The sequence below is a fragment of the Marmota monax genome, unplaced genomic scaffold, assembly GCF_021218885.2.
Source record: "Marmota monax isolate L192 unplaced genomic scaffold, Marmota_monax_Labrador192_F-V1.1 WCK01_AAM20220418_F8-fsc00201, whole genome shotgun sequence".
Classification (NCBI taxonomy): Eukaryota; Metazoa; Chordata; class Mammalia; order Rodentia; family Sciuridae; genus Marmota; species Marmota monax.
In genome coordinates, this window is record NW_026695150.1 from 343,340 (window position 1) to 487,518 (window position 144,179).

The 144,179-nt window shown below is 43.0% G+C and overlaps 1 protein-coding gene across 2 annotated transcripts; it reads right to left on the bottom strand.

The window, feature by feature from the left end:
• Positions 1–2,474: 2,474 nt before the first annotated feature.
• Rnf152 (ring finger protein 152) lies at positions 2,475–72,971 on the bottom strand. 2 transcript variants are annotated; one of them, XM_046428192.2, is made up of 2 exons: positions 72,839–72,971; positions 2,475–10,748 (listed from the first exon to the last, which is right to left on the bottom strand). In XM_046428192.2, the coding sequence occupies exon 2, from the start codon at positions 10,615–10,617 to the stop codon at positions 10,006–10,008; it is 612 nt and encodes a 203-aa protein (XP_046284148.1). In that variant the 5' UTR covers positions 10,618–10,748; positions 72,839–72,971; the 3' UTR covers positions 2,475–10,005. The 2 variants fall into 2 exon arrangements, with proteins under 2 accessions (XP_046284148.1, XP_058429845.1); XM_058573862.1 differs by lacking the exon at positions 72,839–72,971 and adding an exon at positions 67,228–67,323.
• Between the last annotated feature and the right edge of the window lie 71,208 nt (positions 72,972–144,179).

Sequence of the window (144,179 nt, forward strand, 5' to 3'; positions counted from 1 at the left end):
AAACTAGTATTACAGAACTTTGCTATGTTCTTCTCATTAATCCACCTTTTATTACAGGAGTCACAGCCTTGAACCTTGTGAAGGGGGGTAAGTTAGTACTTTATATCCCCTGCATGGGGAGGGACCATTGCCATCTTGAACAAGATACACTCTGCATTCCTAGTGCCGGTGATGAGTGGGGGACTCAGGGTGAAGAACAAAAGGATCAAAGGGTGTTTCCTTCTAATTTTCTTCATGATGCCATTTCAACAATCCTCTCTTTGGAGCCAAATCAGAGTGCTTTCCTTACTCTGTTCTCTCTCTCTCTCTCTCTGAAGATCTTTACCCTTTTAAACTTAAAAATCTATGCCAAGAGCCTGTGAAATGCACGTGTGTGTACATAAACGGATATGCACACACACGCATGTGCACACACAACAACACATCTCTATATTCATTGCTTCAAATAAAGGTAATCAAAACAAATGATCCCGTGCTCAGCAGAATGGAGTGAGGAAAGACGGGGATACGGGGAGCAAGCAGTTTTCTGGGGGAGTGAGAGAGGTCTAATCCAATTATAGCTGTATCATTTTCTGGGTCAAATAGAATTGTGCTAAAGTTTCGAACCTATAAAAAGAAAAGCAGAGGCTCAGCCTTAATTCCATAACTGGTCCCTTTTCTCCCATCAGCCACTCGCCCAGCCTAAAGTCACACAGCCAAGAACAATCGCTGGAACGAAAGCCTGAAGAATGCGTTGGCAGACAGACAGGCTTTTGTTTCAGGAAACCTGTCCTAGTACTTGGAGCGTGTGACATGTATGAATGGAGGGCGAGGGTGGCTCGCAGTGACTGCAGGACCTGGTGACACTCTCTACTCCCTGTTCCCCTGCCCGACCTTTCACGGCTGCCAGGTACTCCTCCTCTGCAGGGTGGGGCCTGGATGTTAGGGTTCTAGAGCTGGCGCTCCCCTGTCTTCCAACCCGACATCTAGATGCAGAAATCTGTGCCACCCAGTAGTGTCATTTGAAGACGTTGCCAATGTGGGCATCTCCAGGCAGGATGCACCTGCGGGGCTCCCCGTGACCCCTAGGCCTTCATCCTGTCCTCATCAACTACCAGCAAGCTCTAGATGAGACCAGACGCACCATCTGTTCCTAGTTCGGGGAGCTGATCCAGGCATTTACCTGCCCTAAACAGCCTCTGCCTTCTTCAGGTTGATGTCTTTGGCCGAGAGAAAAGTTCAAGTGGGAGCAGTAGATGCAAGAGGGTTACCCTTGCCCACCCTGTCCCATGATGGTTGACCAGGAATATGCAAAATAAATTTCACACTTTCAAAATCTAGAATTCCTAATACAAAGTTTGCTTTTTTAGTACAAGAAGTGGGTGCTGAAACACAGGGACACCTCAGTTTTAAAAGGATGGGGACTATTCAAAAATTTTCCAGAGCCAGAGCATATTTATACCAGTACCCAGGAATATCAGATCATTGATAACCTCTTAATGAGGATGAGGTGACCTGTTCAACTGAATTGAAATTTGTTATTCTGATCCGTTATTTAATTTTTTTTATCTTTTTTGGTGCTGATGGGATGAAACCCAGGGTCTCACACACAGCAGGCTCCACCACTGAGCCATACCCCAGCTCTGACAAGATGCTTTTTACCAGAGCTCCCAGACCAGCACAGTAGTACAGGTGGATAATCCCAACAACTCAGGAGGCTGAGACTGGAGGGCTCAAGTCAGCCTCAGCAACCTAACAAGGCCCTAAGCAAATTAGCCAGGCTCTGCCTCAAAATAAGAAAAGGCTGGGCCAGCAGCTCAGGAGGCAGAGACAGGAGGATTTTGAGTTCAAAGCTCAGCAAAATCAAGGTGCTAAGCAACTCAGTGAGACCCTGTCTCTAAATAACATATAAAATAGGGCTGGGGATGTGGCTCAGTGGTCAAGTGCCCCTGAGTTCAATCCCAGTACCCCCCCACACACACCAAAGGCTAGGATGTGGCTCAATAACAAAGCACCTTGGGTTCTTTCCCCAATACTAAAAAAGAGCTCCCCAAACACCCTCTGTCCTATTGATGAAAACATTTAAGGAAGGATCTTGCTAGACTCAGAGCTAAGAGATGCATGAAGTTGTCTTATACACAGCCCAATGGGAGGTCCACCTAGGGCCGAGGCATGCTGTGTCATTTCTCAACAGTGGAAGATGAAGGGAGGGCCACCAGGAACCAGACTCCGGGCTGCCAAAACAAGCTTTGGTTTATTCATTACAAACTCTTAAGCTTCTGGGAGGAAGTCACCTCCACTTGAAATCCTTAGCTCAGGAGCCCCTTGTTGCTCTATTACCCACATTTATTAAAATTCTTCAAGCAATTGATGATAAAAACCCCAGCCAACTGTGTGTGTGTGTGTGTGTTGGGGAGGGGGAGATGGGGAGAGGAGGAAGAGAGCCGCAGAGACAGAGAGACAAAAAGATAGGGGAAAAACAATGAGTGAGTCTATTTGAAATCATTTTGAATTTTAATCATAGCAAATGTGTTTTAACAGTAGTCATAAAATCAACATTACCACATATACAAAGGACAAGACACCAGTTTGGCATACAAAAATACCATATATTAAAATTGGATTCATTGGAAAAACTCAGGACTGGCTAAGACACCATCTATAACAGAGAGAGCAAGCAAGAATGCTTTTAAGACATTCAGATTTATAAACAGCAGCTTGATATCCCCTTTACGAAGTCAATATTTGGCAACATTTGGACAATATTTTCTACGTGGCCCAGCAGCTCATTTATCTGTAGAGCGATTTGGCCCCTTAAAAGAAAAGCTCCTAAAATAAATAATCCACATAATTGTAAATAAAACATGTCAAGGACTGGTTAACAGCCTCCGGGCAGCATTAATCTAGCCATTTGTTACCCAGGGGCCCAGGGAACCCACCAGCAGAGCTCTCAGAAGGGAAGGTACCCTGGGCAGCAGTGTGACCACCCAGACCGAAACCAGCTTCCACACCTGTGACTGTCAAGTGAGACAAACATGGACAAGTGGCAGAAGGAATAAACATAATAAATGACAACCACCAGAACAGAAACCAAAACAGTCTTCAACCAACTTTCCCAACAGTAGTAAGATTCTCAAGGAGGTTAAGTTTCTCTCGGAAGTAAGATACTCAGGTCAGGATAGAGCCACAGACTCAGCAATGCCTTCCACAGTTCAGAAGACTTGAGTTTGCATTGAATCAGCCACCAAGTCTAGAGCAGATCTGTACTGTCCAGAGTACTGACCACCCAACCTGAGAGTATTGTAGAGGATGGCAGGAAAAATGGGGCCTCCCTGGAGCCTCCCATCAGCTGAGCATGGGTTCATCTTCAACTAAAGAGAGCCGCAGAGACAGAGAGACAAAAAGATAGGGGGAGGGAAAAAAACTGAATTTGGAGTCCACGCTATAATGGCAGCTTGTGCTTGACCAAGTTATCCCAGTTGTCCTAAGCTGGTCTCTGCCACGACTGACCTTCAGTGCCCATTTCTTGTTTTGCAGTTATCTGTATCACAGATTTTCCCTCCTTTGTGAAGTATTTTCTCCCTCACTGAGCATATCTACCTATCCCTTGATACAGACCCAAGGCCTTCTCTACCTCGCCCAAGGAGGGTCCACTTAATAGTTGGGTTCTCTCCCAGCCAATCCAGCACAGTGTAAGATAACAGCAACTGTCCCCTCACTACTTAGAGATATATCAACTTCTCCTGTAGGGGGCATTTGTCACATCTCTCCCTTTTTACATCCCATGCTCTCTCTCTACCATACCCAATCACCTCCTTCTGGATTCTCAAAAAGTAAAAGTCAAATTGAAAACTAAACATCCCTCTTGTTAGATTAACCCAATAACACACACCTCAGGGAGATTATAGACTTTCCCATGGACTCCTCGCCCCACATCTCATGGTGATGAATTCAGAACAGGGGTTTGGAAGAACAGGGACAGATAAAAAGAAAAAAATTCCTGCAAAAACAAAGAACAGGCATACCGTGGGAGATCTCAGGAAGCCCCTTGGTACTTGGCTATAATTATTGATTGTCCCTAAAAGTATCATAATATGAATGGTATCAAAACCCTTAGATTAGAATAAAATTCAGTGAACATGTGTTTTCAAGCACCACTACATCATAAGTAAGATTTACACAGTGGGATATCCCAGGCAGTTGACTCCAGAAAAAATCAAAAGATAATTGGCTAGACAGAGCAAGGAAACTTGTGCAGAAATGGGAGCCACACTGTAGAAGTTCAGGAGCAATGGTGCACCGTCCTGACCCCTCAAGCAGAGCCAAAACGTAAGCTCTCTAAGAGACAGAAATTAAAATGCCCCACTTGCTTATGTCCCTCAGTGACCAATGGCTTTCCAACAAAATAAATGTAGTAGAACCCAACTTTTCAAATATTCTGAGAAGTCTGAAGAGCTTACTCCCAAAGGTAATTGGTTTGACATGAGTGCAGCTGATAGCAATTGTTAAGAAATTAACATCTAAATTCAATACTGTATAATTCACGAATTGGGAAATAGGACTAACAGTGGTTTTAACTTTATCTCCAATCACAGCTAAACTGTGTATTTGTGTGTATGTGTAGCAAAATCCAGCAACTGATCATCATTGCTCTTAAAACAGAGTGCTTTCAAAAGAGTCAGGAATTAATTTGGTGACCTCATTCTTTGGAATTTCTGGTTTGGTAAGGATTACCTTCTGGGTGTTGTTTTACTGAGAATGGTGGAAAGGTCAAGGAATGGCTTCTCCACTGAGGTCAAGGATGACAGATAGATTGGCTGACACTTCTGTGTGGGAACAAAATGCTGCCTAGTTAGCAGCATCATTTCTCTAAAGGAAAGATGGAAATCACAGTCTTTTGTGTGTCATTCCTCACCCAACAATGACCTTTGGGCTCCCAACTTAAAAGTATAGAGAATAACTTACATTTTGACAAAAATTTAAAAACAAAATTCTAGAGCTGAAAAAAAAAAAAAGTCTTGCCCACTGGCAAGTTCTAGAATTAAAAAAAAATTTTTTTTTCCTACATTAAAGCAAATGCATTTGACTTGCATTACATTTTGGACACAATGAAAATCCAACTAACCAATTTTAACAGATTTTCTTTTTCTTTTTAAATTTTTGGTGATACTGGAAATCGAACCCAGGAGTACTCTGGCACTGAGCCACGCCCCAGCTCTTTTCATCTTTGAGATGGAGCCTCCCTAAGTTGTTCAGGGTGGCCCTGAATTTGCAATCATCTGCCTTAGCCTCCCAGGTAGCTGGAATTATAGGCAAGCACCACAGTGTCTGGCTATGGCACAGATTTTCAAATAAAGGAATGGAAACTCTTCAAATCAAAATCTGGACCAGAATAATAGCAGGCTACCAGTAAAAGTCTGATCTTTATATGAAAATATATCTCAAACTGAATTTTCTGTTTCCTTTGACTCACTTTAAAAGCAATTCTAGGGTTAGGGATGTAGCTCAGTGGTGCAGGGCCTGATCCTGGGTTCAATCCCCAGCACCACAAAGAAAAAAGAAAAAAAAATCAATTCTAGTAGCTTTAATAATCTTCCAGTCTTTAAATTCTATTGGGCAATGTTTTGTTTTTTTACCCTAAAATAGATTTTTAAAAAGTGACTTTGTGCAAAGCTTCAAATCTTAAATTCTTTTAGTGATAGCTAAAACAAGAGACACTAAAACACTGCCAAATCCCACTCTAAAAATAGTACCTGCGTTTTCGTCTGGCATTTGACAAATGATGCCTACATATGCCATACCAAATACAATGACAAGCTGGCAGACTTCAAGGGCAACAAAACCATTCTGAACACCAAAAACACGCTTGCTCTTAGATCTCACACCTGACGAACGCAGCAATGAAGTGTGGGTAAGATACTGAAAGTGAAGAAGGATTTCATTAGGCTTATTTTTTCCTGTAACATTTACTCTTTGGCCACAAGACCCTAAACACAATTTCACAGGACAGATCATGCACAGCTTGCAAGTCAAACGTTTTACAGCTACTGTCTAACTACTATTTTTGGACAATAGATTCACATGCAGCTAATGGTCCCAGAAAAGGGGCTTAATAAAACACTCTTTAAGCTTCACTGATGATTCCTTGGTCCAAAATATCTAATAACCCCAAAGGGCAACCAATGAGTTCTCACTGTTATACTTGGGATCACACACTTCTTAAGCCCAGAAAGGATTTTGTTTTTATTATTATTATTTTTTTTTTTGCCAAATGCTTGTTACTAGCCCACAAATTCTCTCTGGTCTGTTAGGAACACCTTGATGCCATGAGCCAATATGGTAGCCACTAGTCACATGGGGCTCTATTTTAAATTGTTTAAAATTAAATAAAATTTAAAGATATGTTCTTTAGTCATATTATCCGCATTTGAATTGTCAGTCATTGTGGACAGTGGCTATTTTACTGGACAACACCCATTATGGAACATTTCCATCATTCCAGAATGTTCCACAGAATGGCACTGATCTAGAAAACTGTAAGGGCTACACCAGTGCACAGCTGAAACTCCAAGGGGCCACTCTGTAAGCCACACACAATATTAAACTTACATTTTAAAAGAAAATACCTTAGAGCCTTCTGATCAAAAAATGTGATTGGAACTCAGAACCAATTTGCCTTTTCATCAAAATTTGTGCCCCAAGTCATTATACAAAATTTTTTCAAAGACAATGTTTTTTGGTGGCATACTTAGCTCTACTAAACATATTAAAGCATTCTCTTGCTTATGTCAAGATCATTAATAAAGATGAAAACACATGCTGCTTATAGTTTACTATTTACACAACACTCATTGTTCTTTACACATTGTTCTTTGCAATTTTAAAAACTCAGATAATATGGTCAGACAGTTTCTTTTAAATGTCTATCCTCTTCCCTAACCCTAACCTTTTTTTGTTTTCCAGAGAGGTAGCTAACTAAAATGAAGAAACTATAAAACAACACTTTTAAAGCAGTAGTTGAGATAATAAAGGGTCTCCATCAACCCCGACTAGAAGCTCAGCCAGATAGACACGGTGATGGATCTAGAAAGAAGCAAGAGGGACAGCAATGCACAGTTCTCATCCCCCTTTGCTGCAGAATTACAAGTCTCCACACTCCTCTCTGAGCCGCCCTGGGCTCATCTACAACACGAAACCATCGGAGGCTGTTTTCAGCTCTTCCTGGGCTTTCCAGTTGTGACATTTCACTGGTATGCAACTATGAATTCCGGCCTCTGTGTCGCTGGGCTTTTGTCACAAGGGATGCATAAGTTGTTAGTGTTGTGGGTAAATTTCAGAAGAGACCAGAGTAATGGCTTGCCAGGTAACATCAAAACATCATTAAGCCTGGAAAAATTCTATCTGGCAGGCTAAGAAATCTCTTTGCCTCTTCTCCTCCCTGCCCCCCACTCATGAGCGCAAGAGCGCGCGCGCGCGCGCACACACACACACACACACACACACTCAAAAGCACATCCTAATAAGGAGGTGTTCAACCTGCAAGCAGAATCCATTTAAACAATTTAAATAATGTTCTACCTACATCAGTAAGATTTACACACAAAAAATTCCGATTTGGGTGATTATTGTTAAGTTTTAAGGTCAAGAATCTACCAGAGAGCTAATTAATTTTGCACTGCTTAATTGCAGTTCTAGCACAGGATTGTTTGTAAGTAAAAGTTCTGTGGACATTTTTACTTTACAGCTTTGCACTAAGAAACACAGGACACTATCACCACACACATTAGTGTCTATATATAACCTACTAAACAAGTAGAACTCTATCACATACTACACTACAGGTCAGTCATTTCATACTGTACATAAATGTATGCAGATATCGCTCAAAAATTAATTTGAATATGACATGGCTTAAAATTACAAAGGTAAAGTCCATTTTAAATGCAGCATTTTAAATGCAACATTTCTGTCATTTTTTTCTTTTTCCTCCAAGAGAAATAGAAATTAGGTCAGACATGCATTACAGCAGCCTGGGAGTTTGAGAAATTGACACTAACCCAACAGCATTTTATGTTATGTAATAGAGGATAGTATTCAGCTAATATGATACCTAAATTATTAATATAAAATAAATCCTAGATTATTTGTTGTATAATGCCCAATAGCTTGTACAATAAAATGGCATTTTAACCTAATTTATAGTTTGAGCTTTCAAACACATTTTCTAAAGGTCTTACGACAAATTTGAAAGATCTGAAAAGACCAGAGTTCCTATTTTTATATTGAATTCTCATGCCAATTAGGTGTTAGCTTTGTATTCTAGTTATTAATTCTTGTTTTATTTCACATGAACTCCATCACTTTAGAATGCATATTTTGTGCTGCTTGAAGATAATAGTTAGCATATAAATAAATAAAGTTGTCTTGATCTTACAGGGCTTCTTTCTAGCCTTCCTTTTTGGAACCAGTCATTGCTTTTCTGTCCCTATTTCTCCCCACCCCTACCCTTCCCACCATTTTCCAGGAGTCATTTATACCTAAAAACATATATTTGAGTGGAGTTCTTGACACATACCACCACTTACTTCCTGAATTCCATAAAAGGAATTACAAGAAAACTATAACATTTACAGTTATTTCTACATGCAGACAAACCCAGAGATGAGAATTTATTATTTAATCCAGCAGTTCTTTCTTTATGAACATCTATAAACCATTACACATTTAAGAACACTTACATTAGGAATGTGAATTGTAAGTCTACCTTGCCATTTCTCTCAATAAAAAACATATTTTGAAATACAGAAGATTTTCTTGCTTACACCAACAAGAGGAAACTGGAATTCAAAAAGGTCTAATGCTCAAGGAACAGCATCTTTCAAAAAAATAATTGTGGACTGCCTTTTGAAATGCCCATCAGTTTTGCCATTGCTAACAACAAGTGTGGCTTTTATAATACTCCAGAACTAGGAGAAAAGTCAAACTTTTGTTACTCTCCATTTGTGCCTTAAAAAATACAGGACTTAAACACAGAGCAGAGGGGTGAGTATTGGGGTGTCGCATAGGGGATGTCTCATTGGGAGGATCGAGGTGCCCACCGTTTCAGATACTTGACTTCTTCATGCCCACGAGGTCTTAATCCTGGGGTTCTTCTGAAAAGACTCAAAAACCTGAGGTAAATCAAATCACACACACACATACACACACAAATACACAATATTTACATTTTAAATTCTTATTTTGTGAGATGGCTTGAGAAAAACTGGCATACAGGTTTCCTGCGGGATTAGGCATTTCTCATTATTTCTTGGTTTATTGCTTCCCTGGTGGGCTTTCAGCTTAATAAACATGTAGCAAGCTCTAATCACAAGTGAAGAAAAATGAAGGTACATGACAAAACACAACACACTGGAGACACTTGTTCAAATATTTTCTCCAAAAACAAAAACGACTATCCATTTCACTTATTTTGATTTGGGGTTCCATTCAAAATGTATATATATATATATATATAAAAAAATCTTAGCAACTAGATGAAGACTGGGTTCCATTAAAAAAAAAAAAAAGAGCAAAGAAGCCTGCAGTGTATGTCTTCACTGAATTTTTTACATGGATTCAAGATTTAATTCTACTTGTATACACAGCATCTTTATTTTCATCTACCGCATTTAGAGATCACATGGTATGCACATGTACGGTTTAAGGTCTAAGTAGAGTATGTCTATCTCATAACATGATCTTGAAAACTCATAAATCACAGCCCATTTAGTTCATGATTATGAGGATGCATGCAATCATCTTCAAAGCCGTTGCCATCCACACTCAGATCAATTCACCTGGCATCTTGTAGAGACCTCACCTTCCTCCCTTGGCATCTGTCTTCAGGTGAATCAAGTGGCAACCCAGAGGCCAGCGCTCAGCACCAAATGGTCAGTGTCGCCCCCCATCTTCTCGCTGGGATCCCGTCACCAACACCTACTCAACCCCCTAAGTTGACACCCACAAGAGCCTTCCCTGCACCCCGCCTCAGCCACAGGATATCACAGTGAAGCGCTTAGAAATGCAAGACATGTTGTGGAGCACGATGCCCAGGAGGAAGACCAAGACACAGGCCACCAGGATGACAGTGCACACGCCCGACCAGGTGGAGCTTTTCACCACGCCCCGCCTGTCCGGCTCCTCGGCCACTGCCTCCTGCGGAGCCCCGCCTTGCAGCGGCTGCTGTTCCGCAGGGATGGTCACCACCGTGACGGACTTCTGCTGGCTCCCGGGGAGCAGGCGGCAGCCCATGTCTCCGGGCAGCAGTGTGCGCTCCTTGGAGATGGGCAAGGGCAGCATGTAGCACCCATTGCTAGGAAGTTTGATGAAGACCGGGGTGTGCTCGGAGGTGTGCGGAATGGCGATGACGGCCAGGACCTCGGGGTCATCGGGCAGCTGCGACACGGAGAAGCCAGGGGGCAGCTTGGTGATGCCGCGGCACCAGGGGCACCTCACGTCCTTCTGGCTCGTCCTCATCTGCTGGAGGCACACCGAACAGCAGGTGTGTTTGCAATCCAGCAGCTTGGGCCTCCGCCGGGGGCTGTAGTAGTTGAAGCAGATCTGACATTCCAGCAGAGAATCCTGGGACAGCGTCTCCATGGTGGACCGTGAGCAGCAGGGGCAGCGCCAAGACCAAGGGCAAGGAGCCGGTACTCGGAGGCCTCCACTCTGCCTTTCCAGTGCCGCCGAGGGAGCTCACAGGCATCTAGCATTCGTGGGCGTGTTCATTTCTGAGGGAGATAAACAACGCAAACGAATTAATTCATTCAATAACTTGTCCATAAAGTTAGAAGATTTACACCACAGCCCTGAGGTCTTGATCCTGGGTCAAAAGCATAAAATGTCCCCACAGGTGAGACCATAGGATTCCTATAGTGCTCAGTGGAAGGTGATGGAATGTTCTCAGGCAGCACGTCACAACAAACACACCCATTCCCAAAGAAATGCACCTTGGACAGGTGTAGACTATGCACTCTTATTTCACAAAGGAGGAATCTGTTTTTCCATTTTGCGCATCTCAGCAGAGCGTGGGTCATTCTAAATGACACCGGAGAAACTCTAGCTTCTGGTGTGTTGGTAGCATTTTCTAGAAGTAAACTTCTTTGTTTAGATCCTCCAACCTTCTTTTTCTGCCTCTACTTACCCTGCTGTAAGTATTAACTGCCAGTTTCAGGTAACTTCACAAATCTAGGTGCTCTGCCAACCTAGCTAGCTTACCTAGGGAGGACTGTTTCTTTCGCGCAGGTAATTAAAACGACGCCAAGGGCTGAAGCACAAAAATGCACCTTTTCATCTTTTCCAGAGATAAGATCAATTGGTTTTAAGACACAAAAAGAGAACAAAACACAAAACAACAGAACTAGGGCAGCAGTGACCCTGAAGGCAGTGGGGGTCACAAAGGCACTCTAATTCCAAAATAGCACTAATATTTTCCAATCAAATCTTCTAATGTAGGTGTTTAGGCCTGCACCAAGAAACATGATTAAAAGCCAATGCTTTTTTTTTTTTTTTCCTTTTTCTTTTTAAAGCAGTGCTGAGGGTCAAATTTAGGGCCTTATGCATGCTAAGCCAGTGATCTACTATTTGGCTACACCCCTAGCCCCTAAAAGCAATACTATCCAGCTATTTGGGAAGTTGAGGCTGGAGAATTGCAAGTTCGAGGCCAGCCTGGGCAACTTTTCAAGACCTTGTCTCACAATATAAAATAAAAAGGGTTGGAATGTATGGAATGTAGCTCAGTGATAGAACACCCTTGGATTCAATCCCCAGTACTGCCCAAAACAAAACAACATGGTGCTACAAAAGAGCTGGAGGAATTGGAGGAATCAGGGATGTCTCAGTGAAAAACCTGGTTATAGATAAGAGTCAGACATGTAAAATCAAAGACAGGCTATTTTCAGGTTAAGAAATCAGCATGAGCAAAGGAAAGAATGTCAGCAATTATAAAATTATTTCTCTTTTCTAGGTGTGACATTGGCTAGGGGATATTTTCTAATCTGAGAATCACTTACAGATGTTCTCTAAGAGTTTTATAGCTTTAGCTCTTCCATCTTTGACAGATGCCTTTGAAAGAAAGTTCTCAGAGAGCCTATGTATACTCTTCCCTAGACCCAGCCAAATAGCAGACCCCACAGGGAAAGGTGAATGAGCTAATCAGGTATGTCTATACCTCTCCCCATAGACTGGAGACCATAGCCAGACTCAAAGGCCAGGCCAAAGATTTGGGAGTTTATAGTGGGCAATGGGAAAACACCAGAAAGATAAAGAATAGGAGAACAATCCATTCAAGGCAGATTGGGAAGACCTGGTAGCAGGCTACTCTGTGTTAGAGGTTAATAGGATGAGGAGGTAGAAAGTGAGAAGAGGCCTAGGAGGGGTCAGGCAGTGCACTGCTATTAAGGTCACAGGGGAAAGAAGTCGAGGTACAGTCTTGACAGGATCATGGTGTCACTGAAAGAATCAGATCATGCAAGGAGGGAGCAGAATCAAGGAACACTTTTTTAAATCTTTTAAAATAGAGGAACTGAGGCAAAGAGGGGCAGAGGAGGCAAGAGAAGGTGCTTGAAGCCGAATGGCCTGGTCTGGTCTGGGCAGTCCAGCAGGGTGACCTCTAGCCATAGGTGCAAGAGGAAATCTGCACAGAGAGCTTAGGAAGCAGGATGTGTAGGATGGCTGCAGTAGGAAATGTGAATGGAAGTAGAGATCCCAATGTGTGGGTAGGATACCTCTAACTTTATACCCACTAAAATGTTGTTAATCTTGCTCTTATCTCTCCTTAGTGTTAAAGTCTACCGATGGGGATCCGGCCATAACATCACAGGTGAGATGGGAAATGCGTATGTGGAGAAGAATTGACCACTTTGAACTATGGAGGAAGAAACAACAAAACTGGAGTGGCTTTGGTCTCTGGCACATCCTAACTCTGGCACCAACGCAAGTCACCCCACTTATCCGAACCTGCTTCCTCACTGGCCAACCAGGGATGATGGAGTCACGGCTGAAGGTCAAGTGACTTCACCTACCATTTGCACAGTGGGCTGTGTGCTTTGCCCAGAGGCGATTCCTGGCCATGTAAGAGCTGCCGTTTTGAACAGCTCAGAGGAGATAGGCAAGTGCTCCTCTTGGCTCTGCTCCAAGACCTGCTGTACCATCATTCTTCAACAAAACCAATGTGTGATTTTATTCATGAATTTACCCTCAAAGTAATGTTCACTTAATTTGTGTTAAGCTCATTTAAAATTAGATTCTACTACCCAATTTCCAACTCTATCCCAGTATGTTCTAGGCCTTATGGTGCAGGCTGAACACAAAAGCAGAATGGGAAACACAGTTCCTATTTTCGATGTTCGGCCACATAAAGCCACTTTGACAGCAGCCTCTGATTTATACACTGATGTGTTCTATATTAAGCAGCCTGAACTGCATTCCAGTTTATTTTCTGGAGCATAATTAGTAGTGATGATGATTAGTTAGGTAAAGAGAAGAAAATTCATGAGGCTATGGCCCGAAGGAAATGATGAATCACTCTTTCTCCTCTTTCATCACAGCCTCGAAAGATGCAAGTCAACAACTGAAGGAGGGGAGTGGAAACAAGGCCACTGAGGCCGGGGAAGAAATCCAGAGTTCTTTGTCAAGTGTATTAGACATAAGCCCATCCTGGAGACTGCCTTAGGAACCCGTGTTTGGTGTCGCTTTTCCCCAAGAGCAAAATGGGATACTCAAATAAAATACTCATTAAATTTTAAAAGAAAAGAGTACTTTGATAGAATGTAGATGTATAGGCCAAAATATTGGAACAACTGGAACAAGTTTTAAATGTCACTTCGATTTATTTTTCAAAAGAACCTAAAGGAAAGATCAAAGGGAAAAATAGTCCCAAAAAATGAGGAACAGTGGCTAAGGAAGGGCATTAAAAAAAAAAAAAAAGTTACAGCTTACAAGGTAGAACTTATTTCCAAACATATCTTCATAAAACACTATTTAGTTACACAAATATTATCCATTACACAGCCCGTGGGTGAGCTGAAGGGTGTGTGTGCTGCCATTGTTTTGGGATCGTGGATATTTGGTGCTTTGGCCACTTTACAACATCAACATGTTTTTATAAAATGAAATTTCTTTTTCTGATCTATAAAACTATATGCATCTTTATAAAGTGTGGGTGTGGTAAAGTGCTTCTGTGAATTTAGTGGGTGGTAAAATAGCAAAGGTCTCCAACAATGAATTTTTATGGTACCAGTTGCTTTCAGAAGTGCAGACATAGGAGCCTGCAGATAAAAAGGTGATGAAATAAACAATCCAAATAGGCTTATTCTGCTTGTATTCTTAAGAATCTTCCTACATTCCTTAACCATGGGATTAATTAGGAGCCTACTCGTGGAGCCGTAGCATGATCTGATATCGATTCCATCTGGTGACGTTGGGTGGTTCCATCAGATGGTCTATGCAAGAACCTTAAACTTAATGATTGTGTTCAAAGTTAAGAGATTAAACTCAGCACTTGCTTTTCTTTTTCTATTGAAATAGGGTGACTTGTTGATACAGGCCACTGCTTAATTCTTAAAGAAAATATAACTATTTGAAGTGACATTAAACAAAACAACTATAATTCCTTTTCATCTGGTATGTCAGCTGGTAAGACAACTGAGTTACACTGGATCTCACCAAAACTCCAATAAGTGGCAAGAATGAAGATGGCTTGGTGACAGGTGTGTCACCGACTTCTGGTTCTCTGGTAGCAAGAGCAGTCCTTCTGGACACAAATGTCACGTCTGTGCATTGCAAACTTGGTGCAACTACTGTCCTTGCTTTAATGGAGCCAGGCAGTGGGTGCCTGGATGCCGACAAATCACAACTGAGAATCCCACTGACCCAAGCTCCAGTCTTTGTACTGTTTCCTCCTGTGAGCATTCTGGATTGCTGTATTTGATGAAGCCAAAAATATGGAAAGTGAAAAGAGTCATTTAAATGTCTTGGATGTTAATAACTGAGGAAGTTGCCTGGCCTTGGTAGTAGAGCAGGCAGGTGGGACAGAGAGTAAACTGCTGAACAGGAAGAAAGTAAGTGGTTGAACAGGAAGAAAGCAAGAGACCAGCTACAATGACAAGGTCACTTTAGGGACTCAGCACACAACCAAAGACCTGGCCCAGCCTGGTGACCATCCCTGCCTGTAGGTGTCACAGAGCCAAGGGCATTGTGCCAAAGGGCACACCATGGTGCTTGCCAAATCTGTCACTGAGAAACCTACCTACCAAGCAGCCACAGTCACCAGAGAGAAGTTCCTTATTCAGCTTTAGGCATATTTCACTAAAGTTAGCAAAAGATGCATACATTTGACACATCCATAGTTTGATGTTGCATATTGAAAATCAAAGTATATTGGAATTGAGACAGTTTTAGGAATTTTAGCTATATTTCAGTATTGCAATAAGTGATGATAACCACCGGGTTTGTTTGTTGAACAACCAATATTATTAGAAACAGGAGATAAGAATAACTCTCAAATAGACAGGTTACCATAAGCAAACTGAGTCTGGACTAGATGGTCTCCCATAAAGTACCTTCTAGTAAAAATACCACATGACACACTGCCAGGTTTCCAACTGCATGACAGCACTGCTCGGTTGCTTGTTCTATGCTTCTTACACCTGATGGATAATTTACAATATTTTCTATTAATGATCTTGCAAGCATGTGTGTCTACAAATGAGCTGGAGATTGCACATCTAAACTATTTAAATGGGAGCCAGTTTGCATTAGAAACTTCCTCCTTTATGTCTTTGGTTTAATGAATACATCTAGCTAGAGCTAACTCACAGAAACAGTCACAGCTTCAATTTTCAGAAACAGTAAAAGTGATGTCATGTCTAATCAATGCCCTTCCTGGATCAAGCAAGATGGCCCTATCACCCAAACTTGTTACCAGATGTGGGTGGTCCCACTTTCCCTTCCAAAGATACTCAGTGGCACTGGGCTCATGCAGGAGGCCAAGGTCACTCTGGCAGCCACCAGTCACACTGCTTTACCTTCACTTGCTCTGTCATCCAGCAATGGCCAAGAAAAAGTTGCTGATGGTCATGAAGTAAGGAAGAGCTGTAAAAGACTGTCAGAGGATCCGAGGCTCCAGGGAGAGAGGGAGTGATAAAAGATGCCGCAGACAGAGCAAATGAAAAATAGCCAACACCCTGACTGCTAGAATCCTGAGTGGAATTGGAGTGACAGACAAGTCAGGCACACCGGTACCCATAAAGCCAAAAAGATGGAAAACAAACAAAAACCACAAGTCTTACTGATGGTTGATGGTCAATGGTCGATGGTCAATGGTCGGACACCTACTAAGGTAAAACGCATAGAGGTAGGGACACAAATATTTACTGGGAACCCACCATGTGCCAAGCATTAGTCAAGACACTGGGGATGCTGTGGCAAACCAGAGTTCCTGCCCTCAATCAGCCTGGACATATATCCTGAAGGGAAGAATTCTATCAAAAGATCCACAGGAAAGAAGGAAGGGTAGGCAAAGCCCTGACCAGAGACTCTCCTTCAACTGATCATGTGTATATAATGGTCACATAAAGGGACTGGCCAGAACCACTAAGCAAAGAACTGTCACTGCCTGTCAGAGCCAGAAAGGACCCTGGACCCCAAGGGCCACAAGCTGGCCCACTGTTTCTTTCTACTCCAGAGCCACTGGAGAGCCAAGTTGGAGGGAAGGACACTGGCATTTCCTCTATTTGGTCAGCATCACTGCTGATCTGATCAGCATTACTCCAGGCTGCAAGGCTGCTCCGTGCCCACGGACCCAAGGATGCAGGAGTTTGGGGTACATGTCAAGGCAAGGTGTGAGGACAGCCCAAGTCCCAGGATGCACATTAAGCCATCGACGGAGGTTAAGTCCATGACAAGGGCTGCAAGACCTCCTGGGGCAAGCCTCTCTCTGCTGCCCACCTTGGTGGCCCCTACTCTTCATGAGAGGATAAGGGACCTCCAAAGGCCACAAACTTCCTGTATGTAAATTTATACTTGTATAAAGGAAACCACCCATGTGCATTCCCAACTCCTGGTTTTTTATCCAACTATAAATTCCAGAAAAAATGGAAACCTTATGTCATTTTTTTTTAAATGATTTCCTCATTGTATTGAGGGAACAATTGATATGCTAGCATGCTGTGCTCTAAGTTCCAATGTTCAGAAAGTTGGGTGTGTGAAAGGTGTTTTCATCTTATGGTGGGTTTATTGGGACATAACCCACTGTAAGCCAAGGAGCCTGCATACTCAACTGTGCCAAAATGAGAAAGCAAGTCACAGGTGATGTCCAGGGACCAGAAGGGCTGGCTGTGTTCTGCAGAGTCGCTCAGAACTCAGAGCTGGGGTGAAGATTAAGCTGAAGGCACTTGAGAGTCAATAGATGTGGAAAGAAGCCTTGTTGGAGTTTCCCTTGTCTGACTAACAGCTGAAACTTCTGAGAAATCAGGCTGCCATAAATTCCCACTGCAGGGCAAGTCTATTCCCAGGAGACAGACAGATCAAGGGTAAACACGCTATAAATCCCTCTGGGGGAGTTTCATGCCCAGGAAGAAGACAGCACATCACACATTATCACACACACGCTTATCTCTCATTTGTACACCTAGAAACCCATCTGTCTTTCCTAAATATATCTAATTGTCCTCCCATAGAAGCCTTTTCTCTCTCTTTCCTTTTCCCTACTAAACTAGGTATTTAATTCCCCTGTTCCAGACAACCCTTTGAGTTTCTCATGACTGAGCACATGTTGCATGCCTAAATAAACATTTTCTTGAATAATTTTTTTTTAATCACTTTAATTCACAAGCCCCGGAAACTAAACCTAAGACTGTATAAGAACTTTTTTTCTTTCCTCCTGCAATTCCAATAGAACTATATTTACAAAAACAGGTCCTAGATCTACATCATTTCCCACTCATCCTTCCCCTGTTGCTTAGATTCAGTATATTACTCTGGACATATCTACCCCCAAATCAATTCATTCTAACAATAGTTACCTGAGTTTCATGTCAAACTACAAAACCCAGAGTATTCTCATAATTATTTTGCATTCTATTTTGGAGATAACAAAGCTTATAGATGCAACATTATGAGCAAAAAACATTAACAATGACCATCATTCTCCTGTCCCACTGTATTGAGTCTTCCAGAGATAGTACCAATAGGATATGTGGACAGATATATGAGAGGGAAGTTATTAGGGAATTGGTTCATGTCATTCTGGTGGCTGAGAAGTCCCACAATAGGCCACCTGCAGGCTAGAGACCCTGGGATGCTGGTAGCATGGCTCAATGTAAGTCCTAGGGCCTGAGAACCCAGGTTGTTGGTGATGTAAGTCCTACGGTCCAAAGGCCAGGGAGCCTGGACTTCTGATGAGTTAGGCTGGAGAAGAGTGTGTTCCAGAGCCGGAGAGTGGGAGGGGGTGGGAACAATTCACCTGCCTGTGTTCTATCTGGGCTACTGGCCGAAAGGATGATGCCCGCTTCACTGAGGGCAGGCTGCCCTACTACTCTACAGACTCCTGCTATCCTCCTCTGGAAATGCCCTCAGAGACACACCTAAAATAATGCTTACCAAATTTCTACATATTCCTTAACCCAGTCAAGTTGACACCTAAAATTAACCACCACACCCACCAACAGCAAAAACTAATACCATTAGTGAGAAAACAGACACAATTGCAAACTTCATATTTAGAAATGCAAATTTATTACTTGAACAAAATGGGGAATAATACATAGCTTCAGATTAAAAGGCAACTCCCCATGTGATAGAATTTCACAAAGACATGACAAATTCCTCCACATGTGGACACAATTCCTGGTCCCTTTGCAGTTTTGGTACTCTGCAACCATAATGTAGCTGAACAAATCTAGATTCGTCCAGGTTCATCTCAGCTCTACACAGCAGTATTTTATGTGGGTCCACCTTTACCATCTTAGTAACTATAATCTCAAGAGCCAACTCCCTAATAACTTACCTCTCATGTATCTGTATCTGCATCTCTGGAGAACTCCATGACATGGACTGACCCTGAAAGCTCATGTGTTAAAGGCTTCATTTGCCAATATAGCCATGTTCAGAGGTGGGGACTTGGGGAAGCAATTGGATTATGAGGACTGACCTCAGGGGGGTTAATCCACTGAGGAATTCACAGCTAAATGGATTATTGGGAAGTGATGGAAACTATAGGAGGTGGAACAAGTTGGAGGAAGTAGGACCTTGGGGACATGCTCTTGGGGACTATATCTTGTCCCCAGTCCTTTCCTGCTCTTTCTTGTAATTTCCCTGCCCTCATGAAGGAAGTAGCTTTGCTGTGTCCCACCCCCTCCACCATGGTGTTCTGCCTCACCACAGGCACACAGCAAAGGGGTCAAGTGACTATAGACTGAAACCATGAGCAAAGTCAATCTCTCCTCCTCTAAGTTGAATTTCTCAGATATTTTGTCATAACAACAAAAAGCTGACTACCACAGAATAACCCAGTGGGACAATGTGTAAACTCCCCAACACATTGAGTACTCCTTCAAAGTGCTAAAGAACATGTCTGATTTATGACAAGTAGAGCTCCACTCATTTGAGGTACCCTAAGGTAGAAGGAGATGCAGGGAGGGAAAGTCTCAGTTCAACTAAAAAACAGCCAGGTGCAGTGCCCATGCCTGTGATCCCAGTGACTCAGGAGGCTGAGGCAGGATGGTTGCAAGTTGGAGCCCACTGTGGGCAATTTAGTGAGACCCTGTCTCAAGATAAAATAAAAAAAAAATAATAATAATAGGCTATGGATGTAGCTCAATGGCAGAGCACTTACCTAGTATATGCAAGGCCCTGGATTCAATCCCCATTACTTCAAAAATAAAACAAAACAAAACACTCCTCCCCCACACAAAAAGTAAAACCCACCCCCTTAATTGTTGAGACTCATTTACTTTCACCCATTAATTGTGTGTGTGTGTGTGTGTGTGTGTGTTCCTTCCTGTTAACCAAAGAACATTCTATATTAAACAGTCGAAAAGAATGACAAATTAAACACCTGGTAGGTTTTACAGATATCTCTTTAAATAAGCCTATTCAAAAGCCATTCTTAAGATTATTTTCTTTGAGTGGAGAGTGTTTATTGCTGCAATCTCCTTACCTACCCTCAATATCGGTGATTCATCGCACGAGTTAAGACTCACACTGAAGTTGCAAAGAATTCCTAAAGGCATCGGTACTAAAATTAAGCACCTCGGGGAGTCAGCTGTCAGTTCGCTCATTACTTCTGCTTTTTCTTACTTCCAGCTGCAGTAATTCAATGAGGGTTGATTTTCCATTTAGGCAAAGTAAGAAGGAAAGAAAAAAGTACAAACCTCAAAACTAGATATTGAACAGTGGTGCAAACAAATGCCATCCACCATTAATTCATCTTTCCTGACAATAAATCCAAAAGATTTTCTCTTTTTGCTTTCATAAATGAAATTTAAGTCAACCCTGACAAAGTTGATCAACAATAAAACACATATTTTAAGTATAGAGTTTTGACAAATGTACTCACCTGGATAACCCTACAGTCAAGATTTTCCACCATCCCAAAACTTTCCCTGGGCCCTGGCTAGTCCATCCATCCTTCCTGCCCTGCCCCCCCCGCCCTTTGTGGACACTGCTCTGTTCCATCTTTGCATTTTTTATATTTAAAACCAACCCATAGGATTGGCTTAGGGGGAAATGGTAATATTCTTGTGTACTTCTTAGGTGTCCTAGCACCATGTTTTGGGAAACAATCAAGTTCACATTCATGTTTCCCAGAGAAAACCTTCAGTAACAAATAACTTATAGCTTATACTACAATATGATTAATAAATTCATTCAAATATGTATATCCTTCTAGGTCTAGGGGATATAAAGAGGAAAAGATGGGGCCCTGCCTTGCTAAGTCCAGTTGAGAATATGGGCAACCAGGCCAGACACAGGGACAACCACAGCACAGAGTGACTGGGCTTCAGGCAGGAGCGGCAGGTGAACGAGGTGTGATTGGGGAAACCAAGAAAGGCTTTCCATGGAACAAGCTGCTGGTTAGCTCCAAAGAGACTCCGCAGAGGAAAAGGCAGAGCCCAAGGTGAGGCAGTGCAGAGCCTGTGACCTCCCGTAAGTGACTCGCATGGCTCTTTAAAAGGGTGATAGGAATGACAGCGCCCACCTCAAGGGTGGCTAAGACTGCCCTGAGTCAACACGGGGGAAGCCCAGGGACAGCACCAGGCACCTGTTTAGCTCTGCTTGGAAATATCACTATCAGATGAGGGGGCATGAGGAAGTTGGTCTGCACAGCAGGGCGGAGCAGCCCTAAACAGTCAGCTCAGCACAGCCCCTGCAGAAGCAGACACAGGAAGAGACAGGGTCAAGGTCTGACTCTGGCCACACTGCTTAAAAGCAGGACTGGACAACAGGGCCAGCCCCAGGGCCAAAAGGGCACTTGTCCTTCCCATTCTGGTCCCAAGGATACAGCAGCCTTCCCTGCAGGCTGGGATGGGTGAGGTCACTAGATGCCATCAGGAGCAGAGAGCAAAACAAGGCCCAAAGGAGGGCAGAGAGATTGAGAGACAGGAGAACAGGCAGAGGACAAGAGAGAGCAGGAGGGATGCCACCCAAAGCATGGCCCTTACCCTCCTCGTTCCCACCCCATGAAGGGAGGCTGAGAAAGGGAGAGGCTGCAGGAGAGGGGGCCAGAGGCCTAAGTTCTCATTTGGGGGGAGAAGTGGGAATCTCAGGAATGGGGGAGAACAGATAACCCCCTACCCCAACCTCCTACTTCAGAGTTTGGATTTCATTCCATGAGCAATAGGGCTTATGAAGACTTCAGAGGAGAGATCGTCATCATCATCAGTTTGAAGTGTACAATTCAGTGGCATTAAGCAAACTCAATGTGTAATCCTCATCACTATTTCCAGAATTTTTTTCAACCCAAACAGACAAATGACAACCTTGTAGTCATTCAACATTAACCCCCCCTTTTCACTGCCCTCCACCCTTGCTAATCTTTGTCTTTGTTCCTATGAACTGAGAATTCTAGATACCTCATAAAAGTAAAATTATATGCTATTTGTCCTTTAATTTCTTTCAAATACTTGTGTGACTTATTTCATGAAGCATGTCCTTAGGGTCTGCTCATGTTGGAACATATATTGAAATTTCCCTCCTTTTTGACAACTCAGTAATATTTAATTGTACATTATTTTTCTAAAACTCCTCTGGCAGAAGGGAGAAGGAAGGGGAGAGCTGGGTAAGGCTGGAATAAAGGAACGGAGATGGAGGAAGGGAGAAGAACAATCAAGAGGGTTGGAAACTGGGTAGAAATAGAGAAGAGTGAAGGTGGAATGGGGAAGGATTCTTTGCTTGGCCAAACCTTAGGCAGGTTTTTGAATTTTCTCCTCAGTCCATCTGTGTAGTTCCTTGTAACAGCCACTCTTAATAAAGAACTCGGCTAAGTCAGTGTAGCAAGAATCCCCCACCCGCTGTTAGTGCCATCTTAGCAATATTCTATATTCCAATTTATGAGCACAGAGAACTTTTTCCATTTACTTGGGTCTTTTAAAATTTCATTCACTATTTTGTGGTTTTCAGTGTATAAATCTTGTACAAGTAAGTTATTCTTTTATGCTACAGTGAATGAAATGCTTTACTGATTTCATTTTCGGAATATTTAGTCTAAGTATATAAAAATATAACTGATATTGGTACATTAATCTTGAACTTTACAACTCTGCTAATCTAATGTTTTTCAACTATTCAGGAGTGTAAAGATAATTTTGGATTTATACAAGTAGAAAATTCCATGTTATTATTCCAAATATGGAGATATTTCCTAAATACACAAGTATGTACGTACTATTTAACTAAAATATAAAATAGGTTTTTATACTACAGAATATTTATTTGTGCTAAGCTAGTAGTTTTAGTTAAAGCAACTGATAAGTCTTCTTTGTGTTTGATTTACTGTTGTTTTTCAGTACTGGGGATTGAGCCCAGGGTCAAGAACATGCTAGGCAATCTATATCACTGAGCTACATCCCCAGTCCTTTTTTAAATTTTTCCAAGTTTGAACAGGGTCTCACAAAGTTGCCCAAGCTACCCTTGGACCTGCAATTCTCCTGCCTCAGCCTCTTAAATAGCTGGGATTACAGGTGTGTGTCACCATACCCGTTAACTGATCTTATTTGGTAAAGACTGCTCTCCAATTCAGTAACACAGAGTTATTTCCCAAATTGCCAGGCACATTCTTTCAAATTAATCCTATTTAATATACCAAAAACTTACTGTAGCACTTCAACTTTCATTTTATTAAAAAAAAAAAAAATCCATGATTTACCTTTCTCAGAATAGTTGCAAAAATGTATCTTACATTTTAATATATATTTTTTAACATATATTTTGTAAATTACCCAGATTCTGCCTTTGGGTTTATAAGACAGCCTGACTTAATCATCATGTATCTTCTAAATAGAAAATAATTAAAATAGAGTTTTTGTAGGCTAGCAAATAAAACTGATGGAATTTTAGAAGCCACTCTATTTAGAACCCACCTCCAGTAGACCTTGCCAGACAAAAAGCATGTGTTTTCAATCACCAAGTTATTATTGGTGATGATACATTTTGCCTCTCAGCACATCATGACCTCTCGTCCCCAAGGAGGCACTGCTGTAAGCCTTGCCAGTATATGGTCATCTTATGAGAGCCCAGGAAAGCATGGTAAACCCACATCTGCCTAATTCAGACACTTGACAGAGCAGGAGACACGGGAAGCACCCATGAAGCCACTGTGCTTTAGGCTTCCTGTGGTTTCTAATTCTTTGGCTTCTACTAAAACTCACTGACTTTTACCAACAAAGAATTATCTCCTTACATTACACATCTTCTGACAGCTTTCATAGAACTGTTTGCAATAATAGGAGTAAGACAACAAATACAGATTTAAGTAGGAACCGATTTCTCCTAAACCATTAGCTTATGTAGGTCACAAGAATCAGCTTAAATTGGTTTATTGAGACAGCGAGTGTATTTCAAAAATAATCTCCAATGCTCTCAAGTTATGGAGTAACTTGAAACAAGGTCAAATTTAACCTACATGAGGAGGTGGGAGGAGACAGCACAGCCACAAAGAAATTCAAATCCAAGGGGATTCAGTGTCCCACTGCCAGGCTACAAACCTAATTCCAGCATCATCAAGAACTTCGTCCTTCCAATGGTCATTCTAATTGTCACATCTCCTGTTTCTTGGTCTGAAGAAATATCAATGAGACCACAGGAACACGAACACACACACACACACACACACACCACAGTTTCCTGAGGAAGTGGTTCTAGAGCTAACATAACTGACCCTGAGGGCTGTCCGCCTTGTCTGTTTCTCTTTTGCTGATGGGAAACATTTCCAGAGCTCAGGGCCAAAGAGACTACGCATTTCCAAAATGTCATCTATTCCTGAAGCTGGATTATAATAAGCAGATAAAGAGACAAAAACACTGTGACCACAATATGGGGTACATGGGCATGCAGACGAAGGGAAGGAATTAGCTCTCAGTACATCTGTCATGCAATTATGGCTTTAGAGCCACATAAATGTTTTACATATCAGAAAATAATAAGTCGAAAAGGATGAAGAAAATAAAACTCTAAAATGAAACACAAGTAGAAACAAGTCACTGACCTCAATTTGACTAAGAACCACATTCAAGTAATTCTTAACCTAAGAACTCTGCACACCCTTCAGGAGATACATTTTTCTTAAATAACAATAAAAACTGCAAAGCAACTTGAATTTTGCTTGCTTTGTTGTTGGTATTGGTACCAATGCTACTACAGTACTTCTAAATTAATTTTATATATGTTATATGCTAAAACAAGCAGTTTTATATTGATGTTGTCAGGGAATAAGGTTTTCTCACTGTGGCAGGAAGGAATAAAAAAAATATATTAAAATGAGGGAAAGTGACACAGAACACAGTTGTATTGAATTTAAATTGGAACCACTATATCACACTCATCCAGGGTGAATTTCTTGATGTGATAGTAGTGTTGTGTTCATGCAGAGGAATGTCCCTGTTCTCAGGACACAGGCTAAAGGTATTCTAAGGTGAAGGGTCATGACATTTGCAAACAGACAAATATGTGAAAATTGTGTCTGTCTTTCTACTTTATTCTAGAGATTTGAAGTTTTTCAAAGTTGAACAAATGTACTACAGACTCATCTGCATCTCCACATAATACGTCTTCATACAGATCTCCATTCCACCTGCTCAGTTATTCCCTATTTCCAAGATTCTAGGTGGGAGAAAGCCTCCATTCAGGATTAGCAAGTTTCTCCAGCTTCCAGAAAATCCTACAGCCCTTTCGGCAACGTGTGAGGACCCACAAACACGAAGGTCCCTGACTCAGTGCTTCGTGATTCATTTTCTATTTTGCACAAGCATGGTGCCTAGCAGGGGTCCTGGTCTATGACATCCAAATGCACTCTGTCCTCCAGACTTTGAGGGATAGACACACAAGGTCCTTGGGGACCTGGCTCTGAGAGTTACCAACTCCCACGCCTGTCCCTGACTCCAGTGTCCCCTCTGGGGCTGGCTGCTTACCTTTGTTCCCTTTCCTTGAAGAAACACATACTCTGTTTGTCCCAAAGGCTTCCCTCACACTCTGCACAGTTAGAGACCCCGCACCTGCTCACACACACCATTTCCTCAGCCCTTTGTTGGCCCCCCTATTAAAATGATTCCAAGCTGTGTCCTAAAGACTGGTTCATTCATGTGTCTCCCATGCCCAGATTGTTTCCTCTGGAGCAGGAAACACATGTTCTCTACCTTTGTGAGCCGCAGTATCTAAGCACATGCTAGGCATGCATGTCCTTAGTGAATTAAGTTGATTGGAAACACAAATGGTCCTATAATTCAACTTCAGGCTCCTCTTGGGGATTTTCATTTGCATTGGCATGTTCCAGGGACCCCAACAGCAACAGCTAAAGACTTTAAGGATCAGTCTCATAACTGAAGACCAAACCAAACCATAACCAAAGAGAAGTAATTCATTTTCACATTTTGGACCTATACTTGGGGTCAGCCAGAGTTTTCATGGGCATTAGCTGAAACCAATCTCAGAAAATTGAGATGAAATGAAATAGACCTCAGTAGAGTTTAAAGCAGCCTCCCTCTAGAATGCTCATATGGTGTGGAAATCCTTCCAAAGCCCCTGCCCTCCCCTGCCCAACATATCCACAGATAGCCATAGAGTGTCCCCAGATGAAACTAAAATTCATGACTAGGAAGAGACAAAAGAGCTGCCATTTACCACAATGGCACTGGAGAGTCCCCAAAGTGCAGCTCACACAGAGGGACACACATTTGCAGTACAAAGCCCACTCAAGACCCAGTATTTGCCTCCACATTCTGACCTATCAAGTCTTAGCCCAGCAACTTGAACTTCTTGACTCCCACTCACTCCCTCCTTTGGTGGACTGAGGCTCCTTCACCCTGAAGTGACCACTTCCTCTCTGTTCTCTCATCCTGGTCTACTAGAAACTGCATCTCTGCTAAGGATATCAGGGACTGACAATTACTCACATCTTCCTCACACTCCTGCAATCCCAGATGAACTCTGCCATCATCTTCTACTTCAAGAAGCATAATGACTACCCATCGATATCACTTTGTTGCAAAATAAACAACTCAGCCCCACCTTTGCCAGAACCATTTGTTAGTAAGCTGCAGACCCAAGGTCTCATTCTCCCTTGTAAGCTCTAAGTATTTCTACATAACTGTAATCCAACCATTAAGATCAGGAAATCAACCTTGGCATACTACCACAGTCCCCATCCAAATTTCAACAGTGGTCCTTCCAATCATGCATGGGTTAATAATAGTCCGTGGTGCATTTACCTGTCACATTTTATATAGCTTCTTCAAATCCTTGACTCTCATAACCTTGACAGTTCAAAATGACCAGTTATTTCATAGATTATCTCTCAATTTGAGTTCGTCCATGAACAGATTTGAGTTACATTTTGTTTGGTGGGGATTACAGAAGTGATGCTGTAGTCACCCCCCACTGCCCACTCCAGCAAATGGCTACATTACATTAAATATGACACAATTATCTCCCTGATTTCTCCCCATCTTTGTATTCAATGAGTATTTTGTGGAGTAACACCCTAAGTTGTGTAAACATAAATATCCTATTGCTCAAATTTTCATCCACTCCTTTTAATACTGTCAAACTTCTTCCCTGAATTATTATAACTATGGGTGATAGAAAAATGATTTTTTATATAAGTGTAGTAAGCCAATCAAAAAAAAATGCCTAACATTTCCTCTGATTTAAGGATGCTGATTCATAATGTGGTGATGGGGGGGAAAGATTAGATGAACTCTAGATAGGGCAAAGGGGAGAAGGGGAAGGGAGGGGGCGTGGGGGTAGGAAAGACGGTGGAATAAGATGGACATCATTACCCTAGTATGTGTATGAAGACACAAATGGTGTGACTCTACTTTGTATACAACCATAGATAGAAAAAACTATGCTCTATATGTGTAATATGAATTGTAATGCATTCTGCTGTCATTACAAAATTTTTTAAAATGTTTTTTTTTAAAGTATCTTTTCTTCTACATTTAATAGCTGGCATTTGTTTATAAGAAGAGCCTTCTTATTTCTTTCTTATTTATTCCTAGTGGCATGGACTCACAATGTCACATTCTTCAGTGAGTTCCAACCTATTACGGCCGTATTTGCTTTGATGCTACGAGAGCCACGTTTGCCCAGAAGAAACACCTGTGCAAGCTGGCCCCTGTGCCCCTCTGACACGTCTGTCCTTGTCCTTCTTTGAGCACTTTCTTACCTTATGGCACAAAGAACAAAGATTTCAGGCTCATCTTGTGCTTCCACTTTCCCAGGCCCAGAACCAGCTATTTCTCCAAGGAGTCCTGGCTCTTTTTAATGAAAAATGTCATTTGAATAGCAAGATCTGGGTAATAAAAGTACTCAAAGCCATTGAGTCTCGGCTCCTAGGCCTGCAGGGAATATGGCTAGGAAATACATGTAACCCCTGAGCTCCTCTGGAACGTCTACTGTGGTCAGAGTGCTTGTATCCACCCCAAATTCACATGTTGAAATCTCATCCCAAAGTGACGGCATTAGGAGAGGAGGCCTTTGGGAGGTGATTATATCATTAGGGATCAGCCCTCAGGAATGGGGACTAGCCCTCATGAATGGGATCAGTACTTTAATAATAATATTTGTTTAAAAAAATCCCAAGGGATTAATATTTTAAATAATAATTTTTTAAAACAATCACATCCCCCATGTGATGACACAATGAGCAGGTGCTATCTACAAACCAGGTAACAGGCCTCCACCAGACACTGAATCTGTCAGTGCTTTGTTAATAGAGTTCCCAGCCTCCAGAACCGTGAGAAATAAATTTTTGTTTATAAGCCATCTAGTCTCTGCCATTTTGTTATAGCAGCCCAAGCAGATTAAGACAATGTCCAAAGATTTGCTCTCATGAAGCAGGCAAGCCTAAACATCAGTAAAATCCCCTAAACACTGCTCTGCTTGTCTTCAAAACCCAGGACCTCAAGGACCTGTGACCATAGAACAGGGGATAGGGAAAGTGGTATCCTATCTCTCAGAGGCCCTCTTCCTCTTCCAGACTCAAGCTCTGATCTGAAAGCTCCAAATTCCATCTAACTGTGTGTTAGCTTCTAATTTGTGACTTCATAGGTGGACTTTCAGAGTCAATTTTAGGTACCAGGCATCCTGAGGGTTAGTCCTTCCTCTTGTAAATCTTCATCCCCAACTCCCAGAATCAGCATAGTGCAGGGCTAGCACCCCTGGGACCTGTTTGTTCCAGAGGAGACTCCTCCCATTGAAGGCAGCACCAAAAAGGATTCACATTTTTAACAGCAACAACTTTCTACTATCTCTAACCCATAGTGCAGCAAAGTGACATGCACCTTTGTAGGTAGAGGCACAGATGGGGTGGGTGTGTGTGTGGGTGTGTGTGTGTGTGTGTGTGTCACTTTGATTCCAAGGTCCATTCTCCTCAGTTAGTCCTGCATTATGAGCTTCTTTCCCTTTTCTATCTCTGAAAGCAGTTTTCTCAAAGCACCACTGTTCTTCCTCCCTTGACTGCTCTGCCCAACTTGCCATCTCCAGAAGTTGCTGTCTGCACACAGGAATCTTTTGGTTTTATCTACTATAAGATTGGTATGGGGACAGAAAAACTACGGGGTACATGAAACAGCCACTCCTGGGAAGGGTGATCCAAAGTCAGGCTCAGCCCATTGCAGATTCTATCTTCTGCTTTGTAGAAATTTCTACAGGGTTCCATGCATGATGGATGTTTAATAACACTGTCAGGCTAACTAGCAGTGATTTCTAATGGATACCCAAAAAAAGTCACTACACAGGCCTAAAATCTTGGACATTAGAACTTTCATTTTTCCAAAGTGGGAGAGGCATGTAATAAATATCTTCAGACCTGCAATGTGATATGACACTAGCTATTAAGGCCCAAGAAACCAATATCCATGAAACGGTCCCTTATCCATTAATAATGGTTACAAAATGACATATTCCACTGCTGTACTGTGCTGCAAATCTGTATGTTTTATTTAGGGATAATAAATAAATGAACATGCGCCAGGTCTATTTCTGGTGTCAAGCAGTGAGATCTTTGTGACCATCCTTTCGAATAGGAATCTGTTCTGACCAAAGACCCCCTGTTCTAGCCTAGTGATTTAAAACTGTCTGGAGTTACAAACCATGCTGAGAAAGTGATAAAGAATACAGCCCCTCTTCCTCCAAGGGGATGGAAACATATCAAAAAAGTAAACATTTATGTATAGACAGAAGTGTGTCAACGATTTCCTGGAGACCAGTCACTGAAGCCTATTCATGCAGCCCTACATGAAGAAGTGGCCCAGCCAGTGTTCCCCACACCTTGATGGGCCAGTGACTCTCGATACAAGTTTCCATATAGGCACAGGTGGTAATATTTTAGGGTTTGTGGACCAGTCCGTTCCTACGATTCAACTCTGCCACTATAGTGGAAAGCAGCTATAGATAATGTATCAGCAAATGGACACGTTTGTATCCCAATAAAACTTCATAAAAACAGGATGGGAGGTTTGGAAGATCTCAGGCTACAGTAATAATATACTAACAGTTACCACTTTAAAGCTAGCACAAGGAGCAGTCGGGTAGCTCAGCGGTGGAACATTTGCCTAGCATGTGTGAGGCCTTGGGTTTGATTCCCAGCAGAGCAAAATAAAAATAAATCTAGCAAAAGGAATACAATAGCAAGTCATAAAACTAAACTCAATTGTGTTTTTAAAGGTTCACATTTATTTTTACCACAAGTTTATCATACTCGCTTTGCTATTTTCTTAGCCAGAAAATCCACTTATTACATTTTTTCCTACTGAACAATTTGTTATGAACAAGCCATTGTTCCATTTTCTGGCCAACACAATGAGGGTTAGAATAATTCCACATTATAAACATTTCCTGAAAGACCCTTTGTGGCCTCGTTTTCTAACTCATAGCACAGTTCTATTAATTGACAGCTGACCGCAAACCAGACGAAAAAGCAGAACATTCTTTCATGTTCCCAGGGGCCCATTTCTCTTCTGGAGGCTGCTGTCACTGCTTGAGCAAGCCTGGGCAGCCGTCACACTCAAGCCAGTCGTTACAAGGGCCTTGTTTCCCTGGAGACTTGTTTTTACCAGAATCAGGGCCCACACGAGGCGCTCTCTCTCTGGCCTCTTTCTTCCTTCACGGTGAAAGGTCAGAAGCTTGGCCACCAGGCACCTTCACGGGTGCGCTTCGCCCAATCTCTTCATGCTTTGTGATGGGGTGGCTACCCCCTTGACCTTGGCCGATGCAGGGTGAAGGGCTCACACGGTTTTCCTCCGGATGGTCCTGCATTTTCAAGCTCAGACCTGGCCGGGTGCCAGGCAAGCCTCCTCCACGGGAAGGATGTTAGACGGCTCCATGTGGGTTTGCTGGGCGACTGGAAAACTATGTTCTTTTCAAGTCGTGCACACTCTACAGGAAAGCCAGCTCTCACTGGAAATGACTCAAGTCGACGGTGTGTGTCTAGCTGTCTTTACAGGTTTCCCAACTCAAGCCTCACCTAATTCCATATCCACATCCTTCCATCGAGATTGTTGGGGCTGTTTGAAAACCTATAGAAGCAGCCGCTGTGGGAAGCAGCACAGCAGTTTGACAGGTTAGAAATACAATTCCCCGGCGATCCAGCCGTTCCTCTTCTGATACCAGAAGAATCAAAAGCAGGATCTTGAAGAGACACTGAAACACCTATGTCTGTGGCAGTATTATTTGTAATAGCCAAAATGTGGGAAAAAACATCACAGACAGATGAATGGATAAGCAAAATGTGGTCTGTCTCTACAATGAAGTACCCAGCCTTAAAAAGGAAGCAAACCCTGATATGTGTCACAACATGCATGAATCTCGAGGTCATTACTCTAATAAGCCAGTCACAAAAGGACAAAATTTTTATTTGTACAATACACTGACATGAGGTAGTTATCTAGCCAAACTCACAGGCTGGGGATGTAGCTCAGAGGTAGAATATTTGCCTAGCATGCTCATGAGACCTTGATCCTCAGTAACACACACACACACACACACACACACACACACAGAGAAGGCAGAATGGTGGTTGCCAGGGGCGGAGGGGAGATGGGGATAACAGAGTGTTAGCAGGCACAGAGTTCAAGTTCTGCAAGACAAGAGTGCTGGGGCTAGGTGGCAATGATGGTTTTGCATGATGAGTACATTTAACACCAAAGAACTATACACTTAAAAGTGGCTAACTTGATAACTTATGTGCATTTTACCACAATAAATAAAAGCAGGTAATAATAAATAATAAAGAGGGGAGCCCAATAGTAAGGACCTAGGTATCCAAAAGGCACAAAGTTCAAAACTCTGCAAAGTACAAATGAGGCTCATAATTTGGGTGAAAGTCAAAGTCAAATCATCAGCTAACTTCTACAAAATCTTGTGCAACTAACCTAAAAGGAGTTATGAGCAAGTGAATGCTGGGAAATGGACAAAGTGACAACTCATCACCATCTTTCACATGGCAAGAGGAAACCAGCCATTTATTTGATCTGATAGAAAAAGCTTCACGGGCTCTGGTGGTTTTTTGGGGGGGGAGGGGGGTGGGTACTGTTTGTGCATAATAAAGTATCTGGAAATGTAGGATATTCACAGTAGGATTTTTAATCTAAAAGGTAAGTTTTCACAAACAGGCCAAGGGATTATTCATCTTGTGCCCACTCAGTAACACTGGGGATTCTGGGGGAATAATAGTAACAATAACGCAAAGCTATAGGTCTTATGTACTTAAAAGTGTCATCTCCAAAAAGGGGGATGAAACTTGATTTCTCCAGGGAATGCACAAAATGCATTTTAGCCCAGTTTTTAAAGGCTCCAATGACCTTTAGATATTCACAATAGCCTTGCAAAAAAAGAGGCACCCACTCACCTACTCAGCCTAATGATTAACAATTTATGTAGGGCAAATAACAAGGAGACCAGTTCATTCATTTTATTCCCTCTGTTGCTCCTAAGGGCCAGAAGTAGACACAAGCAAGGACCAATAGCATTGGTGATTCACATACTAGTCAGGAAGCTGGGTGAAGATGATTTTCTAATTCACTTGTAGAGACAACACTATGGAATATGCTGTATAAGAAAGAAATGCAAAGGATCTCAGATAAAATCTCACTGAACAATGAAGTCAGCTCTGCTCACCAGGACTCTCATAGACCGCACACCAGCCCATGTCATGTGGGCATCCAGGGCCACCACTCTTACTGACTTGGTCACCTGGGAGCTTCTGTGCCAGAGAACATTAATATTAACCTCTTTTCTCATGAGAGGCTGAAATTTAAAGTATAGCTCAGGAGGCTGAAGCAGGAGGATCCAAGTTTAAAGCCAGCCTCAGCAACTTAGTGAGGCACTTAGCAACTCAGGCAGATCCTGTCTCTAAATAAAATATTTTAAAATAGCTGGGGATGTAGCTCAGTGGTTAAGCACCCCTGAGTTCAATCCTCAGTATCCAAAAAAAAAAAAAAAAAAGTTGCTTCTTTCAAAGCAGATTTTGAAAGTTCTTACACGACTTCATTTTAAATGTGTAGATACACTGGTACCTTGAGACACATTTGGGTTTATGTGAAGTCATTCTTCTGTCAAAACAAGGCTGCAACTGCTCTCACAGTCCCACTCTTCAAGGAAGGGCCAGGATGACAGCAATTTTAATTAGCACCTCCTCTCAGTAACCACTTTCATTTGGGGAACCTGAATATAAGCCCATTTGTAAGCTCGGCCAGTGCACACTGCTAGTCTCTGTTAGTGCAACCCAATCACCAATGGCAAGGTGTTAAGAGGTACTTTGAATGCACCCTGAGAGCAGGGTTCCTTGTGGCTGGGATTTGTATCTTTATAAAAATAAGCTCCTGCCACCCCATGAGGGTGCAGGTAGAAGGTGCCATCCGTGAATCAGACAACAAATCTGCCCTGATCCTGGTCTTCCAGCCTCCGAAACCATGAGAAATAAGTTCGCACAGTTTATAAGTCATCTGGTCTATGGTATTTTGTTAAAGTCATTCAAAGGGATAAGACACACTTTTAAATTCTCAATCCACCTACGCTTTCTCTTGTTCTTGCCTTTTCCCTTTTTGTTGTTGTTGTTGTTGTTGTTATTGTTTTCTGTTTGGTTTTTTTGGTTTTTTAAATAGTCCCATTAAACTATCTGGAATATCTGCTATGACAACACGAAATAGAAAGTCAAAGACAGAATAGTCACTTACTATGGAGGAACAGGCCCCTGAGCCTCCCTCTACCAGCTGGCCTGTGCGACCTCCCCTAGTCCAGTCTCTTTGCTGCTTAGGGCCTCTGCTCTTGCCACAGAGAGCATCCTTCTCCACCTCTAGGGCCTGGACAACTGTTTGGCTGAAGAGCTGAGATGGGGGACAGTGGCGCAGCCTCACCAGGCACCTTACCTTCCTTTCTGCTCCACAGCGTGTAATTCCTTAAGGAATGTTGGCAGGAGCAAAAACCCCGTGAGCACTGCTGCTGCCCACCTCAATGCTGTGCAAATACCTGGCCCACAAGGGCAGCTCCGTACATTCTGAAAAACTCACAGTCATCGCAAGAGAAGGATCCGGCAGGGAATTATTAACATCACCCTCCTCTCCTCTAACAGCAAGAAAGTCAGGCAGTGAACCAGCATCTAGAAGCACTAAACAGCCTAAAGAGAACTTTGCCTGCCCAGGATCAAGGCTCTGGACCCTGAAATTCCACTAGTCTGGATTTAAATCTCAACTCTCTCACCAATTAGCTACATAGTCTTATGTAATCATTTAACCTCACAGAGTACCAGTTTCAGGGATAATCTCCTTATCTCAAAATATTGTTTTGAAGATTAAATAGACAGGGTAATTGACAGCCTAGAAGTGTATATACCAGATACACTAGCTGCTCAGAAAACACTGGTTTTCTTTTCCTGTACTTACAGTCTAACTTAACTACTAGGAGCAACTGTGATATGGCCAAGAAGAAAACTAGACTTTCAGAAATTAAAAAAAAAAAAAAAAAGAAAGAAATCACTGGAGAGAAAAACATAAGAGCTACTGAACTAACATTTCAAAGGGGCTGGGATGTAGCTCACTGGGAGAGCACAGCCTAACATGGGAGAGGCCCTGAGTTCCATCCCCAGCAAAAAAAAATAAATTAGTAATTATATAAATGAAAAAATATATCTATAAAAGGGCATCAAGGCTTTAACAGAGATAAATTAGGACTTTGATACACGTGCTATTTCCATTTGTAGGGGGGTCTGCTTTTGTGGCCAACTTGAAATCCCCTTTGCATAATGCTGGAACACTCAGGCTTTGCTCTGAAAAAGGTTCAGAGCTGGTAAAAGTGGCAAAAGCCTCTCCCAGTTCAGTAAAAATCCCTCTAAGTGTCTTGGAATCTATTAATTATGCAGAGATGGTTTTGAATCAGTGGAAAATATAAGCATTGCATATTCTGCCCTGAGGCTACCTCTCAAATCACTACCATGTCATGGTGTAAACATTTCTTTTTCTTAAAGCACATCTCAGGGGGAGAAGCGCCACAGGTGATGTGATGTTTAACTGGAAAACTGACATTCGAACACTGACCCCAGTCTCACACTGGAGATCAACACCAGGGTTTCTCATGGATGTCTCAAGCCCACATAGACTCCTGGACTACCCCCCCAGCTGCCCTTTCTACACTCCTTCCCTGCAACCCCATCCTTCCAGTGGCTCAGGCCAGACCCTCAGGATCCCATCAGAGACTCCCCTCTCACACCTCACATTCAACTTACCCCACCGCTCCACCTTAAATATATCTAGAACCCACCATTTCTCTACTCCATCGCCCCCTTCTGGTCCAGGTCACAGCTCCTCCTCTCACAGGGAATATGGCAGCATCTTGGTTGGCCTCCCTCTTCATCCCTGGGTCTCCCTACAGCTTCCTGCCTGTACAGTCACCAGAGTGGGGATGCCACAACGAAAGTCAGTCCCTCCCTCCAGCCCTGCAGGGGCCACTCACCTCACAGGAAGCAAATACCACCTGGTCCATCCCGCCCCACAGCTCCACCTCCCTGACTTGCCTCCCTTGCTGGCCAGCTCCCCAGACCTGGTCTTCCTACTCAAATTTCTCTCTGCCTGGACTCTCTTCTCTCAGATATTAATGGGTCTTTCTGCGCTCAAATGGCACTTTCTTTTGGGGGCACCCTGTGATCTCTTTACAAATGGCAGTGTCTCAGCATTCCCTCCCCCCTTCCTTGATTATTCTTCTCCAGACACATACCATCTTCTAACACTCTATGTCATCTCCGCATCTCATGCTGTTGTCTCCAGAACATCAGCCCTAAGGTTTGGTTCCGTGCTGCATCCCCAACATCTCCAGAACCAGCAGATACTTGAATTAAAAACTGTCTTTGTGTGTCAAAATCCCCACTATTATACACAACTGTAATGCACAGACAAAAACCTGCCTCTCTTGCATCAGCCAACTGGAACCCAGTGAGGTGTCAGGAAGAGCGAGTTCTTATGAAATCTGTCCTGTCTGTCTGTCTCTGTGTCCAACAGTTCAGTTAAAAATTTTCTAGGTTGCTCAACATTTTTGCAAGAGACATCAGAGCTTCCACAATCTTTCTAAATATTAGTGATTACATCACATGTCTGAATAATTCCATATACTAGGAGAGAAGTTCCAACTGTACATGTCAAAATATCAAAGAAAAAAGGGGGAGGGTTATAGAGCTCCATGGTAAGCACAAGGCCCTGGGTTCAATCCCCAGCACCACCAGAGAAAATAATAATAAAAATAATAATGATACCCTTTTGGCTACCATCATCTTCCCCAAATAAAACTGGTAACAGAAGAGTAAGCAGCATGCATTTGCTTTCCATACACAACGACCTAGACTGCATGTGACCCAGACTAGACAGTCACCGTCCTAGGAGTATGCAAAGAGGGGCACAGAGAGAACTGTAGGTGGGTCTACACTGAGGTTAAGGGTCCTACCAAGGAACCAGGGATTGGCAACAATTACCACCCACTGGCCTGAGGGGGCAAGATGGGTACTGTCTCCAGAGTAAGTAAAAGCTGGTGGCCACGGATGAGGGCCTCCCAGCAGGAGCTAATAAAGAAATGGGAACTGGGCAGAGGCAGAGAGGGAATGGGAGGTGGGGAAGATGTCTGTGACCTCTCCTCCTTGTCCTCCAATCTCCTACCAGAAATCAAAGCCAACCTCAAGCCAGAGGGCTGCCCCACTCCACATCTCATAACCTAAGTAGCCATCCCTTGGCATCTGAGAGGGACTGTCTTCTGGACACCAAAATCCAAGGATGTTCAAGTCCCTTGTATAAAATGTCATAATATTTGTATGTAACCCACACATATCTTCCTATATACTTTAGATCATCTCTGTATTACTTCTAAAATCTAAATCGCTGTAAACATGCCACTATACTGTACTGTTCAGGAAATAAAGACAAGAAAAAAGTCTGCACATGCTCAGTACAGATACAATTTTTTTTCTAGGATTTTCTCAGTCCGAGGTTATTGAACGGTGGATGCAGAGCCTGAGGACATGGAGGATCGACTGTATTGAGAATATTGTCCAAAAAAAAAAAAAAAATGGGCTCTGGTACCCAGCCCATAAAAACTGAGTTCTAATTCTATTTGGTATGGCCAGAGTTTTCTTCTTAGAAAAATCTCCATTTTTGCTACCTTGAAGTTGACTCTGAGGAATTTCCTGGACCCTTGATGACAATTTTAAGAACTTGGATCCCTTTTCTAAAGTTATGTCAAATGTGTCCTAAGTGAGCAGTTACAGGGATCAGGCTATCAATGCTACTGGCACCCATTCCTCCCAACAGACACACACAAGGAGGTATGAATTGCTGAACTGAAGTAACCTCCCCAAAGTGACCACCTACCTGACATCAAAGCTTGCAGTTTTCCGAAATGTGTAGAAGGAAGTTTTAGAATTTATCCCAAATTGGAAACCCTAAAACCTTGGTTTCAGATGATCAGAAACAAAATGGATCTCTCCTCCATCAATTAATCTGGAAGAAAGCAATGGTGTGAAAAGGATCGTTGTCCAATGAGTTCGAGGAGCACCCGGCTTCTGGATTAAGACCTAACAGGTACTCAGAGGCCTGAGACAATGCTCACGTTCTCAGCACTCAGCGTCCCCATCACTGAGGTGTCTGAGTGTGCCTCTGCATCCAAGCCTCCCACAGATATAGAGGGGCCTTAGATAACACACCCTTCCCCTTAGAGGCCCTTTCCTCCTAACTTTCTAACTGGATTTTGCTTGAGGCGATAACACAGCAGTGTTAAAAGTGTGAGTCAGACTCGTCTGGAATCAAATGGAGGACCTTCCACTGAGGAGCAGCTTAAACCTGGGCAAGTTATCTAACCTTGTTGTGGCTTCATGCCCCTCACCTGTAAAATGTGAAAACTAAAAAACACACTACTTCATACAGTTGTGGGGAGATGAAATGAGAAAATACACGCAAAGCCCACAGCACACTGTCTGGTGCAGAACAGCCACCGGAGCACAGAATACTGTCCTCATCACTAGAATCCTCATCATCTTTCCTAAGTGCCTCTAAGTGAAACTGATGAAAGAACAAAACTTCTTTTGAGCATTTTATAGAATTATCTATACCCTTAAAATAATTCTTCCCCTGTCTTAAAATTTTGAGTTAAAAATAACTCAAATGGCTATTATGATCACCATGAAATGTTGAGAATAGCTCTAATCACTAATAAAACCCAAGTCCCAAAAGGCAGACTTGAGCTATCTGCACTTGATCAGAGCATGAGGAATGGGTACCAAGAGAATCTTGGGGAAAAGAGAATGTCAGTTTGCACCATTTTCTAGAAAAAGGTGACAGCAAAGTAAACCTGCTTGTGAATGCGACCTAAAGACACTGAGGTTAAAAAATACTCTATACAACTTTATGGTTTACCCAAAAGGCTTCTTTGACCTCAGGGACCTGATGAAGGCTAATCAAGGCTCCCACCAGCATTTGCACTGACAGTACCTCACCTTTGAGCCATGAGGTCCCCAGATCCCAGGAAGCCCCGTCTCTAGATGGGGATGCCCGCCCTGGTAGCCAGCACAGCACCAGGTATACAGAAACGCCAGTCACCCTGTTTGCTTTGATAATGATTGACCATGCTGCCAATCAAATCAGAGAGCTATGGCCAGGGCACCACCTGTGGTATCAGCAACATGCCCCACACCTTTCTCTGGCTGGACCTGGTGGCACACACCTATAATCCCCACTACTCAGGAGGCTGAAGCAAAAGGACCCCAAGTTTCAAGCCAACTTAGCAAGACCTTGACTCCAAATAAAAAGGGCTGGAGATACAGCTCAGTTGATAGGGTAGTTCAATCCCCACCATCACAAAGAGAAAAGGAGAAAAAAAAAAAAAAAAAAAAAAAACACCTATTTCTGCCTGGTCCCAATACTATCTACTGATATTCACTTTATTTTTTTCCTTGTTTTGAAATGAGGTCTGTTGCCCAGGATGTTCCTGAATTCATAATCCTCCTTCCTCTGCCTCCTCAGTAGCTGGGATTACAGGCGTGGCCTTCATGCCTGGCTCGATATCCACAATTCTAAGAAATTGTTCATGATCTGACTATGGTTGGTGCAAACCAACCAACAGAGGCCTTACGTTTCTGACCTATCAGGGACACACAGGCTTTAGTCTCCCCATCCCTCCTTCCTCTCGCCTTTTCCTATCAAGATTTTAAATCAAACTTTCAGCCACCAAAGTGACCAGAGCATCTACCCTGCACAAACACTGTATCTGTGGCACAGTCCCCACCAGGTACAGGGATCCCACAAATGTTGATGAGGGGGAAGAAGGAAAAGGGAAGCAGATGCCCCAGCTGAGCCACCCCAGCTTCCAGAGAGAGTGGAAGAGTTGGCCGAGTTGCCTGGGCTCTGGAGCCGATCTCATTCACCCACTTTACAGATGAGGAAACTACCCAAGTATCCCTCGGAGTAAGTTTCAGAGCCAAGATTTAAATGGAGACAACATCATCCAGACTATCCCACACTCAAATTCACCCAGTATAATTTTTTTAAAAGCCAAGAATTAACTTTTCCATTTGCAGATGAGAAAATTAAACCCAACTGGTTAGATGAACAGTAAGAAGTCACATGGTACCAGAGCTAGTGTCTTTACCCAGTCACCACCTTAGAACCCTAGACCCTAAGGCCCCCGTCCATCATCACATGACTACGATAAGCTTATCCTACACACAGTGGTCTCTCCAGCCACGGCCTAGAAGTCCCATTGAAATGGCAACAGCAGCCTCGGCCCAGCACCTTGTGATTTATAAAAACAATTTTATCTCTAATATCCTCTCTGTGACATGCAGAAGGCAGATAATGTCACCTGTTGTCAAAGGCCAGGGTGTTCTCGGTGACAGGCAGCCCAGAGCTGGCTTCAGCTGCACGTCACATCAGAGTCAAACCACCCAGGAACCAAGGAGGGCAGCAACGGCAACTTGCAAAGGCCACGGCCTCCGGAAACAGCGGTTCCAAAGGAGGAGATTCAAAATTATTATTTTCTCCTCCAAACTGGAGACAACAGGACACGGGACATAAGTAAAAGCAATATTTATCAATCCTCAAGGGACTCACCCACTTGAGGAGAAAGCTCCCGCCTTCCTTTTCTGTCCCTCACTGGTGCTTTTTAAAAACCTCTGGGCACAAAAGGAGAAAGCTTGGCTGATTAACATGGTGTCTGCCATCCCCGCACACTGACGGACGGGTTTGCCAAACAGGCTCGGGAGTGCTGGGTAACTAACGCTTTTGCATTCCTTGCCGGAATGACTTCATAGCCCATAAACTGATCTGTGTATATCACTGAAAGATGAGACAGAGTCCTCAGCTGAACATTTTCCCCAAAGCTCAAAAGAACATCTAGATCTCAGACTCCAGGCAGACCTGAGTTATACCCTCTCTCAGTGGCAACAGCCCCTCGAAGTGGGCTTAGCCTCAGCTGCATATTGCAATTACCTGGAGGCTTTAAAACCCTCGTGCTATGCTTCACTTCCAGAGCCTCTGATTTAATTGTCCGGGGTGCAGTCTGGACATCAGGGCTTTTGAGAGCTCACCAGGTGATGTTACTGGGCATGCAAGGTTGCGGCCCAAGGGCACAGAAAGTCAGGCACAACTGCTTGCTCCCCAAAGACTGTTGCACAGGCGCTAAAAGACCATGAATAACCTCACAATTAAGACTTCCTCAATAACACAGGATTAAAATTTTTAGACACAATCTGTTCACTGCATAACTGAGAAGTCCTTCTTATTTTCCTAGTCTCCCTGACTTAACTACCTTCACCTGGAAATCGAGATGAACAGAAAATCTCCATTTTAAAAGTGATAGTATCTATATAGCACTTGGTTACTCATAAATATAGAAGAGTCAGTGTCACTCTGAACCACTGCAAGAACTGTGGAATAGGTAAATGCATTCATTCACGCTGCTTCTGTAATGAATCGAAACAAATTTAGCCACTTAACATGAATTTATTACCTTACAGGTCTGAAGGCTGGATGTCTGAAATCAGTCTCTCCAAGCTAAAGTCAATGTGTAGGCAGAGCTGGTTCCTCCCAGAGGGTCTGAAGAGAGGATCATGGTGTCCCTTTATCTATTTTCAGTAAGGTGATCTCCTACACTCCTTGGCTGGCGGGCTCTTCCCCGTGTTCCTTTGATCCCTTGCTTCTATCACTCTCCTACTAACTCTTCCTCTCCCACCTCCCTCTTACAAAGACCCTTGTGATTGCACTGGCCCACCTGAGACCCCAGGTTAAACTCATCATTTTAAGATACTTAGCCTAATCATCCTGGCAAAGCCCTTTTGCCATGTAAACTAAGGTATTTCCAGAAGCCATGGATTAGAACAAGAACTTCTTCTGGGGCATATTTCATCATATCAGAGAGAAAGGCAAACATCACCACCACTGTTGCTATGGCCATTCCCTCGTCCTAGAGGTCCATTTACTAACTGAAGAAGTTCTGGCTCAGGGTTGCATGACATGCCCACGTCCCATGCCTAGGACAGGGACATAGTTGAATTTCATCTCTTAGCTCCAAGCCCCACTTGCTTTCCGCCACTGTTACCACCCCCTAATAAGGTGATATTTGTGTGATGTCCTTCTCTTCCAAGTTTCTACCATACTGTGAACAAGAAGTGTTTTCAGTCTGATTCAATCATTATCTCCTCCGCGGCCCAAACATGCCAAAGGTGCACCCTGGGGCAGCAAAGCCTTCCCTGTGGTCCCTCAGATCCAGTTAGCCCATGGGGACAGAATGTCACCCCACACACTGATTCATGGTCATCTGAGATCTGTCTTGCAAAAAGTGCACAGGGAAAAGAGTGAGTTCTTGCCTCTGAGAATGGGAAATGATCTGAACTCGCTAAGACACACACGTCCACAGCAAAAGTCTCAAGGAAAAATTTATACGAGGTCAGATTCACATCCTCCATATTCGACACACTGTACAGAATGACATCGGGAGCCATCCCCTTGGTGATCTTTCATGGTGTGTTTATATCTCTCAACTGAGAGAACTAAAGAGGGGCGGGGGTGGCATTTAGAGTCTCAGTCATCCAGAATGGGGTACTATTTTAGTGGGGTAATCAGGAGGCAGTGAATACAGTCTTCTACATAAAGGACATCCTACATGGTGGCAAGGCTTCTATTGATAACTTGGGATTTCATTTCTCTCTTTTCACTAGCACATCAGGGTGAACAGCAGCCAGTGCTGAATCACAGCCACTTTAACAATGGGAGAAAGTAAACAAGCCAAACAATCTCCGTGCCAAGATTATCTGTCCGTATTCAATCTGACGTGAAAACAGTGTGTGTGTGTGTGTGTGTGTGTGTGTGTGTTGGGGTGGGAAATCAGTGCCACATCAGAAGGCAACTGGCACAAGAGCAAGATGCACAATTTTCCTGGACGATAGACTCTTTCTCAAAAACTGTTAAATAACAGCCAACAGGGCCTCTTAAAGGTCATGGGGAAGAATACGAACCAGAATATCATATTTTAAATAGGCTAACGGTGGTGGAGAGGAGGGGGGTGCTGGCGTGCTTTGTGTGTTCATTCATGACGATCCATGCTCTGTTGCACCTTCCTAAGCAACTATGACCAGTGTGGGGGATGATTCCAAGGGGCAGAGGGACTCCTTGACCTCTAAGAAAGAGACAGCATGCTTACCAACTCAGAAAAGTACACCAATGCATTTTGCAAAGCTTTTCCATGAGGGTAGCATCGTCGAGAATTCTGGCTTAGCAAGAGTCACTCATAAAGAGGTAATAAAATTAGCATGTTCTTCTAGCCCTTGAAATTCATTATTTCATCAATATCATAGCCTTAAAAATAACCTCTCTTAACAAAAAAAAAAAAAGGAACACCTACTAAATACTCATATGACCCCCCTCAACGTTCTCCCACATGCAGGTACTGAAGTAGCCCTGGGTTCTAGCCTTGGCTCTGGCTGTAACTCACTGTGCAACCTTGGACCAGCAACTCCACTTGTCTGGGTGCCAAGGTTCACATCCATAAGGTGAGAGGACTGGACACCATGACCTTCCAAGGTCTTTTTCAATCCTGACTCTAAACGCTTCCAAAAGATGCATTAACAAAATTCACCGATTTCTGTCTGAAATTAGATTCTAATTGAGTCAGTGTGTAAAGTGACGATGGTGAAGACAATATTCAAGACCTTTAAAAACTAAATGCTGAATTTGCGTGACTTTGGCGAAGAAATGTTATTGTGAGATTTGCATAGGTGTAAAAGTATTTGGAAACAAATTCTTTACTAATCAATTTGAATTTTAAAAATAAGCCTGCATAGATCTATGATTAAGAAAAAGAAGAAGAAATAAATTAAATGCTGGAGAACACAGATGAACTGGATAAGAGTAGAGTGACATGCACAGCAGGGCCTCTCCCCTGGAAGAGCTGCAGAGCCTGGGGACCCCAAGGGTTTACTTCCCGCCCCTGTGGGGACTTGTCTGTGGGAGAGGACTCTCCATGCGGGCTACCTCCCATGTGCAGAGGCTCCCAAGGACAGACTGGGAGGGGATGGAGGTGGGGGCACAAGTGTCCTGGCTACAGTGCTTCTGTTGCCAACAGTCCAAGAAGCCTGCCAGGCCACTCGGATCCAGGGATGGCCATTCCTTGGAACATTTGGTGGGTTTGTGACATCTTCCTCCTGCTGTCCTTACTGGTTCCACATAAGGATCAAGAGTGCAGAGCAATCTTTGCACCCTTGAGGATCTGCAGTGTTGGCCACAGAACTCAAAAAGTGGAGTCACAGAGCTGCTGACTCCTCTTGGGATTTAGTTCCCTGAATGGCTGGCTCCATGTGACAAATGTGCTTGCTTAAGTGGAAGCGCCCAGGAAAAAAAGTGACAGGAAAATTGAGGACTTGCTATAAAACCCATCTTCAAATAGCCATAATTATCACAATAGTGTCACGGAGGCATTATTTACAAACATCCGTATGCACACTCCTTCCTCCCAGCAATCCTCATGTAGATACAGTGCCATTACTCAGGACAACATTTTAAATTAATTAAGTAGTAAAACAAGGAGAAACCAGTCAAAACTCTGGAGTGAACAGAATTAAAATAGATGCAGGAGAACTGGCATAAAGCAGAATCTGATTTTTTACCTTTGTGCTGATAATTCCTACTTATCACTCATGAAATACACCAGCTTTTAAATACTGTCATCATTTCTACTGACAAAAGGTAGAAATGCTTCTATTCTGTAGCTGATAAAACCAAAAAACTCACAAAAATTAAATTATTTGTCCAAAGTCAAGTCACGACAAAAACTCAGGTCACCAAATCGCTTATATCAATACCCGCTCCAAGACAACCACACACTGAATACACATGACTTAATTTTCATGGTGAAACTAAAACAACAACAACAAAATTTATATTAAAAGTTGTCAAATATTTTGCCTGGGACTTGATTTTCAATACTTAGGGCCTCAGAACAGTCTGGCTTGAATCCTAAAAAATGAAGTAAATTTTCAATAGTCACAAAAACAGCATTTTCTATATAATAGGCAAGAGAATGTGCCCCACAGTCTGTTGTTATTGCTGTAATGTTTCTACTGGTACTTCTTTTAAATGACCAGCCCTTCTGTTTCATAGCCGTGTTCTGGTCATTAGGGGCACAAAAGTGGCAAATAACCCCACACTGCATCCGTGTCTTCCAGGTTTGGCCAACCACCAGAAGTCCGACTGAAGGCCTTTGTTCATTGTGATTTTGGATGATCATCTGTCACAGAACACCTCTCAGCCTGAGCCTAGTGAATCAATAGTCATTTAAAGTAAACTTGTCATGGAAGTGCATAAACATCTACATTCAAGAGTATTTTAAAAAATGACACATTTGCTCTGTGATTATAAAGAACCAGACAATTAAAACAAAAGCGGCAGCAGCAAAGAACGGCTCTAGTCAGTGCAGAAGTAGTGGGAAAGCAAAACATTTGGCTTCATTTGTGGAACTTCTCTGCTGCTGAACGTATTGAAATGAATGAAGCGACCACCCCTGCCAGAGACTGGGGGGGCAAGTGTCTGTCAGCCAGAAACACAATCGGAAGCCCCTCTCCAGCCACATGCACCTATGTCCAGAACCAGCCCTAACCCAGCAGAGACTTCTAAGTAGTTCTGTAGAGAGAACCCTCGGGGATTCCTCCAGGTCCCCACCAACTGCTGGCTCAGCTGTAACCTCCTGCCCAGGGCTCCTCTGCACCTGAGTCCTTTCTTGAATCCTCAGAACTCTAGGTCTGAAGCTCATTAGTCCTTGCTGCCCCTGAGCCATCTATAGCCCTTAATACTAGGACAAGGAATCTGTCCTTAAGAGCCAGCCACCTTTGGAAATATTCCCCATGGCATCTCCCTGGACTTCCGGTAGCAACCTGGTATTCAAAGGCCACCCACGCCCTCAGCGCTTCTCCGCCTGACCAGAGGCTGCCTTCCACCCGGGGCCCCTACCAGGCAAGCCTACAGCACTCCTTCCTTGGCCATGGGAATAAGACCAGCAGTTCCTCAGTGCACTTCCTGCATCGCAGACTTTGCTCTTTATTAAGTCCCTCTGTTCCACCCTAAACGCCCCAATCCCACGGGGACGACCAGAGTGAAGCTGTCCTCATGCTCCCCTGGTGCTCACTTGGAGCCCGCCAGCCACCCGCACGCAGCAGCCTGTTCGCCGCCCTACAGACATCATGATGCAGCAAATTTCCCTGAGATGAGAAAACCCGGATCCCGTTTTAATAAGAAACGTGTGTTCAGTTCAGTTGGCAACACTGGGGCAAAACTAGGACAGAACTCAGGGTCTCCTGGCTTCGCTCCTACTGGGTGAATCACATCTGGGAAACTCCTCGTTCTCATTCACTGGGCGAAGTCGGTTGCGGAGGAGGCACTGTAAACCCACAGGCCCATCCACGTCCTGCAGCCACAACCTCCTACGGACAAGTGCTGGCGGCTCCCTCCACTTCTTACCAGTCATCACCACCACTCAGAAGCCACCACACATTCCTTCCACCTTGCAGAACAGGACAGTGGATGCATCCGCTCAAATTCCCACCTCAGTACTTCTGATAAAACCAATTGTGGCAAATAAAATGGGAAGGCCTTCTGTACTTCCCACCGGTACCATCTATGCTCCTTGGTTTCAGGCTTAGTTGACTTAAGTGAAATAGGCAACGCATGCAAGGAATGTTTAGCAAATCCCGCTCTAAGCTGCTTCAGGAGTGCTACATGGCTTCCGCACACCTGTTCCCAGGGGCTTCGCAGCACGTGCATTAGAGACAACTGCACAGCTCAGAGTTCTGGGGAGAGGCTGGGCAGAGTCCTGTCCAGTGAGGCATGTGCTGCCTGCAGAATGAACTGCGGTGTGAATGCGTATCAAACTATGGGGGCGGGGGGCCATGTGCATCCCCCAAAATGACAGGTTGAAATCCCAACCTCCAGTGTTTCAGAATGTGGCCTTATTTGGAAACAGGGTTGCTGCAGATATAATTAGTTAAGATGAGATCATCCCCTCATCCAGCATGATGGGTGTCCTTAAAAACAGAAACACACACAGGGAGGCAGCCCTGGGACCACAGAGCAGAGCAGTGCACCTCTGAGCAGGGACACCAAGGACTGCTGACCATGCAAGAAGCTAGGGAGGCAAGTGGGTTCTCCCCTTGGGGTTTCAGGGGGGCCCAGGCCCTGAGAAACCCTGGCTGTAGACTTCCAGCCCCAGAATAAGAGAATAAATAAGTTTCTGAAGTTTGAAGCCACCTAGTTTGTGATACTTGGTTAATGCAGCCCTAGGAAACTGAGGTAAGTGGGAAACAAACATCTGAGGAATAAAAAAAAAAATTAAAAAATTAAAAAAACCTGATTTGGAAGCAGCTCCCAAGAGGAAAAGAAAACACCCTACACTTAGCACGGTCTTTACAGCAGCAGCCACCTGGTTGGTAGATGTGGAAAAAGAAGGCCAGGCCTGAACCCTTCCAAAGACCCTTCCTTCCCCAAGAGGCTGCTCATTCTATCTAACTCAGGTCCTAAACAGGGAAGGGGCAGGGGAAGGGTGGGTCTAGGAACGGAGGCTTCTCCCTCCTGCCTCCCTTCTTTGCTCTGTCTCCTGAGCTCCTGGGAATGCGGGCAGTGGGTCCATTTAATCTTCAGGACAATATGTGCAGCAGGGAAGGGGTGAGAACTACCCCCATTTTACACTCAGGAAGCAGACTTGGGTGGATCAGGGCCTGGCCACAGAGCAGGTGCCCATCCTGAGAAGGTCATCGGGTGAAGCAGGAGCAAGAGGCTTTTCTTTTCTTCTTTTTTTTTTTTTAGTGGGAGGGGGATGGTGGCTAAGAAACAGCCTTAAATGTCATGTTTAGGGGCTGGGGATATGGCTCAAGCAGTAGCGCGCTTGCCTGGCATGCGTGCAGCCCGGGTTCGATCCTCAGCACCACATACAAACAAAGATGTTGTATCTGCCGAAAACTTAAAAATAAATATTAAAATTCTCTCTCAAAAAAAAAAAGTCATGTTTAAAAAGAAGTTCTAGAAGCCTTGATTTTTTTTTTCAGTCTTCAGATAACCTTGCTGTAGATATCATCTACCCTTCTCCTACCAACCTTTTTATGTGGAATTATTTTAGGAGAAAAAAACTTGAGCACATTTTCCAGGCTTAAAATGTAATCAGACTCTTGATTTTACATTCTCTCTCATTTTGTACTCTCCTTAATATTGAGGGGATCCTGTGCTACCTTGTGGCCCATCCGTAACCCCCACACTGCACAGGTCATGTTTTTCTGAAGCTGGACCAAGAATGTTTGATAGGGTGAAGCACCAAACAGTGTGCACCAAGGAAATCTGAGGATGGGATGAGTCTTCCCCCAAAGCAACTAGAATAAGGCCTTATTTTGTGTTGTGACACTGGGGGTTGAATACGGGGCCTTATGCATGCTGGGCAGGTGCTGGGTTACTGAGCTCCCCACCCCCAGCTTATTTATTTATTTATTTACTGCAGTACTGGGAAGGCCTCATGCATTCTACGCAAGTCAGTCTTCCATTAAGCTACACTTCTAGCCCTTTTTGAGACAGGGTCTCACTAAGTTCCTAGGTTGGCCCCCAATTTGTGATCCTCCTGCCTCAGCTTCCAGTAGAGCTGGGATTACAGGAGTGTGCCACCACACCCAGCTGATACGGGGTTTCAAAGAAGACAGAGCCAAAGAACAATTGGCAGTGTCCCAGGAGAGGGCAAGACCACAGGATTAAACTGAGAAGCACAGGTGATTACAAACCTGGGTGGAGAACTTGCTCTAATCAGCTGCCTTTTCCATATATTTTAATCTTTCTCTGTCTGAAGAACACCCAGTCACTAATTGCCAAGAGAACCTGACTTCCTTCTTCCTGCCCCTCAGAACCCTTGACACCAAATGTGTAGGCTTCGTCACAACCAATGCGTCAATCCTGGACGACAACCGGGTGTTCAAAGATTCAATTCAAATGTGACACTGACTATCCACACTTGGTGTGGATTTCACAGGTTAGGGGCTCAGACCCACAAAACCGCCCTCATTTCAGAGGCCACCACAGGTCCCAGGCCCCCCATACTTCTGACTAGCTGCAAACTGTGGTTCCCAACACCCCTTGCTTGGGTTCCAAATTTGCTAAATAATGGCTCACAAAGCTCAGGAACGGTGTACTTACTATTACCAATTTATTACAAAGGACACACCCAGAAGAGCCGAGGAGAAGAGACACACAGGGCTAGGTATGGAAGAGAGGGACTCGCAGTCCCTGTGCCCTTTCTGAATGCCACCCTGCACATGTTCACTACCCAGGAGCTCCCAAACCCCAACAGTCAGGGTTTTATGGAGGCCATATTATAAAGAATGGAGGATTAAACCATTGGCCATTTGTGACTGACTCAGTCTTACACTCCTCTTCCCTCCCAGGAGGTCCCCAGGGTAGAATACAAAGTCCCAAAGCTCTAATAACACAGTTGATTCCTTTGGTGACCAGCCCCGTTCTGAAGCTGTCTCAGAGTCCACCAACTGCCACCTCCCAGAGGAGGGAACAGGGAAATGCTGGGGAACAATGTTCACCCCATTACATTGTTATATCATGTTCACGTACAAACATGTGACAACAAATCCTGCCACTGTGTATATAAAGTGTCAATGAAAAAATATAGGGGAAAAGCAGAATAGAATAGACAATATGATTGATGTATGTACATTCCATGTATGTATTATATGTCAAAATGCATTCTGCTGTCATGTATGACTAAAAAAATTAAAATTAAAATTAAAAAATATATATAGGGGAAAAAGTCACCTCATGGTATAAGCTCAGGTACAGACAAAAGGAGTTTATTATGAATAGCAAAAGATGCTCCTCAGGAAATTGCAGGGTTTTAGGAGCTCCGTGCCAGGTACTAGGGGATGAAAACCAAATATCCATCTTATTAGGTCACAAAACCATACCCTAAACCCTGCAGCCAAGTTTCTAGCACATGTACCCCATATCTACCATTAACTATTCTGGGAAACTCCGTCTACAAAATGCCATCCCACATTTTGTCAGCTTGAAAATATTAAACACCACTGAAAAAATTTAAGGTTTCTTTTTCAGATTTAAATGTCTACTTATTTCAAAATGAATTAGTAGTTCTCTGGGTTTCGTAATGTTTAATTCATTAATGATAACAACAGCTCAAGAATTTGAAAGGAAATTGCTTCCAGGATAAAATTAAATGTGAAACTCTAAGCAGTGATTCATGGCTGCTCCTATCTAAATTACTAATCCATGTGACAAACCTGGTTGGCAGCACAAAAAAGCAATACTATTTCCCCACTGCCTTTAGATACTTTGCTGAATTGTTTTGCAAACTGCCTAAACCCAAGTCCTAGATAATCCCCTGCTAGCAGCCTCCATTCCGTTGTGGAATTTAGTGCTTAGTCTCTATTGCTGCAAAGAGACTCATAATGTGCTGACACTTCGTGCCACAGAAAAGAGTTTTCTCGACGTTAGAGTTTGCACGTACAGCTCAACGGTGTAGGCAAATATTGCTGTGATATCTGTGCCAACCCCCAAAGAAACCTACATAAAACCTTTGAAAAACTCTAGGAAAACGGTAATGTTCTCTTAATTTTCAAGGAAGGCTAGCCAGCTGGGGTTCAATTATGTATCTCTGTTTGATGGATGGGCACTAAAGTAACCATGTTTCCAAAAAAAACAGTAGAATGCATCCTAAATTTCTCCAAGCCCTGGTTATGCAGTTCTAAAATTTCTCAGGTCAGGTCCTGCCACCACCTGGGTTCACACACTGGACTAGAGGAGTGTTCCTGACACCAACCCCCTCCTCCCACAGAACTCAGGACCCCACCTCACTGGGCACTGCTACCCAGGTCCTCACAAAAGCCCTGCAAACCAGGTTCCCTGTTTCCAAGATCTCCAGACTCCAACCATTCGGTCTACGCCTCTAATAAGCCACTGGGGGCAGGGCGGGGTGGGGAGGCGGCTCTCAGGAGTGCCACTCTGCCAGGTGCTTTGCATACCACAGCTGGCTCCTTTATCCTCCAGACAACTCCAGGAGGGCACCCTCATCATGTCCACATTATGGACCAGGGACCAGCAGCAAAGAAGGTCAAAACCCTCGACCAAGGTACAGAACAAACCCCTGCACAGCCAGGGTCGTGCTTTCAACTCTGACAATGCCATACTTCAGCTTCAAATGTTTTACTGATTCCTTAATACCACCAGCAAGGCCCAGACCCACCCCAGCCCAGCCCCACAGGGTCTGTGGGTCCTTTGATGACTGTTATTTCCAGCTGCATCTTCCCCCAGCGCCCCGCCTTCCCAAACCATCAGCAAATGCTGTGCCTTCTGCTTTCCCCACCTGCCAGGTCCTCGCTAGCCCCTGTGAGTGTGCTCCTTCCGTGTGCTCCTCAAGTGCCCCATGCATCCTGTCATCAACCACTCACTACTCCCTGCTGATGTCTGCCGTGAAACAGGGGCTGGGCCTTCTCCGAGGCAGCAGCTCTGGCTTTTCCACCAGCTGCCCCCCATCCTCACTGCTGATCAGGGCACAGTGAGATGGTCCACTCCTCGGCACTAAGAATGCATTTTGGCAAATCAGTGAAACTTGAAACAAAAAAAAAAAGCAGACATAGGGACTCGTCCCAAAATGAACTCAGGTCCCTTGTGAATAGGGGTGGGAAATGGAAAGGTGTTTATGTGGACTTCCAAAAGGCTCTGCCAGATATTTTTCCCCCATCAAGCATCAACCAAGCGAGAGGTAATGTGTAGATGCTTGCTGGCTACTGGGCTTGGGCAGCAAGCCTGTTCTGAAAATCCTCAGGGTGGGAACTCAAGAGTTACCAATGCATTACAAAAGCAAAGAGACAACAAACTGCATCTTCAACTAGACTGGTTTTTATTGTTCCCCGGAAGGGAAGAGAAGGGGGAGAGAGAGCAAAGAGACATTTGAAAAAAATTAGGGATTTTTTTTTTCATTTTAAGGAGACAGTGCCCACCGTCCATGCAGTGATAGCTGCAAGGGTGAACCACAACCAGGCTGGAGTCTCCATAGCCTCAGCCTCAATAATCAGGGACACTTTTCTGACCATGAATGAGCTTAGCATCCAGGAAACCCAGATATCACCAGCAATGCAGCAGGAAGAACAAAGACAACTGAATTTACTGTAATCACTTAAAATGTAAAACACTGCTCCTAAATCTCATATGATGGCCACAAATGTCCGGGTGCACACTAATTCTACAAAGAACCCCTTTGCACTATAAAAATACACAAAGCACATAAAAATACAGCTCCCCTATTATGTCAACTGAACCTTAAACTAATATGCTAGCTACAACAAACATCGTAAATCAACTTTTCTCACCTCTTTAGAACTTATTGAGTCTCCTAGGGGCGATGTAGACACCAGATCCTCTTTACCAACACTGTCCAAGGTGACTCCGGGTCACATACGCAGCAGGGTTTTCTGTCACTCCTTGGGCCAGCACCCACATGCAGAATGAGCCACAGATTGCCGAGGCTGGCCCGAGAGGGTTGTGGGCTTACGGCATGACATACACCTGTGTTGAGCTAGACCGTTTCTCCCAGGGAAAACAGTTTTGAAATGTTCTCCTATATTTCCTTCCTCCAGTTTTCTCAAAGTCTCTAGGGCAGCTACTCCTGCTCAGTATCAGCTTAGAGAGAAGACAGGTAGGTGCACCCAACTGCCCTTCAGCTGGCCCTGTAGGGCACTCACTGCAGAGGGCATCTGGCAAGGCCACCAGAGGCCACTAGATCACGTATGGGCTCCAGAAGGAACTTCAAAGTCGTGGAGTAAATGAAGGAAAAGCACAAATTAGTATTTTGTCTTGTAGTTATGTGCAACAAAGATGGAGAGCAGAGAGGACTGGGTAGGAAAGTCAAGAACAGTCATGACAAAGGCAGCTTCAAGAAGTGGATCAACAATCCACAAACTTCACATGTGCCGGAAAACAGAATTGATAACAAATCGCCTACACTTAAGGTTCTCAGGGTTCCCTTGTTAATGATTAAACAGAATAACTAAAACACATTCACTGTATGAAGGCAGGTTTTCCGTAAGCATTTCAGGTTCTCAGGAAAGGTATTTGCAGCCTTCCAACATCCTGTGGGGAATCTTGTGTGTTCTATGAATCTTCTAAGTTCACCATTTCTTCTTAAGAAGGACGAGCTAAAGTCAGGCCTAGTCTCAACTATCTCAACGATCACCAGAAGGTTTAATGGACCGTCTTCCAGGCATACTTTCAGGGAACTCATTGGTCTCAGGTAAAGAGTCATCCTTTGGGAAACAGAAAAATGATTCCAACTTCCTATCCAGTGTGCCCCACAGAGACACTTGTCACCTCACCCTGACCAGACTCTGTCACTGGAGGGAACTAATTGTGAGACAGCATGAGGGTGATCATTCAGAGACTCACTTGACAAAGTCACGCAAACTAGTTTGCTTAGGTCTACTTCATGCTTACACCTCACTAAAGGGTGTGGCAGAGTTTGGCACCAAGGACTCTCATGAGAAGAACAGCCAGGCACGTACACGCTTACACATGCATGCACACACACTCACGCACATGTTTATTAACATGTGTGCACACACGCTCACACCAGGCAACAGATCATCTTCATGACCTCAGTCATGACCTCAGCCACTTAACCACCAACTACCTCTCTTCCATGTTTCCATGAACTTGGCACAAGAACGACACAAAGACAAAATGAGAACATTCATAGGCAGATGTCCTTTGGACTAACAGTGTCATTAAAATTTACTAGAAGCATTTGTATTTTCTGATAAAGGCTTATACATTAGCCTCGTTCACCCTGAAATCAATCCATGGAGGAAAAGATGGGCGAGTCCACCAACTCACCAAGTATGTTGTTATTCCTACAAAGGTATTCCCATTTCTTCCAAACCTCGCCCTCTTTGCAAAGAAATAATTTGGAAACATGGAAATATGATTTTACTGTACCCACATTTATCACTAATCCCCTGCTTTCAGGATTATAAAGAAGCTGCAGAGTGGGCGGGGCACAGAGAGAACAGCAGGAAGTCTTGGGTAGTCAAATTCCAGGGCAGCTGCGGGGTGGCCTGCCCTCTCCAAAGAGAAACAGATGCAGGAGCCATAGCTTCTGGGGGTGGGATTTATTATTGTAAGTTGCCACAAGCACCGCATCTGGGTAAATCTTCTTGTCTGAAGCATTTCCCATCTTCATCTCCCACGTGGCTTTTTTTAAACTCTGGGCTCCTGCCTGCACTGGTTTTCTTCCACCCCAGGAAGAAAGGGGGGACTACGCCTGTCACCTCACCCCCCTGCTGTCTGTCCCTACAGAAAAGACTCCAAATCCCTGCCAATTCAGTGACTCAAAGCCCACTACAGTGTTTGCATCTTGGCCCAAATTCCACCCATTTTGGTTTAGCTTCAAGACATTTTTTTTCTCTCTCTCCCGTTTTAAGACATGGAGAGAAGCACAAGAGTTCTTTTAAGGTAAACCAAGAAAGAAAAAGTACCAAGTTCTGTTTTCCTACCGTGGTTTGTAGATCTCACTTCTTTGGGTCCAAGAAAAAAAGTGAAGCCCAAGGAAGGGGCCAGTTCCAGTCCTAGGCAAAAAGCTTGGGGGGAATCAATGCCCCACCTTCTCTCAGTTCCCTGCCTCCTTCCAAGGCCCATCCCCTCCTTTCTCCTCAGCCCCCAACCCCAAGTCCTGGCACAGCCTCTCTGCAGAGATAATGTTCCCGTCTGCTCCCTCCATCAGAACCCACACCCCCATCCTGGGCGCCATTCTCCTAAGACCCCGCACCCTCTTCCAGAGGAGCCTTTCAACATATGATTCACATAATCAGCTACTTTTTGATCAATACCTATTGAAATAATTGCAACCTTATGGAGGTGAGTGTGTTACCCTTCCCACAGACCCTGTCATTTCAGCACAGGACTTGTGGGCAAAAAAAAAAAAAAAAAAAAACAAGAAGGGAAATGATAATTTCCACAGAATTGTCCACACACCATCTTGTGACCTCAGACCCATCATTTCATTTTGGGGGTGGGGGAGAGCTGCCTCCACTTCCTACCTTAGACTACTGTTCCTAGAATTCAGGAAAATGACACTCAAAACAGCACTGGGCACCTGCAAGTACGGGCACTCACCTTTGCCAGGACCTCCCAACATTCGCATCACTGGCCTCATCCTAAATGGGGAGCAGAGGCTCAGCAACAGTCACTTGCTGATAATCAGCAGGAAAGGCATTCACCCGCAGCTCATCAGGAGACCAAACTCCATGCTGTTCCCACCAACCAAGAGATGAATGATTCTCTGATGGTAAAATCACAGGTTCCCTGCAGGCCGGTGGGCCCACATGACTCAGGGCCCATCTCAAAGCTGCACAGGCCTTGGTCTGCCAAGGGACCTCTCCTAGCTGCAGGTTTTCCCAACCATAAAATGGGAACGATGTACTTGGGAGGCAGTAAGTTCCCTACTGCAAAAAGTGAAGCGCCTTGTGAGGCAGACCTCAAGAAGGGCAGCAAAGCTGATAGCTGAAGTCACTCCTTGTCCCACAGAAATTCCCCAGAACAACGGTTAGGGATGGAAAACTCACCCTCTGAGCCAAAAATATTGCAGGTGACCTTGATAACAGCTAAAAATTCTGAATAAACCCTGGTTGTCCAATTTTTAATCTCCAAAATATTCCTGAAACCCCACCCACTGCCCTGATGTATCACTAATCCATAATAAGGCCTCTTTCCCAGCTGGTGTGCTCTGCATGTGAAAAGCACGACAGTCTACAGAAGCAGGCTCCCCTCAGAATAACCTCATTATTCTCTACTTCCACAATTATGTCATTGGTATAATGACCACCATCCCGATTTTCATAACCTTTTGTTGAGTTTTGTTTCTGCAGTTCTGGGGACTGAACCCAGGGCTTTGTGCATGCTAGGCAAGGGCTCTACCACTGAGCTACATCCCCTGCCCTTGGGCAGTTATTTGTTACATTATAATTTCCAGATGAATTTCTGGTCTAGAAACAAAATTATCACAGTAAGATAATTAATTACAACTCTATTATTATTATAGCAAAGAGTGGCTGGAATTAAGAGTCCAAAATGTTTAGTATGTCCTTTTTAATACTACATTCTCATTTACAGTGAACATATACTTACTAAAGATTCCCGTTAACTTATTTTGTTTCTGATAGCAACTTCTTCTTATTGGTACTTTTCTATGACTACTACTGCAGAGTTTGGGAGATCCCTGTATGGTAGTGGACTACATGTCCTTGCTACTACTGGTCCAATCTAGGTTTTCATCCTAGTTTTGACAGCTATCAGATCAACCTTGAGCAAGCTACTGAACTTCACTGTGTTCTATCTGCTCACCCCAAAAAACAAGGATAAAAACAACCAACTCCTAGCCAGGTATGGTAAGTGCACACCTATAATCCCAGAGGCTAGGGAGGCTTGACTCTAAGTTCAAAGCCAGCCTCAGCAAAAGCAAAGCACTAAGCAACTCAGTAAGTTGCTTAATAAATACATAAATACAAAATAGGGCTGGGATGTGGCTCAGTGGTCAGGTCTGAATTTAATCCCCAGTACTCAAAAAAAAAAAAAAAAAAAACTTCTAAATTATTGTGAGAAATAAACTGGGTAACTTACCGAGTAAAGCTTCACAAAATGCTCTGGGTTTTAGTTGTAACCAAGTCCCTGTTAGCATTTTTTTTTAACTTACAAAAGCACAAATACTAAAGATATTTAATATTTGACTCCAAATTTTGCTGTCTCCATACTTAAAAACCTGGTTGGAACTACTGTTACCCCTGGCTTCTTTTTCTTCAGCATAGTGAACTCTGATTATTCAAAAGTCAGCTCTGAACATCAGTCCACCCTAACATATCATCTGGGGGAATAAAACATCTCTCTCAATGACTCAAGGAAAGGGGCCTTGTTTTCTAAGAAAATGGAACAGGCTGAGTCCTGGATGGCAGATCCTAACTGGTGCTCACTGCTGAGAGTTTTATGAAGCTGGTGCTGCTGAGATTTTATTAGTAAACAAACCTCACAAAAGGAAAATTAAAGTTCCTGCCTCCCCCTGAGTATTTCCCATATCTACTCTGATGAGCAGAGTTTCATTCTGTACACTCATGATCATTCCTCAAACCACACAAAGTGAATTTTGTCTAATTCAATTTTAGAATTTTTTTTTTAAAAAACTGATTTCATATTTCTGCTACTGTTATACTCATTTTGGGTTGAGCATTACTTCAGTTCCTGAAACATACCTAACATCTTTTTTTTTAGTTTTTTTAGTTTTTTAGTTTATCACATCTTTATTTTATTTATTTATTTTTATGTGGTGCTGAAGATGGAACCCAGCGCCTCACATGTGCTAGGCAAGCACTCAACCCCAGCCCCATACCCTAACATCTTAAATGAAACCAAAGGCCCAAGTGCACAGATCTTTGCTCCAGTGCTGCAGCTTGCTTGCTGCCACATTTTAGCAGCACCTTAAGTGACTAGAAGTTTTAATCAAGATAGCTGAGCTGGGGTGCAGCTCAGTGGTAACGCCTGCTTAGTGTACTTGGGGCCCTAGGCTCCATCCTCAGCCACCCTCCTCCCCACCAAATCAATTTGTCTGGCACAGTAGACACATAAAACTAAACCATTGGTGATAACTGAACTGAGATGTTGGACTTCTGACTGCACAGATACAAGCTTCAGCTACCAAGATGTAGTCAGGATACACAAAGAAGAATTTCTTGATGATATAGTCCTCAATCAACCGGTACCACTAAAGACACCATATCCAAAAGGCACTTTGGGCCTTACGTATAACTGGTGTCCTAAGTTTTAGCTATTCTTATTTGTAACATCATGAAAATGTTTTATACTGGGGGAAAATACCTCTAGAATGAAATATGTGGTAGGTGAGATGCCTAGCAGGGTTTTACCTGTGACATTACCATCTTATCATTGTAGAGCCACACTCATTCTCTTTCCTGGCAGGGCTTTGGACTGAAATGCACCGTGAAATGCACTGGGTGGCCCTGTGCACAATGCGCTAAATGCCCTGTGAACAGAGCAGGCCCAGGAGACCAGGGAGCCCAATGCACAGCATTCAGCCTTGGGAGGGGTCATCCACAAACAGCCATTGTCCCCCACAAATAGCTCTGCTGTCATCATCCAGATGGGCACCAAAGGAAACCATTTGATTTATGCATTTTGGTCAGTGGCTCTGCATAGACACACCACAAATACAACTATTTGTTGCAAAAGAAATTTAGAACTGTACACTGAATTTAGTCTGATAAGCAAGCTTTTCTGTTCAGTCTTTTTAAAGGACACTAATCCACAGCATTCCGCTGGACTAAGCATGTAAGAGTCTGTTTCAAAGACCATGGCATCCTACAGTGATTTATTTATTAATGGTGTAGGAAACAGCTGTGGCTGCAGGGTATCAACATCTGTTATTTTCCCAGAAAAATGTTAAAATGTATCAAACATACATGGTCACAAATATCTCCACTTGATCTTGTGCCACTCACTCCTATACACAGTAAAATAAAAACGGCTCGTATGTTTTACTGCTTTTTATTAAAAATATTAAAAGCTCATAGGCGCTTATTATTCACATGTCAAAATTATTAGTGTTAGGAGTAACAAATTCACATTTTATCATTTTTGTCTTAATTTTTATACAATATGGAAATTATAAGAAATACAGTAAAAACATGGATGCTATACAAGAACAATCTGTTCTTTGTCCTTTCATGGCTGGAATCCCTAGCTTTCCTTATATCTGAAATACTAGCATGGCTGCTTCATCTGGGGCTCTGTTCTGATTCAGATCTGGAATCTTCCCCAAAGGTGCATGTGCTGAAGGCTTGGTTCCCAGTGCAGTGAGTTTTGGAAGTGGGGCCTTGGAAGCGACTGCATCATGAGGGCTCAGATCTCAAAGGATTCATCTACCATGGTTGAAGGGACTATGGGGATGCCGTGGGAACTATGAGGTAGTGCCTAGTTGGAGGAAGCAGGTCACTGGGGCATGCCCTGGAAGTGTTCCTCTTGTCCCTGGCCCCTTACTCTCTTTTGCACGGTTTATATACATGCTCGCGCTCTCTCTCTCTCTCTCTCTCTCTCTCTCTCTCGCTCTCTCTCTCTCTCTCGCTCTCTCTCTCTCTCTCTCTCTCTCTCCTTTCTTGCTTGCTATGAACTGAGCGGCATTCCCTTGCCACACTCTTCCTCTTCCATGTTCTGCAATGGAGCCAACTGACTATGGACTGAGACCTCTGACACCAGGAGCCAAAATAAATCTTTCCTCTTTAAGTTGTTCACATCAGGTGCTTGGGCCACAGCAATGAAAAGCTGACTAGCATCGTCACTTTATCCCAAGTGTCAGTCAAAGTTAGGCAGAGTAGACTGGCTGCTAACATGAACACTCCGAAGGGTCAATGGCCTAATACAAGAATGGTTTATCTCTTCCTCACACTGCATTCCAATGCAGCTTGATAAAAGAGGTTCTGCTCCCCGTGGTCACCCAGGGTCCCAGGCCTCATCCATGTTGTGTCTCAGGAGATCCCCCAGATTCCCCACCCATACACAGCTGGACAGCAGATCTGAAGGAGAACAAGCATGAAAAGCCATCCACTCTAAACTGCCTCTTGTTCCACACACATCCCATGGGTGAGCGTAGGTCAGACGGCCCCACCCGGATGCAGAAAGGGGTCTGGCTCGGCACCTGTCAATGGGGGTGATTTCACCTCCTAAGTGACATTTGGCAATGTCTGGAGACATCTCTGATTGTCCAAATGGGGCAAGAGGAATCTAGTGGGTGGAGTCCAGAATGCGACTCGATATCCCACAGGGCACAGGACAGTCTTCCCACAACAAAGAATCACCCGGCCCCGATGTTAACATGCTGAGATTTTGGCGAGCATCCAGCCAGTCTCCGCTACGTTATATACATGTTCATGCCCAGCTCTACCGTCACCTCCTACTAACATACAGGTCATCAATCCCAGGTCAACAGTTACTCATTCTTCTGTTTGTTCCTTCCTTCCTTCATCCAAACTCTTAACAAGCCGAGATCCCAACAGTCAGAGAAATCACAGTGAAGCAGAGGAAACAATCATATGCAGAATTACCACACGCAGGGGGAAGGGGACCAAAAAGAGCAAATGCAAGGAAAATAATTCTGCCTGTGGGAGCAGGGGAGGCCCCAGAGGCCGGTGAGAGGCGACTGAAGCCTTGGAGGAGGCTCAGACCACAGCCCCCCACCTGCACACTGGAAGCCCAGGGAGAGCCGGTGTTCCAGGGAGAGGGAACTGCATGAACAAAGGAACGGGGATGTGCAAGGACAGGATTTATTCTACTTTCTACTACAGGAGAAACACAATCACTAAAGGAGGAGAGTTGTAAAGACGCTATCTTGTTCAAATAGTCTTTTAGCAGAGTGTTCATAGAAGTCATAGCTCCCACATCTGACGGAATCTCTAACATGACATACACGGGCTTCCACTCAAGTGGCCTTTCCAGAACAGTCCACGGCCACCAGACTTCACAGAGGCCTAAGTCGGTGGGCCCAGGGCAAAGCACAGGGAATAGCTGAATCTCTGCAAACCACCCAAAAGCACACCAATGCTTTCAAACCATGCTGCTCCAAGTCAGTATCAACCAGATTCAGGAAGATGAGTGACCAAAACCATCCACCTTTTTCCCCAAAGACAGGCCAACATGTCAGATCCCGCCTAAACTTTTTAAAGTTTCACTATCAGCTTAAACCCGCAGCTTCACCTGGGCTAAGTTCCCTGGTCTTTCCACATTCTGCACTTCCAGCTGATGTGCTCAAGACCCTGAAGCATGTGATAAACACTGTCTCTTACATTGGCACCACAGTTATCTCCTTATCCCCTTCCCCAAATTTCTCTCAGACTATTGTAGGATCCAACATGATATGGGAAGGAGATTATCTGATGACCTTCCATGTCATTCTAGAACATATTAATGAGCAACCTCAATTTGCTCTGAGCAAGATGCTTCTATTTATGAAGCCAGCATCACCACGTAACAGCAGTCATTCCTAATTTTAAAGCTAAAAGTGAACTTTAAAAATACCACACTCCTATACAACTCTTCACCCTCCTTCCCTTCCCCCACTCTTCCTCCCTCCAATCACTGTCTCTAGGTTCCTTGTTTCCACGGTGATCAGCTTTGGGAAAACAAAGTGTCTTTAGCTATTAAGTGCTATAGATTATATCGAACAACACCAGTCACCTGGCACTAAAAGGCCTCATAAAAGGAAGAAATTTGTTTCTTTACAAGTCAGAATCTCAAGGGAGCAATAAAATGAGGGACGCAGACTCAGGAACTCAGGCCAGTGAGCTGCTCCCAACTGCTTCCCAGCAGGACGAGGTGGGACATCCAGGTCAGGCAGGATTTGGGCCGAAGTGAAATCACATTCACCTTTACTAAGAGGGGTGGCAGGATCTGAGGGTACTGTCCTTGGAAAGAGTCAAAGACAGAATCAAATGAAAGAGATAACTAGAACGAGGCTGAATCAGGTTTACACTGCAAAATTGATCATCACTGTCCTCCTAATTTACAAGGAATCCAAACTGTCTGTGGATAGCCACATCCTTTTGGACAGGCTCCACAAATCAGGTGAAATAGGCTGTGAAAAACTGACAGACTCTTTTTTCCTTTGTTTTTGATTTTTTTTCCCCAATACTGGGAATTGAACCCAGGGCCTTTGCACATGCAAGGCAAACATTCTACCACTGAGCTACACCCCCAGTGTTTTATTTTGAGATAGAGTCTCACTAAGTTGCAGAGGCTGGCCTCACACTTGCAACCCTCCTGTCTCAGCCTCCCAAGTCACTGGGATTACAGGAATGCACCACCACATCCAGCTTCTTTTTTCCTTCTTCATGAAGACATTCTTCCTCATAAATTAAAAAGCATCTCATAGGGTAGTGTGACTGCTTTGAGATATAAGTTCTCAAAACCCTTATTTATTATGTTTTTAATAAACCCAAAGGTGTATGGACCATTATTTTAATAGATCTGACTCCACTGTTGGAAAGAAAAGGAAACTACTGACTACAGAGAAATGCTAACTCTTTGAACTTATTGAACAATGTTGTGTTTAGAAATAAAAGCAATTTACTAAATGCATTGTTTACCTAAAAGGTTCCTCTTCCATAGACAAGCTATTTACCTTTTTCATAGGTAAAGTTATAGACTGTGATGAAATCTGGCTGGTCAGCTACATACTGAACACAGTGTCTCGGTGTGCCCAATGATCACATGAGAGAGGGATGACATAAATGTCTCACAATTATCTCCATGGCTGTGTGCATGAGTTACAGAACTGGCAACCAACAAATGAATTGCAGTTGCTAGCAATTTGCTGCAGGTTTTGCCTGCAACAACGCAACAGCCCTGGATAAACGGTTTCACTCCCCAAGGAGGAAAAGAATGCAAAGGGTTATCATTGGAGGCATCAGCTAAATACTAAAAAATCTGTGGCTCCTCTGAGGGCCTGCCTGAACAGTTTCCATCAATCCCCCTCCGCAGACACCTCCCTGCTATAATGTGGAGCCAGGGGGCTGGGGATGTGGCTCAAGGGGTAGCGCGCTCACCTAGCATGCGTGTGGCCCGGGTTAGATCCTCACACCACATACAAACAAAGATGTTGTGTACGCCAATAACTAAAAAATAAATATTAAAAAATTCTCTCTCTCTCTCTATCTCTCTCTCTCTCTCTAAAAAAAAAATAAAAAAATAAAAAATAATAATATGGAGCCAGGTCTGGTTCCCTCCTTACCCCCACTTGGTCTAACAGACTCAGCAGGAAATTCCTCTAGAATCTCTGGGAAGAAAGCACTAGGTACTGTGCACACAGTGCCCCCAGGCCAGCCCACACTACCATCATGCTGACAGCAGGTTTCAGAAGCATCCTAGCTGTGAACAAAAGACAAAGCCATTCGTCTGCCAGCACTGTGTGGTTCCACCAAGGAGAAAAAGAAAGAGCACAAGTTCATCCACAAACACACTCCAGATACCAGTGCAAGAGGAAATCCGGAGTGTATCTAGACATGTCTTCAAATCAGCTATGCAGGTCCCTGAGAGACTAAGGCCCAAACTTGTCCAAACCAGACAGTGACCAGCAACCCAGCCTGGACTGGAATGTGGGTCTCAGAGGCCCCTCCCACTTCCATGTGCAGCCTCCAAGTTACTTTTGAAGAATGAATTGATTCCAACAAGTCTTCTTTGAGTACCTACTGCATGCCAAGCCCTGCACAACAGCTCTGCCAAGCAAGCGACTTACTGCTGCTTAACGGGACCCACTAAAGCATCTCATCCCCTGTACATTCCTACTGCACCCTTAGTGTATAGGCTAGTTGTTGTCTTAAGAAAGGTCCCATTCCAAAAATGTGGACTCATAAACAAAAGGATTGTTTTATCCTAACCCTGTTCTCTCCTGCCCTCGCTTAGGAGGTCTTTATCTCTGAAGGTATTAAATGTCCACCTGTTTACCATGCCAAGCAATGAATTCAGAACAAGACAGGATCCCTAGGTGAGGTGGGCCAACTCAGCCACCCTTCCTGGAGCTGTTCTGGTTTTAAAACATCAAGTCCCACGAGGCGTGGTGCTGCAGGCCTGTAATCCCAGCAGCTCAGGAGGCTGAGGCAGACGGATCCCAAGTTCAAAGTCAGCCTCAGCAAATTAGTGAGAGTCTGTCTCAAAAAATAAAAAAGGGCTGGGAATGTGGCTCAGTGGGTAAGCCTCCCCAAGTTCAATCCCTGGGATGGATAGATAGATAGACAGACAGACAGATAGATAGATAGACAGATAGACATACAAACAAACTATAAAATGGAAAGTTCCATGACTAAGTATCCCCTTGGTCATAAGTAAATTTGGGGCTTACCCTACTCCCACAAAAACAGACCCTTGGAAAGGGGGAGTCTACTACAGGATGTCCTTCACTTGGCCAGGGAAGAGTCCCGCCATAGGAGACAGGAGTCAGTTTCCTTGAGACCAGCTCAAGCTGCCTCCAGGCTTTCTCCAAATCTCAGACTTGTTGCCTCAGGCTTCTTCCCGCTTCCTCTTGAAAGGACTATCATTTTAGACTCCAGCCATTTAAGCAAAGCTTCACAGAGATTTTCCAATGAAAAGGCTTCAATAACAATGACATACAAAATAAATCCCCATATAAACATTGAAAGCTATAATTATTTAGATGTGGTCACCTCCTTGGCTAGCTTAAAGGATTCTTCAGGTTAGATCAGGCCTATTCATCCAGATATTTCCAGAACTGCACACAGTTACTGGTAGCTGCAATTTACCTCGTGCTTAGGATGCGTGGGGTCATTCACTAAACACAGATATAAATTATTTTTTATTCTCACAATGAACTCATTGAGGTCGATTCTCCCTCATTTTGTAGATGAAGAAACCGAGGCTCAGTCAGACCCTATTTACTTAAAAATCATATGGCAGAGCTGAGATTTAAACCCAAAGCTATCTCATTTTTTAAAATTCCATGTTTTTAACCACTCAACTGACAGGACCAAGTAAGACTATAAGGTAAAGAAATCAAAACTTGAGAGAAAAGTCTCAGATACATTTCTTTTGTTCTCTCCCATTTTAGCTTTGCCATTACAAAAAAAAAAAAAATTTAATTTACACACATACATTAAGCTATAGCAAGGGGATTGGTAGATTATGCCTGGCACTTGATATTCAAATGCAGTGTGTTATGAAAAGCTCAATCCTCCTCGACCCCAATGCCAATCCAATAATGAAGACAAGGTTCTGAGAAAAAGTGAAAGGTTTTATTGCTTTGCTAGCAAAGGAGAAACACAGAGAACTTCTGTCCCAGAGGCTGGGGTTCTGCCCATCAAGGGCAACAGGAGGTTTTGTAAGAGGTAATTCAGAGGAGTCTTCCTAAGATTAGGAAGGAAAGATTAGGATGGAGAAGATCAGGGAGAAAACTGGGGCTTGGGGGGGGGGGGTGTCAGGAAGGAGAAAAAAGGCATGTCTGTTTCAGAACAGCAAAGGATATATTCAAAGCATAAAGTGGACTGCTATAACAAATGTGTGGCTTATTCATCGACGCTCAGTTTTTCAAATGTTATTTTACCTACCACCATAGGTGAACAGAAGGCTCCCCACTTTAGGTTCCTGGAGTATCAGTATCATGGAGCAGGATTAGATGGAGGGGTATTCACCCCAGTTAAGGCTGACTCTACCTCCATGGTTGAATTATCCACTACTCACCTAAAGTGACAGTAATCCTTTGCTTCATGAAACAAAGAGGCAAATTCTCCAAAGTATGAAGATTTATTCACAAGCTCTCTGGCACTTTTAATCTCATATTAGTAGCCTGCAAGGAAGCAATTTGCAAATCTACCCCAGAGCGACATAACTGCAAAAGAACATCATGCCAAAGACAGTTTTTGAGACGTTTATCTCAGCTCTATTCACTATCCTTCAAACTGGGAATGTTTTTAGCATTAATGTATTCCTAGCTGTTTTCTCCAAGCAGCTAGACATATTTCCCTTTCATAATAACACTGTCCATAATGATCAAATGTTTTGAGCGTAAAATAAGAGTATCATATGAATGAGTATTTCAAAATCAAGAGGTAAATAAATATGTCTCACAAAAATATTGATGCCCATGTAGTAATCCCAAGGGGAGATGTGGTAGCTTTAGCCGTCACCTGGTCATATCAAGTGTCACCACAGCAGTCTGCTCTGTTAGACTGTGGGGTGACCTGGTGGGGATGCAAATTCTAATCTGCAAAATGTAACCAAGGAAGATTGGAGGATTGAGGATTTTTCTTTTTCTTTCTTTTTTCAACAGAAGTTGAAAAACAGACTATCAGCAACAACTCGTTTGTTAGAATGACCTTCAATGAGAACCTTCTTCTTCCAACCATTGTGTGTACGCTGAAGCCTGGGAACTCAAATTTGATTCAAGATTTAATCATTGTTAATGTGAGCAGAGGAAGCTCTTAAAAGTAAGTTTCTCTCTTCTTAACTTTCCTTAAGACTTTAGACCAGCCAGGCCCAGTGATGCACATCTGTAATCCTAGCTACTAGGGAGGCTAAGCAGGAGGACTGCAAGTTCAAGGCCAGCCTGGGAAACTTAGGGAAACCCTTTCTCAAAATAAAAATAAAAGAGTCCTGGGAATTGAACCCAGGACTGATTCTACAAATAAAGAAAGAAAGAAAGAAATAGGCCTAAAGTGTCTATCATCCCTTTGTCACAGTAGGTCAAAATCATTTTCTGTGCTGTCAAAGACTCATCAATGATTATTTATTGAGCCCCTCCTGTGCATAAACATGGTAGCAAATACAAAACAGAGTCAAACTTCATCCAGTTGTCATCTTGAAGGAGCTCAGGAGGGAACTGAGATCCTCCAGGTCTCGACTGCAACGTGTGTTCCTGCCTGAAGGACTGCTGTACCCCTCACCCTCTCCCCCAGCAAGGAAGGTACCAGAGGAGCAATGGCTGAAAGGCTCCCAGGCACTGAGACTCCTGGGATGTGTGACTTGATGACAAAAGTGTCCCAGGATGTCTTTTCAAGACACCTCCCTTTATGTGAACTAGCTTGAATTAGTTTCTTTTCTTTGCAATTAAACAGAAAGACACTACAACCTTAGGGAATTTTATAAGACAATCTATTCCATGACAAGTGTTCTTTGTAGAATGAATGAATGAGTATGAATGAATGAACTGAACGAATGTTGAGTGAAATTAAATGGAAGCAATTTTGTCAGAGAGTAATAAAGGATTGCTAAGGGCTAAGCATTCAAGTTAATTAATTGTTTGAGAAGAGTTAAAAGCTGGATTGAGTCTTTAACAACAGGATAGAAGGAGAAGAAGAAAGATGACATTTTAGGTCACAGAAGGCGCTAGAACTAAGACAGGGGTTATGCAAAGCATTTGGGGCTTACAGTGAATTAACCATCCCAGCTAATGTGGAGTTTTAAAGTCAGGCAGAGAAAAAGTCAAGACTGGAAAGAAGTTTAATCAAATCCAGGAGGCACGAAAGGTTATCCAGGGAGGGAATGACCATTTAAACAGACTCCTGGTCTAAGAGTGGCAATGGGGGTGGGAAAGTCGGGGGTGTGGATGCCCACTGTAATGGCCCAGGAAGAAGTAAGGTTCTTAGCTTGGATGTGGCAGTGGAGATGGAAATCAAGGGGACGTGGAAACCGATAAAGGATGGACAGTGAATCTGTTAACAAGAAAAACAGCGACATTAACAACAAAGCTCCCCTTTTTTAGAGGTCTATAAAAGCTCTTAGGAAAATCTCATCAATTCTTGTTGAACCTGGGTGAAAAGTCAGGTCAGTATCATTATCTGACATGGAAACTGGGCCAGCAAAGTTACATTTCCCTGGTAGGTGAGAATGAGATGGGAAGGAGGAGTAGAAACAGAATCACAGAAAACAGCACCTGGAGATTCGACTTTGTGACTCCTTTGCTCCCACCAGTGACCCATCTTCATTGGACTGACTCCTTCTCCGCACAAAGGTCCAATCCCCAGGAAACCTGTGTGATGTTACAGTAGGTTTTATCGCCCAGAATATTTGCACAGAGTTTTATTTTTGCAGGAACCAACACATCAGTGGTAAGTAAGCTCTCTTTTCCAATTCATCCCTTCCATTCTCAGTGGGTCACAAACAGCCCCCACCACTCCAGAAAAAAAGACACTGCTGGGGCTTCAACATCCACACGAAGTCTAGGTCCAAAAATCATGGCCTTGAGACTCATTCAAGAGAGATGGTAGGCTGGCACACCCTCTGAGGCCTCTCTTTAGATCCTGCAATGACAGTGAGTCAACCAGAAACAGAGAAACTCTGAACATATAACAAGGACTTATTTTATCCAAACTGTGATTTCCATTAAGGAGACAGACTGCTGGGATACACAGGGTGTAACTGGCAAAGCCACAGGGGGAAGGAGCAGAAAAACCAATCCTTCCTCTTTTTCAGTTGCTGCAATGTTGCGTCAGGCAGCGCCAGGGACCATGTTCAATGCCACAAGTGCCCTCTACCTGAACAGACAGCTTCAGCTTGACATTGAGGTAGAGACTCAGAGGCCACACAAAATACAGAAGTGAATTTTGGAGCTTCCCAAGTATACTTCAAGAGCAGTCCCTGGGGCCTCCTTTTCCTCCTGCCTTAGTCTGTGCTCACCCTGAGTCCAGCCCCAGCACTCTGCAGTGGTCCTTGGACGGTCTTGCCTGTTTCTCCCAGCTGTTCATCTTCCAACTCAGAAGCCCCTTGAGTGCAATATCTTATCACACAAACGAAGCTGGACCAGAGGGTGGCCTCTGCATCCTTCAATTAATACTGCTGTCCCCTCCGTCACTGGGACTTAGAGGCCAACTTGGTCAGTTTACCGTGTTGCTTCTAGTTAGAGAGTTACCTATAAAAATGACTTTACCGAGGTGATTACTGAGCCAGAAGCAATATTATCCTGTTCAATTCCAGGCACCTGCTTAAAGAACTTAAGAAATCTTAAATATTCTAACCTATGCATGCACTCATTCAACGTGAACAAAGATATTTAAGTGACCAGCTCTCCCAAAGCATTCTCTCTCTCTACGAGCTGCCAGATGCCTGACCCACTACTGGAAGAAGGAAATGCCTACTTCCACAGCACCTGACTCTTTCTAGGGGAGTACAGGAAGGAAGTCTTTAAAACTTACCACCCTCATAGCCAACGTGGTGTCAGACAAATCCATAAATGACCCAGAACTCTCTAGGTGTTCTATTGGTCCTATAACTAGAAAAAGCCTCTTGTTCAAATTGTCTTCTAAATATCAAACTAACAAGATGACCCACGGTTACCCTAAACCCAACCCAGCCCCCTCTAGTCTCATCTGTTGCCCTGTGGTCTTTGCTGTGGAGGCCACCTCCTGGGAGACTCCAGGCTTGATACTTTTTTCCTACCTTGGGCTGTTCCAAAGAAAGTCAGGAAGTCTTAGATGAGAAGCAGATGGTAAGGGAAAGAAAGTCTGTACATGACACTTCTCTATTATATAACACTAGGCATACAACCTACCAGCATCTGCCTTGGAAATACCTAGTGGCCTACTACTTCAAAGGCAAAAAGAGAAGAGATTACTAACAATCATGTTAATATATACCATGTGAACGTATTGCTTGTACAACACCCAATGCCTCCAAGCACTAAACTGGGCCCTGTGGAATAAATTTTAGAGCCTCTTTGGGGCCAGATCACTATGAAAGTCACTAGCACTGCTCACCTGTATCCTATTCTCCTCTTTTCCAAGCAAGAAATATTGAACCGTGGTTCAGTGTGGTCCTATAACAGGTGTTGGGCTGGAGCAGTGCCACTCACTTCTGGGTGGGATCACATAACCGCCAGAGTGACACCCTGCTGCATCTCCTTCCCAGGGCTGCAGTGACTGCCCAAGCCCAAGCACCCTTAGCCTTCAGCAGTTTGGTCCTTGAGTGACTACAGTGAGCAGGACCCACCTGCCAACCACACTGGAAACAGAATGGGAAAGACAGAAACTCTGTTTAGTGCTGAGATATGGAGGTGTTACTGCAGCTTAACTGACCTCTCCTGATCACACATCACTGTTCAAAAAATAATAATAATAAGAGGAACCCCCAATCCGTTTTCTAAAAATCTGATAATACAGAAAAGCAGAATATGTTTCAAAATTTAAGTACAGCAGAGATGGTATCACATCTCAAAATGGGGAGGGTGCCCACAGCATAGACAGGTTCAGACCCCTCTGAGGGAAAAAGAAAACACAATGGCCTCCCAACCATGGTGGAGCCTAGCCGTTCCTGTGGGATTCAGCTGAAAAGTCCAAAGACCCTGAAGAAAAGGACACTTCTGACTACAGTCTCAGCCATCTAGGGAGAAGAGTTCCCCAGTAAGAGGGAATGACATAGAGGCCAGTGGAGCACAGTCTCCTTCTCAGAAGTCCAGTTCCACTCTATTCACCCCTCTAGCTTCCCCAGAACCTAATCACTATCCAGTTCCATGTCTCCATCTTCCTCCAAGCTCCCGAAGGTGATTCATTTTCGTGCCTCTGCCCCTCACCCCCATCCTTTGGCACCTCTCACAGAGCCCATTATCTATCAGATGCCCAATAAACACCTGGTGAATGAGTAGATTCATATTACAGAAAGGCACAGGAGCCAAAGGTTTAGCCAATATTTCCTGTGCTCCTCCAACCTAAACCTAAACACACCACAGCAGACGTCTGGGGGTGGGGAGCCTCCTTCTTAAAAAAAAAAAAAAAATTAAGCATCAATACAACACTTTATTATGATTTATCACTGTACATCATTTAAAACTACAATGAAACCTAACATTGCACTGTGGCTATCTTTGTTCTTAGACATGCATTTACATGTGCAGGCAGCTGTTTTCCCATGTGGAATTTTGTGTATGAGGTATTTATTTTTTCTATTTAAAAAGAAACCACACCCTTGTTTCTACTGCATTATTACATTCCCTGTTATCCCATCATGTGGGTTTTATTCTTGCAGCAACACAGTACACACCGTGCATTATTGCTGACATAAAAAATCACTTGTCAAATTACCTCTATCCTAGCACCGTATTACTAATCTCATCTTTCCACAGCATTGGCCTTTGTTTCAGCTGGGACTGGGTAACTCATCTGCTTCTCCTAGTGATTCTCGAGTGCTTTGAGGGGGAGGATAAATGCTAGTGTCACTCTGTTTATAAAGTCACCTTTCAAAACCAAACTACCTTAGAGGTGAATGATAAATCTGTCAAGTGTTAAACTTTATTTTTCAAGGGATTGAGGGAGGGCGGGTAAAGGGAATTTGCTGTTCTGCTGCTGCTACACTGCAAAAAGGCACTCCAGTAGCCTTTGGCCCTCAGCAATCTGTCTTTCTATGAGAAAACCCTGGATGCATTTCCATGACCATTCTTATTCCCTGCTACTTGTGTGGGATGCGCAGAGCTCTGCCCTCTTGGAGAGAATGCCAATGCCAAGGTGCCCGATAAGTCTGAAGGTTACATTTCATTGCACTTTATCAAGATAACCCCAAATCTGGTTAAGTTGACACCAAAACAGAACTATCCTTGGAAAGAAAAGAACAGGAACAGGCCAGTTTTTGGAAAAGAACCAAAAACCTAAAGATAAAATGCAGAATGAGAGTCTAATGGTTCATGGCTATATAAATGGAAACTTCACTAAAGCTCCATTTTTTCTGTTCTTTCTGGTCCCCCAACAACCCTCACTACACCTCCCAGCAACTTACTGCCAACTGGCTGTCTTGATTTTGCAAATACTCTTACAATGAAGGGATGGGGAAAAGGCATTATTTCATAAGAAGGTCACTGCATTTGGCCAATGCCCTAATTGAGCAGTGGTCAAATTTACAATCGGTCTTAACAATATCAGCCTTACCATGGCACCTTTCCAATCAAAGATACCCACCTATAAACTGAAGTAAAAATAAATTACCATAGATAAGAACACTATCTTCTATCCAACCCCCACATGCAGATACCACTGCCTATGTACTGACAGTATCAAAATTCCCATCAACCAGGTGGAATATACAACCCCCAAAGCATCCTTTCCCCCAATGACTTTTTCAAAAGGAAGGTAGGAAGTCATTTCCAATTTATTCCTCTGAAGCAAAGGTTTCTGCAGCCCCCACGCCTTCACACAGAGATGCTGATGCAGAAACCACCAAGCAGCCCTGTGTCAGCACCGTGGGCCCAAATGACCCAGAGACACCCAGGCGGCTACCCAAATTACTGGGGGTTACCTGAATCTGTCACCGAGTCCCTTTCACCCCCTTCTGCGTGATGACATCAAGTGAAAATGGTACGCATTTGGGAGGCAAGAGGCTGACAAGCAGAAAGCACAATTGAGACTGAGCTTTGTTCAGCCTGCAGTGAAATACATGCAGTAAGGGTTAGATACGCGCAGCACAGAAAGAAATCCAGGCACCCTCCCCAGCCAGCGGTGTCTCGGACTGGGTGTCCTGGGAGAAAGCGGCGGAGGAGTGGAGGACTGGCGGGGAGAGGAGGGGGTGTAACAGATCCTAATTGTCTCTCTAGGATAAATAACCACCCCCTCCTCCGCAGTCTCCCCCGCCCCCAAGTTCTCCTGTGGTACAGCCTATACTAGCGACAGTAATCCCTCAGAAAGAGGAATCCGAGAGGTGGAGAATACCATCTGGGGGCAAAGATAGGCGAGCAACATACACTAGGTACACCCGGTCATATGGGAATGCGGGACGCCTGGTCACCCGCCCAGACACACCAGCGCTGCATTCGCAAGCATCCTTCTTTGGTTTGCCCCTGTCCGCCACCTCATCAAGTCCCTGTCACTCTGTTTTGCTGATTTCTCTACTCCTTCCAAACCCGTGCAGCGCTCCCCCCTCTCTACCCCCACCATAAGCGGGATCGGGGACCGCCGCTGCTCCAGCAGCACCCCTCGAGTCCATCCTGCTTTGTCCTGCCGCTGTCCTTCCAGGAGCAAGCGCCCCAGGCGTCTGTAGTCCGCACAAAAGACCCCCAACGTCTGGCCAGCCGCTGCACCCTTTTTTCCCAGGAGGGGCCCCCGGGCAACTTCTAGGGGTGGGGAAAGCGCACGGCTAGGGGACTGGGAGGAGACCAGCCGGGCGTGTGCGGGCTGGGGGCTCAGCGAGGGCGCGCGGCGCAAGCACGAGGCGAGCTCCCTGGGACCGGAGCTCCAGGGGGCATCCGAGGACTCCGCGGAGCCGCCGCCAGCGCCGCTCTCCCGCCCCAGCCGCGCGCCCAACTCCGCCAGCTCTGGGGAGAAACGCAACTCCCGGGACCACCGCCCCCGAACCCGCCGGACCCCGCGCTCCCTTCCCCAGGGCTCCAGCGGGCCCGCCACCCCATTCACTGTCCAAAGGGTACCCACCCCCAACACACCAGGCGGCAGCTGCCCTTTCGCGCCTCCCTGCAGCCGCCGTGGGGGCGCAGACATCCCTTCGCGCCCCTCTCCCTCCGCGCCCGAGCCGGGAGGTGTCCTGGGCACAGAAACAAACCGAAACTCACTGACCTTTCTCCGCAGCGCGCTCGGGCGCTCGCTACACCGGCGGCGGCAGCATCGCTGGGTGGTCCCGGCGCGCCCGCCCCGCTCAGCCAGACGCACGCCGTGGGCCGGCGGCCGCCCGCTCCTCCCGCGGCGGGCTGCGGGGCGGCGCGGGCAGCGCGGCGGCGGCGCCTGCAGCCCAGCTCTCCGCCCGGCCCTTCGGGCGGCGCCCCACCTGCCCGGCCGCCCTCCGCGTCCCCTGTCGGACACCGCCGCCAGGCGCTCGGCACCGAGCGGGAGCTTTTTGTGTCACCGCCGACACTAAGACACCGAAGGGGGTGGGGGCGGGAGGCTGGGCTCGGCTCCCGCGGCACCGCCCCTCCCCGGCGGCTCCACCTCCTCCCCCACCCCACCCATCCGCCTGTCCCGGACCTCAGTCTGTCGGTCTGGATTCTCCGAACCTCCCCGGGATGAGAGGTGCCCGCTCCCTCACGCGCCCTCCGCACCTGGTCCCCAAGTGCCCACCCCCGATCAGCACCTGGACGTTGCCTTTTCCCCGCGCGGGAGCCTAAATCAGGTGTGAAAGGAGGCCTAGCGCGGTGGGCAGCGAGGGCGAGTCAAAGTGGGGGCCCCGCGGCTGCCGGGAGGGCCCAGGCTGGGGCTCCCCACCGACCGTGGGAGGAAGCAGCTTAGACCGTCGCGTTTGCAGAAACCGCCCAGGATCCGTGTTACCGCAGCTAGTTTTTGGCTACCCCTAAAAGTTCACGTAGTCTTGTCAGGGCCGATCCTGCTTTCGAGGAGGGGAGGATGCATCCGATTGGTCACCTCACGTCTGGACCCCGCGGGTAGCTGGGGTACAGAGAATAGGGAAGCAAGAAGGTGCAAGTCTTAGGGGGTTGTGCAAACGGGAACCACTAGGGCCTGGGAGCAACCCCATCCCACCCTGATCTTGACCTTAAAACCCAACTCCGGGCCCACTCTATTCCCCATCTTAAAAAATCTAACTTCTGGGTTGGGAGTATAGCTCAGTGGTAGAGTGCTTGTCTAGCATGCTCAAGGCCCTGGACTCGAGTCCCAGTACAATAAAGACACAACAAGCAAAAGCCTGGGGGACAAGTGTAGAAGGTCTTCTACCCCCAAGAAAAATCTAGACAAGGTCTCCTGCTTCCTCAGCTAACTAAAACAGGGGAATGGAGGAGGAAGGTCTCCGGTAAATGATGGTTTTCATGCCCCTTTGTGTGCCCTTTTAAAGGATTTCCTTGCAAAATGAAAACCTAAAACTCTTGCCTCTTGTCAAAGTTTAGCCTGCCAACCTTGCTGGGCCTCCAGCTCCAGGGTTGGGTTTAATGATCCCTCCCCTGTGCTGTAGAGCAGAGCAGGCAGCCTCTCCTCCAGCTGCCTGAACTGGAACTGTCTTGAAGTCCTAAGTCCCATGTTCCCTCCCTTAAGTATCTCACCAGCTCTCTTTTGCCATGATAATAAAACCCTATGAACTCTTGGGGGCTATGTGTGAGCTACCAAAATATAATGTTATAATGTTCTCAGCAGCCTTTCTTGTACCACAAATACAACCTGTTGATGGTGTTTCCAAATACTGTTAGTAAGCACATACAGAAAACTGATCACCTGGAGAGAGAGAGATATAACTGGAAATGTATCAGTCTGAGATCCCAATTAAAGCACTGCCTCCTATATGGTCCCCTGACTGATCCTTGTGCCTTTGTTCCCCCAAGTTATCACCTCTCCTGTACACCACAGAGGTGTGAAAGCTGTATGCACATCTTAGAAGCCTAAGGTAAGTTTTCAGAGATTTATTTTAAGCTTCAACTTTAGGGCAGAAAAAAATTTTATTTTTAATGAGAAGTTAATGAGGGTATTGACAGCTCAATTGCTGGCCAGGAGCTCAGGATAAGGAAGGTGAATTATAACACCCCAATATTTTACCAGCAAAATAAAAGTGACTTTCAAGATTACTTTTAAGAAACTAATTTCAGGGTTCAGTAATCATTCCCAAATGTTTCAACCCTTTTTTTTCCTGCCACAAATGAAAAGACAATTCTTTGGGGGAGGGGATGTTAAGAATTCATTTTGTGTGGAATAAAAGCCTCCACTCTTATGCATTTCTACTGACTAGTATTTTAATTCACAGAGCATCATGGGTGTTCTGCCTTCTGTCCAGTCTTGTAAAGTTGTCACACAGAGAAGGTTAATTAACTGGGGCAAACTGGGATGGGCCGGTTCTTAAGACTCCTTCGAGGCCAGCACTGGGCAGGCAGCAACAGCTTGAGTCAGGGAAGGAACAGGCAAGAACATGTCACAACAGATTCCTCTGTGAGAAAGTTCCAGGAACTAGGCAGCTAGAACCAGGTAGTGTTCGGGGCTGCAGGCTGGCAAGCAGTGTGGCTGGAGACTCTGCCATCACCCTCCAGACCCAGGCACTACCTACATGTGGGGGAGAGAATCAAGGCACCATCCCAGGTCTGGGAAAACCAGGGTTATGAGGAGGGGGCTCCAGTCAGGAGGATTAGGCCGGAGGATCTCAAGTCATTTATGCATTAATTCATACAACAGATATTCATTGAGTATTGACCATGCATCAGGAGGACTAAGACAGAGAGGCAAACACCCAAATCCCTGCACTCACAGAATGCATGTTCTAATGAAGAAGCAGACAACCCACAACATAAATAATTAAAATAAATTGTATGTTGGAAAGTGAAAAAGGTAAGGAATAAAAATAAAGCATGGGGCTGGGGCTATAGCTCAGTGGTAAAGCATTTGCCTGGGTTCAATCCTCAGTGCCACATAAAATTAAATATACTGTATGTGTTCATCTACAACTAAAAACCAATAGTCAAAAAATAAAAATAAAGCATGGAAAGAGGTGAAGAAGTGTGTGTTGAGGGGAATTTTAAATAGGTGGCCAGAGAGGGTCACTGAACAAGCCGCCTTTGGAGCTGAGAACTGAAGGAATGGAGGAGGCACACAGTGCCGGGAAACAGTGAAAGACTATTTCATTACCAGAGAGGGTACCAGAAGAGGTCTGCATTTGGCCAGGGGCAAAGGTCGGGATACTAAAACTGGGTCATAAGGTCAGTGAGACCCATAATTGATGTATGCCGAGTCACCTGAGATTGAAGCAAAGCTGCTTGTATCAGGCAGGTGAGTTCTTATTCATCTTTGTACCCACAGCATGGAGCACTGATGCCCAATAAACGTTTATTGAACTGAGCTCTTAAATCTCTGAGAACCTGGGGTGGGGCAAAGATAAATGTGATCCTATAATACCCAGGGCAGCTCTTCTATCAGGATGACATCTTCGCAAAAGAATGTGATGATTTCTTCCATAGCTTTTGTGACTGTCTTCCTGGTCTTTGAGGACAGGGGTCATCTTTTGACTTGTATCCTCAGCAGCTAACATACTAAGGAGAAAAGGGGGAGGGGAGGCAAGAAGAAAGAGGGAGAGGAACAAGGAAAGAAGCAAACCCTGTTTAGTGCTCCATACCCTGAAAGATCCAGATCCAGCCCCAAATTGAGGGTAAGTTTTCTGTTCAACAGGTTTGAATTTTACATGTTGAAATAATTCAGTTTTACACCTCAAAACTGAATTATGGGCCGGGCACAGTGGCACAAGCCTATAATCCCAGCAGTTTGGGAGGATTAGGCAGGAGGATCACAAGTTCAAAATCAGCCTCAGCAGTTTAGCGAGGTGCTAAGCAATTCAGTGAGATCCTGTCTCTAAATTAAATACAAAATAGGGCTGGGGATGTGGCTCAGTGGTTTTGTGACCCTGAGTTCAATCTCTGGTGCCTCCCACCCCCAAAAAATAAAAACCCTGCATTATGGCAATAGTTGCACAACCCAGTGAATGTACTAAAAATCAATGAATTCTACATTTAAACAAGTGGCTTTTATGGTATGTACATTATACATCAATAAAGTTGTTTAAAAAGATTAAAGTGTTTAGACAGCTGTGCAGACTGTCAATGAAAATACAAAGAGGTATCTTTAATCACACACATTTGATAATAGATATTTAAACCTTCCTAATAGATTTTTAAACCAAATTAATCTACAAATTTATTTTTCACTAATGTGATATCAACCACCTTAAAATGAAAGAAGGCTAAAGAAGCTTTAAAGCATATAGTCTAAGATAATTTACTAATAATTAATGCTAAAGATAGTACACATTTCAAAACTGGTTTTTATTTTGGGGCTCTGCATCAACCAGTCCCAATAGACTCATTATTCTGGTAAGATGTTCTGATGGAGAGAAGTACTATATCTGACATATTGTCTCTTACCTATTAAGAACCCAGTGCTATCTAAGGACAGCTAAATCTCATCTGGAACAAAATACTGAAGTATTTTGGAAACCCCAAAGGATTTTGATAGAAACTATATCCAGGATAGCTTTTCTAAAAGTACTGGTCCATGGAACAAAGCATCTCTATTATTTTGCCTCATTTTTTTTTCTCTTTTCTGTAATACTGGAGATTGATCCCAGGGCCTTGTGCATGCTAACCAAGTGCCTTACCACTGAGTTGCATCCCCAGCCCTTAACTTCCAAAGCAGCTGGCCAGAATGATATGACCACAATCAAAGATCCACCCATCATTTTGGATGCAGACCATAAACAATCAGTATGGCCTTTGTGGTGTCCTGGCTGAATGTCAGTTAGACTGTGATGTCCAAGTCCTCTGGGCCCCTCCACAGCAGCAAGCATCAGCTATGTTCTTATTATGTTCATACTGTCTGGGTCTCAATATGATTCTCATTTTTGCCAGTAAATTTCTGGTGTCTCTGCAGGAGATAGGGCAGAGGAACCATCATAAACTCAGTCCCTTCCCTTGTACAAGCAGTGTCAACAATGTTCTCACTGCCTATTGGGTGGGAGTGACCACGTGAGCTCCACTGTGGTTGGGAGGGGTTGGAATGTATAGCTCCCCTGTCACCGTCTCATTTTCCACCTCCGCCATCTGTCCTGGTCTCCTTCTTTGCAGGTGTACCCCACTTTCTATTCATCCATTGGTTTCCTACTGCCGTACTTCCCATCAGCCATCAGGTTGCTGGCGTCCACACGGTTCCTCCCCTCATCTGTCCGTTAAACCTGCTACTGCACCTGCCAGAAAGCGGAATGGTCCTGCTGGACAGGAGAAAGGGAGCAAAAGCAACAGGAGGGTCTAATCCCTTGCCTGGGGTGACCTTGTCCCTGGCTGCAGTCTCTGCAGGTCTTGGTTTTCTGTACTCCCTCCCTGGCCTGCACCAGTACCTGCTCTGGGTTCGGACCTGGTTTCACCCAGCTTCTTCTCCCAGTTGTCTCTGTCCTCAGCTACAACCTGCCCTCATTATTTCAAACTCAAGGCAACCATCTGTTGCACCAGGGACAGGGGCGGGATCTAGACAGCGCATCCCCTAGTGGTCAGGAAGAGAAGGGGCAACCTCTGGACCAGGCCTAGAGGTCAGGCCCTTGTAGAGGTGGGGGCAAGGCAGCGCCTGACAGCGCGTTCTCCACATGCTCTCCCTTTTCTTGCTGCAGTGACTTTCCTTCTCTCCTTCCCAGTGGGTGGAGTGTGCTGGGAGAAAGGATGGAGTATAAACCCCTCATTAGGCTCTCAACCTTTCCCTGACTCTGTAATTCTTTTTTTTTTTAAAGAGAGAGTGAGAGAGGGAGCGAGAATTTTTTTTTTAATATTTATTTTTTAGTTCTCTGCAGACACAACATCTTTGTTTGTATGTGGTGCTGAGGATCGAACCTGGGCCGCACGCATGCCAGGCGAACGCGCTACCGCTTGAGCCACATCCCCAGCCCCTGACTCTGTAATTCTTTAAAGTCTGCATCTGTTCAGTGTGTCTAAATATTTGATTGTTTTTAAGGACACAAATTATTCTGCCACAACACAAGGGAACTTCAGTGTATCAACCATGTGCAAAATCCATAAACTACAGTGATTCCTCTTTTATTGGTGGACGTTTATACCAGACTGTGTAGCTAACCATTACCTGCAGAACTTCCATATGTGCTTGCATGAACCCTAGAAGCAATATGATCATCCCTACCTTACAGATGAGGAGACTGATGCCTATGAATTTAAGCACTTTTCTTGGGTTGTGACCAGTAAATGGTGAATGTGGACTTTCCCCAGTCTGTCCACAGCCATTTTTCTTCCCCTTAATGGCTATGCTGCTCCCGTAGACCATAGCCCCTGGGAAATCCACTTGGTTTGGCCCCAAATGCAGCTCAGTCTCTTGCAAGTCATTCCTAGTTTAGCTGAAAGTCAGCACATGACTTCTAAACTAGACACCGTAGCTCATGGCAGGGCCCAAATCTCCCCAAAGATGTCAAGTGACTCTGCTCTTCCTTATCCTCAAAGTTTCTTTGTACCTTTCCTTACGCAGCTACATAACCTGAATTTATAATTGTCAAGCCTCAAAGATCCGGTACTCTCAAAGTTTCCAAGGGTTTCTCAACTGATCTCTCCTTCAAAACTCACTCAGCTTTTCCCACCTAGATTCATTTTCACCTTCTCTGCACACTTATGAGCCACTGGTTGATCTTGTAGTTTACACTGCGTTCTGCCTTACATAGCAGTTAGCAGTTAGCACATCTAGATCCCTAAGGGCTGGAACTGGAGTTTATTCACTCCACAAGACCATGCAGAATGAAGCGCTCATGCTCTGCACACAGTCCGGGCTTAATAAGTGTTCATCTGAAATGACCAGTCAGGCCTTTCTTCTTGCCTCATTCAGGGGCACGCTTCCTACAACCCTTCCCAGAATTACCTTTAAGTTATAACAAATTAATTATCTTTAAATTGTAACAAATCTGTTATAACCCTGTTACTCCAGATTAGCCAGAGTGGGATTTGATGTTATTTCCAAATCCATTTAAAATAAAGAGGGTGCGGAGGGAAGTTGGCATGGGAAGGATAAAGACTTATGATTGGCATGAGAATTCTCACTCTGGTGTCCCCCCAAAATTCATATGTACAAAGCCTAACCCCCAGTAACCTCAGAATGTGGCTGTATTGGGGAGTTAGGGTCTTTACAGAGGTAAGTTAAAATTAGAGTAGACCCTAATCCAAAATGACTAGTGTTAATACAGAAGGGGAAATTTGGACACAAATAAGTACAAAGGGGAGATGATGGGAAGACACAGGGAACAGACAACCATGGATAAGTCAGAGAGAAAGACCTGGAATAAGGCCTTCCTTCACGGCCCTCAGAGGGAGCAACCCTCCCAACAACTTGGTGTCAGGCTTCTAACCTCCAAAACTGTGAGACAATGAACTTGTTGTTCAAACACCCAGTCTGAGGTGCTCTGTTGTGGGAGCAAACTAATACCTCCTGGGACTCTTGTTCACTCCAACTTGGATTCCACGACCCATGGTGGTTCATCATCTCAGGGCTGTTCGCTTATTGTGAATTTACCTACAAGAACGGGTAAGCTAAGAAGATAACCAACCAATGGTGCATTCCCACATTTGGGGGAAGAAAAACAATAATGATAACTACCATTTGTGAAGCATTTATTGTGTCTGTCAATATAATGAGATTCTGTTCAATAGGGTAATATGTATAAATCACTATGCTAAGTGTTTTGTAAATATCACCTCATTTGATCCTCCTAGCCACCTAATTCAGGGAGGTATTGTTACCCTCCGTTCCCAGTTATAGAAATTGAGGCTCAGGCTCAAAGATTATTTATGTAAGTTGCCCAAGACATCATACTTTCAATAGTATTCAAGGCTTGACTCTGATCTACTGGTCCTCTATTTTGCTCTTCTTCCCTGTGGCAAATCCGTTCTTTTGTTCCCACACCCACACCATCCCAAATGCCCTGGACCATCCCACTAGTCCTGCAGTCACTCCTGGTAGTACCATTTCTCTCACCACTGGTTGGTAGGTATGAAAATGTGACCCAGTTCTGGACAATGGGAGGGAGTTGGCCGGAAGGTTTCGAGAAAAGGGGTTTTCACATCAAAAGCAGATGCACAAAGCAGCAGCTCCCTTCCTGCTACTGGCTTTTCCCTCATCCACATGTGACGTCAGGATGGTGGAAACTATCTTGCAATAATGAGGGGGGTCTCCAGGAGAGGAGCGCTAACAGCAAGGAGGGAGAAGAACCAGCGCTGATGACATCACTCTGCCCACGTGGACCAATCCTGAAAGTGCTTTCCCTCCTGTTTCCCACTTTGTGTGATGATAAATCTCCTATTTTTTAAGCCATTTTGTGCGGCTTTTCTGCTATTTGCAGTTGAAATAATCTCAATATGGCCTTTCTACAGTTATGCTTTGTTTTTCTACAGTAAGAGATGTTGGGGGATACCAGGTTGCTAGAAACCAATAACCTCAAATTTACTGCTATATAGACTTTCAAAGGCTCCACAGAGAGAAACAGCATTTTGTTGTTTCATTTTTTAAGTTTGGGTGAAATGTACATAAAATTTACCATTTTGACCATTTTTAAGCATAGAGTTCAACTTGCAATAAATACATCCACCACATCATTGTGCAATTACTACCAGTATCTATCTTCAGGACTTCTCATCCTCCCATACTAAAACTGCACCTAGTAAATAATAACTCCAGCCCTTTCTCCCCAACTCTGGGCAACCACCTTTTACTTCCTGTCCCTGGGAATTTGCCTTGTGTAAGGACCTCAAATAAGTAGAATCAGACAATTCTTGTCTTTCTGTATCTTACTCATTTAGCCTAGTGTTTTTAGGGTCATCTATGTTGCAGCATGTGATAGAATTTCTTTCCTTTTAAGGTTGAGTAATATCCTGTTGATAGACTACTTTAATGCATGCACCTGTTGACAGACATTTGGATCCTTTCCATCTTTGGGCTATTATGAATAATGCTGCTTTAAACATGCACGTACAAGTATCTGTTCAAGTCCCTGCTTTCATTTCTTTTGGGTATATACCCAGAAGTGGATTAGGATCATATGGGAATTCTATTTTTAAATTTTTGAGGAACTGCCACACTGTTTTCTGTAGCAACCATATTATTCTATGTTCCTACTCCCACTGTACAAATTCCAATTTCTCCACATCCTGACCTATGTTTGTTATGTTTCATTTTTGTTTTTGTTTTTGTTTTTTTGTTTTGATTTTTTTCTTAGCCATCCCAATGAGTATGAAGTGGTATCTCACTGTGGTTTCAATTTGCTTTTCTCTAATAATTGGTGAAGTTAAGCTTCTCTTCATGTGCTAATTGGCCACTTGTATATTTTCTTTGGGGAAATATCTGTTTAAGGACTTTTCCCATTTCTGTTTTTATTGTTGTTGTTTGGTTTTTGGTACTGGGAATTGAACTCAGGGGCACTCGACTGCTGAGCCACATCCCCAGCCCTATTTTGTGTTTTGTTTAGAGACAGGGTCTCACTGAGTTGCTTAGCACCTCACTTTTCCTGAGGCTGGCTTTGAAGTCACGATTCTCCTGCCTCAGCCTCCCAAACCACTGGGGGTTTCAGGTGTGTGCTACCACACCCAGCTTTTTTTCCCTTTCTGAAGTGAGTTGTTTGCTATTGGTTTTTGTTCTTACTAGTTTTAGCTGTTCTTTGTACATTCTGGATTTTCATCTAATCAGATATGAGATTTGCAAATATTTTCCCCCATCCTACGGTGTGACTTTTTACTCTGCTGACAGTGTCCTTTGATACACAAACAGAAACAGCATTCTTTTGGAGGATTCTCTAAATAATATGGAGTTCATCCATTCTTCAAAGTATTCTAAAATCTATCCCTGAATTAAGTAATTAAGTAAGACCATCAGAGCTGGACACCTGGTCGGATTCTCGTTACCCATCCACCCTCTTATTTGTTCATTCTCCCATTCAGGCACTTGCTCTTATGTCCAGAGCCCCTCCCTTGTGCAAGTCTGTGCTCATCCATTTTGCTGAATCATGTGTTGCCCCTGGTGGGAACATCAAAAGAACTGGACTTGTGACGCTTGTTGTTGAGTCCACAGTGTATGTTGCTAATAATGTCCCTAAAGAACTTCTTAGTATGTCTCAATTATGAAGATCCAGGAGAGGCATTTCCTTCTGGTCTCTCTCAGGGACACTGTGCTCTCTCCTTAGCCCACAGGTAATGTGCATCTCCTACCTGACCATTCCTTTCTTCTCACCATGTTTTCTGGAAATCCTCAAGTCACATTGGTGGGCAGTTTCTAGCAGGCAGACGGACAGTCTGACATTCTTTCTGGTGCAGTAGACTCAGTCCCAGCTCCAACTTCGCTTCCCCACCTGATGTTTCCTTTGCCTCATGAAGAAGCTATTTTTAAGTTTTATGTTCTACCATTTAGCAATGGCATTTCATCTATTCAAGTTCAAGAATACTGGAAGACCAAGGTGCATTGTGCACATCTTTGTATTAATGAGTACAGAGGCAGAGCGATGGGGAAATTAGAGGTGACTTCAGGGACTATATTGAACTAAAACTAATCATTTCCATGAACGTCTAGGTAGACAGTTTCTGGGTCCATGGCTCAGGTTCATCTTTGCTTTCCCCCTCAGCTCTAGCATGATGATCATATAATAACTCAAAACATTTGTTGGCTAGCTGGGTGGCAGTTGGATGCATCTGGCTGCTATGGTTTGGATATGATTTGTTCCCTCCAGAATCCATGTTGAAATTTGGTCCACAGTGTAACAGTGTTGGTTAACAGGGCCCTGAAGAGGGGATGAAGTCAGTTAGAGGAATTAATGCCCTGCTCAGAAGACTAAGTTAATTCATTCAGGAGTTAATTCATTCACAGCCAGGAGTTGAAGCAGCACATGGCCTCATCAGATGTGGCTGCCTAATCTTGGACTTTCCAGCCTCCAGGACTGTGAGCCCAAATAAAGTTCTTTTCTTTATAGAGTCTCGGGTACTTTGTTAGAGCAACAGAAAACAAAGAGAGGAACTGTACAGAGAAAATAGAAAGTAAGGTTAGAAAAGTATTCGGGTTTTGATTTGAGGTATGGACTTATTTGTAGAAATGAAAAAGAAGGCAGGTTTTGAACAAAAGGGTGATTTTTTAAAAGCTGATGGGCCCTGTTGTGGAGGATGATTTGGAAAGCTGAGACACTGAAGGCAACAGCACAGCTGAAAAGCCATCCCCAGCCCCTGCCCCTGTCCCCACAAAGGTGACTAGGACTAGAATTGGGCTGATAGCAGGAAGATGTGATAATCACAATACAAGCACCTCTTTCTTTCCATTTGCTCCTTCAGTAATCCTGCTTGGGAAGTAGCACAGCTATAGGATTGCAAATTGATTCTCAGAAAGTGAGAATGATTTCCCAGGTGAGAGTAGTCCAAGGGCACAGCCAGGTCAGGTCAGCACCAGGAGCTTCTTCTCCACCCTGGCTGTTGGATGAGCCTTTAAACAATGGGATGTCTAGGCTCCACCCTCAGCTAGTCTCAGTTAATTGTTCAGGGTGAGGCCCTGACAAGGAACTTTTTAAAAGCTAAGCAGGGGATTCCAACTTGCACTCCAGTTGAGCATCTCTGGGTGCAGCACAGCCTGGCCCTAAGGCGGGTCCTGAAGGCAAATACGATGGCAGGCAGAATTGCTGAGACTTGCAGAGGAGCAAGTCTTTAGCCTGAGGGCCTAATCTTCTCTATAATCTCATTTTACCAGTCCAGAATGGATATATGTGGCACCTGGCAACAGCTGCATTCAGGATTGAAATTAAAGGAAATTTGCTGCACTTGGTGTGGTCAAAAACACTCAACTCACATGTGGAACCGGTGTATATATGTGTTCACAAACGGGTACTCTCTGGTCGGGGCTGGGAGATGGGCAACTCTAAAGGCAGACGTGGGCAATGCTTTCTCTGATTGCCCCATGGACTTCCATTCAGTGGCACTAAATTCTGTCCTTGGAAAGTTTCCGTGGGATGGTTTCCCTCTTGGATCCCCACAGCTGCAGTCATTAGTGACCCATGATAAAACCCACCTGGGTGAGTCTATGGTCCAGGGCTATCTTTGAGATTTAAGGTGGTCAGTTAAGAGAGGATGAAAGAGAAGATGAACTTGGGAGATGAAGTGGCTGGGGGGGGGGTAGTGGTTGTGCTGGGGTTGGGTTGTAAAGTTCACAGCAAGTGGTTTGTTGTTATTTTTTCTATTATTATTTTTGTGGTACTGGGGATCAAACCTAGGGCCACAAGCATACTCGCAAGCACTCTATCACTGAGCTACATCTTCAACCCTTTTTATTTTGAGACAGAATCTCACTAAGTCATCCAGGCTGGCCTCAACCTTGTGATCCTCTTGCTTCAGCCTCCAGTGACATAGTGCCTGGCTATGAAGAAGAGTCCACTAAATAGAACATATGCCCAGGTTGCTGTGTCTCTCTGGCCATAGTAATTGACTCAAGAATGGCCATTGTGCACTATTCCTAGGAGACTTTGCATAGAGTCAACAGAAAAGAATTCTCTCTTGTTCTGAGATCACAGACATATTGAGGGAGCCATCTCACTGGACATGCCAGTGACCATCTTGACCACAATACAGAGTGACTGAAACCCATTGTGGAAGGAAGTACAAATGAAGAGGAAACCCATTTTAGTGACTTCCCTGAGTTCTGGCATTCTCCAAAGTCACAGTTCCTCAGGATTTAGTTACTTTTATTTTTTTATTTTAAAGTATACTACAGAGCAATAGCAACAAAAACATCATGCTATTGGTACCAAAATAGACATGTAGACCAATGGCACAAAATAGAAGACACAGAGACAAACCCACACAAATAGTTATCTCCTACTAGACAAAAGTGCCAAAAACATACACTGAAAAAAAGATGGCCTCTTCAACAAATGGTGCTGGGAAAACTGGAAATCCATATGCAACAAAATGAAATTAAACCTATATCTCTCACCCTGCACAAAAATCAGCTCATAGTGGATCAAAGATGTAGACACTGGAACAGAGACCCCACGCCTAATAGAAGAAAAAGTAGGCCCAAATATTCATCATGTTGGCTTAGGAGCTGACTTCCTTATCAAGACTCCTGAAGTATAAGAAGTAAAATCAAGAATCAATAAATAGGATGGATTCCAACTAAAAAGCTTCTTTTCAGCAAAGGAAACAATCCATAATGTGATGAGAAAGCCTACAGAATGGGAAAAAATCTTTACCACATACACCTCAGATAATCTTTATAACCTTTATAACTTTTATAATCTCCAGGATATATAAAGAACTCAAAAAACTTAATTAACCCAATAACAATTAACCCAATCAACAAATGAGCTAAGAAACTGAACACTTCACAGAAGAAGATATACAACTGATCAACAAACATATGAAATAATGTTCATCATCTCTAGCAATGACAGAAATGCAAATCAAAACTACTCTAAGATTTCATCTCACTCTAGTTAGAATGGCAATTATCAAGAACACAAGCAGCAATAAGTGTTGGTGAGGATGTGGGGGGAAAGGCACACTCATACATTGATGGTGGGACTGCAAATTGGGGCAACCACTCTGGAAAGCAGTATGCAGATTCCTCAGAAAACTTGGAATGGAACCACCATTTGACCCAGCTATCCCACTCTTCAGTTTATACCCAAAGGACTTAAAATCAGCATACTATAGTAATGCAACCACATCAATGTCTATAGCAGCTTAATTCACAATAACTAAACTATGGAATCAACCTAGATGCCTTTCAACAGGTGAATGCATAAAGAAAATGTGGCACATATACACAATGGAATACAACTCAGCCTTAAAGAAGAATGAAATTATGGTTTTTGCAGGTAAATGGATGGAACTAGAGAATATCATGCTAAGTAAAATAAGCCTATCCCAAAAAACCAAAAGCTGAATTTTTCTCTGATAAGCAGTTGCTGATCCATAGTGGGGCAGGGGGATAAGGAAAAATGAAAACTTTTGTGTAGAGGGGAGTGAGGGGAGGGGTGGGGCTGTGGGGATAGGAAGGACAGTAGAATGAGACAGACATTACTACCCTCTGCACATGTATGATTACACTACTGGAATGACCCTGCACCATGTACAGCCAGAGGAATAAAAAGTTGTGTACAATGTTGTGTCCATTTGTGTACAATGTCAAAATGCATTCTACTGTCATATATAACCAATGACAACAAATTCAAAAATTGGAATAACTATCTTTTGATGCATATTTGATGATTATGATGTTGGAATTTAACAGAACTACCAAAATCCACAGTTGTTCTCAAATCAAGATGCTTAAATCATGTTTTGTCTTGTCTTCCATTAAGTATAAATAAATAGGTTCAGATGTAAAATGTTTTGTTAGATGTGGACAATTTACACACCCAACACATATTCTTTCTAAAATCATATAACACAGAGTTTGACCTTAAAAAGGTGAGTTTATATGTTGTTTGTTAACTTGGATGCAGACAATTCAGCCCCTGTGTGAGTATACCAGAAGCATTTGCAAACAAGAGCATGCTACAGGGACACTGCTACATCGATGTTCATAGCAGCTCAATTCACAATAGCAAGACTGTGGAACCAACCTAGATGCCCTTCAATAGACGAATGGATAAAAAAAAAATGTGGCATTTATACACAATGGAGTATTACTCTGCATTAAAAAATGACAAAATCATAGAATTTGCAGGGAAATGGATGGCACTAGAGCAGATTATGCTAAGTGAAGCTAGCCAATCCCTAAAAAACAAATGCCAAATGTCTTCTTTGATATAAGGAGAGTAACTAAGAACAGAGTAGGGACGAAGAGCAGGAGAAGAAGATTAACATTAAACACGGATGAGAGGTGGGAGGGAAAGGGAGAGAGAAGGGAAATTGCATGGAAATGGAAGGAGACCCTCAGGGTTATACAAAAGTACATACAAGAGGAAGTGAGGGGAAAGGGAAAAATAATACAAGGGGGAGAAATGAATGACAGTAGAGGGGGTAGAGAGAGAAGAGGGGAGGGGAGGGGAGGGGAGGGGGGATAGTAGAGGATAGGAAAGGCAGCAGAACACAACCGACACTAGTATGGCAATATGTAAATCAATGGATGTGTAACTGATGTGATTCTGCAATCTGTATATGGGGTAAAAATGGGAGTTCATAACCCACTTGAATCAAAGTGTGAAATATGATATGTCAAGAACTATGTAATGTTTTGAACAGCCAACAATAAAAAATTAAAAAAAAATTTTTAAAAAAACACGTGAAACATTTTGTTTTCATGGTTTATTTATTTATTTAAAAAAAAATAAAAAAATGTTTTCATGGTTTAAAAAAAAAAAAAAGAGGCCAATGGAGCTTGGGCAGGCAGATTGAGAAGTTTATCAGATTAGATGTAGACAAGCTTCAAGGTCATGTCAGAGAAAAAGAATCGAGTGCAAATACATTGTCATGTGATTTAAAGTCCAAGAAAAGTCAGGCATGCATGGCAAGAATGAAGGCTGCCCCACAGAAGGTGAGAAAGAAGGGCAAGAAGCCCAGGGAGGGAAGAGCCTCGGACCCAGAGGGAAGGTCAGGGTTTGGGGTGCATTTTACAGAGGGAAAGCCCACTTTAGCAACAATATTTTATAATAACCCATCTCTGCTTCAGGAAGGTAGGATAAATAAATGTTACATAGAGAGACACTGTATGTGCTAATTAGAAAGCTCTTTGGATTACATCTAGTAGTTTAATATATTTTGAGTCACATGAGGGTAGAGATAGCACAAAGAAAAATATTATCTACAGCACTAGATAAGAATCACCTGAAGCAGGGTGTGGTGGTGCACACCTGTAATCCCAGAGGCTCGTGAGGCTGAGGCAGGAGAATATCAAGTTCAAAGCCAGCTTTAGCAACAGCGAGGCACTAAGCAACTCAGTGAGAACCTGTCTGTAAATAAAATACAAAATAGGGCTGGGGATAGGGATGTGGCTCAGTGACCAAGTACCTCTGAGTTCAATCCCTGGTACCAAAAAAAAAAAAAAGAAAAAGAAAGAAAGAAAGAAAAAAAAGAATCACCTGAGCTGTTCGTGGTGGCAAACTCTTGTGATCCCAGCTACTCTGGAGGCTGAGGCAGGAGGATTGCAAGTTTGAAGCCAGCCTGGGGAACTTAGAGAGACCCTATCTCAAAAGAAAAAAGAGCCCAGTAGTGGTAGAGCACTTGTTTAGCATGTATGAGGCCCTGAGTTTGATCCCCAGTAATCTTAAAAAATCGTTTGTCATAGTAGGGGGCCCAGAGTAGATGGAGAGGAACTAGGACCCTCTCCCAAGGAAATGGCTCACCCCGCCACACACACATACTCTGAGTGCAAGACAAGCGCACGTTGTTAGCTGAACCTCTTGATATCCTTCTCTGGAATCCAACCAGTCCAGCTTGAGAGACAGAAGTTTGGGGCAGCTTTGAGGACAGCCTCCACCTCCCAGCCTCACGGGCATAGGTCTTGCTCTTTACTCTCCAGGCCAGAGATGCTCAGACCTGTTAGGGCGCCCTTTGCCCTCCACACTCTTATCCTCTTGATCAAAGGGCCTGAGAAGAAAAAGGAGGGATGGAGCTGCTGCTGTCAGGCCCATTACTCTGCCTTTTCTCTCCACTCATCTGCAATAGCCTTGTGGTGAAGCTGTCTTCCCCCAGGGAAGTCCAAGAACCTTGCTGGGAGCTTTGCAACCCAACCCCAGAGCAACCCCTGCAGATCTTGGACCTCATCTGAATATACCTCTGCCACCACCTCAGAATGGAGCTCCATGGAGGTTTAAAGGTTCGAATTTTAAGAAAATAAGGAGGGAGTGAGGAGTGGGTGCTAGAGCTTGTCAATGTAACTGTCACTTCTGAATATTGACCTGTGCAGGGAAGGTGAGAACCAGGACCACCTCAGAGAAGAACCAGCAATGAGAGAAGAGCCTTGGAGGCCTGTGGAGACCCAAATGTTTGTACATTGAGAAGGCAAGAGTTCAGAACAAAGCCTAAGACTATCTGACAAGTTAATTCTAACGGGCTTGTATAAATATGTGTACATGGATGGATGGTACATATGGAAAGATAATATATCTCTCTGACAAATTCATACATATAATGTATAGAGAGAGAAAGAGAAGGAGACACACATGCATTTACATGTATATGAATGTATCATAGATATCCTTCTATGGCATCACAAAATCAAAGGAAGTATTTTTTTAAAAAGCAGAAATTAGAACTTCACATATTAAAACTTAAGAATTTGGCCAAAATTGAACCCAGTACCAATTCAAAGTTTGAAAAGTTTTCATGGTAATTCAAGAAAGATTGGAAAAAGAAAAACAATCATTTGACTCTAGAAGTTATAAAAATTCCTAAAATAACTACAATAAAGAGAAAGAAGAAAATAATTGAGGTAAAAAAATCCTCCAAATAAGATTAAGGATTGGCAAGAAAATGCAAAACTTTATAATCAAGCAAAAAATAAGTAGGTTATGTCTGAAAACTTACATGCAGAAAAACAACAGAAGTAACCGTAACACAACTTTAGAAGAGGCAAAGTACAGGACAACTGTTACGGAGGGTCATCAAGTAGGGTGACAGACTTGCTTACACAGCTCTTACACCATATTCAACTCACTGCTAGTAAGCCTCATAATCTGGCCCTTTTCTGGGAGATAAAAATTTCCAACTTGAAATCAAAACCAGGAAAGTGTACTAGAGCAATAACAGTGAACTAAAAAAATTTCAAAGAATTATTTCCTGAAAGAAGGTTCCAGAACAAGTTTTCTGCAGATAGATTTTTTTTAAAAAAACAAATTTCCAATGAATGAAAATTCACATCCTCTATAATTTGTTCTAGAGTATGTAAGAAAAGAAAATGGAAAGTACTCTCTTCATTTTGGATTCTTTTCCTTCACTTTCTTTTGTCTCTCTTTCATCATTTTTTTCCATTGATCTTTTACACACAGTTAATCCCATTTTCTATCAAACTTGCTGCCTCACCAAAATGGCTTAAAGAGTGTTCCTGTTTCGGAGGAGATTTTAATATGTTATGAAACGTATTTATAGATAAGTAAACATGGAGATGCTTTTCTCATTCTCTTCAGAATCCAAAGTTTTGGTAATAGACATTCTAGTCTAACGTGGCTGATCCCTATCCTACGTTCTTTTTAAAAATATTTTATTAGTTATTGATGGACCTTTATTTTATTTATTTATATGTGGTGCTGAGAATCAAACCCAGCGCCTTACACATGCAGGCAAGCGCTCTACCACTGAGCCACAACCCCAGCCCACTATGCTACATTTTTAACATTAAGACAAATGGTTTTTATTATCTCACCTTTTCATATCTTCACCTTGATAGATATATTTGGGGAATGGGGACACTTATTTTAGTTTGTTTCATACCCTTCCCATTAAAAATCTCTGCTAACACTCCCAAAGTTACCGGTCAAAATCTTGATTCTCTAATTCTTTTGCAATGACGGTATAATCATAAGTGCTGTCTCTTAGCTTCTGCCCCTGAATACCACCTGTTTAATACTCAGGATCAGCTCGTTAGTCAACAAGTCGGAGTTCTGAGCAAGTGAAGAGAACTGCTTGATGGGAAGTCTGCTCACCGGGCACCCTCGTTGGAAACGTGGGCAGCAGGAACACCTAAGAGATGGCTCCAACTGGCAGAGCTGTGCTCACCAAGTTCAAGGGCAGAGCTGCTGAAAGGAAAATTTTGCTACCGCAGTTTTCTGCTGTGCCTCTTCCTTGGAAGAAGGACACTTTCTCAAAGATTTGAATTTTTTTTTTCCTAATATTTGAAACCTTACAAAAAGGACGCCATTTTGCTGTAATTCAGCATAACCATAGTCATTGTGCTTTGTACTCCTCAATCCCTGGGACAATGACAGGCATTCCCTCCCCACTGGCCTCTTGGAATGCTGTTCCTCCCAGGAACTAACTGGAGTGAAGTTAATGTGCACTAGAGGATCCACGTGTGCAGATTCCAGAAGGTTGAGAGAAGGTACTATTGGACCTTGTGTTCCTCAAAGCCTAGCACAGTACCTAGTACACAGTGACATTTTATAAATGTTATTTGAAACTTAGTCAAATCAAATTGAATCTAGCTACAAGAAAAGTATGAGGGAAAAGCTATAAGAGTAACAGAAGACAGCAGTTTCTAATTCTGCCTAGAGGAATTAGGAGAAGATGAAACAAAAAATAACACAAAATGTGTTTTTGAGGAGTTATACAAACTCTTGACAATTTAATTGCATGGAGAAAGTGTGTATTTAATTTTAATGCTAAATACTTACCCATTTTACACAGCACTTTAATCTTCAAAACCCTTCCAGACACGAAATAATTGAATTTTCTAGATTACATTTTTCAAAAATCATCCACATTGATTTAATGTTCTCATCAGAGTAGTTAAATGAAAATATAAACAAATTAAACAGAGACAGCACAGAGCTCAGGACTCCTCTCCACATTACAGGGACCACACTCTCATAAGTTGGGGTATGGAGGGGAGAGAGATGGCCCTGATTCTGCCTCTGGCAAATGGGAACCACCTGTGGACACCAGGGTCATCTCACCATGTGCACGAGGCAGACACACAGACCCCTACCCCTGGAGTGAAAACCAGCAAGCTAGAAGCGCACTATGGGCTGCTCTTTCCCACTTACCTTCCATAGTCTTTTTTTTTTTTTGTACTGGGGATTGAACTCAGGGGCACTCAACCACTGAGCCACATCCCCAGCCCTATTTTGTATTTTATTTAGAGACAGGGTCTCACTGAGTTGCTTAGCACCTCCCTGTTGCCGAGGCTGGCTTTGAACCCATGATCCTCTTGCTTCAGCCTCCCAAGCCTCTGAGATCACAGGTGTGGGCCACCACACCCGGCTCCATAGTCTTTCTCGCCTAATCAACTAAAGACCTTCCAGGAATAAAGTTTGTCTCTGAAGAGCTTTCTGATCATGAGAAGTACAGTTTCTACATGGGAGTATACCTGGGTGGTGAGATATATATCTGTCAAAAACGTTTAATGAGCTGGTGGGAAGGAAGACCTTCCGGATGGCATGGGAGACCAGTTCTGATCGGGACTAGAGGAGACATTTGAACTCCTGAAAGTTAAGAGTCCTCAGAAGTGAAAGCCATTCACAAGTAATGAGACCTGCCCAGGTGCTATCTTGGGTCAGGAACAGAGATCCAAAGCCACAAAGGGAAAAATAAATAACCCCATGTCCTGTTTGTGTCCACTGAGATCATCCCACTTAATAAGCTAGCTATGCATCCTGAAAACACAGCCTCATTTGTCCTAACACGGCCAAAACAAATATACAGCCACATAGTGCAGCCCGTCAGCAGTCATAATGACTAAATTGGCTTAATCACATGGTAATCTAAATAATTGTACAAAAATCAAGACCAATTATTGTTGAAAAGTCTAAAAAGCCACATAGAGAGTGACCAAATGGCCCTGTGTAACTTCAGCTTTAAACTTGTCTCCCTTTTTTTTTCCCCTCATAGAACAACTCTTAATAACACTGAATAATGAAATTTAGATCCCACTGTCATTAACAGGACATTAGAACTTGTTTGGATAATCAAAGCCTGGCAGACAGCGTCATTATTGTCTTAAACAAACATGTTCAGTTTTCCACTTGGAAACGAGCCAAGAGGCTAACCTCAAAGATTAATAAGGACAAAGTTTACATGGAGAAAACAAATTTCAGCCAACACCTCACGTGTCCCAAGCTTAGCCTACTTTTGACAGGACAGGCTGCTGAAGCAAGGCATTCCCCTCCTCTCAGGTCACTGTGGAAAGGGTTCTTGATTCAATCACTGAGGCACTCACCATCCATTCACCTCCTGCAGGATCCTGGAAGCAGCATCTCTAAGAGCTGTTTTCCTTCTTACCTTTTGGAAGGCTCAGCAGCCCTGACGGAAGGAAAACCAACCGATCAGGCAATCAGGTGATGGCTAGATCCACAATGACACTTAGAATGTCTTGTCATTTTATGATAATGACAGCATTTTCAATAATAATATGGCCCACAATTTGATTTTACAATCCCTGGTGACACCCTGATGCTCTAATATTTGTAGATACAAGATTATCAAGTCACCAGGCTTCTGCTCAAGTCATGTAAGAGGGTTCTATTATGGGTGAACTGGAGGTAAAATGGGAATTTTAATATGATTATAGGTCAGTGGCTTTTGAATTGTTAATGTAGAAAAGACCCCAGAGGCAAATGCTGAATATATAGTCCGTGAAAGACACAATTAAATAAACAAAAAGCAATTTGCGAGCTGGAAAACATTTTTAGTTCTCATGGAGCGTTCTAACATGTGTGCTCTAGCTTCCAACTTAACAGGGCTGAGCAGACACCCCTGAAAGAGGTAGGGAAATTAATTTTGCTTCATAGGTTCTGCACATGAAGGAAACGGTCGGTGAGAGAACATTTCAAAATTGAAAATAGGAAGCTCAGGAGTAGACGATGATTTTTGAGGACTTGGAAGTTCATTGGAAGATTAATCCTAATGATATTATAGCAAAGATGAACTACACTACATATGTGTTGTTTATAGGCTCACTTACCTACTTCAAAAAAAGATGTGCAATGAATGAAAAAATCTGGTGGTGGGGGTATATTTTCAGTCTGGATTGGACGGTGTTTTCAACACATCTGAGGATCTGTACTTGAAGCAGGACATGACCGTGGTCATGGGAAGTGTCTCACACACAGCTTCCCTTTGGCAGTTCAAGGATGCCCTAGGTGTGGTAATCAACCTCCTTATTTTGATGACTCTTGGCCGATAGTTGCTCACTCAGGCCACCAAAGTCTCTCCCTGAAATGCCCACCTGATAACAGCAATTCAGAGAAGGACAGCTCATCCCACCCCCACCTCGTCTATATGCACACACACTGTAGAGACCCTGGTAAGAAACACCACTACTCCCTGGCACCAGCCTTAATATGTTCAGTTGCAAAACTTATCAGAAACAAACACAATAACCTGGCACAGTGGTGCATGCCTGTAATTCCAGTGACTCAGGAGGCTAAAACAGGAGGATCACAAGTTCAAGGCCAGCCTTGCCAATTTAGTGAGACCCTGTCTCAAAAATAAAAAGGTGATGTAGAGCACTTCTGAGTTCAATCCCAGTACCACACACACACACAAAAAAAAAAGAACAATAGGCTCAGATTCTCTAATTCTCCAACACCAACTGGGTATCCAACAATTCAATTTAATTGTGACATTAACTGCACAGAACTCCATCAGCCTTCACAGGTTGAAGGGTTCAGCACTGAAGGACTGCCTCCCTTCAGATATCAGTGGCAAAGGAGGTGCCCAAGCTACTCACCCTTCTCTCCACCCTAGCAACAAATTTGGGGGGATTCCCACATGGCCCCCCTTTTGGGTTTGATGATTGGTATAAGGATGCCCAGAACTCAGGAAAAGGCTACGCTTATAATTATAGCTTATTACAAAGGGTACAAATAAACAGCCAGATGAAGAAGTATCCAGGGTGAGGTCTGAAAGGGTCTGGAGCACAGAAGCCTCTGTCCCTGCGGTCTTGGGGTGCACTACCAGCTCAGCATGCAGATGAATTCGCTGACTTGGAATCATTTTCAATTCTTGCTGTTTGTGGATTTTTATCCTTGGCAATAGGGTAGACTGAACCCAGGGCCACATGCATGCTAGATAAATGCTCTACCACCAAATTACATCCTCGGCTCTTTTCATTTTGAGTCAGAGTATTACTAAGTTGCCCACTCTAGCCTCAAACTTGCTATTCTTTTGACTTGGTCCCCTGACTAGCTAGGATTACAGGTGTGTGCCACCATACCCTTCATTGCTTGGAGATTTTAAAAGTTTCATTATGTAGGTATGATTGATTAAATCATTGTCATCGGTGATTGAACTCAATCTTAGCCTCTCTCCCGTCCTTGGAGGTCCCAGGATGGAACTGAGAGGTTCAACTTTCTAATCAAGGCTTGAACCTCTGGTCACTGGGCCCACATTCTGAAGCTCTTTAGGGACTGATCAAAAGTCACCTCGTTAGGTAAATTCTGAGAGTTTTAGGAGCTCTGTCCCAATAACCAGGGGCCAAGACCAAATACACTTTATTATACCATGTAGGTTCATCTAGAGTTAAACCTAAAAGCTCTCGGAAATCATGTCATCCAAATCAACTATTCCACAGAACAAAATGAAGTCCATTTCTTTTCCACCTCCACAAACCACCAGCACATAAAATGGTGATTTCAATTTTGTTCCACAAATGTTTCCTATAAGCTCATTATGAATGCCAGACACTGCTTGGGGTAAGAGAGTAAGGCCTGCAACTAGCTACTCCCACTAACATTTCTACAGTGCCTTAAAATGCACTGCCCCTGCTTTATTTCATTCAATCCCATTAACTCACCTGTGAAGTTGGGCTCATTTTACAGATGAGGAACCTGAGGCTGGGGAAATGAAGGAAGGGCCAGGACATGCTAACACGCTGTGGAAATAGCATTTGAACTTGAGTCTATGTCCAAGGTTCAAGTTATTTACTCACACTGTTCCACTTTCCAGCTGCTGTGAGGAAGCAGATTGCTGTGGAGCAAGCCACTCACCTGGGATTAAAAATAACCTCATCAGAGCTTGTCTTCAAAACTTATGCGCCTGTGTCAGAGGTACACACACGGAGTCCCAAGCTACTCGGGAGGCTGAGACAGAAGGATAACAAGTTCCAGGCCAGCCTTCACAATTTAGCAAGACCCTGTCTCAAAATAAAAAATAAAAATAATTGGGGATATAGCTCAGCTACAGTGTGACCCTGAGTACAATCCCCAGTACTGGGGGAAAAATTATGTCCTGGAAATAAAGATCTTCAGAGTGATATCTGAGACACCTTGGATGTAACCAGAGGAGGAAAAAATGAATATACTTAAGCAAATTTTTAAAAAATAAAGTCACAAATTTAAATCTCTTTAATTCACATGCTACTAATTCATAGTCAGTGTTAAATTAATAAGAACCATACTGAATTTTACCTTTTTAAACTCTTTCCTAACAAATCAAGAAATTAAGCAGTTATGAGTTTTATTCATTACAGAATACCAAAGCACTTTATTATACTCCATAAAAAATCTGGATTTCTATTTTGACAATTATCATATTAAGTCACAATTGCAAAATTTAGTAGAAAGGCAAAATATAGTTCTCAGAGTACAGATATTAGAAGTATTTATACAGCAATGTCATTTGATTTGGTTATTTTTCAAAATATGCAAAACCAATTTGACAAGTTTAGATTGTTCAATGCATATATACAGAAGAATCTACACTTTTGTGGTGTATTCAATACAATCCTTACAAAGAATGGGATTCGGGTGGTTATTTCCTAGGTAATGACATCATTCATAATAAAAACTACAACTTCTAAGACTCCAGTAGCTTTGGGATTTAAAAGTTATTTAACAACAAAGCTCTAGGGAGAACCTAGGGGTTCTACCAGGCTATAAAATGTGTTCAATTACTTTATAAGTATAAAACAAATATTTTACTTTATGAAGTATTTGCCAGACTAAAGTATTTTCTCCTTTTTCTAAGCTCATATGAGATATAAATCTCTAGGTCCATTTTTAGCCAATGAACCACAAGGACATCTGGGGTCCCACTGGAAGAGTTGGGCCTCTGAAGACCTGAGAGGAATGCAAACACATCCAGAGGCCCTGTGTGGGCGTTCCTATTTGGGGGAAAAAAAAAAAAATGCTGTGTGTTTTATCCTAGTATTTAACAGTATTCAAAAACAGAGATTGAAATGAAACTGGATCCGAAAGCAATCTACTCAAATAGAAGCAGGTTTTGTAAAGACAGAAATCAATTTTAATGTCAGTAGCTTAGGAATGAAAGAAATAGGGAATAAATTTTGATGTGAGAAAGGGGGCCCAGCACATGAAGGCTGCTGCCGGGAAGCTGTCCCTGGGATACAGAGCAGGTAGCTCAGCAAGTGAGCTCTGATCAATCCCATCGCCAAAGGCCAAGATGAGGACCTCCTTAGTTATGTCAGGCTCAACTGCAGGAAAACCCCCATGAATTCAGGCTCCATGAATCTGGAATTTGAGATATAAAACTGCCCAATGAGGCTAAAGGATCTGAGCAAGCACCTTACCCAATCTCCTCATTTTGCAGGTGAAAAGAAAAGGACAAAAGATGCTTGAACACTTGTCTAGGTCAGGTTGCTGGAGAAAAACCTTCTCCCTGTCAGCACCCCAAACTATGTTCATGGTCACCCTTGTGAATTGAATTATGTGTCCCAGAAAGATATGTTCCAGTTCCAACTCTATGTGCCTGAGAATGTGACTTTATTTGGAAATAGTGCCTTTGCAGATGTAGTCAAGTTAAGATGAGGTCATGCAGTAGAGGGCGGGCTCTAATCCAGTGACTGATGTGCTTATAAGAAGAAGGGAATTTGGACAGAGACACACAGAGCAAAGAAGGCCATGTGATGACAGAAGTACAGACAGGAATGGTGTCCCTGCCAGCCAAGACTGCTGGTGATCACCAGAAACCAGAAAAGGCAGGGAAGGACCCTTCTCCAGGGCCTTCAGAGGGAGTGTGGCTCTGTTAACACCTTGATTTCGGACTTCTCAGCTTCCGGGATTGTGAGAGAATAATTTCTGTTAAGTCACCCAAGTTGTGATCCTTTATTACATCATCCCTGGGAAACTAATACAGTGACATTCAGACCTAACAGCATCAAAAGCCATTCCATTCTAAAGTAGTTTACAGTGATGTAAATCCCCAATGAAGATTCAGAGATAACCACAGGAACCTACCATAAAAAGCATCCTTATTCAGCCCCTGTCATTTTATGAAGGGTCACACCTAAGCTCATCTACTGCTCCTGAAACTACAATGCGGGGTACTTCTCCCCATGGTAAGGATGAGGAAATGGAGGTTTGGAAGTGCTTTAAGGAACTTTTGCAGAGACAATAAAATAGTAAATGCTGAAGTTGGGAATCGAATCTGAGAATGTGTCCTTAAAACCCATGCTCTGAGCACCGGCTCAGGCTGGCTCCCATGGTGGGTTGGCCTGTGCACTGGAGAGTCGAGCAACATGGCAGCTCCATGCTGGAAGACAGGAATGCAATGACTGCCAACAAATTATCTAAAAGAAATAGCCACACATGGCAGTGTCATCTAATATGCCACAAAATGTCACGTAGCCATCCAAACAACAGCTCACCTTTCTACCATGTGCTCCTCCACGGCCATAATGCCATTCTTTATTTTATTTGGTTTTATTCTATTTGTTTATTTTGCAGTAGTTGGGGGGGAGGGGTAAATCCATGGCCTTGCTCATGCTAGGAAAGCACTCTACCACTAAGCTATGGCCCAAGACCTTTTTAAAAATTTTTATTTTGAAACAGGGTCCCACTAATTTCATCAGGCTGGCCTTGAACGTGCAATCCTTCTGCCTCAGCTTCTTGAATAGCTGGGATTATGTGCATGCACCACCAAGTCCAGCTCATTCATTCTTTTTTACAATGAGCACAGTGGCTGCCTTCACATGTCAGCCACTCTCAGGGGCTTCAGTGGCCACTCAAAGAATGAAATGCTAACATTACTTTGACAAAGGTTTCAATGTAGTTGTGGTTGATGATGACTTAAAAAAGAAAGAAAGAAAGCTTTATTTAGGTCTTGGTTTTAAAAAAAGAGTAGGAAAAAAAGTGGGGGGTATCATGAAAATAGAAGGGACATCAATGGAGTAGGGGGAAAAAGGTCAAGGGGGAGGGAGGAAGGTCAGGAAAAGGGAGGAACTGTGAAATGAAAATGACCAAACTAAGCTATGTGAATATATGAATATATCACAGTGAATTCCACCTGCATGTATGTCTATAAAGCACCAATTAAAATAAATAAATAGAAGATGTGTAGAGGAACGAAAAGAGGGAGGGAGCAAAGGAGTACTGGGGACTGGAATGGAGCAAACTGTGTTGCATGCATGTATGGTTATGTCAAAAGGGACCCCATACAAAATATTTTAAATATAAAAATATACAATCTAAAAAAAATCAACTCTATTTATAAACTATAATGCACTAATAAAAACATATTTTGAAAAAGAGTAGGAAACTTCCCTATAGTTGTAGACTCTAGCTCTTCAGTGAATTTAGGATTTTCCTTGAAGTATTAAAAACATAGTTCAGCAGGCCCAAGTACCAGTGGCCCACTAATTGGACCCTTTGGATTTCATCTTACCCATCCAAAGGCATGGAGAACAAAAGTTCAGAAATAGGAGCCTGAAATAAAGGGGCACATTTCCCAAACATGCTCCAAGGGAAGAGAAAACTAATCTGGTTTATGGTTCTCCACAACCAGATCTCTGGAACAAGTGAGGCAAAGATACAGGAGACAGCTCGGAGATTAGTGCAGCCCAAGCCCAGCACGTGTGTGGGTGTGCCTGTGGAGAGCACAGATGTGCACACGTGCACCAGCTAGGAGAGGGAGCGTTGGATGCTAATGCTGGAAAGGTGGGTAGGGGAGCTGAGCTCAGGTGTTCTGAACCCACAGCTAGGAGAGGAGCAGCGTAAGGTGGCCTGGCTGGAGGGCGTCAGCCTGCAGGTTAGGCCTGGGCCTGGCTGCTGAGGGTCTGCCTTTGCCATCCTAACTGCAGTCATGAAAGCCTCACTGCCCTAGTCCCGGCCCACAGCCTGACCTGGATACAGCAAAGAGTCACAGCTTTCACTACCAAATGTTTAAAACTGTTTAAATTCCTCTAACGAGAGCAAAAGAAGTCTCATTGAGTTCCACATGGAATTAAGATTTCTGCTTTTTTTTTTTTTTTCTCAATAGAAAAAGGATTTTCTCCCTTTACATAACCTTGTTACAAACTCCCACAGAGACCTGCCAAGCCTAAAGATTTCCTCCTGACTAGGGGTTGGCAAACTTTTTCTACAGAAGGCCAGAGAGTAAATATTTGAGGCTTTACAGGCCATTGGGTCTGTCATACCAACTCTGCAGTTGTAACATGAAGGTAACCAGCCACAGACAATGTGTAAATAAATAAGGGTGGCTGTGGAATTTTTTTGTTTGGGCCGTTTTTTTTGTTTTTGTTTTTGTTTTTTTTTCATTACAGGTGATTGAACTCAGGGACTCAGGGTGCTCTACCACTGAGCTACATCCCCAGGCCCTTTTTATTTTATTTTTAAATTTGAGACAGGTTCTTACTATATTACCCTGACTGGCCTCCAACTTGCAATCCTCCTTCCTCGAACTCCCAAATTGCTGCACCACTACACCTGACTTACAAATTATTCTTCATGAGATACGTAAAGAACATAGTTACCATGCAGATCTTTAGAAGAAAAAAAAAATCTGTGACTTAGAATCTGTGAATTGAAAAGAATCTCAGAGAGATGGTGATGCCTGTATGAGAGTCCCTTTAACTAAAAGAAACAAAGAAGATACATTATAAGTGCAAATTATAAATGCAAAATTAGATGCAAAAATGAATATGTATTTCTAGTGAGAATCCTAAACAGTTTATATAAATTTTTTAAAGATGAGAAATACTACAACCATTTCCTTTTCATTTTAGCTTTGGATTTTCACTAAGACACTTCCTTCCTATCATTTAAACATTTGATCAGTTCAGAATCATGAAAAAAAAAATCTAAAATTAATCTATAATTTAAAAACCCAAAAAAAGCAAATTATACTTTTATAATTATTATCAGATGTCTACAGCAACATAGTCTTGTAAGCAAATTACTCTCAGTGTACAAGTTTGTCCCTGGAGCTTATTTTTGCCCACATTATTTGTTTGTTCCCGCTATTGTGTTGCATGGGTGGCACTTTTGCCTGATGTTTCACCTGGAACCATTGTGCTGTCAGGACAAGATGTGTCAGATGTGCTAAAATCAATCCCATGTGTCTGGATGCATAAAAACATGCAATGTCACACAAGGTGGCATTCATTTCCAGCAGCACTACACAGGTGTCACCCACAAACTCCAGAATCTGATAAATTGTTTTCAAAAGATTTGCAGAATAAAACGAAGTTGGAGTGAAAATAGGCAGCGGCCTTAATCAATTGCAAATCTGCAAATTATAGAAATGTCTGATCATGCAAATGGATTGCCAGGAACTTCAAGGACCCACCTCTGTCATTGGAGGTCATTTAGTTTAAGCTACATATCAATCACACATATTTGGTACAAACCCTGCCCTGCAAAACGTTGAATTTATTACCTCCCAAGGCAGCACATTCCACTTCTAGGCATCTAGAGTTTTACAGAAATCTTCCTTATCCTAAACTAAAACCCAGCCCCTAATAACAATTATATGATGGCTCAAAGTCTCCCCTTTGAACAATAAATCAAATAATTCTTCTACAAGGCATATAGCCTAACGCTGAAGACAGATGTCATGTCGTCCACTGTCCTAATTTTGGTTCCCTAAGAAGCAAAGCCTGTCTCAAGGATCTGTTCAGATACAGCAGTTTATTTGAGAAGTGGTTCAAGGAAACACTATATGGGAGCAGAGAATTGAAGGAAATGAAGTGTGTTGTCAGCCATTACCAGAAGCAACTGGAGCACAGTTCTTCTGGGAACTCTGAGAAGCTGGGGTAGAGCATGGTGCCTCTGAGTTATCTCCCCAGAGAGGAGGGAGCTGGGAATTTACCTACTCCCATTAGTTAGTTAGCTGTTAGTTGAGGGTTTCCATGAAGAACATGATATGCAATGGCAGGTCAGGTTCAGCTTCTAGACAGAGCCCTCAAACAAAGAGATGCAGAAGCCGACAACTGGAAATGGGCCACCTACAGGATAATAGTGAGGTCTGAGGGCTGTGGGCAGCATATTTCCACGCCCAACTGCCCTGGACTTATTTTGAAGGTTCTGCATACAGCTCAACCACAGGTCTCATCCATCCTTATTTATCAGATAATTGTGCCTTTTTCAAATACTTTAATTAATTTATTTATTTTTGTTTAGCTCTGAACGTAACACTTCTTGTGTAGTAGCCAAGCCTTCTTTCCAGTTTTCTGGTCCCAGAAAGTACATGGAAACACAGAATAGGTGCTATCATTGATCAAGGGTATAAGAGAACAATCAGGGTCAGCCACAACAGCACTCAGGGACATCTAGGCACACAGAGTGGGTGTGCTATGGCTCTGATGTAGCAGGTCTGTGGGGCCATGCTTAGGTAAGTCCACTGGGAAATGCCAATTGCTTTCTTTTTTGCAATACTGGGGATCAAAGCAAGGGACAAGCCAGTGCATGCTAGGCAAGCACTCTACCACTAAGCTACATCCCAGCCCTTTTTATTTTTATTTTGATACAGGGTCTCGCCATGTTGCACAGGCTGGCCTTGAAACTTTCGATCCTCCTGCCTCAGCTTCCCAAGTACCTGGGATTACAATGTGCTCCAACATGCCCAATGCAATTTCTTTTAAATGCCAGACACACTCACACTCACTCTTTTCTTGTTCCCTCTTGCCTGCAAGGAGGTCTGGCTTTGCTGTTATATAAGCAAAGAGAGATGGCCTCAGGTTAAATTAGGGACAGTAAATGAACAATCGTTCATGTTAAATAACCAAAAATAGCTTTTGCCACAAAGTGACAGAGTAGTTTTCCTGTAGTCGTTACTGCAGTCATTTAAAAGTATGACCATAAATTCTTTGCTCCTCCTACCACCAGAAGGCACAGACTAATTTCCCTCCCTTGAGTGTGGGTTGTACTTTGACAGAAGTAACCGTGTGGATCAGCCTCTTTTAGGAAAGCTGGCTGCCGCTCTCTGAGACCCTCCAGCAGCCTGAGGAGGAGCCCACAGGAAGACCAGAAGAACAGGGGCAGCTAGCTCAGAGCAGCAATTCAAGTAAGTGAGCTTAAAGCACATCCTCCTGCCCAGTCAAGCCCCAGATGATAGTGGCCCTGGCTGGCCTAAGGGCAAACCTCAACTTCCTCGGACACCTGGATCCAGGACCACCAGCCAAGCCACTTCTGGATCCCAGCCCTCAGAACCTGTGTCAAATAGCAGATGTTTATTTTGTTGCTGTTGTTGTGTTGTTTTTGCTTTTGTTTTTATTGTTACAAAGCTGCTGCATTGTGTGATAATTTGCCTCATTATAACCAATAACTAATACAGGAAGGATGCATGAACTGGTGCACAGGGCCAGGGGGGTTGTGAGATCATCACAAATTGACATCTTTTTACCTGAAAGTGGCAGAATTTTTTCTTGTGATTCATTTTTTTTTTTTTTGGTCCCCAAACTGTTTCCTCTTGGCCTTAATGGAATTCTAAGTCATTTATCAAGAACTTTCCATTACCACTTCTTGAATCGCATGAGTTTTGACTGATCTCATCCCACTCCAAATCTCAGCAATATGCAAACCATCTAAGCCTGCTTATAGGTATGTAACCAGAACCTGTTCCTATTAAAGCGCTCTCTCTCTCTCTCTCTCTCTCTCTCTCTCTCTCTCTCTCTCTCTCTCTCTCTCTCTCTCTCTCTCATCTTTCCTTTCCTAGCCCCTTCCCCGAATGATCCTGTAATAATAATGTGTGAGACCTACCTGCTTTGGCTCTAGCCCAAAATGCCCTCCTGTCTCCAGTGCCTTGGGAGCAAAATCATCGCCAGAAACAGCCCCATCCCACTGTGGGGAAGGAAAAAAGCAGATGAGGCTGGGCAGAGCTGGTGTTTGCTCCTTGATCCTGCCTCCCGACAGCAGCCAATAGGCTTCTCCCTGGGGTGGACTGAACTTAGGATGTTTTCTTTTATCCCCAAACAACAGAAACAGCTGAGGGTGCAAGTTATTGCTTGCCAGAACTTATTTCTCTCATACTTGTTCAAACATCTACGAGCTGAGAAAAAGCTGATGGGAGAGCATACTTTGCTGTCCTCAAATTATAGGTGACAAAAGAACCAAATTCATATCAACACTAGGAGAGAATCGAGGATATTACTCCCTAAAGTTATGTCAGAACTAGAGAATGAAGTGGGATGCTGGTGGTGAGTGGAAATATACATGTTCCATGTTCTTAAAAAAAATTTTTTTCTGCATTATTGGGAGCTTCCACATCATTTAGAATGTGACTCATAGTCACTGTACTGTAATCATCCTTCAAAAGAAATGCATGTTTTACCTGGTAATAAAAATTCTCAGGGTGAGTCAGTGAGTTCAGCTGGTGGATTTGCATCTCTAATGCTGGTCTCTCAGCTGCCCCAAAGTGGATAAATCATCTAAAGCTTTCCAAAAGTCCAGAAGCCCCCACCTCGTGCCCACTTTGATCCTCTTTCATTTGGATGCTACTTCTTGGGTTTTTCTTGCCTTCTCAATTCACACTTTTAATTCAGACCTTTAAAGCCAAGCCAAATTGATGCTTTTCAAGAGTTTATTCCAATCTCTTTCCTTATTGTGTAATTATGAGTTGGGTCCAAGATGATTTGGAATCTTATGCCAAATGTGAAGTCATTCCAAACTGCGTAGTTTGGCAATGAGTATTAGAAAGTCTCGCACACAGTAGGCACTCAATAAATGTTTATTTTATCCTGGTACATATATACAACATTTTTTTTTAACGGAGGCAATTTATTAATACAAAGTAGAAGCAAAATGTTCCTGGTATGTGACACATTGACTCAAGATCTCTTTGATAACAGAGGACATTAAGCAGAATTCCCAATTATCATATCATTTCCTCTGCTTAATTGATTTCCCCCAAGATTCACAGATATTAGAATAAACAGGCTGGACCCTCACTGCTATGTAGTTCATGAAGATACAGAATTCAGCAGTGAGGCCAAGTTTTGTCACTCCTATACTTCGAAGGCCTCTGTAAGACTCTCTTATATGGACTTGGGTATGGCATGGTAGCTTGGCCTTAGCAGTTTTCTTTTAAGACAATGAAATAAAAAGAAGAAGAAAGAGGGGAAGGGTGTCCTTCAACCTTTAAACTGAAATTTATTCAAATAAGCATTTAAATAACAAAAATATGGTGGCACACACTGTAATCCCAGCAGCTAAGGAGGCTGAGATAGGAGGATCACAAGTTCAAAGCCAGCCTCAGCAAAAAAAAAAAGGGGGGGCTAAGCAACTCAGTGAGACCCTGTCTCTAAATAAAATACAAAATAGGGCTGGAGATGTGGTTCTGTGGTTGAGTGCCCCTGAGTTCAATCCCTGGTACTCCTCTAACACCCGGAAAAAAAAAAAAGAACAAAAAGATGCTGTGCCCAGTCTAAACTTGTGAAAATTCCATCCATCCTGGGAGTGGTTTGGATTTTTGTTTTTGTTTTCTTTTCTTTTTTTCTTTCTTTTTTTTTTTTAGATGGATCTTTCCCATTTTCTTATTTTGGTTAAAAAAAATGAAAAAGATTGATGAAAACACCTTTCTTTCAAAAGTCCTCCCTGCCTGATCAAAGCAAGGAAAATTAAAATATGCAACAAATTCATCCATCATGATGTACCTCTTGTCTCATTTTCATCTTTCTTCTACTTCCTAGATTACGAACCTCTCAGTCACTCTCTTTCCACTCCCTGTTTGACGGTGAGAATATTTATAATACTTCAACTCGCTGTATCTAAAGGTACTAGTGCTTCGGTATTTAATATTTGCCATAGGATCTCAAAGAACTTCATGAATATTAATTAGGTGTCTTTAGTTATTTAAAAAAAATAGAATGGGCAAGGAAAGTGAGCAATAGGAAACCCAAATGGTTAAGTACTCTCAGTAAAAACTTGGGGGACTCATCTGGACACTGGTTGGCTACATGTTATGGTTTAGATCTAAAAATGTCTCCAGAGAGCTCATGTGTTAGGCCATGTAGTGATGTTCAGAGGCGAAAAGACTGGATTATGAGAGCTGGAACCTCATTAGTGGATTAATCCATTTGATAGATGAATTATTTTGAATGTACTATTAGGTGGTCACAGAAGGCAGGTGGGGTGTGGCTGGAGGAAGTCAGTCATGCAGGACATGGCCTTGGACTGCAAGGGTCATCCCCGCCACCTCACCTCTGCCACCCTTGGCTTCCCTGCTGACATGAAGCTTCCCTCTGCCACTGTTTCCCCCATCATGTTTTACCCCACCTTGCGCCCAGAGCAATGGAGTCAGCCGAACACAACTGAGCCTCCGGAACCATGAGCACAAACTTCCTCCTCTGAGTTATTCTTGTCAGGTAGTTTGGTCATAGTATCAAAAGGTGACTAACTCAGTACATGACCCTACAAGGGTATCAGTCAGTAAATCAGGTTGTGCTAAGGTAACAAGCAACCCCCAAACCTCCGTGACTTATGTCTCACTCCCATCATATATCCACCGCAGGGAAACCCTGGCTGCACCACATGGGCCTCACTCTCAGACCCAGGCCAAGGAAAGATCTGCCCAGTCTATAGCAGAGGGACAAGAGCACTTAGAAAAACAAGAGACTGGCTCTTCAAACCTCTTCCCATAAGTGGTCCATGTCATCTCCACCCACAGTCTGTTGTCCAAATGATGTTCAATGGCTCTGTCAAAGGGACAAGGACACATAATCCTGCCACAAGGAGAAGCAGCAATTATTAGAACAGTGTACAATCTCTCAGACCAAAAAGACTCCGTTTTCTTAATTGTGAAAAAGTTTGGCCTAAGCTACCTCTTCAATAAAACTTATGATGTAATGATTCTGAAAAATACTTGGCAATAGAGTAAGAAGTATTATAATTACAGTTCATACCTGCCTGCTATGAGCACCATAAGTGTAAGGCTTCCTCATAAAAGCAACAGGGAAAGTTAGGATTCTTATTCAAGTCATGGTGAGTCCAGATTTTCTGGAAGATGCTTACCAGCAACAACCGAGGAGGGTCTTTCCATCTGAAATTCTATGACACTAAAACACAGAAAAAGTCAACAAAGTCTGAGGTTTCTGTGAAAACATGGGTTTTCCTTTAAACTTCTTTTTATTTTTTAGATATTTTTAGTTGTGTATGAACACAATACCTTTATTTTATTTATTTATTTTTATGCGGTGCTGAGGCTCAAACCCAGTGCCTCACATGTGCTAGGCAAGCACTCTACCTCTGAGCTAAAACCTTAGCCTCCAGATTTTTCTTTAAAATGTATCTGCTTCATAATTATTTTAAGTTTTCAAATGAATAAGGCTGAAACTGGAAATCTTTGCTCCTAGGACCAAGTCTTGGGACCCCACACAAGACATTGTTTGAACAAGAAAAACCCATGGATTTCTCATTCTCATCCAAATCAGATTATGAGGATCATATTATTTACTTGGATATGCTAACATGGGAGGCTGAGCAGTATAGTCTAGTCAGAATCCTTTTTTAAAAATGCTAAAAGAAAGTATTGGGAAGAAAGAAGGTGACTAACTTGCTGATAAATGATTTTTGTACCATGGGTTCAGAATGCCTTATCTGAAATTCTTGGAGCCGGATATGTGTTAGGATCCGATCTTTTTTTTTTTTTTTCCTGAATGATTTCTCTGCAAACTTAAAATAAACTTCTGGATTTCCAAATTTCTAAGGATTTAGGAATGATTTTTAAATACTGTGGACTTGTATTTTATATTTTAAATATTTCTGCAAGTTAGTTGTTCTTTAGGATACAGTAATTGTAGAGAAAGCACTTTTTATTTTTTATTTTATTTTTTAATTTTATCTTTATCTTAGAAGTGGGGGGATGAAGATCTGCTCACACTAAAAGTGGGGGGCAGGGGTTTAGAGAAAAACCCATAAGATAATGAGAGTGGAGGACAGGGGGAGAAGACTGAGATAGAAAGGAGATTTCTCTGAACACACCTTGATGATATAACAAGTTTTAAAAAAACAAATAATCCTTAAAAATCTAAAGCAAAATAAAGCCAATGATTGAGCTAGTTAGTGGAGAATCAAGCTGGCAAAGTGGCTCACAGAGAGGGATTACGTTGGTGAGTCCTAAACACAAAATTTAAACGAACAGCCTTTCGTGAAGTAGAACCCAAGGACAAAAGACCGATTAAAAATTAAACTGTTTTCAGCTACCATCCTGTTGGCAGTAGTGTTGCAATTATTATTCCAGGATTGTTGTCTGTATATTTTGAGACAAAGCAAATGAATAAACATGTTGATTGAGCTGGGAACCAAAATTTTCAGCATTTTAAAAAAACATGATGCAGGGCTAGGAATGTGTCTCAGCAGTATAGTGCTTGCTGAGCATGTGAAAGGCCCTGGGTTCCATCCCCAGCACTGCATGGAAAAAAAAAAAAAAGTGATGCAAAGGTATTACTGACAAAGCTAAGAAAAACACCTGAGAATTTGAGAATCTGAGTTGGAAGTGTCAGTCTGAACTCAGCAACCAAATTCAAAAAGTATGCCTGAGCCAAGCAGAAAAACTGACAAGGGAAACCTGTGCTGGAAAGAGACCTAAGAGGCAAGAGCCATGTTAACCTATCCTTCATGCAGGTATTTCTTGCTCCATCCATTGAGAAGACCTGGAAACAATGACCAATATGGAGGCAGTGAGCTTCAGTAATGATGTGCCTATGGGCTGAACACGTCTTCCATTAAAAGGAACAGAACCCAGGACCACTCGGAGACATGGCTGATTCCAGGTTTGGGTGGGAAACATTTGACATAAGCCTGGAACCCTCCTCATCCCCAAACACAGGCTACCAGTCACCATCAGTGTTGTAGCTAAATGAGACAAGAGCCAAACTGAAGAGTTCCCAATGGCCAAAAAATGGGACAATCTCAGCTTTGACAAGAATAATAACTGTTATTGATTGAAACAAACTAAATATATTTAAACCGATGGAACAAACTCACTGTTTACTTTCACAGAAGACACATATCAACACTTCATTTTTTTTGAGAAAAGTAAATAAAAGAAGCGTCAAGCATTTAACCTAGCTTTCCTGCACAGACAACCTCTCTGGGTTAACAAATATTAGTTAAGGAGACATTTCTCTTTACAGAAAAAAAAATTATGGGGCTAATAAATAAACAAGGAAGGACAGAGTGTCACTCTTTTATGATTCCCCATGTCAATGATGAATCTATTCATTGTTCACAATGGCTGCTAGCATAACAAGAAAAAAGATGTGATATTATGTTCTTTGTGATGGAAGTCACAGAAAATAGAATTTGAATTCAATCAATATTTTATCCCCAATTTATAGGAAATACAGCAGAGATGAGAATGTAGCTCAGTGATAAATACTTCGCTTTTCCTACCTTAACCACCCAGGGTCAGGTATCAACCACTAGGGACACATAGTCCAGTGAAATTATTCCAAGTAGCCCATCCTACACTTGCTTACTCTGCCCGGCCTTTCCCTTGGAAACCACAACAGTTCCTCATGCTCTCTCTGCCTCCTGATTGACCCTGTGCTTCCCTGTAGCTCCCTGACCACCCCAGAGTGGCGCGAGTGGTGTGGCAGGACCCCTTCCTCCTGGGAACTGTGAGGGGCAGTGTTTAGAGGCAGAGGTCTCCTAACCTGTTGGCCTCCCCACACCTGAATAATAATAAAACCTGTGTTTTAAAACACCTTGATGTGGGCAACAGTACAAGAAAAATTATACGTGTCAAGGGAATTTACCTCAATAAAAGAAAAGAAGTAGCAAGTAGATAAAATGAGAAGGAGGGAGAAAGTTTATGGCTAAAAAAGCCCCAAGAAATAATCAATCACTTGCAAAGTATGGACTTTATTTTACTCCTAATTTGAATCAACTGTTAGAAATATTATGAAGCCTTTGGGGAAATTTGAACACTGACTGAATGGCTGTTACCTGACATTATGGAATTACTGATCAAAATTTTTAGTGTGATAGTAATAAAACTATTTTGGCAATAGTGTTAAAAAAAAAGACCTTTTAGAATTCATGCTGAACTACTAATGGATTAAATGACACTATGCCTGTGATTTACAATAGTGTGGTATGGAGGATGATGGACAAAATAGAAAAAAAAAGTCTGCTTAAGGTAGTTGGTGTTAAGCAGGATCCTGAATACTTGGGGGTTCATTAAATATACTCTTCTGGTTCACTTTGAAATGTTTGAAATTTTTCATAATAAAAAGTGAAAACAAAATTAGAAAAACTCTTTTGTAGGACAGGTTAATCGCTCCAGATTTCTGAGAAAAGGTAAGTGATCTCCGAATGACTAAATAATTTGCTTAATGGAGGAGCAAGAATCCAAGCCCATTGCCCCACAAAGTCAAAAGAGATCTGGAGGCTGTTCCTCTGGGCTTATCCACTGAGAGAACTGCATCCCTGGATCCCCAGAAGGCACCAGCCAGAAGCAATTGCAAGTTTAGCACCACCTCTTCCTGTGAGTCTCCATGTTTAATCTTCACCCCACTCCATCTCTTCCCAACAACAGTTTGCAGTTCTGGGAATCAAACTCAGGGAGTCACACATTCTGGGCAAGAATTCTAGCTCTGAGCTACAACCCAGACCCTGGGTTCCCATTTATACACCCTGTGATGCCCTACAGAAAGTACACCAGAAGGTATGCGCACTTGTGAAACCTGTCACCTTGAGCATGCTGGGACGTCCTGTGAAGACACTTTCATAGCTTTCTCTTTTCCATTTAGTAGCATTTGGTGAAAGACAAACTTTCATTTTTAGCTTATGAACCACATGAAACAATCTCTCCACTTTTAGCTGCATGTTGAACTCCAAGTGCCATGTCTTGGCTGGACCCCCACCCCATTCCTGTCCCTTCTTCATCAGGCCTCCCTTCTTCACAGCCTGCAAAAACCCACAATGCTTCCTCTTTCTCTTTTACAGCCAGGAATGGCATGAAGTGCTTTAGAAATATTATCCCCTTTAATCCTCAGACTAACCCTTCAAAGGAGGAAGATGGGCCAGCGTTGAGGCTGTTCAAAGAGAACTCTGGGGAAGGATTAAGGTGGTCCCAAGATCTGAATTAACCTTAGCCTTGATGAAGGACTTAGTAGGCTGGACACTAAGAAGAGGCTTGGAATTCTTAAGTATCACTCTGTCCTGTTTTCAGTGACTTTTGGGATCACCCTCAAAGGAAAAAAAAAAAAAAAAAGACAGACTCTCAATAATCTGCTCTCTCCAATCTCCTCCAGACAAAGATCCAGCAGCAGCCAATGATTCTTTTCTTATTCTGATTCTAACATTTTTTTTTATTGGAGCTTAATAGTTATGCAGAGTGGCTGGGTTCATCCTGATAAACTCATAGTGCATGGAAATCAACTTCTGCTTTCCTCCCCTCTTCCCTCCTGTCCTTCCCCACCCTCCTCCACTCTACTTGGCTTCCTTTTGCTCCACTATTAATTTATATTTGTTTGGTTCTTTTTGTTTTTGGTGCCAGTGATTGAACCCAGAGGCGCTTGACCACTGGGTCACATCCCCAGCCCTTTTTTATATTTTATTTAGCGACACCGTCCTGCTAAGTTGCCGGGCTGGCTTTGAACTCACAACCTCCTGCCTCACCCTCCTGAGCTGTTGGGATTACAGACGTGCATCACTATGCTGGGCTTGATTGGTCATGTTATCCTATCCTTCCCTCCCCCTTTCCTTTATTTTACTCTAGCTCTGATTCCAACATTTTTTTTTTTAACTGAGAACTGCATAGCCTTTGTTTTAGCCTCTCTGGCTTGCACTAATAGTTTACAAGTCCTTCTTGGATTTACCCCTGGGGCTTCCTCATGGAATGGAATGGTGAGTATAAGGCCCTTGCTTACCATCTGAAAGGCCATCTTAAGTGATAGCTGCCATTTTAAGGAAAAAGTGAAACTTTCCCCGCCCAAGGGCCTTTCTGAGAAAGGCTCACCACTCCCTCATACCAACCCATCCCTTAATCACCCACAATTAGGACCTCCTCCCCATTCCTGAGCCTCCCCCATAAAAGTCCCAGAACTCAAGCCTGTTTGGCCTCTGTCCCATAGAGAGCCGGCCTTCATGTGTCAGCTCTGACAGGTAAACTCTCCTGTGTGTCTCTGGTGTGTATCTCTGCCTGGTCTCCGTCTTTCATTTCTTGCTTACCTGTCTCTTGTTCTTCGCTTTCCCTTCAGTGAGGACATCAGGATGCAAGTAGAATGTCTTAAGTCACAAATAATATTGCATATTCCCTCACCCCCTCAAAAAAAAATGTAGGTAGGAAGACTTTTTTCTTCCTCTCTCCTGTTTCTTCCTTTCTTACCACCCCTCCATGCCTCATGCCAGGCTCACCTCTTGGTGTTTGCCAAGATTTTGTTCACTCAGACATCAAACTCCCTCCCAGACGCAAGGACTGTAGACATCTCAACCGCCACAGGGCAGAGCAAGCACTGCTCTCTCCTTTAAGAGTTTCACCTTCAGACTGAATTTAGAAAGCCATCAACGTCCTGAAAGGGTTAGGGGTTCTCTCATTCAATTTCCTTGTTATAGACTTTAAACTGCCTCCTAGTTCTGGTGCATTAAATCCTGGGCCTGAAGAAAAATATTTACTTCCCGTGTGAGTTTGAGAAAGAAATGCAGGTTTGGGCTGCCTATGGCTGCCTGGGGGCCCAGGGTTTTTATCCTCCCTCTTAGCTCATAGGATAGAACCTTTGATCTTAAATTATTTTAATCCTTCCAGCTAGGTGTTTTTCATTCCCCATTGGACATCAACAATGACATCACTGGGTATCACATTCTTAAGACCCTAAACACCCATCTCTTATATTCCCGCTTCAAAAGCAAAGGTACGTGGCAAATTTAAAAAAAAAAAATAACACTTAAAGAAAATCTTGATATCTAAGTGCTATTGTAAGTAATTTACTTAATAGATCTATTATTCCTTCATGTGTTTGATTCCTATCCCCTTAGATTTATTTCTCTTACCATACGTGCCACAATTCATCTTTTAGAACTTATCTTTTGAGGGCTGGAGATGGAGCTCATACACTGAGGTGTAAGGAAAGAAGGAAATGAAGGACATAGAAAGGACAGGTGGCTCACAGTCACACACACAGGTGGAGGGGGTCCTGGCGGAGACTGAGACCCTCTGCTTACAGCCTAGGGTAGATATAGGTCATATAGGCCATTGCTAGAGGGTTGTTAGGGAAGGGTCCTTATGGTATCTTCATAAGGAACTAGGTTTTTTTCAGGATTTCAGTCCCAGATAAGATTTTCTTTGTATGTTGATGGAGTGTCTGGGGTTTCTTTGCCTGATGATGGAGTATTGGTGGAGTCTAGAACTGGCTGAATCAGAGTGACCTTGAGGTGACTCCTGCTCTAAGAGGGAAGATATGTTTCAAAATGGTGGCTGCCCAAGTCAAGCTCTTCCCAAGAGGCTAGGGGTTGAAAAAAAATTTAATAAAAATAATTTTTAAATGCCTTATCTTTTCCATCTTCCCCAATTAACCCATCTCCCAGTTTACAGGCCAGAAGCACAAATGTATCATTTAGCCTCAACCATGTAGTAAAGATGCTTTTCTGTATATTTATTGCTTCTATTTATATGGAGTCTTCTCACTAGATTGGAAACTCTCCAAGGGCAAGAACTATTTTGCCTGTTATTTTATCCTCTTGTTGCTGAAAGCTCAGTCCTTGTCCCCGATGCCAAACCAATAACGATGCCAATCCGATTAACTGAGAGAATGAATGAATAAAATAAAATATCACAGTTTGAGAAAAAGGAAAAAGAAGGTTTATTGCTTTGCTAGCAAAGGAGAAACACAGGAGACTCCAGTCCCAAAGGCTGTGATTCGGCCCATCCTGGAGAACAGGGGTTTTTTAAGTGGTGACTCAAAGGCTACATTCCACATGTTCTCTGTTGGAGTTGTGAATTCACTTGCTAATTTGGGAAATAGTCATTTCTGACATCTTCTGGTACTATCCCCAAAGTCTGGGTTACTTTCTTCCTGTGGTGGGTGTGTACTCAAGGACAGATAAATTTGCCTAAAATGGGGAAGAAAGATAATCCTGTTTCCCCTGAGATTAGGGAGGGGAGAGATTAGGGAGAGGCAGAGAGAGAGGAAGAGAAAGAAACATGTCCATTTTAAAAATCAGTTGCAGTGACAGAGCAGCAAGGGTTATGTTCAAAGCATAAAGTAGACACTGTTACGCTCTTGTGCATGGCTTTGGTTTTCATGGAACCCTCAGTGAATGCATAGTGACTCATTAACTCAGAGCAACTAATGATTGGGGCAAGTGTCAAAAGCATCAAGATGTTGATTTTGTAATAATCACCTGCAGGATGACAATACTCGCGACAGCATTTCTTTAGGTCCTCATTGCTACTGGCTAGTTTCTTTCCAGACAATACTTATGAATTTTGCATAAGATTGCTGCCATCCTAACATTACTGTTTCATGAGATTTAAAATCTTGCGAACCATTTGTCACCCAAACAAAGTAGGAGATGAAAGTAATTTCAGTAATACACTGAAAACGTTATGCTGTTGAAATGTTAGTACAGCATCCTATAAAATTAGGAGAGACATGTTTCAGAAATATTCTAAGCTGACAAGATATGATATAGAAAGAAGTACCATCAGGCCCTGTTCAGGGATATATCTAATTTGTAATCAGCCAACTTTCTTGGGATCCAAATGAAAGACAACTGGGACAGAGAGCACAGAGGCCTGCCTAGCCTCTCCTCAGATTCTCTAGTGGGAACTAAGTTTATGACTTATCATCAGCAAAGAATAATTCTTTTGTTGTCAATCAGGCCTCTTGGTATACGAAAATCTGTTAGAATGAGTGACATACGTTCAGTAGCAGGACATAGAAATCTAGGATGGTGGAGGGGTACTGCTATAACAACCCACTACAGCAGAAACATGGTTTGTTTTTTCATTCATCCAGCAAACATTCATTGCATGTCCACTGTCTACCACGTGCCAAACGCTCATGCCCCTCAGCATCTCATGGTCCAAAGGCAGAAAAGGGCGTAGATATCACAGTATCATGGAACGTGGACCAATACAGAGATGGCGAAGAATGTGAAAGGACCCATCTCCTGCCTCTACCAGGCCATACCTCCTAAATCAAGCTTAGAAGCTTCAAAAATGCTGTAGCATGAAGCATTTTTTCATTTATTCTCTCAGTTAATTGGAGACTTATTTCCCTACTCCCCCATCCCGAAAAAAAAATTGAAGATAAAATCCTTTAATATAGCATTGCTCGAAAGGTATTCCACGGAGCACTAATTCTGCAGGATGATAGTGGCTATTACCTGAAAGGAAGAATAAAAAGAGAGAGGAGGAGGAAGGGGGGGCAGAAAAAGGGAATTCCTGCCAACTGCTGATTTAATTAGTGTAGGATTTCTTAGAACCTTTAAAATGTTAATGTGTATCCTAAATCACTGGGAGAAGGGCAGTATGCAATATCCCTCAGGGTTAGCTAAATGCAGATTTCCTTTTTCAATGGACATCTATGCTTTGTACGTGCTGTGAGAAGCACTGCTCTCAGACTTTCCCAAGGCTCATTCCAGGAGGAAGACATCATACTAAACCCGGTCAGAGTGCATAATCGGAATATGCCTGTGGATCTTAGTGAGCAAATATGAAGCTTCCACAGAATGGTAGAAATCCATTTCAAAGCTACAAAAACAATGAATAGCGGATTTTAAAAAGTCATTACCTCATGTTGGGTGCAGTGGCACATACCCATAATCAATCCCAGGGACTTGGGAAGCTGAGGCAGGAGTATTGCAAGTTAGAGGTCACCCTGGACAACTCAGCAAGACCCTCTCTCAAAATTAAAAAAGGTCTGAGGATGTAGCACAGGGGTAGAATGCCCCTGGGTTCAATCCCCAGTGCTACCAAAAAGAAAAGAGTACTTCCTAGTTTAGAAATGTGTGGCCAACGGTTTCCACAGCTCCTAGGGAAAGAATCTGTCTACTGCCCTCAGGGGGCCCCACTTGAGCTTTACAAACTGGAGCACTGGCTTGGTTTCCTGTTTCTCCAGCAGGATTCGGAAAACATGCTCATGCAGTTTACAGAGCATGCACTGCAACTCAGAAGCTTAGGTAGACTAGTTGGTGGATTGGAGCAGCCTCTGAAAACCCCAGGTGGTAGTTTAACTTTGGTCCACTTTATGCTTTGACTATAGCCCTGGCCTCTCTGCCACTTTTCTTCCTCTCTCCCTGCTCCTCCCTAATTTCTCCCACTCCCTCATCTCGGGGGAAACAGGGTTACCTTTTTCTTCCCCATCCTAGGCAGAGTTATCTGTCCTTGAGCACACACCCACCACAGGAACAGAGTAAATCAGACTTCCGGGATGTACTAGAAGATCTCAGAAATGACTATCTCCCAAATTAGCAAGTGAATTACAACTCCAGACTGAACACGTGGAATGTAGCTTTTGAGTCTCTTCTTTATTTTTTTTTTTAATTTTTAATTTTTTATTGTGGGTTGTTCAAAACATTACAAATTTCTTGACATATCATATTCCACACTTTGATTCAAGTGGGTTATGAACTCCCACCTTCACCCCATACACAGATTGCAGAATCACATCAGTTACACATCCATTGATTTACATATTGCCATACTAGTGTCTGTTGTGCTCCGCTGCCTTTCCCATCCTCCACCCTCCCCCCTCCCCACCTCTCCCCTCCCCTCCCCTCCTCTCTCTCTACCCCCTCCACTGTATAACCCTGAGGGTCTCCTTCCATTACCATGCAATTTCCCTTCTCTCTCCCTATCCCTCCCACCTCTCATCCCTGTTAAATGTTAATCTTCTTCTCCTGCTCTTCGTCCCTACTCTGATCTTAGTTACTCTCCTTATATCAAAGAAGACATTTGGCATTTGTTTTTTAGGGATTGGCTAGCTTCACTTAGCATAATCTGCTCTAATGCCATCCATTTCCCTGTAAATTCTATGATTTTGTCATTTTTTAATGCAGAGTAATACTCCATTGTGTATAAATGCCACATTTTTTTTATCCATTCATCTATTGAAGGGCATCTAGGTTGGTTCCACAGTCTTGCTATTGTGAACTGTGCTGCTATGAACATCGATGTAGCAGTGTCCCTGTAGCATGCTCTTTTTAGGTCTTTAGGGAATAGACCGAGAAGGGGAATAGCTGGGTCAAATGGTGGCTCCATTCCCAGCTTTCCAAGAAATCTCCATACTGCTTTCCAAATTGGCTGCACCAATCTGCAGTCCCACCAGCAATGTACAAGTGTACCCTTTTCCCCACATCCTCGCCAGCACTTGTTGTTGTTTGACTTCCTAATGGCTGCCAATCTAACTGGAGTGAGATGGTATCTTAGGGTGGTTTTGATTTGCATTTCTCTGACTGCTAGAGATGTTGAGCATTTTTTCATGTACTTGTTGATTGACTGTATGTCCTCCTCTGAGAAGTGTCTGTTCAGGTCCTTGGCCCATTTGTTGATTGGGTTGTTTGTTCTCTTATTGTCTAATTTTTTGAGTTCTTTGTATACTCTGGATATTAGGGCTCTATCTGAAGTGTGAGGAGTAAAGATTTGTTCCCAGGGTGTAGGCTCCCTATTTACCTCTCTTATTGTTTCTTTTGCTGAGAAAAAACTTTTTAGTTTGAGTAAGTCCCATTTGTTGATTCTAGTTATTAACTTTTGTGCTATGGGTGTCCTATTGAGGAATTTGGAGCCCGACCCCACCGACTGTAGATCGTAGCCAACTTTTTCTTCTATCAGACCGCGCGTCTCTGATTTGATATCAAGCTCCTTGATCCATTTTGAATTCACTTTTGTGCATGGCGAGAGAAAGGGATTCAGTTTCATTTTGTTGCATATGGATTTCCAGTTTTCCCAGCACCATTTGTTGAAGATGCTATCCTTCCTCCATTGCATGCTTTTAGCCCCTTTATCAAATATAAGATAGTTGTAGTTTACTTGAGTCTCTTCTTTAAAAGCTCCCTGTTCCTGCTGATGGGCAGAATCACAGCCTCTGGGATAGGAGTCTCTTGTGTTTTTCTCAATAAACCTTTTTTTTCCCTTTTCTCAAAACCGTGTCCTTATTACTGGATTGGCATCAGGGACAAGGACTGAGCTTTCGATAACAGTAGGCTCTCCACACTGCTGCATAATCATCTGGGGAGTTTAAACAGTACACCAACACCCAGGCCTTGTAATGCCAGATTCGTGGGACCCCAATAGACCTCCAGGAGCCGAATCTGATGCAATCACACAAGAGTCTTTATTGCAGGCTTGAACCTGGACTCACAGCGGTCCTGAGGAGTGAGACCTGACCCTTAGTTCAGAGAGGATTTATAGGTTTTTGGGGGATACTCTATGCGTCACAACATTACACAGCAAATCATTTCAGGAAAATCAAACAATAATTCTTTTTTTTTTTTTTTTAAGAGAGAGTGAGAGAGAGAGAGGGGGAGAATTTTTTAATATTTATTTTTTAGTTTTCGGCAGACACAACATCTTTGTATATGGTGCTGAGGATCGAACCCGGGCCGCACGCATGCCAGGCAAGCGCGCTACCGCTTGGGCCACATCCCCAGCCCCAAACAATAATTCTTAACAATAACTTAACATTGATTAGCACATTCACTGGCAGGAACAAGTTGGGTAAGGGTGATTGGTTAGTTCAAGTGGTGGATACATTTGAACTGATTGGTTTAAACCATGAGGGGTGCATGCACTAAACTTGCAGGGATACCTAATCATGTTATCAATCACTGAAACTACTGGGAGGGTCACCTGGCATTTCAGATATTTTCCCTGATCCACTCTGATTGGTTGTTGCTATGGTCCTACATTAGGTCTTTGATCTCGCATTTCTGAGTCAAGGCTATCTGGTCACTGCAGTTAGGGGTATCTTGTTCCACAGGCCTTTCCTGGAATTTAGGAATGCTGGGTCATCTCCCTCCCCCTTTGGACAGGCCTTACTCTGAGGTAGAGGCTGGTTTTTTAAAAAATGGAGCCACATCAGTTTCTCAGTCTCAGCCAGACCAGTTAAGTCAGATTCCCTGAAGGTGAGGCCTGAGAGTTGCTTCTAAAACTCCTGGGACTCCTAATGCACCCCCAGATTTGGGAAACATGACCCTAAAAGATCCAGCTGCGGGTCACCACAACCAGCTACCACTCTGACTCACTTTTATACTAAAGCCTTAGGCTTTTTTTTTTTTTTTTAAGAGAGAATTTTTAATGTTTGTTTTTTAGTTTTCGGCGGACACAACATCTTTGTTTGTATGTGGTGCTGAGGATTGAACCTGGGCCACACACATGCCAGGCGAGCGCGCTATCGCTTGAGCCACATCTCCAGCCCCTCTGGCGCACTTTTATAATTTGGTAATCCTCTAGGGCATTTGCAAGGTCCAATCTGTGCGCATAGTCATCTGCACAAAACCAACTTTCCCTGGCTTCCATCTTAGGTAGCACATGATGTAATGTGGGGAAAGAAAATCTTTGCACCTTAAAGTAAAAACCAAAAAGAGCAAAGTCACCTTGCCCAGTTATGGCCCCAAGATGACAGAGTTGAACATGTTTATAAACCTTAATTTTCTAATTAAAAAAAAATGTTTTTACTCTCATCCTCACTTGCCTGAGCTATTTTACCTAAGAACTTCATTTACCTCATGCACTGTTTAAACCAAGACATGTATTGTTAAAACCATATTTTTTTTTCTTTTCCAAAATGAAGTTTATGCAGCAATAGAGCTGCTTCTTTCTCCCCCCTCCCCTTTCTTCCCAACTCTGTAGCTTCCTGGCTATGTTTTGAGTGGTGTTTCTGGATCAAGTCGGCTTGCAGTTGTGATTTAACAAGGGTAATAACCGATTCCCTATTAGAGGCTGAAAGACAGGGAATCTGTATGGAAAATAATGAGTAATCTGGTTTGTCTCTCCTTTTTGTTTCTCTAATTTGAGGATTCTGATACCTCCTGTTGAAGCCAGATTTAAAGTTAGGTAGTCAGTGTAGTTAGGTTAATCGGGTCTAATATCGAGTAAGATCCAAAATGGAGGCCATGTTTAGAATTCCGGGAAAAGTTGAACAACTCTTGGAACGTTAATGAAGTCCAGGAAAAGTCCAAGGCCCAGAGCCCATCCCAAAGAAGTGTTAATGAACAGCCCCCAGCAAACTTGAAGATGCTGACTCAGAAGTCCTTCCTGCCCAGATTACTTCTTTGGCCCACCTGTGTCCCACTCCTCGGGCCTTCCCACCTACATTCCATCACTGAAGGAACTATAAAAAGGGGAAACAACCGCACTTCCACGGATTCCATCTCTTGGGATCCCTTCTTCCTCCAGGAGAAGTCTTTTCTGCTGTCCTTTAATAAACTTCTGATTTCCACTCTGACCTTGCCTCTGCGTCCTTCTCTGGTGTTTTTCTTCAACATTGGGGAAGCAAGGACTCGTCACCGGTCAACTGTGGTAACACTGTTGTTGAAATGTTTTTACAAACATTCTAGACATGTTTTAGAAGTATTCTAAGCTGGCAATAAGATTCGATATACAAAGAAACACCAGGCCCTGCACAAAGAGGAGCCTCACTTACAAGGAGCCAATTTCTCGAGCCCCAACTGAAGATTAACTGGAGGCACGCCCTTGCCCGGCCTCTCCCTCTGGTTTTCTGGGGGAACTGGGCCAATGGCTTCCCCCCAGAGAAGATTTGACTTTCTATGAGCTCAAGTCACTCAAGAAAATTCCCAGAACTACTAAGAAGACAGATGTTTGGTGCTGGGGATTGAACCCAGGGCCTCGTGCATGCAAGGCAAGCATTCTACCAGCTGAGCTACATCCCCATGCCAGAATAGTCTTTTGACATCTGCAATGGCAAGAGTTTTATATATGGTGTTCATTTTCGAGCTCTAGCTAAAGTTCTAAGACTGAAGATGCTATTCTCTGTGTATGGAAAAAAAAATATTTTTCTCTTATTGAAAAGCAAATATAATTAACTTCTCTTAAGACATAGTTCATTACATCCTGTAATGAATTCTACCCTTCTTTTCTCTTCATCTTTTCTCACCTCTCAAAAAACAGATTAATTGATTATAAGATCTCTCATTTTGATTATAAGAACTATGGATAACTAACTACTTTAGACAGATCTAACATCAGAGTAAAAAGTTAGCAAGTTACGTTAGAGACTTATATCTAAGTAATATTTATATTTACTTATATCTTACCTATATTTTATATACCTTATATTTAGCAAAGCACTCATCTTGATTGGCATGTAGAAACAAGACCCCCTACATATTTAAAATAATAAATTTAGAGACTAAAAATGAATTTTAAAGTAATTATATTAGGTGGAAAATCAAATTTAATGCTTTCAATATGATGCTTCTTTAAGGAAAAAAAAATGTCAAGCAGGTACAGTGGCACATGCCTATAATCCCAGCAGCTTGGGAGGCTGAGGCAGGAAGATCACAAGTTCAAAGCCAGCCTCAGCAATTTAGGGAGGTCATAAGCAATTTGGTCAGAACCTGTTTCAAAATAAAATATAAAAAAGGGCTGGGGATGTGGCTTAGTGATTAAGTGCCCCTGGTTCAATCCCCGTAACAACAACAATAAGGAAAAAGCACGCTGAATCTGTAATCTCAAAAGAACAAAAAAACTTCAACTGTAGGATAAAAAGCAAAGAATGTGAAAGGACTTTAAAAATATTTTTAAATATCAATTGGCTTATAAATATAGAAATTTGTCAAGTATAAATCATACAGTTTTTTGTTGGTGGTGCTGTGGATGGAACCTAGGGCCTGGGATATGACAGGTACATGTTCTACCCTGAGCTACATCCTCAGACCAAGATATAGTCTCATCCAATGTAAAATTTTTCATTTAAAGCAATTATATTTCTTACTGATTTTATCATAAAAGAAAAGTAATATTCTAATTTTTACAAACTTAGTTTTATTTTCTCTTAGAAAGTCTAATTAATCTCAGTGCTTTAAAGTTTCATGAGTCAAGAAAGTTATTATACAAATATTAAAATTACTTGTTCAAACTAAATGAATTGTAATAACTAATGTCCTTTAAATATTTTTATTTGTAGGGCTGGGGTTGCGGCTCAGTGGTAGAGCACATGTCTGGCACGTGTGAGGCACTGGGTTCCATCTTCAGCACCACATAAAAAAATAAATAAAGTTAAAGTGTTTATCTAAAACTAAAAATATTTTTTTAAAAGAGGTTTATTTGTAGGTTGGGCACAGTGGTACATTCCTGTAATAACAGCTAGGGAGTCTCAGGCAGGAGGATTGAAAGTTCAATGCCAGCCTGGGCACATAGCAAGACCTATTAAAAAAAAAAGATAAAAACATTTATTTTTGTTTAAAGTTTATAAATTTATGTAATCTATATACACATATATGAAATATGTATACAACATACCTGTCTTTTGCAATTGAAGTGAAATTCTTGTAACATAAACCTAACCATCTCAAAGTGTACAATTCAGGGGCATTTATTACACTCACAATGTTGTACAACTACCACTTATAGCTAGTTCCAAAACAAGGTGCTATTTTCATAATCCCAAGAGAAAAACCTCATGTATATTCAGTAGACATCTCCATTCCTCCCAATAACATTTGGGTTTTTCCATCTCTTGGCTACTCTGAATGGTGCTATTAAGAGGCTTCCTGAACAAGTATTTGAGTACCTGTTTTTAATTCTTTGGCGTATATACCCAGAAGTAGAACTGTTGGGTCATATGGCAGTGCTATTTAATGTTTTCAGCAATCACAAATTGTTTTTCATGATAGCTATACCATTTCACATCCTCACCAGCAAAGTACGAGGATTCTAATTCATCTATGTCCTTGTCAACACTTACTATTTTCTGCGTTTTTCCCCTTTTATCTAGTTATTCTACTAGATATGAAGTAGTATCTCATTGTGGTTTTGATTTGCATTTCCTTAATGAATAATAATATTAAGCTTCCTTTCAAGTGCTTTTTGGCCATTTGTATATCTTTTGGGGAGAAATGTCCTTTTAAGTCTTACCATTTTTTAATCGAGTTGTCTTTTGTTGAGGTGTAAGAGTTTGTATCAAATATATTACAAATATTTTCTCTCATTCTGTAAGCTGTCTTTTTATTTTCTAGATAATATACCTTGATGCTTGTGCTTTTGGTGTCAAACTTAAGACTTTATTGCCAAATCCAAGGTCATGGGAATTTACCCCTACATTTTTCTTCTAAGAGTTCTATACTTTTAATAGTTAGGTTGTTGGGTGATTGTGAGATAATTTTTGTATATGGTGTGAAATATGGGTCCAACTTCATCTTTTGCATATCGATGTCCACTTGTTCCATTGCCATCTGTTAGAGTCCATTTTCCTTGTTAAATGGTTGTCTGACAAGTTTTTGTTTCTCTATAACATGTTAGTTCAAAGGGTATTTTGAGAATCATGAAATTTAAGGCTTTGAACTAATAGTAAATTGAATTATTAATATCTGCCCAGCAAACCCAAAATACTATTTATATACTCTTGCTATCCAAATTAGCGGGAAAGAATAGACGAACAAATTTATTATTGGAAGATTTTTTTTCAAAGATGTAGCTGATTATAGGGAGATATGCATGCAAGATGATGGGCATATCTTGCTTTGTTTTTAATATAATTGTCTGGTTGTGCAAGAAAATGAAAATTAAAAAACAAAAACAAAAAAAGGTAATAAAAGACAACTTCAGAGTGTGCTACAACCACAGAACGAAAGAAAAGGTAAAATTGCCAGCCTGAGCTTATAATACATGTGTACAGTGAGTTTGAAAGAGATGAAGAAATATGTTAATTTTTTTTTTCAAAAATGCCTCAGTGATTGGTTTCTTCCTAGGCTTGTGCATCAGTTACTGCAAATTGCCACAAGGGTGGTAATAAAAAGAGCAAAATAAGAATGTGGTTCTATTTCTGTTAAAATGACACACTGACCTCAAGTATATAGAATGTTCCCTACAGAAACAAAGAATGAAAAAGAAAAGAGTTAAAAAAAAAAAAAGTTCCATGCTTACGTATCAGTGGTTCTCTTTCTTATTAAAATATTCTGTAACTTCTTGTTTTTGTCATATTTTTAAATTTATTTTAACAGGTCTTCAGTTTTGAAAAAGCTAGAGTTCCTAATAATCAATTTTACTTAGTGCGGTTTTCTTTATTACTTGAAACCATTTCTTGTCTTCAGGCACCCATGACAAATGTTCATATCATATCTCCTCTGACAACTCTGTTATTATCTTTCCCAAATTCAAGGCTCAAAGTCAGAACACCAAAGCTGTAAAGATTTCTATTAGACCTAAATTATTCTCAGAGTTTCCCAGATGTTCCCTGAGTATACAAAGATTTTCTCTCTTGTCTTATTAATAGAAATAATCTAGTATTCTCTAGTCTTAATCAACTCAGTACTTTTATGTCTGCAGTATGAAAAAGAGCAAGACAAAAAGAGAAGCTAAGTTTCTCTAAACAAATTATATATAAGTAAAATGACATCAATATAAATGCTTCAGTAATTACATAAACTTTTATGTCAGAAACACTTTATGTTAATACTTTTGACATAAATAAATTAAAAGATAGGTACAACTAGCCAAGCGTGGTGGTGCACATCTGTAATACCACTGACTTGGAGGATCGCAAGTTCAAAGCCAGCCTCGGCAACTTAGTGAGACCCTGTCTCAAAATAAAAAATTAAGAAAAGGACTGGGGATGTTGCTCAGTGGTTAAGCACCCCTAGGTTCAATCCCCCTATCCCAGTACACAAAGAAAGAAAGGAGAAAAGAAAAGTTAGGCACAACTGACTATAAGTAGGTTAATTTTAAAAAGATATTTTCATCTTTCTAAGTAAGCACTTGTCAATCTGTGATCTTCAGAACACACAAGGATAAATTAAAGACCTCCGAGATTTGACTATCCCCTTGGTCTTTGTATGTTCCCACTCCCAGAGTAAGCATCACTACATCCTTCTAAGTCAATTGCTTATTGTACCTCATCAATGATTTTACTTTCGATGACATTCTGATGTCGTGGTTATTACAACAAATTAACCAGAGCCTCTGAGTCTCATTAACCACAAGTATTTTCCACTTTTCCTATATACTCACTAGAAATTGAATCTGAAAGAAATATCAAAAGAGCCTCCTGAAGGACTGAACCAGACGCCCTGAACAGTTGAACCTTCAGGGACTCCTAGGTCCAGGCTCCTCATATAGCCATGACATCTTCCCCACAGACTGGGAGGCTGCACCAATAGGCGGAATCAGGATCCCGGAAACCTTGGCTCCCAGAAGCAGATGGCTTCATGGAAAAACTCACTGGTCTAAGATCAACAAAGCACAAACTAATTCCCTAGGACCAGATGAATAGCATAAACTGATTTAATTGTCTTTGGTGTTCTATTTTATTTTATTATTATTATTTTTTAAATTTATTTATTTATTTATTTATTTTGGTGTTCTATTTTAAAGGGACATATGAGGGGAAAACCCTTTTCCTCCTTCTTAACTAAGCACGAGCCCTCAATTTAAAAGGTTTCATGTTTTAAAACTGGTATGAAATCCTCTGTAAATGGTGTCTTGTTCCAATTGAGCCCATAGGATTCAGGAAAAAAAATTCTATGATTGACTTGTATATAGATTATAAATTAATGAATCACAAGGGGAAACTTAATAACAATGATTTTGCAAAAGAAATTATATAGGACAATGGCAACAATGGTTCAACATTACACAAGGTGCCTTCAGTAAGTTCTTTACTCTCTTTAACAATAATATTATTTGCATAGGTTCAAGAAGAATATGTTCTTTTCCCAAGCAGGGTATATAATTGGATAAATCAAAACTATGACCATGGTCCTGCCAGAAATCTCATCCAGTCAGGTAATACAAGCCCAAGGACTGTGCCTTCTTGTGTGAAAATAAGCCCTTCAATGTCCTCCCAAGAAACTGACAACCTGCCCTGTGGCTTATGAGACCCCTTGATTCCAAGGAAGCCCCAAGATGCCAGGGAAAGGTAAGACCCTGATACACCCAAAAGTTAGAAGTACTTTGGGCAAAGCCAGATGGCAACAATTTGGGTGGTTCTTGGTTCCTCACCTCAGTGAATGAACTGACAGAGAAATAAAATACCTCTGAGACATAACAGTCAGTTATGCCTGTTATTATCTGTCTGCTATTATGCCTGTTATCAGTTAGAGCCCTCTTAAGCTTTAGTTACATGTTGTTCTACCTTTATTAAATGTACAAAATGGAGTCTTTGCATATGATATACTTGTTAACTCCTACAAAAATAAAACTCATCAAATAAGACAAAGCATCAAATTAATAGTAATGAATCAGGAAACCACCCTGCGTGGTCAAATCTGATGCTCAGGGGAAGGAATTTGGAGACAGGAAGGACTGTGTCCAAATACTGATACTTTGCTCTGCTTCCATTATTGCTAAGGATATGACAAGCACAATCTGGGAAAAGAGAAAAAAGAAATTTGCACCATGAAATAAACCAAAAATAATAGGGTCACTCTGTCTATGTCTGGTCCTTAAGATAATAAAAACCTGAATGATTCCTATAACCTAACTGACTCCCTGAATGAAATCATGGCCTTATCCCTGACTTTCCCAACATCCGTGTGTCGGTGTGAGGATTGTTCCTATTTCTCCTAGGAACAAAATAATGGAATTTGACCAACTTGTAATCCTGACATTTCCTTCCTTTATTTGATTCTTTAGATGGAAAAGACTCAGTCCTTTAAAAATCTTCACCTCTGCAAGTCAACATCTTCTCGCCTCTTCTTTCTAAATGCTTGTATCTGTTAGTTTACCAAAATTTGCACAAAATCACCACATTTTAAAAACCAGATACTCCACTGGGTGCGATGGTGCACACCTGCAATCCCAGTAGCTTGGGAGGCTGAGGCAGGAGGATCACAAGTTCAAAGCCAGCCTCAGCAACAGTAAGGCACTAAGCAACTCAGTGAAACCCTGTCTCTAAATAAAATACAAAATAGGGCTGGGGATGTGGCTCAGTAGTTAAGTGCCCCTGAGTTCAATCCCTGATACCCTCCTTCCCAAAAAAACAGACACTCCCTTGGGTGAGAATTACCCATTCAGGGCATTTTTTCATAAGCCCATGTGTCAGTGGCCCCTAGGAGCAGGGTCTGTCCTGACCACTACCTCTTCTCCCCTCCCCAGGACCTCAGAGTCACAGGCTTGAGTGGATGCTTTCCCTGAGAGGAGCACATGGACACTGTGAGTGCATTGGAAGGCTGATTTGCTATTTAGGGCTAGGGCACTGGTCTGCAGGAACCAACCATGTTAAAGGAGATCTGCTTATATTACAGTTACAAATGCAAAGGGACCCTTGGGGCATGGTGCATGGTGCTTAGGGCTGCAGCATTTCTCATTGGGCAGCATCTATAACTGTCGCCCTATGCATCCATCATTTCATCACAGTGCCATAAGCTCTTGACCTGGTTATGCTCAGGAAGCACAGCCCCTGGCCCACTGCTAGAACAGAAAAGGGAAAAACTACATTGCTATTCTTGGCCAGCTTAATGACGAGGAGTTTCAGATTCTCTATAAAATGAAAAAGATTCAATTGTGTGAGGTCACCAGGTCACACTCTCACTGAGAACACTGCTATTTGGAGCAAAACATCCTTCTGAGAGGGGTCCTTAAAGTTTAATAACATCAGTCAGCTGTTGCAAGACCCTGAAAGAACACAATCCAAAAATGAGCCTCTGTGTGCTGTCTATTATGGAGGAGCTCCGGTTTACCTTGTGTGCAATTTTAGATCATCAAAGGTGACATTGAATGCTGTCTCCTAAATTTCAATCACAGCCTTAACCACCCTGTGATTTAGCCAGTTGCAGTTCTGTGACTCTTTGGGAACAAAAGGCCACCTTCCCTAGGCTGGAGGAAAGGCTCACGTCACAGGAGGTGGCAAAGAATCACACACAGAAAAAACTATGCAAGGAAAAGAGGTCGGCTCAGTTATTGTGTGATGCGGGATTGTTTCCCCCGTCCCTTGGAGCGTGCTGTCCAACATCTGTTATTCAGCATTTCTCTTTCAGCTTAGCATTTACATACCATGACACCTGTCCTCTTAACATTTAACATAAACCTCAAAGCGAAATAAGGACCAAAGAAAGGGAAAGGGCTACCAACTAATGTGTCCAAAACCAAGGATGAATTTCAAATGAACAACACCGTGTGAAAAGGGCAGACGAGGAATATATACTGTCAGGGTTCCCTTGATAGGAAACTCAAGAATAGGCAGACTTAACCCATGATGATAGACGTCAGGAAGTCATTGCTTCTGAGTGCTGTTGCGGACAGGGAAGGAGGGCAGGGGAACAAGGAAAGGGGTTTCTTGTGTGGTGTGTGTGTGTGTGTGTGTGTGTGCATATGAAAATTTCACCAAGTTTTATAAATGAACCTTTGTGCATATAAGTTACACCTCCAACATTACTACTACAATGGGGTTTAGGAGACCACTCTTTAAGGGCATGTGGGGCACACACACACACACACACACACACTCCTTGCGCCCTACCTCTCCTTGAACAAGCCAAAGACTTCCCAAGGCTTCCCCTCCCACATGGCTGCCCACCACCATCTGCCCGTATTCCCACATGGAAGCGCAGAGATACAGCCAGGGTGTACACCCTGCTGTGCTCACCCCACTAGTCCTTGGGGTCTTCTCCTTGTGACAACAATACTGCTATGTGGTTACCATGTAGATGACAGATATGGTCTGGCATCTCCCTGGCCATCTGTGCCTTGCACCATCCCCACTTGGGAACAAGTGACCAGCTCTGTGCCATGTAACCAGCAAATCTTCCTGCTGCAGCCCAGGTTTCTGTCCGCCCACTTTGCTACCTTCATTCATTTCTCTTCTTCCATCAATCACAATATCCACACACTAATTTGTGCCCCGTTTATGAGTCACTGAACATGATGAAACCTGAATTGGAACAGAAATGCAAAACCCTGTAGCTAAAGAAATCCAGGCAGTGGGTCTGTCTCCTGTCTCCTGCCCCCTGGCTGAAGACCCACGCCTTGCTTCTTCCTCTGCACCATGCTCTCAATTCAATTTGGGTTTTCAGTTATTGAGTTTCAGTCTGTGTGACCATAACAGGACAGGGATTGGAATTGGGATGCTTAAACAGAAAAGAGGGGAATTTGAAGACGTCCTCTGCCAAGCTCAGGTGCAAGGCTGTATTGAAGCGCATAGATGTTCACCCAGTGGGTGGCATTTTTTAATGGGAGCAAAGGGATTTTTTTCCCCATAAGTTTCCTTCTGTTGGCCAGATTCCTTATAATATCCCTGAGATCCCAGGGAAACAGTCACCTGTTTTATTTTTACCTTATATCATAGATCAGTAGCAAGAACTTGCTCTCCCAGGAGATCAGCAGTGCTCTCTAAACCTGGCTGTGCCTTTGGAGCACGGGCGCTGGGCATGCGTTTCAAAACCATATTTTGCTCTCAAAATAATTGTCCTTGTCCATATTCAGTCAGATGTTTTTCTCTCATAAATCCCCAGGTTCAAACTGAAATCTAAACAGGAAGGAAATGCTACTCATTCTTAGCAATTTAAATACAACAGCTTTCTGCATCTACATTAGTTCTGTTTCCAGGCTATTCAGGGTCAAGCAAAAAATATTCTTTGTTTACATCAAGGTTTTATATCTGCAAAAATGACTTATGTTCTTTTAGCTCTTCAGCCCTTATGGCATCTTTGAGAAACAGAGGGGAGTTACATTCCTGTTCCACAGGCAAAAGACTCAAAAGTCAAGGTCATGTCTGAGAAAGCATTTAAGAACCCAGAGCTTCAGCCTCCAATCCACGACATCATAATTTTACCAAATCCTTTTGTTCATATCCAGTGCTTCCCCATCAACCACCTGAAAAAACTGTTGAGAAAGTGACCCCTGTGACTCTGGATGCCTAAGGGGCAATGATCCTATAGGAAGCCCCGGCTGCTCAAGGTTCCTTGGAGAGAAGGCCCTGGATGGGTCAACTTGACTTGTTCCACAGTGACCAGCCCCTTACCAGCAACCCAGGGTGACACCAGCCTCAGCACAGAGTTCCACAGGGCTTTAGGTTCTCCTGCAGTGCCACGAGCCTGTTCTTCTTGCCATTTACCAATTACCCAGAAAACTAAGAATTCATGACACTCTCTTTCTTTTGGACATGGTTAAGCCTGATAGGCACAGGACATTTGGTCAAAGACACAGAGCCATTTTTTTCAACTAGGGGGTGTCTGCTGAGCCCCACCAAGCATCCTTCCATGATGAGTGTTCAAAAAACAATTTCAGGTTTGTTGATGGTGACGTTACCCAGGGCTTTACCACATGAAACAGGCCCTCTGACAGAGTAGGAATTTACTAAATATTCCTCAGAGATGGCATTGCTTCGGACAGCCAATCACCTTATTTCTTGACTTAAACAAGGGTTCACACATTGTTCTGTGAAGAGAGAGGCCAAACTTTTGTCAGCCAAAAAGTAGTCTGGGTAACCATGTTTCTTGATGCACAATTCACAGTAACCAAGACATGGGATCAGCCGGGGCATCTGTCAACAGATGAGTGGATAAAGAAAATGTGTAATACACACAGGGAGTATTGTTCAGCTGCAAAGAAGAATGGAATCACGTCCTGAGTAGGAAAATAGATGGGACTGGAGATCACGACCTTAGGGAAATAATGCAGACTCAGAAGGACAAGTATCACATGCTTTCCCTCATCCATGGAATCTAGGGGAGGGGGTGGGTGGGGAAGACATGAAAATAACCGACTAACAGGAAAGAAAGCGGGGAGGAGGGGCAGGGGAGGGAGAGTAGGATCTAAATGGTTCATTTGCCTGTGGAATATGCTACAATGAAATCCATTATTCTGTATAATTTAAATGCACTAAGTAAAATAAAAAGTAGGCTAGAAGATCAGGATTCCCAAATCCTTTTTTTTTTTTAATTATTATTGCTTTTACTTTGTCACTTGGTTCCAAGATGTTACCTACCGTATTCTGATCACTGATTGGGGTGCTTTCTGCTACACAACAAATGAACTAGGAGTACCAGCTCTCCAGCTTATTAAAATCAGAGTGCAAGCTGCTTATGACCTGGGGCGACGTCCATTCACTGTAAGAAGTTGATTTGCCTCTTTTCCCAGCCTCCTGGGATTAGCCCTGTCTCCTCTGAGGAGTCCCCACTGCATCCCCAGAAGCCTTGTTTGATGGAGCTCACCAGAGACTGGGAGCAGGCTGGTTCTGTCATGAGTGCAACCATGAATCATCACCACTCAATTCACAGCCGCAAAACCAGCCTCCCTCCCCTGCCCCGAGGCTGGCTCTTAAATACAAACAATCCCCGACCTGGGAAAAGTTCATTTGGAATCAATTGTTAGAAATGCAGAAGCATCCCCCAGTCCCCCTCCCTCACAGTGCCACCTGGGATCCAGAGCACTTTAACTCTCACAACCAGGTGGCTCTGGCCACTGCTTCTGTTGTGAGAACTACTATGAGGCCAAAAAGAGACTCTGTTTAAAGGGATGAAAAGCAGGCAGTTGATAGCAGGGGAGAAATTGCACTTAGAACCGCCCCGTCTACCTGTTCAGCGACTTGACTAGCCGACATCATTCTCTCTCACCTTGCCTAGAAATAAGCGCTCCGTGTTGTAACAGACTCTAAGGAAATGGCTCCCCCCTGGTGGCCTGGAGACCTTGCACACGTCCACACGAGCCATGTGGGTCAGGCTTGAGCGGCACATCCTGTGTCTTGGCAGATCACCTTAGGGTCCTCCTGGGACCTGCTCTGAGCCTGCCATCTCCCCTGCAAGCTGTCGCGAGGCAATTGCTCCTCACCTCCCAGCTTCCAAAGGGGTTAGGTCTTCCTCCCTCCCCCTCAGAGCAGGCTGCAGACTCTAAACTCTCCAGGGACCTGCTGGGCTGGACGTCAGCCACAGCCCCTTCCTGCTGTGGTGCCACCCTCTTCTGTGCCCAGGCGAAGGACCCGGGGAACCAGCACTGGTTAATCTCCCTTTGTTCTCCATGTAACTAATACGCGGAGAGCGTCTCACTGTGTATCTACATCCAACCAACAGACCTTGGCCTCTGCTGGCCTTGTGTGTGCTGGACACCCTATTTGTTATTGAAGGTTCACTTGTGAAACTAGGAGTTCCTCTGAAAATCCAAATAACCCAGGAGCATTGTTTTTAACATTTGGGAGGAAGAGAAACAGATTTTAGAAAGACGTGGACACTTTCTCTTAGAAAATTCTAAATGTACAAACATTTGGGAACATTTTCTGTTAAGTGTAAAGGTCTTGTGGACTTCAGGCACGAACCTCTGCTCTGAGGGGTTAAGGTCCTAACAAGCACTCATTCTGCAGAATAAAATTATTTTTTTGGGGGGGGGGCAGTGGTGTTGGGGATTGCACTCAGGGACAATTTACCACTGAGCTACATCCCCAGCCTTTTTTAGTTTTTAATTTGGGACAGATTCTTGCTAAGTTGCTGAGGCTGGGCTTGAATGTGATCCTTCTGCCTCAGCCTTCTGAGTCACTGGGATTAGAGGCATGTGCCATCACACCCGGCTCAAATAAAATAATGTTATCAAATTGTTTTCCTCATATTCATTAAGGTCTCTCATGCTAAGGGAGGCACCATGCTAAGCTGTTGGGATGCAATGACAGGCAAAGACATAAGCCCTCACGAAACATGGGACTAGTCAATCTAATGTGGAAGAAAGACATTAATCACACAAGTATAGACAAGCACAGAAATAAATGTGAAACGCAGCTGCATGCAGTAACTACAAAGGAGAGGCACAGTACCATGAGGAAAAACCTGGAGAAGAACCTCCCAAGGAAATGACTCTCAAGCTGAGGGTTGGGGGAAGGCAAAAGCAAAGAGAGCAGCATGTACTAAGGCCCTGTGGCAGGTGGCAATAGTCTGGGGATTGAAGGAACTATTGTGGCTGTAGTGCAGAGTGCAAAGCATAATATGGATGAGATAAAGTAGAAGAAGTGGCAAGGGCAGACCACATAGGGCCTTCCAATCCTCAGTTAAGAGTTTTGGCCATGTTGTAAGAAAAATGAAAAGATACTACATTGGGGACAGTTTGGGTAGGGGTGTTTGGTGGTGGTCACACAATTAGATTTGTGTTTCAAACTGTGACTGCAGTTTGGAAAAGGGACTAGATGGGGCTTGAGTATATATGGGAAACCACTAGGGGACCTTGAGGGGTTGAGAGCAGTACAAGATTAGGGAACAGCATTAGAGCTGGAGGAAAGGAACACGAGAGCCAGAGGAGATAAAATTGTCCAGCAGAACAAGAAGAATGCAGAAGAGAATGCCTTCACTTCCTGTGAGGCCCTGGAAAGATCTCCTAATGACTGCATCTTGCCCCTGCCACCATTTCTGTGTCCTTCCACTGACCAATCTCTCTTCATTTGGATGATACCTGCCCTCACCCCAGATTAGAGGACAGACAGCCCAATCAGACACCTTCTTTTCAACCTAGGTTCAACCTACCCAAGATTTTTGAATGTTGTTTTACCTAAGAAGTTTATTCCCCAGAAACACATCCTGTTGAACACCAGTTCTATGAGATACTCTTCAAATATCCGGTAGAATAAACTCATTATGCACTGTATGCTGCAATCCCATTTTGGATATTCATGATGCTTATTAGCATATTAAAGGCTCAGAGAAGTCCTGCAGCAAAAAAAAAAAAAGAGAGAGAAAAAACCTTCTAAATTTATTTTAGAAGTGAACTTTTCGTCCAATTCCTGCTACTGAACACCTTAGGAAACACTCATGCATTACACTTACTGCTGTGGTCTAACTATACCAAGGCCTCAAGAAGTTTCTCTGAACTGTGCTTTTTGTCATTCTACCTTGAGTCTAAGCCTTCACATTCTTGAACCACTGTAGGGCTTCTAACTTTAGGATTCTACCTAGGGTTATCTTATCCTGTCAAAATGTTCCCCAGTCACCCAATTGCACCTCAGCTGATTTGAGATCAAAGGCCCATCGCCTCAGTGTAGCCAACGTCTGTTATAATAGAAGAAATGCAGTCTGCAGGAACAGAGGCTAAGCTGTGGATGACCAATAGCCTGCCGCGTCCTCCACCTGGAAGACATGACTCATCCAAAAAATAGTCCCTCACTGTTGAGGGTTTTTTGTTTGTTTGTTTGTTTGTTTTTGGTATTGGGGATTGAACTCAGGGGCACTCGACCACTGAGTCACATCCCCAGCCCTATTTTTTGTATTTTATTTAGAGACAGGGTCTCACTGAGTTGTTTAGCGCCTTGCAGTTGCTGAGGCTGGCTTTGAACTCGCAATCCTTCTGTCTCAGCCTCTGGAGCTGCTGGGATTACAGGCGTGGGCCATCGCACCCAGCACTGTTGAGGTTTTTGATAAACCAACATATTTAGGGCACACCAGGGGAAGAGATGTGGGGGCAAAAGAGCCACCATATAAAGCCAACCAGTAATGGTCTCTAAATGTTTCTTCTCTTCAAAAACTTGCATTTCATGTACCTCTAAAATCACTGGGTTTATAAAATTTCCAAGTTTTCCCATTACTTAGTCCTCACCACCAGGAGCACCAATGTGGGAGCAGCAGAGAGATGACATCACAGTTTCCAAGTCCCATTGTGCTGAGGAAGGCAACAGGGGGCAGGGTTCTTGCAACAAGAAGGTCTACGAAGCCAGTGTTTGGAAACTCCCATCTTTTATTGACCTCTACTGAGTCCTTAAGATCCTGTGGAAAGTTAAAATTAATGTCACATGTTGTCACATAATGGTACAAAACTTTCAGTCAGCGTGTGGGGTCTTTTCATCTGGGATGAGGCAGGAGTATCATCAACTTCACCTTCAACTCTCCTGACAGCCTCCATCAATGTTTACGGATCCACCCCTCTCCTGGGTCTGTGACACTTCCTGAATCTTACCCCCTGGTTTACCTATTCTTTTCTCATTCCTCAAGCCTGTCATGAAGGTCACCCAGCTTAATCGGCTCCTGTAGTCTTCTCAGGGCTTCTTTTTGTTCCACGGAGGTGAGTGAAAAGCTTCAAGGTGTCTGCTGAGAGCACACTGCACCCTCTCCTACCAAGAGACTCCTTGGCTATTCCCTTCTGAGGGGTGGGTGTCATGGCACAAACTCACCCCTCCAGGGACACCTCAGTGTCAGGACTTGTACATGCCAAGACAACAGCCTCTCTTCTGGGGAGTGCACATTCTCCTGATCTCTGGCTGCAAAAACTCTTGGCCACCAAGCAGACTGTGGGAGACCCCTACAGTTTTAGTAAGAATGTTTCCTTCCCTTTATCCTATGACAATATTCCTTAACCCCCAACATGTATAACCATTTCTTTTCACACTTACCATCTTCTCTAACATTTCAACCAATCTGTACTAATTCTTCTACCTGATGCTCTGATGGTATCAGTTGCTACTAAGAACTCCTTCAGAAGCTGCATTCAACCCCACTCTACCTCTGTCCTTCTGTCCCCGCTTCCTGCCCTCCCTCTCCATCTCACACACATGCATGCGCATACACGCACGCGCACACACACACACACACAGTGTTCTCAGACCTCACTTTAGGACTTTAGGAGCTACTTTTAGAAATATTGCTAGTATCTCTTATAACTTAAGCAGAATGGCAGAACCTCAAGCCTGACCGTGTTCCTGGAAGCAGAAGATCTTATTTTTGCCAACTGTTTGAAATCTTCAAGTGCTCACATCTTTCAAGCTACTTTGCCAAACAGCTAAAAATGATGCAAGTCTGCATTATTTCAAGTCATATTTTCAAAGCTCTCTGAGAGGGGTTACCTCTGGCCAGGGTCCAAATGGATGGGAAAATGCCAGCAAACATGGTGAAAAATATCTGTGTAGCTTAGATATTGAAGGAGAAACCAGGGTAATGAATTCCAAATATGAATTGTCCACACCAGCAATTCTGTGATTCTTCCCCAAAAGAACACTGTCTCAAGCTTCTCTGGGATTGGCCCAAGTAGAATGTACATAGTCAGTGCCATTTGTCAGGGGGGACAGTTCTGCCTGAGAAGAGCTGTGGCTTTCTGTGAGGCAGACAGTGTGCCATCCTCCACTGGGTTATCGTGTGGAGCACTTGCCTAGAATGTGCTAGGCCCTGGGTTCAATCCGAGTACTGCAGAGAAAAAAAAGAGGCCCATGGGACTCGCTGTTCCTTGCTCCTGTGCCCCATGCTGTCGATCCATATGTGACTTCCAGCAAGGTCAAATCACAGACTCAGGACAAAGGGCCTAAAGGGTTAGGCAGAACACAGGACCTCAGACACTCTAGGCAAATCGAATTTGCTCTAAAAAAGAAAACTTCAGGCTGAGGATGTAGCTCGGTGGTAGAGAATGTCTGTGGCATGCTTAAGGCCCTGGGTTCCATCCCCAGCATCAAAACAAGAAAAAAGAAAACAGAAAACCTCCACGTCCTTCAAACTCTGGCACTTGGCTCTAGTCGTACAGTTTAAGAAATACTTATTCACCTTCTCACTTACCTGGGCCCACACTTGGAGAAGTGGCTTCCTTTACCATTCAGTTGACGTTGCTGGAAGTCACACACAGATCGACAGCATGGGGCACGGGAACCAGGAACAGGGATTCCTATGGGCCTTTTTATTTTCCTGCAGTAATTTGGATTGAACCCAGGGCCTCACACATGCTAGGCAAGGGCTCTACCACTGAGCTATATCCCAAGCCCCTTTTAAATCTTGTTTTCAAGCAAATCAAAACTACACTGAGATTTCATCTCATATCAGTCAGAAAGGCAGTCATCAAGAACCCAAATAATAATAAATGCTGGAGAGGATGTGGAGAAAAAGGAACACTTTTACACTGTGAGTGGGACTGTAAATTGGTACAACCACTGTGGAATTCAGTATGGAGGTTCCTCAAAAGGCTAGGCATGGAACCACCATGTGACCCAGCTATACACTCCTTGGTATTTATTCTGAAGAATTAAAGTCATCTTCCACAGTGATACATACATGCCCATGTGTTTATAACAGCACAATTCACAATAGCCAATCTATGGGACCACCCTAGGTCAATGAATAAAGAAAATGTGAGATATATATATATATATATTTTTGAAGATTTATTCGGCCATAAAGAAAAAATGAAATTATGTCATTTTCAGAAAGATGCATGAAACTAGAGACCATTACGTCAAGTGAAATAAATCACACTCAGAAGGTTAAGGGTCATATGTTTTCTCTCATATATGGAAGCTAGAGAGGAAAAAGGAAAAGAAAGCTGGGGGTGAATCTCAATGCAATCAAAGGGAGATCCATAGAGGAAAAGATCCAAGGGGTGGGAGATGGGGAGGAACGGGGGAGTGCTGGGAGTGAAACTGGTCAGATTACGTTGTTTACTGTGTATTGTGTTCATGTACGAATACGTAAGAGATCTTATCACTATGTATAACTATAATGCACAGTACAAAGTCTTCTTTCAGGGCCCAATTTGCCCAGTTGGCCTCAAACTTGTGATCTTCCTGCCTCAACCTTCTGAGTCCCTGGGATTACAAGTATATAACACCACACCCAGCTCCAGGGACCATTTTAGGGAAGACCGCTGTTTTAGAAATTTGATAGGGAGAGCCTGAGGAAGGTAGATTTGATCATCTTTGATCCACTCATTCCTCCAACCACTGGTATGATTGACATCCCCACAAATGAGTGGCAGAGCACATCTGGGGCTGAACTGGAATTAACTAACCTATCTCTAGTGCTTCACTAGTCCATACTCCTGGCACAGAAGGCCACCAGCCATTTCCCATCTCCTATTCAAAACTGATTCTTTATTCATTCATTCATACACCTGCAAGGGCCTAAGCATACAGAAAAATTCAATATTTTAGAAAGCAAAGCCTTGAAATTAAGAGGGAAGGAGTCTAAAGTTAAGTCTTAAGCTCTCAGCCTTCTGGATCTCAGTAGCACAAGTCACTTAAGGAAATTTCCAGAACCCCCTCATTTTGGTCTGCAGGTTATACATCACCACAGGAAACTTCCCCAAGAAGGATCTTGGATTGGCCTTGTAAATGATAAGTTCTTATTACAAAAGGAGAACAATGGTCCAGATCATTGTTGACCTTTCCAACACTGCTGTGTTCTGATTCTGGGGAGTGTTAGTGCCACCAGAGAATTTTCAAAGGCTTGCAAACAAAGCAGGCAGAAAGCCAGGGAGATCACTAGGGAGAGCCCCTAGGGAGCAGGCACGTCTCTAGTTAAAAAAAAAAAAAAGCCCACAAAACAGATGCCTTACTTTCAAGGTAATATGACCAGGGAGAACTAGATGTGGCAGCCAGGCTCCAAGATGGCTCGCGATGGCCCTGACTCCTGGTGTTCACATCATTATGTGTGTACTTTTCCCCCACAGGAGCAGAGATGGCCTGTGTAGTAGCCCTGAAGATATGCAGGGTTGGTGGCCTACAATCTTCATGTCATAAAAGACTGCATTTCTATTTTTCTTAAATTGGATACTTTGGAAGAACCCAGGCATCATCTCAGAAGGACATTCAAGCTCCTCTGGAGAGAAGTCTGCATAATGAGGAATTGAGGTTTTCTGCCAACAGCCAGCGTCAATCTACCAACCTGATATAAGTTTTCTTAGAAATGGATCCTTCAGCCCCAGTCAAGCCTTCGAATGAATGCAGACCACAGACATCTCAGGATTAGAACTACCTGACTTCTGATTCACAAAACTTGTGATAATTTAGTTGGTTTGCATAATGTTTGCTATTGTTTTAAGCTGCTAAATTTGGGGACAATTTGTTATACAGCAATAGCTAGCTAGTATACTAAGTGTAATATTAATACAAATCACTGATGACCATAGATCAGAAACATGGGAAAAACCTTTACACATCCAGAGTCATTTGAAAATCTGGAAGTAACCTAATTTTGTCATCACCCTCCATGAGTCTGATGTTATTTTATCCTCTCAGGATTTAACTGTGCCAAAGATTTGGAGTGTGAGGGACAGCAGCAGGACCAATCCACATGACAAGCTGCAGGTGAGTGGATGCAAACAAAAGGCAAATAGATGATCTGGTCATCACTAGTGCTTCACTAGTCCATACTCCTGGTGCAAAAGGCCAGGCTCAGGACCCTGGACAAGGAGCTAAACTTCCCCCAAAGGAAGTTTTCTTGAGGGTCAGCTCCAGAAGACCCTTGGCAATATCAGGTAACGAGCATGGCCAAAAATTCTGCAGAAGTTATCAAACTGTTATCACTCAGCTTACCTCTGACATCTCCCAAAATGGTGTTGATGAAAGATTTTTAAATGAGTTACTTTACCTCTGTAGTGTATGCTATTTTGGAAATTTAAAAGCATGTTTACAAATGTTCAACTCAGAGTAATCCAAATCATGTTATCCCTGTGGAACTGAGTTAATTGCTCACTGAGATCAATCCAATCTCCAGAGATTTCTCTGGGCCTGCTCAGAGGCTCTGACTGTACCACCACTTACACAAATAGCAGCAATGGTGCTGTGACTCTGTTCCGTTTGGTGATGCCTGGATTTCAAAGTCACCCAGGATTTTGGCATCAGCCCCACAAATAATTTTCATCTCACAATTTTCTCCATTTCAATCTATTTAGTTGGTTTGCTTACTAGGCTACCTTGTGTTTAACTTCTCCTTGGTAGTACCCAGACTTGCTAGTGACCTGCAATAGTAAATTACTCCGATGAGCCTCTTCCAGAAGTACACCATTTGGAACACCAGACAGTATTTTCTGAGAATACTCAGCAATCCTCTGAAGATGCCCGGGCTGACACCAAAGTGAAGATATCTCCATCGATATTCCTTGTAGACGCTCACACAAAATTCACTCTCAGGGAGAAATGATGTCAACTCTTAAAAATAGTGGTGCAGATGGATGGAAAAACGAAGACATAAAGGAGTGCAAGATCTCTCCAAGCACCTGGAGAGTAGAGAGGTGGGTCCCAGATGGAGTCAAAGAATTAAGAAAAGAGGGAGTTCAGGGCTGCCCAGGCAAAGCTAGTGTTATTCTACCTTTTTGCCACGGTTAACATTGAATCTGAATATCCCTCTGAGGGATATGACAATCCCATCTGCAACCTGCATTCAAGGCCCCTCTGTGCTCTTTCTCCTGGTTGAGTGGATGACATCATTTGACAAGTCATATTCCATTATGTCAGGAGTTTCAGGGACACGGAGAGAGAGCAACAGAATTTAGAATAGACTAAAGGTAATGCTCCTTGGGATCCCTTCCCAGTTCTCACTGACTCATAGGATGATTTTATTATTTCCATTGTTATTAGGGATATTTTATTAAAGACTGATACAAAACTTAATAAGATCTTGAGGTCAACTGGGGACCATTGGTTGGAACTTACTATCTAACCATCAAACTTTCTTTAGGATTCCATTAAAGAGAAAAATAGAGCTGGGCATGATGGCACACACCTGTAATTCCCACAGCTCAGGAGCCTGAGGCAGGAGGATCAAAGTTCAAAGCCAGCCTCAATAAAAGTGAGGCACTAAGCAACTCAATGAGAACCTTATAAATAAAATACAAAATAGGGCTGGGGATGTGACTCAGTGGTTGAGTTCTCCTGAGTTCAATTCCTGGCACAAAGGGAGAGGGGAGGGGGAGGTAAGCATGAAGGCTATAGGATCTAAGTAGGTTTGGAAATTTTTATGAATCTTTCTCCTCCTTTACAATTTTTAAAACATGCCGAGGCATAATTTATATAACATAAAATTTTAAAGTGAACAATTCAGTCTCATTTAGTACATTCACAATGTTGCAGAAGCATCATCTCTACCTAGTTCCAAAGCATTTCCAACACTCCAAGGTAAAACACATAACCACCAAGTAGTGATTTCTGCTTCGCCCAACCCTCAGGCCCTGGCAACCTCAATCAATCTTCATTCTCTCTCTATGGATCTAACTGTTCCAGATATTTATTTTAAATGGAATCACAAAATATGTGACCTTTGATGTCTGGCTTCTCTCCCTTAGCATGATGTTTTGAGGTTCATCTATATGATGACATGTAGCAGCTCTCGGTTCCTTTTATGCAGAGGGTATTCCTTGTGGTATGCCCTGCATTTCGTTTCCACTCAACTGTTGATAGAAATATGGGGTTTTTCCACCTCTGGACTATTAAGCTCCATTTTTTATTCCCCCCCCCTCCCCACACACACACTCCAAACTTCCCTCTCTTTAATGTATATTCTTCCTTTTTGGAAGATGCACATTGTTGTTGGTTTGTCTCTGGGGGTTTCTGGAGGGCTGAGGACAGAAGAGATGGTTGTGGATCAGAGATGAGAAAGGGGAGTAGTTTAGGAACAAAAACCAAGATAAAAGAGTTGTCATAAAAGAGCAATTAGCAGGTACACCCAGATGGAGCAGGTAGCAAAGAAACATTGAGAAGAGGGAGTTTTGGTAAGTTGCCTTTCTTACCCACTGGTGTTACCATCTAGGGGTGCTGGGTTTGTTGTCTCTGTTCAGCAAAGAATTGAAGAGCAGGACACTGAGATAGCAAGCAAGAAATAGATTTATTGCAGAAGCAACAAAGATAGACTTCTCCAGAGAGAAGGGGCCCAGACCTGGGAAGCTGGTGGGGGAGTTTGGGCCTGTTCTTTTTATGGTCTCTGGAATCTCCTCCTTTCCTTACTCTCTCCCCTGCCCACATGCTCCTCACTATTATTGATTGGCGCCCCCTCTGTTCACACATCTGTTTTAGTTTTTCTATTGGATCCCCCACTTAGGAACACAAATACAGAAGTGTCTGCTGACTGGGTCCCCCACTTGTGTCCACGAGCCCTTTTATCAACCAGGATATTGACATCATCAGAAGACCCTCTCCGTGCTCCTTTGTTCTGGCCCTGTCCCCGACCTCCTCACTCTCCATCTTGTCCTGCTGCCTAAGTCCTTCTGTATCTTCCTATTGGCTCTGCAGAGGGTTCTACAGAAGTTTCCTCGAAGAGATTTAGAATCTGATTGAAGTTTCAGTTACGCTTTTTCTTCAGCTACCCTCCAGAGAACATTATCCAAAAGACTGGTATTTTTGTTTTGTTTTATGGTGCTGGAGATCAATCCCAGGGCTTGATGTATGCTGGACATGAGCTCTACCACTGAATTTCCTCAGCCCAAGACTGGTATCTTCAAAACAACACTGGGAGATTCTTTTTTTTCTCCTTAGATTTCTCTAAGTAGTATTAGTATTTTCACAGAAGTATATCAACTTAAGTCCACTGAATATTAAGAATTTTATTTAATATTTAAAATTTTTATTATTTTTAATTGACAAATGATTGTGTATATTGATAGGGTACGGTGTGATGTTATGGTACATGTACACAATGTGGAATAATTGAGTCAGGCTAATTAGCATATCTATCACTTTACTTCCTTATCCTCTTTTTGTGGTGAGAACCTTTAAAATTTATTGTTTTAGCAATTTAAAAACATATGTCATCATTAACTGTAGTTGCCATTCTGTGCAATAGATGCATAAAGTTTTTACTAACTCATTTGTCTAACTGAAACTTTGTGTCCTCTGATGAACTTCACCATTTCTCTACCCACCTCCAGCCCCTGGGAGCCACTATTCTATTCTTGACTTTTATGAATTCCACTTGTTTAGATTATACATATAAGTGAAATAATGCAGTATTTGCTGAAAAAGTTTTTTTTTTTTAAGAAGGAAAACTGAATATTGGAAAAGTTTTCAATAACTACTTGAAGAAAATATTATTAATTATTTCCTTTGAGGTTTCCCTGCTAAAAAAATTATTCAGCTTAAATTAGATTAATGGCCATTTATTCCTGGCACTGAAAGGATGGCTGTAATTCATCTTTTTAAAAAGGGGTGGGAAGACCTTTAAAAAGCTAACCCACAGCATCAGCTCATCCACAAGTGTGTGACCTTTGTGAATGTGACCTGCATATTTTCTTATTAATTAATATTGGAAGAAATGAGGTGGGAGAAAACACACAAAGAGGGGGGCTTGCTTTCTTCCTACTAACAGGTGTATTATTAAACCTAGTCTTGCATCTCAAAATTGTTTAAAACGCCTGTGAAAGTACTTCTTTAGGGTACAAATTCAGGAGGCCCCAACATATTTAAGCTATCTGCAACCTGTCCAGAAAAGCTTTGAGTACAATGCCTCCTGACACCTATCATTTCTCTTCTCTAGTCAAATTCCCTTCCTTTACTTTTAAGATCATGAGAGACAAAGCAGCAAGCTATGGGTAAAATGGTCAGTGGTCACTGAGTAGAGATGGGCATGAGAGATGGCAGGATTTAAACAGGTGCATTCATTTGACAGAACAAAATCCAAAATCCAAGTCAGACATAACAATCAGGCATGGATTATAATCTAATGCCCTGCTCTACCCCTGAGTAGCAATTTTCTTTTCTATTGCCAGCATATGTGTGTGGGATTTTATATAATTTAAAAATTACTTGTGGCCCATGTCCAGTGTTAGGTCGGTGGTGGCGACTTGGTGGCGACTTGGTGGCGACTTAGAACAAAGAAGCCTGGGGGGGGGGGGGGAAGAACATCAATCAGATGCCGGCGGAAATGCCTGTCAATCAGCCAGAT

Excerpts from the sequence above, each read along its gene's own strand:
- Rnf152 (XM_046428192.2), bottom strand. The coding sequence starts at position 10,617 with ATGGAGACGCTGTCCCAGGATTCTCTGCTGGAATGTCAGATCTGCTTC.